Below are 144,179 nucleotides of genomic sequence, written 5' to 3' on the forward strand. Positions count from 1 at the left end.
TATCCAACATCATTTTATTTAATAATGTTATGGCTTTTCATTTCCTCATGTAGCTTTACCTCCTTGGCAATGTTAGTTGTAGCCTTGCGACTGCGGGTCTTCTAACAACCTGACCAAAATTGGTAACCTTGCTCCTGTAGTAATCCTTTTACAAGTTAACAAACAACTTTTTTAACTTGTTACACTATACTGACGAAGCCCAAATAGGCCGAAACACCGGTGTATATAGTTGCACAGAAATGTATGGAATGATGACCCTTCATCATTTTATATATTTCCAACTAAATTCGCATTCACTTTACGAGTATTAGCCAATGATTTTGCTTATTTATTTTTATATTTGTACTCGATTATCCAACATCATTTTATTTAATAATGTTATGGCTTTTCATTTCCTCAGGTAGCTTTACCTCCTTGGCAATGTTAGTTGTAGCCTTGCGACTGCGGGTCTTCTAACAACCTGACCAAAATTGGTAACCTTGCTCCTGTAGTAATCCTTTTACAAGTTAACAAACAACTTTTTTAACTTGCTACACTATACTGACGAAGCCCAAATAGGCCGAAACACCGGTGTATATAGTTGCACAGAAATGTATGGAATGATGACCCTTCATCATTTTATATATTTCCAACTAAATTCGCATTCACTTTACGAGTATTAGCCAATGATTTTGCTTATTTATTTATATATATATATATATATATATATATATATATATATATATATATATATATATATATATATATATATATATGTTATATGAGAAAATATTAACCTTGAACTAGCTTAAGTTCACCGACTTCATATTTCATCATACCATTCCCACAGAAACCGCTGAGCAAGCAGCAGATGAACTTCGTACGAACCGTTGGCCTATATTCATGGGAACAGCGATTCAGCACTTCATACCAAACCTATAAATTACCATTTGCAGATGCCGGGACCACTCTTAGCTGTTACTTCGACCAGTCCAGTTATTGTAGTCATTTTAAATTAATTTATTTTGTACTATTGTTTGAATATTTAATGTGTAACAAATAAAGTTCTTTTTTTTAAAAGTCAAATACGTGATTAGTTATCTAACATATATGTCGAAAAATCATAATTCAAAAAAAATAAAAGTCGGCGTGTCTCAATATTAATCCTGAATGTCGCTGGTTTACGAAAGAACGAATTTGTTCCAAACATTTGCACCATACTGTATCCAATATTAGTTATATTAATGATTATCCACTATTTTACTTGGAAAATAAGCCACAATTTAAGTTGGAAAAACAATTCATTTGACGTTTCGACTTCCACTTCTGAAAGTGATAGGTACCTATTAATATTTGTATTTTGATAACGATTTCCGAAGTGGAAGTCAAAACGTCAAATAAATTGAATTTTGAACTTAAAGTGTGGCTTATTTTTGAAGTAAAATAGTAAACAAAGTAAAATTTTATTAATAGAGAGTACCTATACAGTATTTCAAGGTCAGTTTTCACTTCAAATTATCATTATGATGTGTGTTTGTAATAAGTATTGAGTTTCATTTACTATCCTTGATCTTTGGGAACCGCATGAATATTATTTTGCAGATATTAAAACGTGAAAGAATAATGTCAAATGGCACCAACAAAAAGCAATGTTTGGTTTCATTTTAATGAACTAAGAACAAACTCGCTGTAATTTTTGCTCCAAAGTTTTAAAAAGATCAGAAAATATTTCCAATTTACACGCCTATTAAAAATAAAAACACGGTGGAGTTTTTTTAATCAAGTAAACGAAAGAAAAAACGAGAATACGAACAAGAGTGAAGACAATAATGAATCGAAGATTAAGATTTAATTAAAATATACATATAATACAGGGTGTAACAAAAATACAGGTCATAAATTAAATCACATATTCTGGGACCAAAAATAGTTCGAATGAACCTAACTTACCTTAGTACAAATATGCACATAAAAAAAGTTATAGCCCTTTGAAGTTACAAAATGAAAATCGATTTTTTCGAATATATCGAAAACTATTAGAGGTTTTTTATTGAAAATGGATATGTGGCATTCTTATGGCAGGAGCATCTTACAGAAAAATTATAGTGAAATTTGTGCACCCCATAAAAATTGTATGGGGGTTTTGTTCCCTTAAACCCCCCAAACTTTTGTGTACGTCTCAATTAAATTATTATTGTGGTACCATTAGTTAAATTTAATATTCTTAAAACTTTTTTGCCTCTCAGTATTTTTTCGATAAGGCAGTTTTTATCGAGTTGAGGCTTATTTTTTAATATGTTTACATAAAAATTTTATGGGGGTTTTGTTCTTTTAAACGTTTGTGTACGTTCCAATTAAAATATTGCTGAGGTACCATTAGTTAAACACAGTGTTTTTAAAACTTTTTTGCCTCTTTGTATTTTTTCGAGAAGGCACCTTTTATCGAGATATGGCTTCTTTTTTAATACGGTTCAAAATATACCTAAAAATGTAAACCATACATAAATTTTCATATTATTACCAAGTCTCCATAATCGTACTTAACCATATACAAATATGTGGTGGATTTGACAAATATTCAAAATATCTCGATAAAAACTGACTTTTAGAAAAAGTACTAACAGCCAAAAAAGTTTTAAAAATATTGTGTTTACGTAATGGTACTACAATAATAATTTCAATGGAACGTACACAAAAGTTTGGGGGGGTTTAAAGGAACTGAACCCCCATAAAATTTTTATAGGGTGACCAAATTTCACTATAATTTTTTCTTAAGATGCTACTGTCATAAGAATGCCATATATCCATTTTCAATAAAAAATCTTTATAATCCGTTCTTTAACGGTAAAATATTGCAAAACCTCTAAATTTTAAAGAACCGCTTGGATTGATATGAAATTTGGCATACACATAGCTAATAAGTCAAAGAGAAAAAGTGATATTGTGCCGATATGTGCTTTTGCCCTGGGGGTGGTTTTCACCCCCTCTTGGGGGTGAAAAAATATTCGTCCAAAGAAAGTCAGGAAATGGATAAACTGGCTAATTTTAAGTAACTTTTGTTCTATAGAGTTTTTTCACTAAGTCAATATTTTTCGAGTTATTTGGCAGTGAATATGTTCATTTTTTCAACAAAATAACCACGCTTTTAGACGGTTTTTCGAAAATAACTCAAATAGTAAGTATTTTCTCGAAAAAAGATTCTTAGCAAAAATATAGCCTGTAAAAAATTTTAAAAAATGGTGTATATATTACGTCTCTACACCTAGTAGAAGCAGAGTTATAGCTATTGAAAAATAGGTTGATATTCGTCAAATTCCAAATGAAATACTTTATCGTGATATAACCCAAAAATGAAGCACATTTTTGGGAAAACTCATTACAACTTATTTAAAGTGTTTAAAAAAAGCTTCATTTTTTTTTATAAAAAAAATTCTAGCCTCAAAATTAAACAAGTTACGCTCAAAATAAAGTTAGTCCCTTTTGGTTTTGGTAAAAAAATCGAGAAAATCACCCCCTAATTAGTATCTTAAATGAACTTAATCGTTACGACTTCACAAGTTTATTGACTCGTGTATATATTGTTTATATGTTCTGTAAGTTTCATCGGTTCAAAGTCTTTATTATTGAAAGGGCTGTAGCTAAAAGGGGTTGAACGAGTCACTGATCACGAATGTATGCAAATTTAGAAACACCAAATCTCAATCAATTTTTGTCTAACAGAAAAACAAAAAAATACGTGATATTCAGAAAAGCAAATCTGACTTTTTTTGTTTTTCGAGATTTTTGGTATCTCTAACAATTTTCAAGTTATTTTGAAAAAAAGCATATTTTTCAAAATTTAAATTTTTAAAAATTTTACTTTGAAACCAAATTTTTTCAAAATTAAGCACTTTGAATCGATGAAACTTACAGATCATATAAACACAACATAAGTAAAATAATTTGTGGAGCGGTAACGATTAATTTCATTTAAGTTGCTAATTAGGGGGTGGTCTTCCCGATTTTTTTTTGCAAAAACATAATGGACCAACTTTATTTTGAGCGTAACTTGCTTAAATTTAATGCTAGAAACTTTTTGTAAAAACAGAAATAAAGCTTTTTTTAAATACTTTAAAAAAGTTATAATGGGTTTTTCCCAAAAAGTGCTTAATTTTTTGAATATTTCACGTCGAAATATTCTATTTGAAATTTGGTGAATATGAATCTATTTTTCATTGGTTATAACTGTGGTTCTACGAGATCCAGAGACCTAACGTGTACACCATTTTTTTTTTACTTTTTTATAGGCTATATTTTTGCTAAGAACGTTTTTTCGACAAAATACTTACTTTTTGAGTTATTTGCGAAAAACCGTCTAAAAATGTGGTTTTTTTGTTGGAAAATGAACATATTCACTAGCAAATAACTCGAAAAGTGTTGACTTAGCGAAAAAGCTCTATAGAACAAAAGTTACTTAAAATTAGTCAGTTTACCCATTTCCGGACTTATTTTGGACATATATTTTTTCACCCCCAAAAGGGGATGAAAGTCACCCCCAGGGCAAAAGCACACATCGGCACAATATCACTTTTTTTCTTTGACATGTAAGCTATACGTATGCCAAATTTCATGTCAATCCAAGCGGTTCTTTAAAATTTAGAGCAAAAACCGTGAAAGAATGGACTATTAATAGTTTTCGATATATTGGAAAAAATCGATTTTCATTTTGTAACTTCAAAAGGTTGTAACTTTTTTTATATGCACATTTGTACTAAGGTAGGTTAGGTTAAATCAAACTATTTTTGGTGTCAGAATATGTGATTAAATTTATGACCTGTATTTTTGTTACACCCTGTATATTATGTCTGAGTTGTCAATATGAATGAGTGAGATAAAATTAAATTATTAGAGAAGAATTTTTTACCAAGCATCAAAAACAAAATTTGATTAAATTAGTAAAGTTTTGTATTTTGATAGTGATTTCCAGGTTGGAAATTGAAACGTCAAATAAATTTAATTTAAAACTTAAATTGTGACTTGATCCCATGTCACAAGAAAAAAAACACCCGACGTCTACCTCTATGCAGATAAGGACACCTGTTGACGAGTAAAATATTTCTTGGATTCTCACCCTTCATTGGACGTAAATATATAGACCAGCGAAGTATTGATAAGGTTACCAATGATTCACAGTGTTCAAGCAATTTGTTCATCTTAGCCGCTCGTAAATATGACCCATAGACCGGAGGTATATTGTTACCTAGGCAAATTTTATGAAATCATCTTCCTTTTTCCCTTATGCACATTGGCAAGGCATACCCAATAAAAATGCCCCCGGTATAAATTTAGTTTTAAAATTTAACATTGTTGCCGATAGTTCTCAGCTCAATTTGTAGATGAGTCGCCTTCAATTAAAAATGGTTGGAGTATAGTTTCTTTGTTATTAAAGATATCAGAAAAATTAAAAAAATAAAATATTCAAAAAATATGAGACTACAACAGAATATCGGGGTATACTCACCTTTGTGCCTTTTTCTCCCTACAAGGTGTCTCAAACTTTTGTTTCGGTTAAAACACATGTTAAATTACAAAACCGTCTATTTTTTGTTTCTAAAGATATCAGGGACATTTAAACAACAGCATGTTAGCAAAACATAAGACTACAATATTATTCTGATGTATACTCAAATTTGTACCTCGTTCTCCCTACAGGGTGTCTCAGGGTCTCGCAAACACAAGAAAAACATATTTTTTTCTTCCACCCGGTATAAGTACAAAAAATAAGTTTGAGTAAACCTTTGCACAACTGTGTAAATAACAAAGAAAAGGCTAAAATAAAAAAAAATTAACGGAATCCGTCTGTTGGCGAAAAAATTAACTATGAAAATCAGCATAATTTTCTATATCCCTAACTTTTGACGAGCAGTTTATTTGACAGCTGACGAAAATATTTTTTTGTATGTGTATTTTCTTCTAGGGCATCTTTTAGGGAGTCGGGTATGTTATACTTCCGTCGTTCACTGTTATATTTGGGACACTGTATTAAAAGATGTTTTACCGTTAGTTCACTGTTGCACACTTCACACACTGGTTTATTTTTGCGTTGTAGTAAATAGTCATGAGTAAGTCTTGTATGGCCGATACGGAGACGGGTAAGTATCACTTGTTCTCTTCTGTCTTTTATTTTTCGTTTCCAAAGATGTGGTTGTTTGTTGACTTCGTATGTCATCGAGGCCTACGCTCTCGATGTGCACCGCCCCGCCTTCTCTACTCTGACGCGAGTCAGAGGCTCCTCCCGCCGAGGCTTTGGAATTCCCAGCTACCGCATACGTCACATGCGACGGGTTCTATAAAAGCTGGTGGTTCCAAACCTCGGTATCTCAGTCGGCAGTCGTCCTCCGGCCAGCACGGGCTTGTCCCGTCAGCCTGGGGCGCTGCACTCTACCTTGCCCTGACTCTATTACGCCCTGTAAGGACTGTACTGAGTTCTGGGTTAGCAGAACTCAGTACAACTCTTCAAGTAGCAGTAGTTCCAGTATTTTTATTTTAGGTTAATGTTAATGTAAGAATCCCTGTGTATCGAGTTCTTATTAGAACTCGATACACAATGCACTGGCCTTTGTTAAGGCCCATGGTGCAAAACCCAAACCATGGCAAGTTGCCATTGCCTTAACCCAGGAGGGTTAGGGCCCAGCTGATGACCAGCGACGCCGTTCACCAGTATATGGACGAGGACCCAATAGGCCGGGAGTGAACTGAGTAGCCCCTGCACTCTACCTTGCCCTGACTCTATTACGCCCTGTAAGGACTGTACTGAGTTCTGGGTTGGCAGAACTCAGTACAACTCTTCAAGTAGCAGTAGTTCCAGTATTTTTATTTTAGGTTAATGTTAATGTAAGAATCCCTGTGTATCGAGTTCTTATTAGAACTCGATACACAATGCACTTGCCTTTGTTAAGGCCCATGGTGCAAAACCCAAACCATGGCAAGTTGCCATTGCCTTAACCCAGGAGGGTTAGGGCCCAGCTGATGACCAGCGACGCCGTTCACCAGTATATGGACGAGGACCCAATAGGCCGGGAGTGAACTGAGTAGCCCCTGCACTCTACCTTGCCCTGACTCTATTACGCCCTGTAAGGACTGTACTGAGTTCTGGGTTAGCAGAACTCAGTACAACTCTTCAAGTAGCAGTAGTTCCAGTATTTTTATTTTAGGTTAATGTTAATGTAAGAATCCCTGTGTATCGAGTTCTTATTAGAACTCGATACACAATGCACTGGCCTTTGTTAAGGCCCATGGTGCAAAACCCAAACCATGGCAAGTTGCCATTGCCTTAACCCAGGAGGGTTAGGGCCCAGCTGATGACCAGCGACGCCGTTCACCAGTATATGGACGAGGACCCAATAGGCCGGGAGTGAACTGAGTAGCCCCTTGCATGTCATAAGTTGGAGGCCCTTCTGGGGGACTTACGACTCAGACTTATTTCCCCTATTGAGGACACGTATAGCCTTAATGGGGTGTAGTTCCAAGTTTGTTGCCATTTTTGAATTATTGAGTTGAAGATGATGTATTAATAAGTATCTGTAGATGCGTCACTGTCTATGTCAGTGTGAATGTCTTGCTTTAATATTTTATTTCTTATTCTAGTGCATTTGCCTTTAATTTTTCGATCCTTCGGGTAAGGGTAGACTTACGGATTATTGAATAGTAGAAAGTTGGTTTTTTTGAGAAGGCAGTAAAATTTGTTTGGATAGAAATACGTCCTGATTGGTTGAAAATACGAAGTGGGAGATTGAAGGATTTGGATGGAGTTTTGTCAGGAGAGGAGAGGGCATTGTGAATTGAATACCGCGCGAGAACACTACATTTTCTGCGGAGACGACGTTGCTAATTAGCCAAGTTTTGAAAAAAGTATATGTTGTGAAAAGTTATATTTGTGTTTGGTGGAAAGAGTTCCAACTGTGGTAGCAGACAGAAGAAATAACTAACATGCTGTAAGTAATACACATATGTATAATTTTATACTGAACCAAGTCGATTAGTTGAGATATCCTTGTGTCTGGATAGAAGGGGTTTATTCATGTAGTTAAGATTTGGAGCAGAGGAGTTAGTAGGTGTATTTGGAGAAAATGAAAAGTGCGAGCAAAGTGGGCGAGGCACAATCAAAGGAGAGAGGTGAAGTCAACAATTTTGCGGACAAAAGGTTAGTTTCGTTTTAGTAAACAAAGACTATCACGACCACCTATTTAAATTAGAGTTATTCGTTTTGTTGGTGTTATTGAGAATTAAAATTTATCGTGAATCACTAAAATTAAGAAATCTTTGATTTGGATATAAGTTTAATAAATTTGTATTGATAATTTTGAATGTATGATTTGATGGATGTTTGAAATTTTTATTATGCTGATCATTGTATATGGTATATCAGGAGCTTGGAGGAGTAAGGGCGAACTGCAAAAACGATGTTTCGGGAAAACTGAGTTAAAGTTTACAAACATGTTAGAATAGTAAGGGCGAACAAGTGATGCTACTAGATTATGCGGTTTATCGTCGCATCTCTACTATAGCGTGCGGTCTACCGAGGGATACGGTGTATAATCTGTATTATTACAATGTCGACAAAAAATCTTCAAAGTGAATAAAACGTGTAAATCTTATGAATTATTATTTTAGTTTTACTGCTTGTTCCCAACTAAAATAGTAAATTGATGTAATAAAGTATTAACTTGTAAAATTACTATAATAATCCTTATTTATGCCTTATATTCACTTTCTAAATAGTTTTTGTCGGTGTCACGTTCGATCGGTACATCGGCTCATCACTACAATATTGCTTTGAATAGAATAATGAAAGGCGCCTTTGAAAGCGGAAAGTTTATCTCCAAGTACTAATAAAAGTTACAATATACAATAAACTTTATGCAAATTTAGTTTCTCTACTGTTATGCACATTACACCCTAATCTTTTCCTAGGGTATGGTAATCCTTCAGGTAGATCTTAAAAACTTAAGGATTTTGCAAGATTTTTATGAAATAAAAAATATGAGGTTTAATACTTTTTATTCTATAAAAGTAAACATCCCTAGTGTTTTTAATAAAATTCACAAAGAAAGCTTTAATTGAATTCAATTTGATTTTCATCGTCTACGGTTTCTTCGTTTTCATTTATACCAATTCCTCCACTTATAGCTTCTTGTAAAGTACACTTGTGTGGCATGGGTACATAATCAAGAAGATCTAGTAAGTCCTTTTTCTTTTCTTCTCTAAGCTTGAGAGCACCCTGGTATTTGAGAGGAAGTTCTATATTATCTAAATTAAAATTTGTGGTATCATAAAGTCTCTTTCGCCCCTTTTGGAGTATCACACTTGTAGAAATATCCGTGTTGTAGCGATTTGAATTTTAAAGCCCATCTTAAAATCTGTTGAAAATTCGAATATTCTGCCATCCTTGAAGTTAGCTCCCAATATTTGAGATTTAGTTGCTGCTTTTTGAAGGACGCTGAAATCCTTAAACATTTCCCTCGTCGCATTAACAACTTGGAATTTGTTCTTCTTTTTCGTGTGTTCAATGAAATGGATATAGTGTTGTTTTGAAAATACCTCACAGTCCTTGATCTTTAATTTAATTGAACCAAAATCTCGATCACAACCCATCATTGAATGCCCCGACATTAAAAAAACGTGCTTAATAAGATCAAAGCGATTTGCATGAATGTGGCGGAGGTTAGACAAAACAACGTTTCTGTTCTTATTTTGACTGGCACAGTTATCACTAAAAATTATAACTTTTCGCACTTGCTCGTTAACAAAGTTCTCCAAATAGTGACTGAGGAAACTGGCTATTTCACACGATCCGCGCTTGGCGATGGTTTCATCCCATACATACATCATGGCTGTTCCTGTTTTAATGTTGTGGATTCCTAAGTTGTAAGTCCACATTTTTCTTTTGTAATATTGCACGTTGCAGGTAAGTTTAGGCGTGGGTAATGCTTGTTGTAAATCAACACATACAACTTCAATATTTTCATCCTGGTTGTTTTCGTAGCTTTTCATCATTTGCTGAGCAGCTTTCTGCTTTGCTAAGTGAACCTTCAGGTCCGTATCCAATTTAATTATTCTGGGAGAATTCAAGTTACTAGTTTTTAACCCATCAAGTTCAATTTTAATCTTAGAGCAAGTATTACACTCATCAACAGAAGGAGGCTGAACACCTATATTGAATTCGTTTACAAAAATATTTCGATAGTAGGACTCTGTCACAGGCAGAGCTTCAGGAGATGTGTTTCTTAGCCATTCCGTGTAAGCTCCATATGCCCCAGTAATTGATGAGCCCGGTGGCATATATTTTCTAAAGGGACTTTTGGCTCTGTTGTAGTGACTGGAAACAGTAACAAGAGAATCAATGTGATCTCTGACCAACTGAGTTCTATACCCACCCATTTTATTGCCTGGACTTAACTTCCCTCTGTTATCACTCAGCACAGTTCCTGTGGTGGTCTGCTTGTTTAAAACAACGCGAACTCTTTTTTCACTTATGCCATGGATGCTGATAAAAGTATGACGACAAACACATTTTCTTTCACCATTGATTGAAACACTATATCCGATGGTCCGAAGCTTCCTACTTGCTCTGCCAGTAATTAAAGAATTTTTACAGTTACTGAAACTTAGCGCTTTTGAAAGATATTGGTTTTGACTATCGTAGTTGCCGATTTGCCAAAAATTATTGAAAATCATATTGATATTGTCCATGCCCAACATTTCAAAACACGTTTTACGACACTTACAAGGCAGTCCGATTGTGCGCGCAGATACAGGTTTCTTTGTATTTCTTGAAACGTATGCTTCACCACAGTTTCGTTTGGCTTTACATACGTTAACGACCCATTGTTCCGTGTTTTTTTGCTTCCGCCTTGTCGTATTCTCGGCGTTCATTTTGAAAATAAATCAGAAAAAACTAAGCAAGTTAAACGCTAATGCACCTTGGTTTTTCCTTAAAATACGATTAAAAACTACAAGCACACGATCGTAAAGAAAAACTCAAGAACAATGCATCTGCATACAACGCAATCTGCATACAATGCAAGACTGTATCTCACCAACTAAAGCCACTAAGCTACAGAATTACAGTTACACCGGCGCCTTATACACGATCGTACAGGAAAACTCAAGAACAATGCATCTGCATTCAACGCAATCTGCATACAATTCAATCTGCATACAACGCAATCTGCATACAATGCAATCTGCATACAACACAAGACTGTATCTCACCAATTAAAGCTACTAAGCTACAGAATTGCAGAAACACCGGCGCGTTAACAGAGGAGAAGGGCGAACGAAACGCAACGAAAGCCTGTGGATTCGCCCTTACTCTTCTAGACGATTATGCAGTTCAGCTTCTGACAGGAATGGATTGGAATATTATTTCTTACGAAATTTTAGGAGTATGAAGGGCGAAACATGCTGTTATAATATACAGACGCATTCTTTAAAAGTATGTGAAAAATATGAGACTGTTTTTGAAATGACCATTTTTCGGGTTCGCCCTTACTCCTCCAAGCTCCTGATATGTTTATTCAGTTTTTTTACTTTTGATATTTGATTGGTTTTAAAAATATAACATTTGATTTGTAAGTTCATAATTGTGTTTTAAATTTATTTTCCTATTGTCTATCCCTTTCCTTAAAGGCAACTAGCAAAAAATACTTGGGTCACTCCATTAATTCATGAAAAAAATGTCTGACAATATCAGGTATATAGGATACCAGTTTACCAATATCTTGGAGCAGTACTTTAAGTGGTACTTTACCTAATGAATAAGAAACTATTTTGGCAAATTCAATTGATTGATTGCTGGCGTGAGAAAGTTTATAGGTTTGTTACGATAACTTACCAATAAAAGACCTATAATCAATCACATCTTTAGATGTTTCTAAAGTAAAGTGCAGGAACTTATGCCAAAAGATATCTTTTCCTTAGCAGGAACATGTTTTCCTCTTGCTTTCTCAGAAATGCAGGTGTCTTTTTATAGTAGGTTGGCCACCAATGTTGAAAATCTAGTATATCTTCTGTGCTAACTTCTTCGATTGTAAATATATCTATCCTATTACTGAAAGTAATGATAATTTCGGTTTACATGTGTTTGTCTATAACACAGATGTTAATAGTGTTGCCTACAAAAACATTATAAGTCACTGACTTAAAATCTTTTAGTTTACAATGAAATATTTCACTTCTATATTTAACATCAATGGAAAGATCAGACTTAGAATGTTATTGCACCAAAATATGCAATTCGGTTCATAAAACAAATTTCCGTCAAAAATGAAAAAAATGACTTAGAACGTTTTTGTTTACATGCACCGATTCATTTTATATCAATCGGCGCATTTTAAAAGATGAGCTCGTAGTTGGGGCTTTGATGTTTTTCCGGTTAAAAAGTTGTGACTGGAAGTTTGGCAAAAATGTCTCAAAATTAGTGATATCCTATATCAATAGGTGCAAAGTTCACGAAGAGTTCTAATATCAACTTCTGGACACGTTGGATGAAATCCTAGCACTTATGAAGTACAATGGCTTGTTTAATGTTTCGTATGCATTAGAAAAACTCTGTATTTACTGTTACTGGTGAGAAATCTCAAAAACTGAAGAACTAATGTCTTGTCTAAAGAGCTAATGGGAAAAGTAATAACAGGACATTTATATTTCTATACATTAAAAAATAATAGTACATTCGAATTATAAATTATATTTTGATTTGAGGATTTGAACTTTACAATACCAATTATAATAAAAATAGTTTTTCAAAAGAAACAAGTAGCGAACTATGACTACAACATACATCACAACTTACATAAATAAAATTATGAAATTAAAAAATGTGACAAATTCGAGTATTAAAAGGTACTATTGGTTGAAGTCGGTAAAATACACCATCCTGACACTGGTTTTATAATAACTTCAGTTCTTCTTTTATTATGAAGAAAATCTAAAATAAAAATTAGGTAAGTTTAAAAAATATAATTATATATTTATGTGTACAAAATCATAATCATAAAAAGAGGTCCATCATACTGATTTTGATCTACCTTCATTATTTTTGAAAGGAAAAACCATATCACTTTATCTTTTAAGGAATCTTTAAAAAATATTTAAACATTCCCCAATTTTCATAACAACATCATTATCATAATTAGCTTGACAATCCTATGTCAACCTGGGTCTGCTACCAATAAATCGTCAATTCTTCGTTGAGAATCGTTAGTTCTTCTTATAGGTACATCATTCATATATCAGGTCAAAACAAGAATAGTTGTAAAGAATAAATAAATTATCATCAAGGAATACAGATGCTCTATATTCGTTGTTATTATCTAGAAAAAAACTGATATCTTTAGCATACTGAATTTTCAGAAATCCTGATAGTTTTATTGATATGGTTATTCCCAAATAAGTATATTAATATTTTACATGAATTTTTCAGTGTGAACTATGATAATGTTGATTTAAATTAAATCTCATAAAACAATTACAAACATAAGGTTTTTTCTACAGTGAAGTTTCGTATGTTGAATTAAAGTAGATTTTAGGCTACAGTGCCCGACAACAATACAGCCACAGCTAAAATGTACTTGCACTAACACAAATATATAATTTAAAACAAATTTAGTGATTAGAAGTCTAATGATCCAAAAATATCAGTAGGTATCAGATCTATAGTTGACATAGACAGTGGATCTTGATCTTTTTGGAAAGTGTGTAACTATCTTTTGAAATATATGAAAGTACATAGTAGGTACATACAGGGTGAGTTTTTAGTGCGGGATCGGTCGATAATTCCATTACGGTATAGAATATCGAAAAAAGTTATTTAGAAAAAATGTAGGCAATGGTATTCTCCACGCTTGGAAAATATGTCCATTTCTACAGGGTGATCATTAACAGCGTGGTATATCAAACATATAATTTTTTAAATGGGACACCCTATATATTTTTTCATATTTATATTCCCCTCATAATTCTTGTTCATATAATATAGGGTTTTGCATTACTGTACAGAGTATTTAACAAGTTATGACCATTTTTATTTCGAAATCCCTATGAGATTAACACCCTGTATATAAAGAAGTAATTCATAGACAATAATTTGTTTTATGTAGTAAGATAAGCAATATACTGTAGTTTTTAAATTAAGTCCAATTGAAATCATTGACGAATGTTTGTATACAGGGTGAACTACAAAACCAAATTACGATTTTCTCTATTTTTTTAAATGGATCACCCTATATTTTATTTTTCAAAAATATTGTATTTATTATACTCTTTCATTTTTATATAGCATTCCCTATATCTAAACTTATTACTTTCGGAGATATTTTTAGTTTTCTTCAACTTTCGGGAATACATTCAATTTTTCTAGTAGAAATAAGTTGGTATTGAATGATAATTAAACAAAATTATTTTTATTCAATAAATAACTAACACAAAATATAAACCATAGCAATATGCAATGAATGTATCAATAAATGTGATATTAAGTAATTATCATATTTTCCTAATATACAAGAATCATACAATTCCTACAAAAAAAATATAGGTATCTTGTGTATAATAAAATTACAAGATTATTTTTATTTAATAAACAACTCACAAAAAACATAAATCAAAACAATATACAACTAATTTAATAGTTTTTAGATTATTATATCAACAGCATTCTAAGCCAAGAAGTTTTTAGTAGCACATTCCTAATTGCAGATTGTGACCCGCAGTTATTAATAATATAATTTTCATATTAAATTTCATTAGTATGCATCAAGAAATCCCTACTTTGTTAACACTCAAACTAGGTGATCTATAAAAATTTAAGGTGATATTGTTACAGATTATGTGATTGGTCCACATTTTTTGACGGTTGAGGTTTTTATACGACGGTGCTCCAGTTCTTCTAAAATTGATTTTTTTCAAGTGGGGCTATATAAAAAACCTTGTATACCAGAAGCATCCAACAACGCTTGATGATATGAAAAATAGAATTAAAGAAGCTTTTAATAATATTGACTTACAAAAATGTTAGAAATGTGGCTCGGTCATTTGAATATCGGTTACAAAATTGCATAGACGTTGAAAGTGGTCATTTTCAACATTTATTTTAGACTTGTATCCTTAACATCACATTAATTGGTACATTCATTAAATTTTGTTATGGTTTATTATTTTTTTGTTAGTTATTTATTGAATGAAAATATTTGTTATATTATTACATAATACTTATTTGATATGTAAGTTATTTATATTTATAAGATTTGAATTTAGTTCCCGGCAAATGAAGAAAACTAAAAATATCTCAGAGAAACTAATAAGTTTAGGTATAGGAGATGCTATATAAAAATGATGGAGTATCATAAATACAATTAAAAAAAAAATAAAATATAGGGTGATCTATTTAAAAAAAATTGAGAAAATAGTAATTTTGTTTTGTAGTTTAAAAGTGCTCATAAAAATGAATGTTCTACTACAAAATTCTTGGCTTAGAATGCTGTTGATATACCAATCTAAAAACTGTTACATCAGTTGCATATTGTTTTGATTTATGTTTCATGTAAGTTATTTATTGGATAAAAATAATCTTGTTATATTATTATATACAAAACAAAGTTTTTTTTGTAGGAATTTTACGATTCTTGTCTATTAGGGAAATATGATAATTTCTTAATATCACATTTATTGGTATATTCACTGCATATTGCTTTGGTTTATATGTTGTGTTAGTTATTTATCTAATAAAAATAATTTTGTTTAATTATCACTCAATACTAACTTTGTTCTACTAGAAAAATTGAACGTAAATTGACCGAAATTTGAAGAAAACTAAAAATATCTCGGAAAGTAATCAGTTTAGATATAGGGAATGCTATATAAAAATGAAAGAGTATATTAAATACAATAATTTTGAAAAATAAAATATAAGGTGATCCATTTAAAAAAATAGAGAAAATCGTAATTTGGTTTTGTAGTTCACCCTGTATACAAATATTCGTCAATGATATGAATTGGACTTAATTTAAAAACTACAGTATATTGTTTATCTTATTACATAAAACAAATTATTGTCTACAAATTACTTCTTTATATACAGGGTGTTAATCGCATACTGATTTCGAAATAAAAATGGTCATAACTTGTTAAATACTCTGTATAGTAATGCAAAACCATATATTATATGAACAAGAATTATGAGGGGAATGTAAATATGAAAAAATATATAGGGTGTCCCATTTAAAAAATTATATGTTTGATATACCACGCAGTTACTGATCACCCTGTAGAAATGGACATATTTTCCAAGCGTGGAGAATATCATTGCCTACATTTTTTTTAAATAACTTTTCTCGATATTTTATACCATAATGGAGTTATCGACCGATCCCGCACTAAAAACTCACCCTGTATATTACATGTATAAACTCGATGTTAATAATGGAAACTCCAATCGAGTTCAGTATCATTAGCCTTTGCATGAGTTAATTAATGTGAAAGTTTAATTATGTTTAATTTTACTACAGATAATGAAAACTAATAAGAAAAACTTACCATTTTCGACAGGAATTAATTCACACTTCTTATCCTCATCTTATTTGATGTCTTCTGTATTTATTTGGTCCAAAGAATTTCCATCGTAGAAATAACATATTTCCATATTTTTATCAGTTTTAAAGACTTTCTTTATCTCAGTTTTTACAGAATAGGAACATAATTACATCAATACACAGGTTGTCAGTATTTTCGATTTTAATTTTACATTCTCCTTTGTAAAAATTGTATTCTTCTTTCATTTTACTGATTTAAGAAAATAATATCACATTCACAGCACATACTAATGTATTATTAATATGAAAATAAAGTAGTAAATTAACCAAAATAACACAATTCTCAAACACAACCTCAAAAAATACATGAAAATCCGATGACGATCCCGACCAATCATAGCAAACGTATCCACTGTCATCGGATGCGCACGGTGAAAAGAATTTTGGACGACTTCGCGCACATTCACCAAATTGGAACATAGAAAACAATGTATTTTTCAAGAAGGGAGCTGATTCCTCCTATACTGTGGTTATGTCATGTCACAAGGTAGCTTGCGAAATCCACGCGGCTATTATCGCTAAAATGTAATTGTTTGTAGCTGTTTTATAATTAAATAAATATTTACTTTTGTCACTCTGTGCCTTATTCGATACATAACATAATTGGCGACAAGTCACAGAAAGAATCCACGCAAAAGTCAAAAAATGTCGTTAATTTGGACCGTCGAGTAATTCGATCCTGCTAAAAGTGATAACCACATCTTATCTGGAGAGACTTGAGCAGTTGTTATTATGTAATGTAGTGGAAAAGACAAGGAAGTTCCATTATTGATTACTTTAATTGATGGAGAAGTTTACAGTGTCTTAAAAGATTTATTAGCTCCAGAACTACCAAGTTCAAAAATATTTCAATAGTTAAAAAGCGTTCTGTCTGAACATTATAGTCCAAAGCGGTTAGTTATCGCTGAAAGGTATAAATTTTAAAACACAAGTCAAGAACCTACAGAGGATATTAAAAGTTTTGTGTCAAAACTAAAAAGTGTTGCTCGATATTGTAAATTTGGTCAATTTTTGAAAGAATGTCTCAGAGACAGACTTGTCTGTGGTGTTATAACGATCGGATGGACAAGGGGTCATAAAGGCTGAACCAGAAGGATCAGGACGATATTATCCTTAGATGGAATAAGAAATGACCGAAGATGGAAATGTCCAATCGCCTACATTGACGAAACAATGGCCACGTTGCTCAGTCGGAAGAGATGTGGGCATGGTTCTTTGGGTTGGGCTTCTATTACAATGATAGATGTTAAATGAATAAATAATGGTATGCGAATAGAGCTATTGAATCGAAGATAGACAAAAGATAAATAGATAACATTAACTGATGGTTTGACTCATGGACTCTAAGAAAACATAAATACTGAATACACAAACGAAAATATTGGGCGCCATTAAATTTTAACCGTTTTAAATTTACAAAGGAACAATTAACGATACGTAACACAACAAAGAAATTAGTAACTCTGCTACGACACTTAATGCTACAAAAGAAAAATTAGCAACACTGCTACGACAAAACAACATTGTTCTTAGTCTTGAGCTGTAACTAAAATTAAATAAAATACCACATCGTACACTTTAATAAAACATTTATTAAAATACTCAATGAAATCTCAATATTCACATAATACGTATATTGTATATACAGTATAAGATCGCCAACAACAAAATTAAGAAACCAAAAAAATACCTAAACAGTTAATCTGTAAAACAAAAGTTGACGACATAATAACTATCGAATGTAATAATTTTTATCACTGTGTATAAATTGGTATATTCACCAACACCGCAAAACTAACAAAATACGAAATGTAAAATGTAAGTGAACGAATTTAACCATTATTAACTCAAAAAAATGAACTGAAGTTACTCAAAAAAATAAAAAATCGATACTCTAAATAAAATCTATAAATTTTACCGTTCACTTACAACAAAAAAAGAAAGAGCTCTTTGTTTGTATATACAGGGTGGTTCATCTTATTCGCCTCGGTCTCTGTACGGAAAACCGCTTGATATTTTAAAAAAATTTCTTCACAGAAATATACAGGGCCTTTAATACTACAACCTAAAAATAATGTGAATTATACAGGGTGTTCCAAAAAAGAGTGGTATATCAAAGTTATATTTTTTCTTATGGAATGCCCTATATCTGATGACATTATTGAATTGACCTTAAAAAATAAGCTATACTTTCATAAGGGTTCCCTATACCTATATACAGGGTGTTTTGATTTATTTCGATTTTTATAAAAATGTAAGGTTTTAGAAAAAAATAAATATCTACGAATCTAAGGAGGAGTAAGAAATTCTTTCTTGGATCTTAATAATAGACTATTTCGCATTCTTAAACAGATGCTGATTGCAACAAAATTTCGTACAGGGTGGTCAAAATATGAGATTGTTCTATTAACAAATTCAAGCTGTAATAACTTACTTATTTTAAATGGAACACCCTGTATCTTACTAGTCTATCGCGTAGAAAATTTGCTTAGCTTTCAATTTGTATTAGGGTTTCCTATACCTATCTTTTTACAGGGTGGTCAAAATATTAGATTGTTCTATTAAAAAATTCAAGCTGTAATATATTACTTAGTTTAAATGGAACACCATGTAGCTTACTAGTCTATCGAGTAGAAACTTTACTTAGCTTTCAATTCTTATTAGGGTTTCCTATACCTATCTCTCTTCATTTTTTAAATATTTAAAGATTTCCTAATTTGTAAGCTTTAAAAATTAGAATTACATAAGTACCTATGTCGTGTTTATGTACAACACATCACCAACACCGGCAATATACTTAGACAAGATACTGTCATTAATAATAAAATTTTCATTGTTATCATGTAATCACACAGAGTGTTGTATTATTTTAGTTGATTTTGGCCTACATGTGAAATTGAATAATATGTTTATTTTAAACTGCATACCCTATATTAGATGCCGTATTCTGGAAGATATTTAAATTATATTTCATTCCGTATAAGTATTTTCCATATCTTAACCCAACGGTTATTAAGTAAATTTAAGAACGCCACTTTTTGTTTGAATCTTTAAATCGCAATTACAAACAATTAAATGCAATGGCTACTTTGACGAAAACGAGCCTATTGTACAAAAATATGTAAAAATGGGTATTTACAGAATAACATGGAATTGAAGAGATTTTAAATATCTTCCATTATAAAGAATAGAATATCGAGTATGTCATTTAAAATAAGAACACTCTGTGTGATTAAATGATAAAAAAGTGAATTTTATTAATGAAACTATCTTGACTAAGATATTTAAGTATATTGCCGGTGTTGGTGATGTGTTGTAAATAACCACGACATAGGTACTTAATTCTAATTTTTTAAGCTTACAAATTAGGAAATCTTTAAATATTTAAAAAATGAAGCTAGATAGGTATAGGAAACCCTAATTAGAATTGAAAGCTAAGTAAATTTTCTACTCGATAGACTAGTAAGATACAGGGTGTTCCATTTAAAATAAGTAAGTTATTACAGCTTGAATTTGTTAATAGAACAATCTAATATTTTGACCACCCTGTAAAAAGATAGGTATAGGAAACCCTAATACAAATTGAAAGCTAAGTAAATTTTCTACGCGATAGACTAGTAAGATATAGGGTGTTCCATTTAAAATAAGTAAGTTATTACAGCTTGAATTTGTTAATAGAACAATCTCATATTTTGACCACCCTGTAAGAAATTCTGTTGCAATAAGCATCTGTTTAAGTATGCTAAATAGTCTATTATTAAGATCCAAGAAAGAATTTGTTACTGCTTCTTAGATTCGTAGATATTTATTTTTTTCTAAAACCTTACATTTTTATAAAAATCGAAATAAATCAAACACCCTGTATTTAGGTATAGGGAACCCTTATGAAAGTATAGCTTATTTTTTAAGGTAAATTCAATAATGTCATCAGATAGAGGGCATTCCATAAGAAAAAATATAACTTTGATATACCACTCTTTTTTAGAACACCCTGTATAATTCACATTATTTTTAGGTTGTAGTATTAAAGGCCCTGTATATTTCTGTGAAGAAATTTTTTTAAAATATCAAGTGGTTTTCCGTACAGAGACCGAGGCGAATAAGATGAACCACCCTGTATATATACATATCTAACAATACTCAATAACACTCTAATAATACTCAGAAAAATATCTACATAATGTAAATGTTTATAGTTTAAATGATCACCCATTTAAAAATAAAAAAATAATCTTAAACTTCATACTAAAAGTATTCAGAATGTCACTATCACAAATTGAGCAAAAACTTTACGTCATTAAACTTATTTCACGGAAGAACACAAAAAGGTCCTTGCCCTGGACATGCCAAAGGCGTCTCTACTAACTTCTTCAATAAGTAAAAGATGAGTGACTTACTTAAAACATCTGTTAGAGGGTAGGATGGCCCTTTGTAAGCCGGCAGGCTCTCAAGGTGTGGAAGATGCCCATGAAGAAATTCGACTTTAGACACAGTCGAAGGAATAACAGTAACAGTGTTGATAGAATAGTAGCTGGACAACATAATGCATAGGTGGATGGTGGAAGGTGGACCCTTTAAAAAATAGAAAAACGCAATTGTATTGGAGGCATTTATAAAAGATTGTTTTCTTTAAACTTACCGACACAAGTCGGGTCTACCAAACCTATGGCCGCTGGAAATCGGATGACTGCACTATATTAACTCAACTTACAAATGATGCAGAGTTTTAAGAATTTGTGGTTTTTATGAACGCGTCGTTTTGGGTGGAGTTGGGTTTTAACCAATCAAAATTATGGGAAACGTTGAGACATATTCAAGAACAGATTCCTGACCACTCGTAAAGGGGCTTAGCAAACCTAATACTTAAAATGAGTTATGGAATGCAAGGCCGATATCATTCACAAGAAAGCTATTAAGTCTAACATTTTGCATGAGAACGCAGCTATCGATAGCGACACATGTGTTTCTAAGAAAAACACGCAGATAGGGACTCTAGGATCTAATTAGTTAAGATAAAAGCGTGAAATGAAGGGGGACCAGGCCAAAATCTACACTGGGAAAACGTAAACGTTACAGTGTACGGTCAGTCACAATAAAACGCAAACTCTTGCCAGAAGACAATATTTCCTTTGAAAAAGCGTATGAGATAGCATTGTCAATAAAACTTACAGAAGGTCAAGTAAGAAGAACGGAACCAGAAAATGTAGCAGCAGTCGAAGAAAAGTTAGATATCATGTTCAGAAAGAAGGAAGCTACAATTAAGAAAGAAGTCATGAAGCTGGTAGAAGTTATGTCCAACATAAGTAATGCTTTAGATGTGGACGACATGATTCATCAAAATGTCCAGCCAAAGCATGGCAATGTTTCAGTTGTAAGAAAGTGGGCCATACAAGTACTGTCGTCGTTCGAAAGTTAGTTTATTAGAAGGTCCGATACAAGCTGAACTGAAGGAGGAACATTGATTATTTCTGGAATTGTTATCTTCATTGGAACCAATCACCAACCAATTTCACATTTGGTGAAAAATCCTGAAACAGGTAGATTTTTATTTTTAAATTATGACTCTGGCATATATTTTATACTAATGACCTCACCCATCTGGGCGTGATGACGTAATCGATATATTTTTTAAATGAGTGTAGGGGTTGTGTGATAGTTCATTTGGAAGGTTATTTAAGTCTCTATTCAGTAATATAAACATTAACATAATTATTTATACAGGGTGTACAAGAAATTTTTTTTATTAAATTAATTTACATAAAAAGAAGAATGTAAGCAATTTATTTAATTTAAAATACATTTTACTGCTGTCAGAAAAACAGGTAATAATGTTTATTTCACAAATAAACCTTACTTTTTGCTTAAATTTAATGTTTAAACTGCTCAAAGACAGGTGGGTGGCAGTTTTAACATTACATTTAAGCGACAATTTTTATTTGTCAAATAAACATTTCATTCGGTTTTTTGACAGCACTCTTACATATATTCATTTTGTCTCAATTAATTTAATTCAAAAAGAATTTTTTTGGACACCCTATAAACAATTACATTAACGTTTATACTACTGAATAGAGAATTAAATAGCCTTTCAAATGAGCTACCACACGACCCCTATTCTTATTAAAAAAAAATCATCTATTACGTCATCACACCTAAATGGATGACGTCACTAGTATGATATATATTCCAGAAAGTCATAATTTAAAAATAAAAATCGACCTGTCTCAGAATTTCTATCCAGGTTCGCCCCTTCTCGAGGTAATGAATTTATTCCAACTCAAACGTCCTCAGTGTATTTATTTATTTATTTATTTATTACGAGATGTCCCCATTTACAAAATCACAAAAATAATGTATCCTAACCATAAAACAATACTAAACTAAGTATTAAATAATTATTAAATATTGTTAAACAAATGATTATATTTTAAGAAAATTAAATTTCCTGAAAATATTATTAAAATGAAAATTTCTGACAATTAAAATCAAATGAAATGAAGACTCCAAGGTAAAGGTCACTCATCTTCGATTCCTAACATACTCAGTCAGGCAGTGCTTAAATCTTAATATATATATATATATATATATATATATATATATATATATATATATATATATATATATATATATATATATATATATATATATATATATATATATATAATCAAATAGATGAAATAGAGAATGTGGAAAAATCCCCTTACGATATATATTATATATATATATAATATATTATATATATATATATAATATATTATATATATATATATATAAAAATATATTATATATATATATATATATATATATATATATATATATATATATATATATATATATATATATATATATGTATCGGTTTTAGAACGTCTTTCGACGTTGTCCGATGCCTAACTTCCACGTCCTTCTATCATCCCATTGGCCATCTCTAAGATCTCTTGCACTCATTGCGTTACTCCCTCTTTCCATGTCTTTTTGGATCTTCCTCTTTTTTTGTGGTTTGGTGGTACCCACTGCATGATCTTTTTGGGCAATCTTGTGTCTTCCATTCTTTGAACATGACCATACCAAATCAACTGTTTCCTCTCAATGTCTGTTGTTAAGTAACCATCTATTCCAATTCGTCGTCTTACTTCCTCATTTCGAACTCTTTCCCTACGGGATATACCTAACGACCTTCTAAACACATCAATTTCTACAGCTTCTAATTTCTTCCTGTTGTTCTCGGTTATTCTCCAAGTTTCTGCTCCGTAAAGTAGGCTGCTTTTAATAAGTGTTTCATAGATATTGTATTTTCGCTGTATTCCTATTTCGGAGCTCCAAAGTATTCCATTTAGGCAGCCAATTGTTCTTCTAGCTTGTGTTACCTTTTTCTTTATTTCCTCATCGTCTTTTCCCGCTCTATCGAAGATTACTCCCAGGTACGTGTATTCACTACAGGATATGATTTGTTCATTATCCTCTAGTTTGATATTGGATAACTCAGCTCCTGTGGGTAGGTATCTAGTTTTTTCCACATTAATTTCCAAGCCCCATTGTTTATATTCCTCCTTTAGTTTTCTTGTCATATACTGTAGGTCGTCTTTATCATTAGCTATGATCACTTGGTCATCAGCAAATTGTAAGGTATATAAACAAACCTCTCCGAGGTCTATACCCATACCGTGGCATTTACGTTTCCACTGGTTTAGTGTTTTTGCAACATATATCTTGAACAAAGTTGGTGAAATACAGCAGCCCTGGCACTATCTTGTTAACTATGAACTTTGTAGATAGTGTGTTGCCAATTTTTACTTGTGATGTAGAATTTTCATATAGATTTTTTAAGGCGTTGACTAGAGTGTAGCTGATGTTAGTTTCTTTAATATTTAATATAATAATACTTTATTTGAAATAGGATAACCTAATATAAACATGCTAAAGTACATATAGTCAAAACAATACAAGTATTGATATGGTCCATAACATAATTTAAAAAGTAAAAAACTAAAACTAATTTAAAATGTCAATACCTAAAGCCACAAACATTTGATAATTTAAAATTTAAAAAGTAAAAAACTGAAACTAATTAAAATGTCAATATCGAAAGCCACAAACATTTGAATAAAATACCAATGCGATTAATGTAAGCACAATAAGTATACATACAAGGCAACACAAATACATTCAACACATCTTATTCTCTATAATATATTTTTTTAAACTGTACTTGAATGTATTAATGTTTCTACAAGTTCTTAAATCGAGAGGTAGTTCATTATATTCTCTAAACCCTTTGCAAATTAAAGAATTCATCATAAAGCTATTTTTAAACTCAACAATATGTAGATTATTTGTACCCCTTGTATTATAATCATGTACATCTCTCTGAAAAGAAACATATTTTTGAAGGTAAGATGGAGCCAACGAGTTCAATATTTTATACACAAAAACCATGGTTAGGTAATGCAAACGTTGACGAACTGACAACCATTCAAGTGATTTTAACATAATCAATATTGGCGTTATTCTACTAGTTCTTAATATGATGCGCATCCCTCTATTTTGAAGTTTTTGTAACTGACTAATTTTATTCTTCTTCTTCTTCTTCTTCTTGTGCCACTCCTATCGGAGATTGGAAATCATCAAGGCTACCCTGATTTTGTTTACAGCTGACCTAAAAAGTTCATTAGTGGTGCAGCCAAACCACTCTCTCAAATTCCGCATCCACGACATTCTTCTACGGCCTGGATTCCGTTTTCCTTCTATTTTTCCTTGCATTATATTTTGAAGTAATGCGTATTTATGACCTCTCATCGTTAATAAAATTTCTGGGTCTCTTCCTATCCTTCGTATTACTTCAAGATTTGTGATTCTTTCAACCCAACTTATCTTCAGCATTCAACGGTTAATTTTATACTAATTCGTACTAATTTTATTAAGACTGAATAAATATACAATCGATGCACAGTAATGAAAGTGTGGCTGTATTATTGTATTATATACAGTTACTTTAGTCTCAGTCGACAGATTTTGAGCTATTCTGGTGAAAAAGTACAATTTTTTTGAAATTTTGTTACTTATATACTCAAAATGTCCATCAAATGACAGCACGTTATTAAGCTGAAAACCTAAATATTTTGCCGTTTTTACAATTTTGATCTCTTCATTGTTAATGTATAAATTAATCAGATTTAAATTTATTAAACTATACTTATATTTAGTAGTAAAAATAACAGCTTTGGTTTTATCAATATTTAGTTTTAATTTATTCATGTTGAGGTATTTATTAACTCGATCAAGTGTTCTGTTCATCTTCTCTACAGCATTCTCTAACTTAACATCACTACTTGCTATCAAAGTATCATCAGCAAAAAGATTGATAAATTCACAATCCAAAAACAAATCTATATCATTTATATACAGTATGAAGAGGAGTGGTCCAAGGACACTACCTTGAGGTACCCCTACCAAAATGTCTTTCTCAGTCGATACTGTATTATTAAAACATACTTTTTGCCTGCGATTGCTTAGATAATCTTCAAACCAACTTAAAACCTTACCGGACACTCCATATTGTTCAATTTTAGCTAATAAAATGTTTCTATCAATGGTTTCAAAAGCTCTTTTCAGATCCAAAAAACTCCAATAGTATATTTACCAACTTTTATATCATTCTTTAGCTTGCAGATTGTTAGTTGTAATGCAGTTTCACAAGAATGGTTCTTTCTAAACCCAGATTGATTTTCTATTAAAATTGAATTCCTTTTTACATGTTCCATTAATTTCTCATAAACAACTAGCTCCAGGAGTTTCTCAATTGTCGGTAATGTATTAATAGGTCTAAATTCCTCAGCCTTATTTGTATTACTGATCTTTTGGATAGGAATAATTGTACTAGTTTTAAGCTGATTTGGCACCTTACCAGCATCCAGTGACGTATTAATTAAGTTTAGTATGATGTGACCAATTGTCTTATAAATTTCCTTTAACGTTCTACCATTTAAAATTTCATAGTTAGAATATTTATTATCCAACACATTCATAAATGAACCTAACTCTTTCAAAGTTAATTGTACAAAATTGTCAAATGGCAAATAAAGATTACAATTTACATTTATCCAATCATTAAAAAATCTGTATGACTTACAATACTAGAAATACTCTCAACAAAATATTCATTAAAACCCATAGATATGTCCGTACTGTCTCTTTTAACGGCTATTTCACCAGTGATGTTACATCGAAATTGAACACATTTAGGTGTATCTTTTGTATTTGTATTGACCAATTTTTTTAGTGTCTTCCACATTTTTTTAGGATTTGATCTATAATTATCTATTTGATTATAATAGTATGCAGATTTTTTGGACTTTAAAGTACTAACTACATAATTTCTATGTTTTTTGAAATTATTCCACATAACTTGTTTTTGTGTTTCATGACCACATGATTTGAAATTCTTATATGCATCATCACGAATTTTAATTTTTTTATAAACCTCATTATCAAACCATGGTAATTTAGGATTATGTTTACAAGTCTGAATAGGTGCATTATTATCAATTTCAATTTTACAATTTTCATGTATTTGTTGGTAGATAACATCCACATCAGTAGAATCCAAATTCCAGTTATATGAAATTAAGTTAGTTTTTATTTTCAAATAATTTTTTTCATTTAAATTTCTATATTGTTTAATAATCATATTAGATGTGGATTTCGTATTATTAAGATTTACTGATATTACTGAGTGATCACTAATTTTAGGAGAATCATGAACGTTGGATGTGATTTGATCCTCATTTGTAAGTACATAATCAACTAACGTTTTACTTGTATTTGTTATGCGTGTTGGTTTGTCTATTACCTGTCTTATACCATAGTCTGATAATAGGTTTTTAACCTTCCTAACATAAAAAGTATCAGCAAAAAAATTCAAATTAAAGTCACTGATTAATACAAAATTGTAATTCCTAGCAATAATACAATCACACATATTTTCAAAATCATCCAAGAACTTAGCATCAGAACTTGAAGACGAATGATAGAGACAACCCACCAACCAAATAGATGATAAAAAGTTAATTTTAACAACCTTGCACCAATAATTTTTGTTCAGAACAAAAGTTTTCACAACAGAATACTCATAACTACTTTGAATATATATTAAGACTCCGCCAGTATGGCGACTAGTTGAATCACATCGAATGAATTTGTATTTTTCAATGTAAATTTCCTTCTCTTCAACATCAGAAGTTGTTCTAGTTTCGCTAAGTAGCAACACTTTAGGATCATAGCAAAGTAAACTTTGACATATTTGATCATAATTACCAATTATACTTTGAGCATTTACATATATAATATCCGTATTAACAGGTATACTCTGATAAATACTATTTACATTATTACAATAAGAAAGCTGTTGGTTTACTGTATTGGAAGTTGTTAGTTTTTTGCTGCCATTATTTTGGGTACCCCCTTAATATACCTAATGGTTAAGTTAGTCTCACCATTCGCAACCCTACTAGTTAACTCAGTTCTTACTTTCAAAAGATAATCACGTTGAAGTTTAGTTAAGTCAGATTGTATCTGTAAATTACCTAACACAGTCTTATCAACTTTATTTTTATTTTTCAAAATATTAAGCACTTCTGTTTCAGAGTTTAATACTACTTTGATTAACCTAGGCTTAGCATTGACTACATTAGTTTTTTTGCCAAGACGAAAAACATGTTTTAAATTCACACTACTGCAAATGGTAGTTAGAGCAGCTACGCTACAACTCTGCTATGATCATCAGCTTCTTTCTCATGGACTGTAGGCTTGGTAGATGCATCCAAATTGTAAATAATCAGATTACTTGATTTCTTTTTTCTTTCTTCCAATTCTTCCAGAAATGCATCAACGTTACTTTCCAATGGGCAGATGGAGTTAGTAGCATCTATTTTGACATGCTTACTGTTAGAACTAATGCTCGAAGACTCATTTGCGGCAGTAGTTGAATTATTAATTGTATCCTCAATTCTTATGATACGTTGTTCAATAGAAATGAATTTTCCCTGAGTGTTGGAGTTATGATCTTGAACAGCCTCTTCTAATACATTGATACGTTTTATAAGATCTGGAATCCCAATTACATTTTCTCGACATGGCGGGCAATAAAAAGGCATAACTCTAGATACCATCACTATAACACGAATTTCAGAAGAGGAGAGGTTGGAACACTTCTTGCAATAAAGTCTTGTACATAGGTCACAAGGAAAACCAAACAATTCCGTTTTGCTTTCTTTAAACACACAATCATAATTACATTTAGCACATTTTCCTGTTGATCCCATGGTACTGGATTATTTAATAAAATTATTTAATAAAATTTATTCAAGTTCAAAATTGATACGCCACTGCCTTTTGAGTTCAGAACTCATTAACATAAACAAAACGAGTCAGAAATGACCTGGTTCACACCATAAAAATGAAATTAGTTTTTATATTGGTAAAAAGAATTACGTTAATTACCAGTTTAATGCAATGTAGACCATTAAAATAAAACTGTTTTACGAAGTTTTTCTGATCAGATGAAAGGTTATCACTTGTACTTTACTTTGATACCAAACTTAACTTTGATTATTAAGTATTTCCACACAAAAACTTGAATTTAGAGAAGCACAAAAATACACGTACTGTTTTGGTGGATCAATTTCACTGACATGAAAGGAATTTCATGTAGTGATTTCCACAATTTAGTCACAGGAACGCTGTCGTATGCTTTACGGAGGTCAACAAACATGAGATGGGTCTCTTGATTGGTTGCTGATTTTTTTTCAATTTATTGTTTTAGGCAGAAGATATTATCTGTGCAAGTCCTTCCAGCGCGGAAACCAGCTTGTTCTTCTTCTTCTTGTTCCCTATACTCCATCTCAATGAGATTTCTAAGAATGCGCCCGTACACCCGGCTTAGTGTACTAGTTACCGATATTCCTCTGTAATTTGAGCAATCCAACTTATTTCCTTTTTTATGAATGAAAGAAATATACGCTACTTTCCATAAACTGGGTGGTGTGACACCGTTTATATATTTGTTCATACACCAAGTAAGTGCTTCAAAGAGTCTATCTGTGCCACATTTTATTAATTCGGCAGGAATATTTTCTGGCTCTGGAGCTCTACCATTTTTTAGTTCATTTACAGCTTTCTTCACCATATCAACTCCCACTACTATCTCTTCGCCTTCAACGAATACTTCTGTTGGTGATTGGGTGGTATATTCGGCTCTACTTTCTGTTAGCAAACTCTCGTAGTATTCTTTCCAGTTTTCTGTTGATATTAACTGAATAGAAGTAGTATTTCTTTCTGTGTTCTTTATTTTGTTAAAAATTTCCACGTCTCTGAACACTTCCTTCCGCCTATGTAAGTGTTGATCTCTTGGCATTTCCTATCCCACATTTCTTTTTTTGCTGCTGTTACTGCTCTCCTTGTTGTTCTTCGTAGGTCCAAATATTTGTCTTTGTCTACTTGATGTTTAGTACTTAGCCACCGTGCGTACGCTTTTTCTTCATTATTAGGTTTTGTATGTCTTCGGTCCACCATAGCTTTTTACTGTGGCGTTCGGATTTGAAACCAAGCGCTTCTTTTGCGGCTGTTTGCATACTGTCTATTATATTTTTGTACATTTCTTCCACGGATACATTTTGGATTACATCTTCTAATTTTTCATTTAGTCTTCGTTGATATAGTGTTCTCGTACTTTCATGTTGTAAGCTGTCCAGGTTGTAATTTGTTGTGTTAAAAATTTCTGTGGCTTCAGGTGGTTCTTTTGTTCTCTTGGATCTAAACGGAAAAACTATTTCGGACTTTACCATAAAGTGATCCGAATCACATGATACTCCTCTATATACTTGCTTAAATCTTACAGATCTAATATCCAGCAGATCATAAGATTGACTAAAGTCATTTCCCAGTGTCTGAATCCTGTTAATTGGAGAGAATTTGCCATAGTTTGTGTGATAATGTTTTATAGAAAATACGGGCTTGTCTCTAATAATTCCAGTGCTACATCTACAGTTGATAAGACTTAATAAATCAGAACAGTCGGTGGTATGGTCAAGTGGTTTATAGAGAAAAATTAAATCACATTTAGTTCTGTAGTCTTCTAAGGAACTGATATTTAGCCTTGACCTTAATTCCACCAAAGACATGTTCTTTAAGTTTAATCTATAAGCACAAATCCGGAGAAACTTACTTTGAATTTTTTCAAGGGTGTAAATATGGTTAAAATAGTATGGTGACCATACTATAGAAGCATAAGACAGAATGCTACGGACGAAAGTAAGATATAAAATTCTATATGTGGGTACGGAAAGATCTCGAGAGTTTCTTGTGATAAAACCTAGATTACGGTATGCTTTATTTGACAAATTGTTAATGTGTGGGATAAATGACAAGGAACTGTCAAATAACACCCCGAAATCTTTTATTTCAGTCACTCTTGATAGAAGGCTTGTATTAATGTGATAGTCAAACACAACATTATTTTTAGATTTGCTAAAGGATATAACAAAACACTTATCTTTATTCAGCTGGAGACAATTGGAAAGAGGCCAATTGTATAGAGAAGTCAAGTCTTCCTGGATCCTTAGACAATCGGACAGATTTGAAACTTTGAAATATAGCTTAAGGTCATCGGCAAATAGCAAAAACTGACAAACTTTTATTACCTCAGAAATATCATTAATAAACAAGTTAGAGAGAAGAGGACCCACATGTGAGCCTTGTGGGACCCCTGAACTGACCAAGATAGGAATCGAAAGTGAGCCCTTTATAAAAACAAACTGAACTCTTTCATCAAGATAACTACTCAACCTTGAAAGAAACCACTTTGGAAAACCAATACATCTTAATTTAAAGATGAGTAAAGAATGTATCACTTGGGACCCATCTTCGAAAGCCCTGACAATGTAATCATGATATAAAACAAGATTTGTAGACGTAGATTTACCCTGCCTAAATCCATGTTGCCCATTAATCAAGACATTTCTACAGTGCCAAGTAAGATGTTTGTTTAAAATTAATTCAAAAAGTTTGGGGATGGCAGAGAACATAACAACAGGCCTACAATTTTTTATATTGTCTCTCATCGTTTTTAAATACCGGAGTTATATAACTGTCACGCCACTTACTAGGAAAGATATGTAGTCTCAAAGATAAATTAAATAATACATGTAAAGGTTTAGATAAACTGTAGACACATCTTTGTAAAAAATATGTTGGAATGTTAACAGGGCAATAACTGAATTTATCCTTGAGACCATTTATAGACTCAAAGACTTCAGAAACTGAAAATTGAATAAACGGAATGTCGACCGAATTTTTTAATTTAAAATGGTAGTTACTTAAATTAACTTTGTCTGAGCGATAGACACTAGAGAAATGACTCGCAAACAAGTTTGCTATTTCCTCACTTGATTCTGCTGACAAGTCATTAAAATGCATAACACTTGGAATTCCGTGGCTTTTATTCAATGAGTTTACATGATTCCAAAATTGTTTTGAATCTGAGTGAATAGATTCCTCAATGTTGGAGATATAATATCTATAGCATTGATTTGTTAATGTTTTGCATTGTGTTCTAAAATCTGAAAATAAGGTATAACCAGCAGCCAATTGAGTATCTTTGAATCTAGTATGAGCAGTTTTTTTGAAATAACAAGTTATTTTAATTCTGGAGAAAACCAACGAGCAAATTTGGAAGGTTTATATATGTTTCTCGGAACAATAAGTGATATTGCGTCAGGGACTACTTCATATAATTTTTTTTTTATTTTACAAAATAGTCGCATCAACCTCTGAGGTTATTAGCGACATATACAGGGTGTTAGTAAATAAGTATGAAAAACTTTAAGGGGTAATTCTACATGAAAAAATAATGACAGTTTGCTCTACAAACGTATGTCCGCAAATGCTTCGTTTCCAAGATACGGGGTGTTGAAATTTTTTTTCCAAACTCCGAATTTTTTATTGCTCTAAGACCTTTTAAGATATGAAAATTAAATTTGATGGATTTCAAGAGGTAGTTATTGCGCATTTTTTGGCAAACAAATAACAATTTTATAGTCATCATTGGCGCGCCTACAGGTAATGGTCTGAATTTTTTTAAAGAAAAAAATAGTACGCCACTGAGATATTTCAAATTAAAAATTATTTTTGTATTCCACGTTTAATTAATGATAAAGACCCTTTCTTGTCTTTTTTTCATATGGTGCACCGTTTTTATGCAAAAAATAAAACATCTTCGCGCTTATTTTTCACTTCGTAATACATTATCAAGAAGTCTCCAATATAACAATGCCAAACTAGAACAATAACAGAAAATATTTCTAAAAAGATTTTAACTATATGCACGGCTACAACAAATGTTCAAAGTTACCTCCTTTAAAGGTGACAGAGTAATTTTATATTCATCATTGGCGCGCGTACGGGCAATGGCCCGAATTTTTTATAGAAAAAAATAGTACGCCACTGAGATATGTCAAATTAATAATAAGTTTTGAATTCCTCGTTCAATTCACGACAAAAAATCGTTTCTGTCTTTTTTTCATATGAGGTGCCGTTTTTATGCAAAAAAATAAAATATCTTAACGTTTACAAAGTATCTGAAATAAGTTTCTATGCATATGGAATCTACCTCGAATAATTTGTAAGCGTTAAGATATTTTATTTTTTTGCATAAAAACGGCGCCGCATGTGAAAAAAAGACAAGAATGATTTTTTTTTCGTAAATTGAACTAGGAATTCAAAAATGATTTTTAATTTGACGTTTCTTAGTGGCGTACTATTTTTTTCTTTAAAAAATTCAGACCATTACCTGCACGGGCGCCAATGGTGAATATAAAATTATTCTGTTACCTTTAAAGGAGGTAATTTTGAACATTTGTTGTAGCTTTGCACCTAATTAAAATATTTTTAGTAATTTTTTCTGTTATTGTTCTACTTTGGTATTATTAATTAATTATAATGTATACCTCGTCCAATTTACTTACCGTTGCACGTCATCCGCGCCATAGCCTGTGACACGATACCAACACGAAATATTTAGGCGGTGGGTGTGTTCTTTTTTAGAATCAAAATGATTCTAAAGGGGAACACACCTACCGCCTAGATATTTCGTGTTGGTATCGTGTCAGAGGCTATGGCGCGGATGACGTGCAACGGTAAGTAAATTAGACGAGGTATATTAAGAAATGAAAAATACGCTCGAAGATGTTTTATTTTTTCGCATAAAAACGGTGCACCATAGGAGAAAAATACAAGAAAGGTTCTTTTTCATGAATTAAACGTGGAATACAAAAATAATTTTTAATTTGAAATGTCTCAGTGACGTACCATTTTTTTCTTTAAAAATATTCAGACCATTACCCGTAGGCTCGCCAATGATGAATATTAAATTGTTATTTGTTTTCCAAAAAATGCGCAATAACTATCTCTTGAAACTCACCAAATGTAATTTTCATATCTCAACCGGTATTAGAGCAATAAAAAAATTGGCAGTTTGAAATAAAAATTTCAACACCCTGTATCTCGGAAACAAAGCATTTGCAGACATATATTTATAGAGCAAACTGCCATTATTTTTTCATGTAAAATTATCCCTTGAAGTTTTTCATACTTATTTACTAACACCCTGTATACGTATGCATGAGATAGTTTACTTACAAATGTTAAATTTTGTTAAATATATTGATATCTTTAAGAAATTTTACCAAATGTTCAATTTTACAATTTTCTCCTAAGATTTCACTTGTTGATCCGATGATGTGGTTGGTCTTGCTCTGCAACTGGTATCTTGGACACTCTACAAGTAAATAACTAACTATTCCACTAAGTAAACACTTAGTGGAATATTGCAGTTGTCACATAAAGTGGGATTAGTATGACCAATTAAGTATATGTCCGTGGGTAAGTCGGGTATGTCCTAGACGAAGACGAGTAACAATGACTTGGTGAGTTCTGTTGGAAATTTGAGATTTCCACTGTTTTACAAATGTTTTCACTTCGCGAAGTTTTGATGTTGATCTGTCCCACTAATTTTGCCACACATTTTCGACTTTCACTTTAATAAAAAATGATTTTGAATCATTAAGAACTACATTTTTCACTACACTCCCGGTTTCACTGTTTCTTGCTTGTTGGGCTGTACAATCCGCTTCTTTATTTCTTTGAAGGCCAATGTGTGGAGCAACCCATAGAAATTGTACAGTATGGTTATTGTTTTGTGTGGTAGCTAGTTCTTTTTTAATTAGGACAGCAATTGGATGTTTTGTGTACAGTTGGTTAATGGTATTGATGGAACTTATAAGAGCATTGGATATATTGCTGGAGTTAATATGAATGAGAGCTTGATAGATGGCGTATAGCTCGCCAGTATGTATACAGCTTAAGGATGGTAGTTGATACTCAAGTGTAATATTTGGAGGAACGACAGCTGCCCCAACTCCAGTAGATGTTTTAGAAGCGTCTGTATATACATATATGATAGGATTTAGAAAATTTTGTAAGTTTGTTGATGAAAGTATGTTTCATAATGGGTATAAAACCCATTTATATTCCATTGTAATAAATTGAATGTTATAGTTGTAATTATTGAATATTCAGGTCGTGGGATAATTCAGTCGATGCATCCGTGTCAGGTTCTTCATCCTCGTAGTTGTCTTTTCTGAGCTGTCTCATAATTTTGTTGTTTAACTTGGTACATTTCAATTTTAATGAGCGCTCGGATGTATATGACTCAATTTTAAATAATAGTTGTGTAAATTCTATAATGGCTGATGTATATTTATTTATAACCCGACGACATCTTTTGTTCCATGAGTGTTATTAAAACATCAACTGTTTCCTCGAAAGTTAATAGTTGCTTTTCGGAATTGAATAATCCTTTAATTGGTTGCATTAACGTTTCTAAAGGTATTGTTGATATTTTTGTTTTTATTCTTTTTTGTTTCTGAATTGGCTTTGAAAATACATCGTAACTAGCTGATGTCTCAGTGAGGGGTGATATTGCTTCAGATACATTTCGTTTGGAGGACGATTTTGATGTATTTTCCTCGTTGGATACGCTAGATTCTTGTGGTGCTGGATTATCTTTATTTTCATTAACAGAGCAATAATTATTGTTTAGACTGTAAGATGAAGGGTGTTTAGTTATGATTATGTGAGATGGTGGGGCTGGTGAGGTGGGTAAATTTGTTTTGGATGTCATTGGTATTGTATTAACTGTAGTTGATATATCAAGCGTTGCTAAGTTGGTTGTAGATAATGTTTTTGGTAGTGACGTTAAATTATTTGAAGGTGTTGAAGGTGTAATAGCATTCGATTCTGTTGAACAGACTGTAGTAGATTCGTTTCTGTTTGAAAGTGTAGTAGTTGGTTCATAGAAATTATTTACTGAGCTATTAATATTTGCATCATCAAAAACAATATTTCAGTCAACAGAAGAAAAATAATTATTTAGACCCACAAAATTTGCATTACGATAGTCAAAATATGTAGTATTATAATCTAATTGTTTAACATTACCACTAAAACTAAGATCACAAGTAATTGCTACATGATGAAAATTATTGGGAAGCAAAGTGTCAACTGCTTCATAGACTGACAGTTTCTGATAATCTTCAATACTGTGGAAAATGAGATCCAAAAATAATCCACGTTAATTTGGTATGATATTTGATTGCCTCAGGTTTAGGTAAGAGAAGCATTCGCATATCAGCTTTGCTGGATAGTTTTGTGGGCAGTCAACGAGCAAGCCCTCTTCATTTGAGTGAGCCCAGGAAGCCAGTGGTAAATTGTAGTCGCCAAATAAATATACAGATACGTCTGGCGTATTGTTTCTAATAGTTTCAACTGCTGAGCAATGACCAAGGTAGATATCTTCTACTGAGTTCGGAGGAATGTATACTCCACCCAAGACAACTGATGTACATTCACAATCCACTTGAACAAACAGATGCTCAACATTATCAACGTCAGATTTGATTTGTTTAGCTTTAAAATGGTTTCGTAACAAAATTAAAACTCCACGCTGCTTAGTACTAGTTCTTAAGTTACGATCCAATCTGAAAACGTGGTAGCCAGAGTTTAACAATTCATTATCCGAATAATCTTGATTTAGCCAAGTTTCTACCAGAATGATGACATCGTAGTTGCATTGAGAGATGGAGGTTCGAAGTTCATCTAGTTGAGTACGTATTCCTCCAACATTCTGATAATATATAGACATAGTGTTTATTGCGTTTGGTTTTTTGAAGGTTTTTAGCAACTGTCGGAAGTCCATTTATAAATTTTATAGTCCAGTCAGATTCTCCCTTCTGTTCACTAGCACGCAACTCTGCCAAAACAGTTTTAAACTGTTCCTGTTGAAGTTTCGTTTTATCATAGCCTATTTGTATGCCTTCCTCAATGCGATTGCGCTTATTAATTGCGTTTTTAACTAAATGGCGGTTTTTTGGTTACAACTTTTATTGGCCTGTTTTTACCATCAGATGTCTGCCCCACTCTTAATATCTTCACCACATCGCTCTGAACAAGACCAATATTGTTGAAGATATGAGTAAGTGCACTGTTATAAGTATTTACTATTTCTGGGACATGAAATTACGATTGGCAGGGATAACCAGACTCATGAGCTGAAGAGAAGAATCGGTCTTGGGTGGGCAGCATTTGGAAAACTGAGAGAAACTTTTAAAAGTGAGTTACCCACATGTCTAAAGAGAAAGGTATTCGATCAGTGCGTCCTCCCAGTCTTGACGTACGGATCAGAAACACTTACCTTAACTAAAGCCTCGGCTACCAAACTAAGAGTCACGCAGAGAAGAATGGAGCGGTCAATGTTAGGAATAACTCTGCGAGACAAAATCAGAAACGAGGAAATCAGGAGAAGAACAAAGGTGACTGACGTCATCGAGAGGATAGCCAGGTTGAAGTGGAGATGGGCAGGACACGTAGCCAGAATGACAGATGGGCGATGGACGAAGAGGTTATTGGAATGGAGGCCAAGAGAAGACAAGAGAAGCGTCGGTCGACCGCCTACAAGATGGACTGACGACTTAAGAAAGGTAAATAAAAACTGGATGAGGGCGGCGCAGGATAGATGGGGTTGGAAACGAGGGGAGGAGGCCTATGTTCAGCAGTGGACTTTTGAGGCTGGATGATGAACTATTTCTTGAATATTATTACTTGCTGATTCAGGGATGCCGTACGCCATCAAATTATTAGCACGTTCAGCACGATCCTCAACCTCATGCAATAATGTTTCCACATTAGTTGTACCACCAACACACTGCTGTTGCTTAATTGCGTCTAGCTCCTCCTTTAAGGGCCTAATTTGCTCCTCTAGTTGAATGAACTTGTTAGTTAAAACAGGTATTTTTTGAAGGAAAGCACACAGTCTTCGCAGAAGAACAAAATTATCCGTTTTTGAACAACAATGGCTCTTTGCTCACTTGCACAAAGACTTGAGCATTTCTCCTCCAAGTGGAAAACCGCACGGCAGCTATCACATCTAGGAGCTTTCTCCATTTGCTCGTCATTGATTGGTTTTGAACATTTATTACATGATTTCATTTTCATAAAATAACCTCAAAAATTTTGATTAAAAAAAATGAAGTCTCAATGATAATATATGCCAAACTAACTTAACGATAATATAACGATAATATATGACAAACTATCCAAAGAACTTTATCAATCTTTACTTTTTAGTCTGAAAATAGTTATTTTTATTCACTTATTTAGCCCAGCCAAGTTAAACATGAGAAGGGGGTCGTGCTTGCAAAAGGTTAGGTCATTACGAATTTTTTATATGTTGTTTGTACCTAAGCCGACATTAAAAATCCAGATTTGCAATTTTCAAAGGGCTGTGCGAGCGGCGGTGTGCCCAAAAAAAACTTGAATTTTTTTGACTATTTTCAGATTTTGCTCAAAATCTCAGTGAAAGAGGGGTCTGACCGGTTTAGAAACGCTATACAACTTTAGATAACAGTAAATTTGCTATAATTTAAGACCAAATCCAGCTCCGTACAACCAGCAGTTCTCAAGATACGGGCCTTGAAAAAAAAGCCATTTTTCCTGAAAACTGATTTTTTTCGAAATGAACCTTCATTTTATAGAATATCTTGAAAAATACTAAGCCCACACACATGTTATGGAAAATGAAGTTGTAGAAAATGTTAGTAGCTTTCATTTGAGACCAACATTGTACATATGAGCTTAGCAGTTCACTCAAAAACGGCAGATAACCAAAAACAGTCAAAAGTGGGTTTTTAGGGGAATTACATATAAACCGTTCTCACGTCTTTTTATAGTTTAAATGGGCAAATTATATCTATATGGAATTGCAAATAAACTGTTCTTACGTGTTTGTATAGTTTTATTAATAAGAAGTTTACAAAAATTAGATTCACAAAAAAAGAAAACCAATATAATCATGTAGTTAATTGAGATTTGGTTGCCAAATTATGGCTTTCTCTTTATTTTAGAGGGCCCGGGTTTGGGATCGCATGAAGATGGTGTTTCGATGGACGCTGGCAGAGGAGCCCAGTCTGTTGTTGGATCGTCCTCGTCGTCTGAGCATCTTATCTCTACATCCGGGATGTTATTGCACGTTTGTCCTCCGCATGATTGGCACAGGACCGAGCAATGCAGACCTGCCTTCCTACACGAGCAGCCTCCAGAGCACCCTTTCTTGCAATTACAAGAAATTTTTCGAAGAAGTGCAGGTGGTGCGGGATCCATGGTAGTGGTGATGGGGATGAGTCCCTGAGAAGATAGCTTCCAGCCCCAATCAGTGGGATTTAAATTGACGCCTCTCCACTTCTGCACTTGAAGGTAGCATCTTGCTGCATGGTGGCCTGCGGCATCTTCTGTTGGTGGCAAACGGGCGAGGTTTATACTCCTTGAAGTTATGAATGACTTATATCTCAAGTAGTCCAAAGTATCTTTCGTGATGTCACCCCCATATAGAGCCACAAAACACTTGATACCGGATTCCTTGACGACTTCTGGGGTAGAGTAGGGGCGAAGGAAGACTTCCACTTGCTCAGTAAGTGACTTATTCTTGCTCAGGAGTGTGGTGATTTTGGTTTTTCCTTGACCAAACAGTGCTGAGGTGGTATCGCAACCGGTGAATGCGTGGGTGAACAGTATTGTCCCTGGTGATGTCTGGTGGTTGTAGGAGGTCGTAGAATAATGACAGAATCCAGTTTCGCCCTTCGAGCTCTTCTGAAGGTTGACGTTTTTCTTTTCAGCGCCTAAACCATTGAGAAGAACGAGAAGGTCAACATCTTCTCCGACTATGACGACTCGATCGGATACTGCTGCTTTTGAAAGCGCCGTCATGACTATCTCTCGATCCGCATCTTCTTCTGCAACGGCAACTTCTACTCCCTCCTTCTGAAAGGCGCCACAAAGAAGAGTTATCAGGCGGCGCTTGTTGTTCTCATTGCCCAATACATGTTCTTGAGCAATTTGAATCACTGTGGATTCTTCAAACGTCAATTCGTAGCTGGAATGAGTTGCGTAACGCCGGAGTCGTTCGGCTGTTTTGGTGTTTTTATTGGTAGCATCTTCGGGGTAGCCGTCGAAAACGATGGAGACGTTCTTCCCAAAGTGCCCACGGACGTAGGTGATGTAACGCACCAAAAGTGCTTTAACTGTGGTCTTCCGTTGCCACACGACCTTGTGCACGAAGTAGCCACCATCTAAAACAACGTGAGTGCTGGCATCTATCGGCTTTGGACTGGAAAGAGGAGTGAAGGCAGAGTACAGAGTGGATTTTGTGCCCTTGCGCATTCCTTGTTCATTGAAGAGAGACATGGGGTACGGGGCCAACTCGTACTTGAAGTCATCCTGTAAATCCTGTTCAGATTGCTTTGCAATACACACTCGCTGGAAGATTGTGAGCGGATCCACAGCCACTCTTCTGGTTTTGTCCGGCAATTTAACGGATGAGGTGATCGAAGCCAACGTGGTAACTTTGTTTTTTCGTTTTATTACTACCTTGTCGTACATTTGTCCCACAATTTTCATCACTCCCTCTGTTCCAACTTTCTGAGCCGTGTGGCAATTAATCTCAGGACCTGCCAGTAAACCACTACTGATAGAAAGCAAACTGTCAGTTTTTGGAAATGGAGGGTGGAGAGCAAACCAGGTTTTGAGTTTTTCCACATCATTGTTATCTCGGATGATCCTAGAAGGTCTCATGTCTACATGTTGCTCTCCAGTAGGACATGAGATGCGGCAAAAACTTTCAAGTTCTTCACATATGTTCACCATAAACACCATCCCTGTTGTCCACCTTGCCAGTACACTGTCAGAGATTCCTCTTCCTTGGGTCAAGCCACCATAGGTCTTCATGGATCGCATCAGCTTCTGTTCAATTGTTAGGTCTGACCACAACCCAGACCAAAACTTGTCAGACCGGCGAATTGTGAAGGATCCTTTTGTGAACATTTCATATTCACTTTTATCCATCCGATCTTGTAGAGCCATCATATCCTGAAGGTAGAGGTGCGCGCTCTTAGCGTACAAAAAATGTCCAGCTGCGTGGAAAAAAGGGAGAATCTTGTGTATAGTGTATAAATGAAGGTTCCAATCACCAGCACGCTCAGCCTGTATGAATAGTTTAATCAAAGTGGTCATACGAAAGTATTGGACCCACAACTCCGATGTTGGACCATTTGCTTCAATTTTCTCTAAGGCACTTTTAAATTTTCCCTTCAGCATTTGGTAGGAATCAATTTCTTCTGGTGACATAATGAGAGACCTCTCAGTGCCTCTCAGCAAATTTTCAATCTCGTCTCGCTCCACAGGAGTCATGTTAACCTCATCAAAAACAATGCTGGCCAGTGTGAGGTTTGTCAAAATGTGGGCTCGAACAGCTCGTGAATATGCGTGGCCATTCAAAATTTTGTCAACACTTCGGCCTGCGTAGATGGTGGTTAGTAGCTCTTTCAGACCACTCCCACCCATTATTGTGCCAATGCATCCCATGAAGGACAGTAAGAGGTGAAAACCACCAAGGCGTACTACTACACTGTTCAACTCTGGGTGATGTCCACTCTCTACGATATCTCTTGCTTTTATAAATAATGGCTGGTCGAAAGTGACGAACGTGATTTTTTGGCCATGAGCTGTGCTCTGGTTGCTGGCTTCCGTGAGTGACGTGAACACCGTATTGTAGTCAGTGGGAGGGGCACGAATAAATGGAAGAAAAAGGATTTTTGAGCGTGAATACTCAAGCCCATCTGTGACCTGCTCCATAAATCCATTCCACCCTGGAATCAATTGTTTGTTGAGCGACTTCCCATACAACCATATTAGGTCAGGAGCCGAGGGCAAAATTTCACCATCAATTTCAAAGGTTCCTTGCAAATCCTCTAGCATGATTGTTGCCAGTCCACTTTTTCTTTTGACAAATCATTCTTTGATTTGTACTTCACTGCTGGAGGACACATTTTGTGCAGGAACATAGTTCTGTATACGCGGGATGTTTTTGTCTGGCATTACCGCTCTCGATGGGGTCACGCACATAATGCCTCCCATCTCATGAAATGTGTTATCACCATCAAGCGTGTTGACGTTCACGTCCGCGTTGTCATAGACAAATTGGATGAATGCTCCCTTTTCAATTGGTGGTGAGGATTCATCTCGTAAGATTGCAGAAGTTTCAAGCTGCACCGCTGCTGAATAGGAACAGGAGAACCCCAGCGCAGCGCACATATTTACCAGATGTTTGGATCCATATTTACGGTAAAGGTAAGTACCAATTCCAATAAGAAGGGAGGAAACAAAAGACCGAGGTCGGACAGCAGCTATCAGAGCATGAGAAAATGACGCACACTTCTTCTTCCATGCTTCAAGGAGGCCACGCTTATTTGTGAGAACAACAGTCCCAAAAAATAGCTGGACGGACTCGGGGATGACAGAATCAACATTGTTGAAGAAATCGTCCGAGGGTGGATACTGACTGGTGTCATACACTTGTGTCCGGATATCTTCCACGATAATTTCTGCAGCCGCCTTCACAACTCTCAACCGCTCTTGATGCGCATCACCTTTTTGTTCCATGTACCAATGATCATACAAAATTCTATGGCCGGTGTTTTTGAAGCACACGACTGACCCTTTGTTAGAGCCCATTTCCACTATGACCATATCATCACCAAAACGTTTTTTGAGATGGGTTTTTGCTGTTCTGACATCAGGGATATAATCACCTTTAATTTGCTGCAGAAGGTGTGACAAAGAAAACTGGCATTCATCACTGCTTTCAAATAGGTACTCGTACACACACTCCATCGCTTGTTCAGTTTTATTGGCTGGACCATACCCTCTTTTATTCCCAGTAGGAAGTAATTTGAACAGCCTCCTATAGCATAATCTGTGGTACGTCCCGTCTGCAGCAACCAGGTCGTCAATGGTGAGGAGGCGTTCCACAATGGCCCTTCCCCAATCGTCATCTAGATGATTAGCTGCATCTAAAACAGTTTGCCTCATGCCCAACTTCTCAACTGTATGGACCATATTCCTTCTGTCCAAGGGTAGTTTGCTTTGTAGCTGGATAAATTCTTCGGTGATAGCATCACCACACAAAAAGCATATCCCTTTTAAGGTACGAGCTATTTCGGTTGATGATCTCGTGGATGAAACCTGTGGTTGGGAAGCAGAATCCCCTCCTCGACGAACTGAGGCTTCAACGTTACACACAGCTGTATATCTCTTCCTGCATGCATCATAAACTCTGACTTCCTTACAAACTTGGAGGAATTTTTTATTATCTTTGAGACCACGTTTTTCGCTCACTTCAATTAGTGTCCGAATTCCTCGTTCTTTGATGGTCACAACAGGACCTATGTCGAGAGCCTCACGACACACGAAACACATGCCCGGACGGATAGACATTTTGCAGCACACTGAGAGTTGCCCTGGAACGTCCAGGTCCGGGTTGGGAGGTCAATTTTCTTTGATGATATCTTCTCTCTATGTCACCTGTCTGTCTTTTTCATCACCCGTACAAATGGTTAGGACTGGTTCTAATTGGCGTCCTTCCTTTCAAGATTCTCAATAATATCTGTAACAAAAAGAACGTGAAATTATAAAGTAATTAGTTACACGAATTGTATAGTTTGTGGAGGTCTCAAAATAAAATTGTTCACAATACATTTTCACTTTTTGATAAATAAAACTATAAAAAGACGTGAGAACGGTTTATATGTAATTCCCCTAAAAACCCACTTTTGACTGTTTTTGGTTATCTGCCGTTTTTGAGTGAACTGCTAAGCTCATATGTACAATTTTGGTCTCAAATGAAAGCTACTAACATTTTCTACAACTTCATTTTCCATAACATGTGTGTGGGATTAGTATTTTTCAAGATATTCTATAAAATGAAGGTTCATTTCGAAAAAAATCAGTTTTCAGGAAAAATGGCTTTTTTTCAAGGCCCGTATCTTGAGAACTGCTGGTTGTACGGAGCTGGATTTGGTCTTAAATTATAGCAAATTTACTGTTCTCTAAAGTTGTATAGAGTTTCTAAACCGGTCAGACCCCTCTTTCACTGAGATATTGAGCAAAATCTGAAAATAGTCAAAAAAATTCAAGGTTTTTTGGGCACGCCGCCGCTCGCACAGCACTTTGAAAATTGCAAATCTGTATTTTTAATGTCGGCTTAGGTACGAACAACATATAAAAAATTCGTAATGACCTAACCTTTTGCAAGCACGGATGTACATCCTGACTGGACTAATTTTAGTTTAATCAGGGAAATTAATCACAAGTATAAACACATGTGATCAACTTTGAGGTTAGCCTATTACATGTATATTAAGTACTTTATTTGATTTTAATTTTACTGTTGTTGATATACTCATAACCTGATTGATCTTATGATGAATGGGATGACCTGTAAACTGAATATAATTTTTTGTTAAAATAGCTAATCCTCCATAACCATCCCCTCAGTCTCTCCCAAATATATTATAACCACTGAAATTAATATTATTGTTTCTTTTAACCCTGTTTCACTAATTATGGCTGTATCAATATTGTTATCAAAAATAAATTTCTCAAAATGACCTTTATTGTGTACAATTGACCTAGCGTTCCACTGTACAATTTTGAACTTATTCATTATCTGCGAGAATATGACTTAAATTATTTTTAAAATCGTCAAACATTTTTATATTGTCCAAAGTAATTGAGTTATTCCTTAATACAGTTTTAAAAGTGTTAATCATATCACAGAGTTTATTTTACAGTATTTTTTAATTTTTTGAACTCAAGCTAATTGTTGGTTGGGAATAGTTGGGAATATTTCTATAATTTTGATATACCGGTTGCCTACTAGTTGACGGAGATGAAACAATCTCCTTAGGCTCGTCAGAATATCCTGAACGGGGATAATTAGGGTAACTTTCTAGATTTCGTCTACGTTTAACTGGTACTGAGTAATGAGTGCTTTTATTTACATTCTTTGTCATCGTTGCGTAACTGTGATCAAATTTTTTATTAGTCTCACTATAAGATAAATTTTCTGTGGCCTTATATGTTTTGATTTGTTTCTAACGATGAAATTCTTCACATTTTTTCCTATCCGTTGCTTCATTATTTCCTTTGCATAAAATGCATGATACCAGCTGCGAATTACAAGAATTTGTTTCGTGCTCATTGCCGCATTGTCTGCATTGAATTACTCGTGGGACATATATGTCTACATCGTAAATAATTTTTATATTACTACCTGTTTAGGAATCATTTGTCCATTAAAAGTAACAATAACTGCCGTTGTAGGGTGTAACTCACCATATATCTTCCGTTTTATTATCCCTACTTCATAAATTTTAAAATTATTTCCATATTTAGGTTTAATTAGGTTTAATAAATCATCGTCTTTGATATCTTTGTCAATACTTTTTATTACACCTTTTTTGTATGTAAAGAAAGTGGGTATATAAGCGTCGTACTTTTTTTCCTCAAATACTTTATATTCGACTAATTTATTAGCACTACAATATGAATTTAATAAGGCTTTAACCTTATTTTTACCATTTACCGAAATATTTAGAATGTTATCCTTGCCGTGGAAATTTGGTGATATCTACCAATGTTCATCTCTCGACTTGCACAAACACTTAATATGGGCCTTGATCCGTTGAACTATATTTATTATTTTGTTTTATTATTTTTTCAATAACACCTGTTTAGTCGGTTTTTCTTATTATAACATCTTATTAAATTGAAATCATAATATTTGATTCAGAAATAATACCATATAAATTATGCATTGTCAAAATACAAATTCGGGACTTTCCCATTTCTCACACTTTTGACCGTAGTACGCTCGACTGCTACGTCGAAATTGTCAGCGTTGGACTGAGTGATAAATAAAAAATTGCACTGGAGCATAACAAAATAGTTATTTTCCTAACTAGTGCGGAAAGTGATACTTTCCCGCACGCGACTGCCGTTGACCCGAACGACGCGATAGCGGAGTGGGCAAGCAGTCGAGTGCGGGAAAGGCACTTTCCGCATGAGTTAGGAACAATATTTTTTCTACGGTCGTATGTTTGGAAAAAAGTCACAACAAATAGAGTTATATCAATTTTTATTTACTGGTAAATACAACAGAATATTTAGTGGAAAAACAAGACCGTCTATTTATTGCTTCGTAATATTAAAGATAAATGAGCAATTCGCAGTATTCTGCAAACGGATGCAAGCTGATCCTTGAATTGGCACTGTGTATTCTCGCTCGACTTGTGCTCGCTGTAATCACTCGACGTAGATGTAGATGGTTCTAAAGAATCGATACTTAAAATTTTGTTACACACATCTCTTTTTTGCTTTTCAGAGTCTTCTAGGTAACCTTCGGCTACAGAAGTTGTTTTCCAACCTCCTATACGTTTTATATTTGCAATCGTTTTTCCAGAAGCGGCTAGGAAGGTTGCTGATGAGCGTCTGTAGGTGTCCTGTGTAACGTTCAGGATTGGGTAGATTGCGTTAAAAAAGGCTGCAATTTCGGAGGGGAATTTTCCAAATGTATTAATTCCTACACATTGCACTGTGCATTTTCCTTTCTGGTATTTTATAAACAAACGCCGATGAGTTGTGGTCGAAGGTCGTAAACTGACGTATTCTCTGTATAGCTTCAAAAACATTCCATTGTTTATTTCTTCTGAGACAACAAATTATCTCGCAGAGTTGTTTTCCGAGTCCGTAATTTTGACGATTATTAGGTTAACTTTGTCTTCAATATCGTCGAGAGTGGTTTTCGTAAGTTTGGCTCTACGACAAGCCCCAGATAAACCAAAAATGAAAACTACTTTTATCATAAGATATATCTCGTTTGGTGCGTCTAAAATAAATTTGGCTATATCTTCTTTACTAAAAATTTTTGCTTTTTGTGCTCGAAAACCAATATTTTGTTTTTTCAAAAAGTTGTTAGTTTATAAAACTACTTATATCAATATTGTGCTTGATTTTCATTAAACTTTTAATCATGGAATAGCGTGACCAAAGTGTGTTTGATTTAAGCACTTTGCTCAAATTGCAAAGAAAATACACAAATTAATACGTTGTTTATAGTCTAAGAGCTAGTGAACCCTCCGACTAACGGTCTTCCTGTAAGGCTAGAAATTTGTATAGTGATAATTCATAGCACACCAAGGCTAAAACCATGACCTGGCAGGCATTAGCCCTGCACGTGTATCTACCAGGTGAATCTAAAAGTGGATAGTTTAGGGGGAAAATAAACTTTCTCCTGTAAAGTTTAAATTTAACTATGTGTTTGAGTAACGGCCGGTTTCCGAAAGGATGATCATCTCAAAAATTATGTAATCGATGGTTAATCGTTGATCAAATGCATTTTGAGTTTCAATAACACTAGTTAAACTGGAGTTCAATAACAGTCGATGATATGATTTAACAAACGATTAATCGTTAGTTAACAGCCGATCATAAGTGTTTTGAGTTTCCGAAAGGCTGATTAACCAATTTCGCATGTCACACGACGATCAAAAGGAACTGTCACCTAATTTGAGGTTATTGGTTGATTAGGTTAAGGGCTGTTAATTTTTATAAATAGTTGTTTTTAGTTATTAAATAGAGTTTTTAGTTATTAAATAGAGTGTTTTAGTTATTATATAGGTTAAATAGTTATTAAATAAAGGGTATTTTAGTGTTTAATTATAATTATTAGTTATTTAATTATAATTTAGATTTTTAAAATTAAATATATAGTGTAATTAAGAAATACCCAGAATAAATTGTTACAAAATAGATCTGTAAATAAGGTAAGTCACATTATTCAATAAAAATGCGACTTTTTTCTGGAAGAAATAATTATAAATATAATATCTAATAAAATATTTATTTAACTTGTAGAACATGGACATCTCTGATATTTCTGACCTTTCATTGTCGAGCGAGGAGGAAAATGTCGTCCCCAGGGTTAGTCACAGAACCAGGATGAATCCAATGACACACTACAGTGATAGTGAATTCAAACAACGATACAGATTATCCAAGGAAGTTGTGACAGAATTAGTGGGACTAATAGATGGTATCGAACCAACAACCAAACGAAACAAATCTATTAGTGCCATTGAGCAGATCTTACTGACAATCAGCTTTTATGTTACTGGAGGGTTCCAAGTGACTGTAGCTGATAATGTGAGAGTGCACAAATCAACAGCATGTCGAATCATCAAGAGAATATCTCTTGCTATAGCTAGGTTGAGGCCAGTTTTCATAAAGATGCCAGCAACAGCATAGGAGCACCTGCGTGTTAAATCTGGGTTTTATGCGTTGGCTAATTTTCCAAACGTAATAGGTGCTGTTGATTGTACCCACATCAAAATTCAGTCAGTTGGAGGCCCACGAGCAGAACTGTTCAGGAAAAGAAAAGGATACTTTTCTTTAAATACTCAAGCTATATGTGATGCACAGCTGAGGATTCAAGACATCATTTGTAGATGGCCTGGTTCTGTGCACGACACAACCATTTTCAATGATAGCCACATACGTGCCGATTTTGAGACTAATGTATATGGGAAAGATTTTCTCTTGGGAGATAGTGGATACCCTTGTAGAAGTTACCTTTCGACTCCATTTTTGCAGCCTAGAACAAATGGTGAGGAAGTCTACAATAGAGCACAAGTAGCCACAAGAAATCCCATAGAGAGGTGTTTTGGTGTATTAAAGAGGCGTTTTCCCTGCCTGTCTATGGAACTACGGGTAAAATTAGATACAGCCATGAACATTGTTATGGCCTGTGCTGTATTGCACAACATAGCTATAGATCACAATGACAACATTGATGATATGGTAGATGTTGAAGCTGGTATTCCTGAGGAGATGTATGAGATCGCTGGAAGAAATAATGAGAATACAACTGTCCGTTCATCTCTAGTAACAACGTATTTTAATAGGTTGGTACATAAACCTTGAAAACACATTTTTTTATTACTTATTTAAATAACAAAATTTTTAACATTTTAAATTTTTGTATTCTAATAATTTTATTTTTATTTCTGATTCTACATAGATGTTTCTTTATTTATTTATTTTATTTTCAACGGGCTACTGCCCAATAAGATTACAAGTTTATGTTTATAAGTCCAATATACATAATACATGTGTCAATAATAATTAAAATACAATAAAATAGAAATAATAAAACAATAAAACAATAAAATATAAATATCACAAACTTAATCACATAAATCAGATTTATTTATCACAATAATGACTATCCAACAACTACTTAAACAAACATACGTCTGAGGCCAGAGATGAATTCAGACTTCGGTGAAAAGAAATCTAAATCAGGGTGAATATTTGCCCATCTTAGTGCTCGAGATAAAAAGTTGTTATATGCATAGTTGGTTCTATGGATAGGAACATAGAATGTTTGATTTAATCGAGTTCTACGGAGAGGTACATGGAGACCGACCTGCTCAAGTAGCGTAGGACACAAATCTGTTGAATTAATTATGCCATAGAGCATCCTTGCATCCTTAAATACTCGTCGGTCACGCAATGAGAGAATACCCAATTGGGTTTCAATTTGATAATAATTTAACTGATTTAACTAAAAAGGTATACCCAGTTTATATGCTATGTACCTTAAGAACCTGTGTTGGACTGTCTCGATTTTTGTTATGTAAATATTGACGTAAATAAAGATGGAGACCAAACACAAGAACAATACTCTAGATGAGGTCTAACTAAAGAACAATATAGTAATTTAATTGCTTCAATATTCTGAAAGTCTCTAGTGCATCTTTCTATAAAACCAAGCATTTGTAAAGATTTGGAAATTTTTGACGTATAATGTGATTCAAATAAAAGTTTACAGTCTAAATTAATTCCCAAATCACGAATATTCATTATTGGAGTGCAAATTGTATAATCAATTCTGACTGCAATTGACAAAAATTTTGCGCCACGTTGGGCGCCAAAATGCAACGCCTAGCCGCTCATGCGCGGACGCTACGTTGCTACATCGGCTGTTGGATGACAACAAAGGCGTAGCCCGCTATGCTCTAGTGGAAATGGGGGGGTTCGTTGAGACTTCTCTTTTAACCTGAAATATCTATTAACTGGGCGCCAGGCAAGTTTGCCCCACGGCCCACGCCTAAAGTAGACTGCAACTCCAAACCTACCAAATTGTTGCAGTACCAATCATGTGGTGTATGGAACAAATGATATTAAGCGATACCTCACGTAAAAATTATCTATTAATAATTAAATAAATAAGTAATAAATAAATTTAGTCCGTAAACAAGCAATAATTAACAAAAAATAATAAACTGAATCGTAATAATACCATAATATTGAACAACCACAAATTGATAACCTACAAAGTAACTAGATGCGCCAAAGCAAATAGGGCTTCTAGCCCTCAAAACTAACCGAAAATTATAAGCGTCGAAAAAAAAGTATAACAAACCGAAAACACACTAGGTACTATTCACAAATAAACTAAAATTAATAAAGGCTAATGAACATAAACGCATAAAAAAAATAAATTAATCAAAATCCTTATCTTAATTCTGTAGTGAGGTATCCAAAAATGTATCCAATTTCAATGAGAAGAATAACCAGTAACATATCTACGACTTAAACAAACGATTTCAAACACAACAAATCTTAATACTGAAAGAAGAAATCGGAAGTAATTGGAAGTAAACGGAAATAAATCGGAATAAATGTAATTAAACGGAACTAAACGGAAACCCTAAAAGAGAAAAATAATATTAGAATATCTGCTTTTATTTACACTAACATGTTTTAAAAAACTAAATCTAAAATTACTAAGTTAACGTGAACTGTCAAAATGACGTCTATTACTACAACAATTAATATTAAGAAAAATAAAAACTAAAAACTGTCTGAAATGACGTCAGAGAAATAATTCTATTTTAGTAGCAATGTCAAATAAGAAAAAAAATGAAAACTGCAAATTAATGTAGATTTTTTCAAAATGACGTCAGAGCAACGATTCAAATTCTATATCAATCAATAAATAAGAAAACAATCGAAGATCTTATACTAACCTTTGGCCAGAAGGGTTTTCAATGGGGTACAGACACAAATATATACTCTTATACTTCCCACAGAGTATTTCCATCATTAAATACTAATTACCCCTATGTATTCTCTGGCTTAAGGCCTAATTACTGCAAAAGAAAATAACAACTCTCAGAGAAACTAATAAATAAAAAGCTCGGAAATCAACAATGCACTTATTGCACTTAAGAAATCGAATTAAGACATACCTATGTTCCTTTCCTTCAGAATGGCTTCAGGAATCGTTACAGCATATCTAAAATGGTGCTTTGAAAATAGATCCCGTTTCATACGGTGTGAACTTGACAACTACATAAAATGTACCTACAACACTACAACATGCCAAGTTCAATTAACATAAATTCAGGCCGATATCCCCAATGAGGGTGATCTATCCAAGATCAATTGCCTGAAAACTTATGTTCCAAGTAGCACCCCAATTTTAGAATTCGACGACTGTCAAAGTGACTTACCGTAACGTATCCATGACAACCCTTGCCAAATTCAAAGTCTGCTATCTATTCGATTATTTATTTAAGAAAATAGGAGCAATGTGGGAAACGATATGAGAAAATCTCTCTTGCACCTGTACAACTTACTTCTCGTCGTCCCCTGGGTCTGGTTTCAAGTCTCTAACGTTCCAGACACCTGAAAATTTATAATTAGCATCCCTAAGCTCATAAGTCCATGGTGAGATTCTTTTTTTAATATAGTAAGGCCCAACGAACTTCGGTGCCAACTTCTTAGAAAAATACTGGCTAGCCTCTGATACAACAAAATTACGACGCCACACTAGCTGGTTTGGCAGATACTCCACATCTTGCTTCCTAAGATTATACCTATTACAGCTCTTTCTGCCAGCTACTTCTAAGCGTTCTCTAACATCTGCGAACATCCCTTTAAAGTATTCATTGCGACTACTATCACCCAACTGTGTACCATCTTCCACACCAAGTAGTTCCTTATTGGTATAGTCTTCACCACTTAACGTCATATTACGACCAAAGTTGATAAAATATGGAGTATGCTTAGTTCCTTCGTGTTTTACCGTACGAATAGCACAACCAATCTCATTAATATGTTCATCCCATGTCCGGTGATTATCCGACACATACATGGCAGTCATGGTCTTAATAACACGGTTTTGTCGTTCGGTGGGATTCGCCCTAAGGTTGTAATTAGCAGTAAACTTAATCTTACATTTATACCTTTCAACCAATTTAGAAAACTCCTTACCGCGTCACTGTGAGCCATTATCACAAATAATCATTTTAGGGACACCAAACATAAGGAACACTTCCTGCTCTAATTTCTCGACCAATTTACTAGCTTTGGAAGACCTTAGTTTAAATAAAAGGAGATATTTTAATATTATTTTTCTCTTTTAGGGTTTCCGTTTAGTTCTATTTATTCCGATTTATTTCCGTTTACTTTCAATTACTTCCGATTTCTTCTTTCAGTATTAAGATTTGTTGTTTGAAATCGTTTGTTTACGTCGTTGATATGTTACTGGTTATTCTTCTCATTGAAATTGGATACTTCGTTGGATACCTCACTACAGAATTAAGATAAGGATTTTGATTAATTTATTTTTTTTATGCGTTTATGTTCATTAGCTTTTATTAATTTTAGTTTATTTGTGAATAGTACCTAGTGTGTTTTCGTTTTGTTATACCAACTATTTTTTTTTTGTTTTACAGCGGTTGCGCCTGAGCTCCTGCGACGCTTATAATTTTCAGATAATTTTGAGGGCTAGAAGCCGCATTTGCTTTGGCGCATCTAGTTACTTTGTAGGATATCGTTGTGGTTGTTCGATATTATGGTATTATTATGATTCAGTTTATTATTTTTTGTTAATTATTGCATGTTTACGGACTAAATTTATCTATTACTTATTTACTTATTATTAATAGATAATTTTTACGTGAGGTATCGCTTAATTTCATTTGTTCCATACACCACATGATTGGTACTGCAACAATTTGGTAGGTTTGGAGTTGCAGTCTACTTTAGGCGTGGACCGTGGGGCAAACTTGCCTGGCGCCCAGTTAATATCTATTTCAGGTTAAAAGAGAAGTCTGAACGAACCCCCATCTCCACTAGAACATAACGGGCTAAGCCTTTGTTGTCATCCGACAGCCGGTGTAGCAACGTAGCGTCCGCGCACGAGCGGCGAGGCGTTACATTTTTTTACATAATTACTATTTTTTCTAAACAAATCTAAAATTAACATTACCAGAAAACATAATATCGTCGCCGTGGTGGTCAAGGGGGCCAAGCCACAATTTTATCGAAATTGAGTTAAGTGCATAGGATGTATTTAAAACCCTCAAAAAATGCCGTGGTCAAAGGATTTGAGCAAAAAATTTCTTCTATACTATTTTAAAATTCGTCAATAGATCTAGCACACAAACTTTAAAACAGTCAACGACAATAAGCCGCTTGCATTCATTGACTTCCATAATTTATTTATCTCTATCTTAAAAGAATTCGAAGTCAACAGATCTGAGTGGCATATCTCTGTTGACCATTCAATATAATGTAACCGGCCCACGCATCGGTTAGATTTAAACGGTTTTTCACTGATATCTTACCCTTACTAAGCAAATAATTAATAACTTCTGCAAATTTAACAAGAATTTAATAGGAACATGTATTTTTTATCAGTCGTGTGCTTTAGCTATCGATGACTTGTGACTTGGTGTTTGATTTCATTTTTTCAGTTTGTAAGTGTTTCAATTTTCAATTTCTTGAAAATGTATTCGCGTGGGAAAAATATGGTTAATTTGGCTTTAAATAGTTTTGACCAAAATAAAGAAAATCAAGATAATCTCAAAGGTAAGTGAAATATTAATTTTTATTTTATATTTGTTTGTATTGATACCTAGTACCCGACTAATATTTGTGTATTTAGTAAATTTGCACCTGGGTGGTAAAAAATGATTTTAAAAAAATTAGAATTAAAATTAATTACATGCGAAATTGATCAGGCGCTAGTAGATTGTGAAAGATCGAACTTTTCATATAACACACATCAATTCCTCACGATGTTTTCCTTCATCGTCACTTAGTTATGTATAATATACATATTATGTACTTAATACGGAATTAATCATGGATAATGGTAACAAAGTTGCAGTGAAAGTCATGTAAATTAAATATACAATGATAAGGACGCTAATAACCGGCAAAATAACACAAATGGAAAACATGTTAAGTTGTGAGATAAAAAGAAACGAAACTAGAGTTGGGAAATTTAGCAATAGAAACCTATAGATTTAAATTTTACTTATTGTTTCTCACCTTCAGACGTATCGGACGAGTTTGACAACTGCCAATGTGACAGTGACAATTTTAGCTGACATAATCCTCTGACACGTCTAAAGGTGGGAAACAATAAACATAATGTAAACAACTTATTATGTTTTCGATCTTTAGCGATTTTTTGCCGGCTGTTAGCCCGCTCATCACTGTATAGTGTTTTTAGCATACCTTTCCTACACTTTTAGGACCCTAACGGACGTAAATGAAAGGATGAACTGTAGGTAATGATGCTGGTTTATTTTGCACATTTACCTGTATTTGTACACCAAGTGATTGAAATTTAATTTTTTTAATATTAAATTTTTAGTTAAAATTTAAAAATTAAAATTTTTTTTTACTTACAGATTCTGATCAACTTGGTGTACAAGCACAATCTGTCGAATCTTTTGAAATATCTGGACGAGACGAATATGTAGAGCTCCATAATCACTCACTCAGTGTACCAATTGGAGAACGCAGTCAGGATATAATACAAGCACAGTATGTGGATGTGGACGAAAGAGCTGATCAAATTGAGTATGCAGAGCTTAAAAATGTGACACTAGATAATATTGATATTATACACAATGAGGACTTAAACTTGGCACCGGAGTTTCAAGAGCTACACCAAGTAGCACCCCATCTGCCTGAAGTTCAACAGGACCATAATATCTCTGGATCATCTACATCTGTAATATCCTTTAACGACGACATTGCTCAAAATTGGAAACCTCAATACCCTCGAATCCTTATAGCAGAAACTTCCAGTTCTTCTGATAATGATGAAAATAGTGTAGTACCATGTTCCGCCACTTCTACAAACCCAACTGAAGAAGTGTTATCTCGAAAACGAAAGCGAAACCCAAACAACTGGAAGAGAAATTCACAAAAGACATTGAGAATGGCAGGCAAAGAGTATCAAAATAGAACAGGGAATAACATTCGAGCTAGGATGGTTAGAGATGTTACCTGTAAATGCCATTATAAGTGCAATACCAAAATAGAAAAAACACAGCGTGAGCAAATGTTAAGTGAATATCTAAGTCTGGAATCTGAGAGATCAAGGTGGGCTTTTATTGAAAACAGCATAAAGCGTATTCCTGTGAAAAGAAGGTACTCTGGAGACAATAACAAACGAGCCCATACCTTACAATACACGTTGATGTGCAATGAGCATCGGGTCCAAGTGTGCAAACAGTTTTTTTTGGCTACATACGACATCTCAAGCAAAAAAGTTGAAACTGCATTGAAAAAATTGACTCCTTCTGGTATTACGGAAATAGATCACCGGGGTCACAAAGAGCCGCCCAACAAAAAATCAGAGGATGTGAAAAATATAATTAGGAAACATATTCAAGAATTGCCCGTAGTTGATTCACATTACTGCCGCAGCAGCAGTAAGAGAAAATATTTGCCATCTGGATTGAGTGAAACTCGTATTTATATCGACTATTTGGAATATTGTAAAGAAGTTAATGTTGAGCCAGAAAAATTTAGTTTCTACAAATCGGTCTTCATGTCAGAGTTCAACTACGGGTTTCACACTCCCAAAAAGGATCAGTGTGACTTTTGTACACAGTACAAAAACAAGTCAGACGAGGATAAGGTAAAAGATGAAGAGGCTTATAAAGTACACTTGGCTCGTAAAGAAGAAGCTAGGGAACACAAAAAAGTTGACAAGGACCACGCCAAATGTGATACAAATTTCTCTTGCTTTACTATGGATTTAGAAAAAATATTATTGACCCCTAGTTTACAAGTAGGTCAATTATACTTTAAAAAAAAGTTGAAAACATATAACTTCACTATATATGATCTTGCTGCTGGACAAGCAACAAATTACATGTGGCATGAGGGTGATGGGAAGAAAGGTGCATCAGAGATCGCCACGTGTCTGTGGAAACTTCTGGTTTCACTAGGTACCAAAGAAGAAGTGACATTTTATTCGGACACAGCATCAGGACAAAATAGAAATACTATTGTATCTGCTATGTTCTTACGGGCCGTGGAGCAGCTACCTATACAAACAATAAACCAGAAGTTTATGGAGTCAGGACACTCAGAGATGGAGTGCGATTCTGTGCACTCCACAATAGAGTCCCGTGGAAAGCAAGTTGACGTGTACACACCAGAGGGATGGTATATGGTCGCTCGTACTGCAAAAACAAGTAAACCTTACCACAAGGTCATTGAAATGGATTATTCTGACTTTTTAGATTATAAAAAATATAGCAGCCAGATAATTACAAACAAGTCTCAAGCAGAACAGGGAAAAATGAGGTGGATAAAAGTTAAATGGATCCAGTATCGTAAAAGTTGCCCCAAAACTATTTATCTTAAATACAGATTAAATGACAACGAATTTGACTCACTGAACATTGAAAAAAGACAGCGCAGAAGAGTACCCTATTTTGAAGTATCAAGATTATATCTGTCGAAGCCTAAAATAAACAAAAATAAATTAAAAGACCTTTTAAAACTATGTGAAAATGGAAGTGTTCCGTCTACATATCACAAGTTTTATGAAAGCTTGGAACCCGAAGATGAAGATGGACAAGAAAAGCCCGATACAGAGAGTGATGAAGAAGATTAATTAGAAGTAATAGTAGTGTATCTATCAGATGAAAAATGTTACATAGGTGTTAAAAAATATTTAAAAAGCATATAAGGATCGTTTAATAAGTCCCTAGAAAATCCAAGAGTTTGTTGCATTGAGAACATGGTTAGTTTTTAGTACACTGAAAAATAAAAAAAGAAATATCGAAGATAATTGTTTTGTTATCTTTTTCTAAGAACTTATTTAACGACCCTCATATTATGTTACTAATGCTAAAATTGATTGGTGTGTAATATCCAACTAACGATAGTGATTAAAGTAGTTTTTTATGTTTTCATCTTAAATTGTTTTTTTTTTTAATTTCATTTCTGTTCTTATGATACTCATTTGGATATTTTGTAAACACTTTTCAAAGCGTCCATTTACAAAGCCCAATGAAAATAAATTATTTTGACTTTGACAATATAGCCATATTAGGCTAGTTCCTGATTTTGTAAATTGATTGTCGTTGTTCTTTTTATTATTTGAATTAATAAATTCTGAGAACCTAAATGCGACCATTGTTATAATATTACTTATTAACTTTTAATGATAACAAGATTAACTGATATTGTAGATTATAACAAAATTTAGAAGCTTTTCCACTAATGGTCAGTTTCTCACCCAATAATTCTGCGGCTTGACGCTTTTGACTGCCACACAAGGTTCTAACTATTATGTTACTGTTCAGTGGTCAAGAGGTCTAATACACATATCTTTTGAAATAACAACTTAAACATGAATTAATTTAATAAGATAAGTAGATATAATCTAAAATCAAGCATATTCAAAATTTAGTCATCAAAAAACAATAAATTTATACTTAAAATTTGCAAAAACTAAGTAATTTTGTCACGCGAAATCTTTAAGCGCCCGTTTCTCAGGATTTTACTTTTGTGGATTGAACCCATTGACCTCCACGGCGACGATATGAAAGGGAAAACATCAAAAAGTTTAGGAATTATGTTCAAAAAAACGAACGGCCCGTAACTGTCGGAATAAAGGTCTCATCAGCAGAAAAGTTGTGGGTAGCATCATCATATTTTTACCAGTCGACTGTCCCTATTAATTTCAGGGAATCTGCATCTAAATCTTTCCTAATCTCTTCCAAGATTTTCTTTACGGTCATTTGCAAATTCAAGGGGTCTGAAGAATATGTTAACGCAGATTTCCCTGTCAAGTAATACTGCTTTATTGCCTCTGAAAATGTTCTTTTTGTAGTTCCCGCAAAGGTAGGTAGAGTGGTGCAGCAAGGATCTACGTTGCCGAGACAATTTGACTGTAAGCTTTGGGCAAGTTTAGCAGCATATTTGAAGATCACCGGAGTAAATTTTACAACCTTCCCTTCTCCTCTCTTCTTGAAAAAGGGATCCATTTCTTTTCTAAGAGACCATTGACCTCTGTTCGTGATCTGCCCTAACAAACCTAGATCGTCAAGGTATGTTCCAAAGGTTGCGTGGAAAACTACTTCCACTGCGTGGTGTATGGTTCCTGACGTCTTGATTTTGTAGGTCATTCCATATTGTAGTATGGACCTATTGTACAATGTGATTGCCATCAAGCCCATAGTGTTCCAAGGCATCCTCTCTTTCACTGGTTTCCCCACATTGCAAGTTTCTCTTAGATTCCACAAAATGAAGAAGTGAAACATGGGAAGATAAATTCTTTGTGTAGTCCGTGCAGTTGTCAATATGAGTAGATCACAAATTGCTTTAAGCAACCCTGCCACAGGTCCATGTTCAGTGGCAGATGCGAAGCAATTTGCTACTTCAGATGACATTGTCACCATTTCTAGGGATCTTTTTAACCCTTCTTTAAGCTTAGACTGATACCTTTCTTCACGAGTAAGAAGTATTGCTTGTGTGGCAGGCCCTAAAGCTTTTACTATTCCCGTTCGTCGTTCCGGTGCCACTGATAAACCTTGTAAGAGGGGAATATGATTATTATTGAGCCCGAATTCCTTGATGGAAAAGACAGCAAGCTTTTTCCAGTATCCGCAGTAGGCCTTCCGGATGCACCCTGCATAGCTTTTCTCTTGGCTGCGTTTGGACCTGAATTCGTTTTTAACTGCGTTACCCCCATCCTCACCTCATCAAAAAAACATTTATGGCCAGTGAGAATATTCATTATTGGAGTGCAAATTGTATAATCAATTCTGAAACCAGCTACTGTTAAAGCGGCTTCTATTTATGTTACCACCTCTGAAATTTCAAATTCTTTCCCGTTAATTTTTGCTTTTTGGGTAAGATAAGCATTATCTGGGGTTCTTGCGTTAGGATTATTCTTTTTTCTCATAGCTGTAAAGGCAGTGAAAAGATCTCCAGCTGCTTGGTTTGATGCATCAAGTTCTATTTCTGTGACTGAACCATCAAACCTGTGTAGGGCGGCAGATTCAGTGGTTCCTTGCTCAAGAATCGTTTTGGCCATCACTTGCAATGCGTTGATTTGTTCATCCCTGGCCTCTTTTTTTCTCTCGTCAACGTCGATTTCCATCTCCTCAACCATTTTGTATATGTACTATCTGTTACTGCAATTGACAAAAATTTTGCGCCACGTTGGGCGCCAAAATGCAACGCCTCGCCGCTCGTGCGCGGACGCTACGTTGCTACACCGGCTGTCGGATGACAACAAAGGTGTAGCCCGCTATGCTCTAGTGGAGATGGGGGGCTTCGTTGAGGCTTCTCTTTTAACCTCAAATAGATATTAACTTGGCGCCAGGCAAGTTTGCCCCACGGCCCACGCCTAAAGTAGATTGCAACTCCAAACCTACCAAACTGTTGCAGTATCAATCATGTGGTGTATGGAACAAATGAAATTAAGCGATACCCCACGTAAAAATTATCGATTAATAATTAAGTAAATAAGTAATAAATAAATTTAGTCTGTAAACATGCAATAATTAACAAAAAATAATAAACTGAATCATAATACCATAATATTGAACAACCACAAATTGATAACCTACAAAGTAACTAGATGCGCCAAAGCAAATAGGGCTTCTAGCCCTCAAAATTAACCGAAAATTATAAGCGTCGCATGAGCTCAGGCGCAACCGCTGTAAAACAAAAAAAAGTATAACAAACCGAAAACACACTAGGTACTATTCACAAATAAACTAAAATTAATAAAGGCTAATAAACATAAACGCATAAAAAAATAAATTAATCAAAATCCTTATCTTAATTCTGTAGTGAGGTATCCAACGATGTATCCAATTTCAATGAGAAGAATAACCAGTAACATATCGACGACGTAAACAAACGATTTCAAACACAACAAGTCTTAATACTGAAAGAAGAAATCGGAAGTAATTGGAAGTAAACGGAAATAAATCGGAATAAATGGAACTAAACGGAACTAAACTAAACCCTAAAAGAGAAAAATAATATTAGAATATCTCCTTTTATTTACACTAACATATTTTATAAAACTAAATCTAAAATTACTAAGTTAACGTGAACTGTCAAAATGACGTCTATTACTACAACAATTAATATTAAGAAAAATAAAAACTAAAAACTGTCTGAAATGACGTCAGAGAAATAATTCTATTTTAGTAGCAATGTCAAATAAGAAAAAAAAATGAAAACTGTAAATTAATGTAGATTTCTTCAAAATGACGTCAGAGCAACGATTCAAATTCTATATCAATCAATAAATAAGAAAACAATAGAAGATCTTATACTAACCTTTAGCCAGAAGGGTTTTCAATGGGGTACAGACACAAATATATACTCTTCTACTTCCCACAGGGTATTTCCATAATTAAATACTAATTACCCCTATGTATTCTGTGGTTTAAGGCCTAATTACTGCAAAAGAAAATAACAACTCTCAGAGAAACTAATAAATAAAAAGCTCGGAAATCAACAATGCACTTATTGCAGTGCTTAAGAAATCGAATTAAGACATACCTGATGTTCTTTTCCTTCAGAATGGCTTCAGGAATCGTTACAGCATATCTAAAATGGTGCTTTGAAAATAGATCCCGTTTCATACGGTGTGAACTTGAAAACTACACAAAATGTACCTACAACACTACAATATACCAAGTTCAATTAACATATATTCAGGCCGATATCCCCAATGAGGGTGATCTATCCAAGATCAATTGCCTGAAAACTTATGTTCCAACTAGCACCCCAATTTTAGAATTCGACGACTGTCAAAGTGACTTACCGTAACGTATCCATGACAACCCTTGCCAAATTCAAAGTCTGCTATCTATTCGATTATTTATTTAAGAAAATAGGAGAAATGTGGGAAACGATATGGAAAAATGGAATAATTGATTAAAAAAAATAATATTTAGACGGTTGAATTTTTAAAACGTAACAACTCCCCCCTTTCTACAAGAGATTTTCCCATAAAATCTCTCTTGCACCTGTACAACTTACTTCTCGTCGTCCCCTGGGTCTGGTTTCAAGTCTCTAACGTGCCAGACACCTGAAAATTTATAATTAGCATCCCTAAGCTCATAAGTCCATGGTGAGATTCTTTTTTTAATATAGTAAGGCCCAACGAACTTCGGTGCCAACTTAGAAAAATACTGGCTAGCCTCTGATAAAACAAAATTACGACGCCACACTAGCTGGTTTGGCAGATACTTCACATCTCGCTTCCTAAGATTATACATATTACAGCTCTTTCTGCCAGCTACTTCTAAGCGTTCTCTAACATCTGCGAACATCCCTTTAAAGTATTCATTGCGACTACTAGCACCCAACTGTGTACCATCTTAAACACCAAGTAGTTCCTTATTTGTATAGTCTTCACCACTTAACATCATATTACGACCAAAGTTGATAAAATATGTAGTAAGCTTAGTTCCTTCATGTTTTGCCGTACGAATAGCACAACCAATCTCACTAATATGTGCATCCCATGCCCGGTGATTATCCGACACATACATGGCAATCATGGTCTTAATAACACGGTTTTGTCGTTCAGTGGGATTCGCCCTAGGGTTGTAATTAGCAGTAAACTTAATCTTACATTTATACCTTTCAACCAATTTAGAAACCTCCTTACCGCGTAACTGTGAGCCATTATCACAAATAATCATTTTAGGGACACCAAACATAAGGAACACTTCCTGCTCTAATTTCTCGACCAATTTACTAGCTTTGGAAGACCTTAAATAATAGTGTAAATAAAATTAGATATTCTAATATTATTTTTCTCTTTTAGGGTTTCCGTTTAGTTCCATTTATTCCGATTTATTTCCGTTTACTTCCAATTATTTCCGATTTCTTCTTTCAGTATTAAGATTTGTTGTGTTTGAACTCGTTTGTTTACGTCGTTGATATGTTACTGGTTATTCTTCTCATTGAAATTGGATACATCGTTGGATACCTCACTACAGAATTAAGATAAGGATTTTGATTAATTTATTTTTTTTATGCGTTTATGTTCATTAGCTTTTATTAATTTTAGTTTATTTGTGAATAGTACCTAGTGTGTTTTCGTTTTGTTATACCAACTGTTTTTTTTTGTTTTACAGCGGTTGCGCCTGAGCTCATGCGACGCTTATAATTTTCGGATAATTTTGAGGGCTAGAAGCCCCATTTGCTTTGGCGCATCTAGTTACTTTGTAGGATATCGTTGTGGTTGTTCAATATTATGGTATTACTATGATTCAGTTTATTATTATTTTTTGTTAATTATTGCATGTTTACGGACTAAATTTATTTATTACTTATTTACTTATTAATAATAGATAATTTTTACGTGAGGTATCGCTTAATTTCATTTGTTCCATACACCACATGATTGGTACTGCAACAATGTGGTAGGTTTGGAGTTGCAGTCTACTTTAGGCGTGGACCGTGGGGCAAACTTGCCTGCGCCCAGTTAATATCTATTTCTGGTTAAAAGAGAAGTCTGAACGAACCCCCCATCTCCACTACAGCATAGCGGGCTACGCCTTTGTTGTCATCCGACAGCCGGTGTAGCAACGTAGCGGACACGAGCGGCGAGGCGTTGCATTTGTTTTTTTTATTTTAACATAAATACTATTTTTTTCTAAACAAATTTAAAATTAACATTACCGGAAAACATAATATGAAAGGGAAAACATCAAAAAGTTTAGGAATTATGCTCCAAAAAACGAACGTAACTGTCGGAATAAAGGTCTCATCAGCAGAAAAGTTGTGGGTAGCATCATCATATTTTGACCAGTCGACTGTCCCTATTAATTTCAGGGAATCTGCATCTAAATCTTTCCTAATCTCTTCCAAGATTTTCTTTACGGCCATTTGCAAATTCAAGGGGTCTGAAGAATATGTTAACGCAGATTTCCCTGTCAAGTAATACTGCTTTATTGCCTCTGAAAATGTTCTTTTTGTAGTTCTCGCAAAGGTAGGGAGAGTGGTGCAGCAAGGATCTACGTTGCCGAGACAATTTGACTGTAAGCTTTGGGCAAGTTTAGCAGCATATTTGAAGATCACCGGAGTAAATTTTACAACCTTCCCTTCTCATCTCTTCTTGAAAAAGGGATTCATTTCTTTTCTAAGAGACCATTGACCTCTGTTCGTGATCTGCCCTAACAAACCTAGATCGTCAAGGTATGTTCCAAAGGTTGCGTGGAAAACTACTTCCACTGCGTGGTGTATGGTTCCTGACGTCTTGATTTTGTAGGTCATTCCATATTGTAGTATGGACCTATTGTACAATTTGATTGCCATCAAGCCCATAGTGTTCCAAGGCATCCTATCTTTCACTGGTTTCCCCACATTGTAAGTTTCTCCTAGATTCCACAAAATGAAGAAGTGAAACATTGGAAGATAAATTCTTTGTGTAGTCCGTGCAGTTGTCAATATGAGTAGATCACAAATTGCTTTAAGCAACCCTGCCACAGGTCCATGTTCGGTGGCAGATGCGAAGCAATTTGCTACTTCAGATGCCATTGTCAGCATTTCTAGGGATCTTTTTAACCCTTCTTTAAGCTTCTGATACCTTTCTTCACGAGTAAGAAGTATTGCTTGTGTGGCAGGCCCTAAAGCTTTTAATATTCCCGTTCGTCGTTCCGGTGCCACTGATAAACCTTGTAGGAGGGGAATATGATTATTATTGAGCCCGAATTCCTTGATGGAAAAGACAGCAAGCTTTTTTCCAGTATCCGCAGTAGGCCTTCCGGATGCACCCTGCATAGCTTTTCTCTTGGCTGCGTTTGGACCTGAATTCGTTTTTAACTGCGTTACCCCCATCCTCACCTCATCAAAAAAACATTTATGGCCAGTGAGAATATTTATTATTGGAGTGCAAATTGTATAATCAATTCTGAAACCAGCTACTGTTAAAGCGGCTTCTATTTATGTTACCACCTCTGAAATTTCAAATTCTTTCCCGTTAATTTTTGCTTTTTAGGTAAGATAAGCATTATCTGGGGTTCTTGCGTTAGGATTATTCTTTTTTCTCATAGCTGTAAAGGCAGTGAAAAGATCTCCAGCTGCTTCGTTTGATGCATCATGTTCTATTTCTGTGACTGAACCATCAAACCTGTGTAGGGCGGCAGATTCAGTGGTTCCTTGCTCAAGAATCGTTTTGGCCATCACTTGCAATGCGTTGATTTGTTCATCTCTGGCCTCTTTTTTCCTCTCGTCAACGTCGATTTCCATCTCCTCAACCATTTTGTATATGTACTATCTGTTACTGCAATTGACAAAAATTTTGCGCCACGTTGGGCGCCAAAATGCAACGCCTCGCCGCTCGTGCGCGGACGCTACGTTGCTACACCGGCTGTCGGATGACAACAAAGGTGTAGCCCGCTAGGCTCTAGTGGAGATGGGGGGGTTCGTTGAGGCTTCTCTTTTAACCTCAAATAGATATTAACTGGGCGCCAGGCAAGTTTGCCCCACGGCCCACGCCTAAAGTAGACTGGAACTCCAAACCTACCAAACTGTTGCAGTATCAATCATGTGGTGTATGGAACAAATGAAATTAAGCGATACCTCACGTAAAAATTATCGATTAATAATTAAGTAAATAAGTAATAAATAAATTTAGTCCGTAAACATGCAATAATTAAAAAAAAATAATAAACTGAATCATAATACCATAATATTGAACAACCACAAATTGATAACCTACAAAGTAACTAGATGCGCCAAAGCAAATAGGGCTTCTAGCCCTCAAAATTAACCGAAAATTATAAGCGTCGCATGAGCTCAGGCGCAACCGCTGTAAAACAAAAAAAAGTATAACAAACCGAAAACACACTAGGTACTATTCACAAATAAACTAAAATTAATAAAGGCTAATGAACATAAACGCATAAAAAAAATAAATTAATCAAAACCCTTATCTTAATTCTGTAGTGAGGTATCCAACGATGTATCCAATTTGAATAAGAAGAATAACCAGTAACATATCGACGACGTAAACAAACGATTTCAAACACAACAAATCTTAATACTGAAAGAAGAAATCGGAAGTAAACGGAAATAAATCGGAATAAATGGAATTAAACGGAACTAAACGGAAACCCTAAAAGAGAAAAATAATATTAGAATATCTCCTTTTATTTACACTAACATGTTTTAAAAAACTAAATCTAAAATTACTAAGTTAACGTGAACTGTCAAAATGACGTCTATTACTACAACAATTAATATTAAGAAAACTAAAAACTAAAAACAGTCTGAAATGACGTCAGAGAAATAATTCTATTTTAGTAGCAATGTCAAATAAGAAAAAAAAATGAAACCTGTAAATTAATGTAGATTTCTTCAAAATGACGTCAGAGCAACGATTCAAATTCTATATCAATCAATAAATAAGAAAACAATAGAAGATCTTATACTAACCTTTGGCCAGAAGGGTTTTCAATGGGGTACAGACACAAATATATACTCTTCTACTTCCCACAGAGTATTTCCATCATTAAATACTAATTACCCCTATATATTCTGTGGTTTAAGGCCTAATTACTGCAAAAGAAAATAACAACTCTCAGAGAAACTAATAAATAAAAAGCTCGGAAATCAACAATGCACTTATTGCAGTGCTTAAGAAATCGAATTAAGACATACCTGATGTTCTTTTCCTTCAGAATGGCTTCAGGAATCGTTACAGCATATCTAAAATGGTGCTTTGAAAATAGATCCCGTTTCATACGGTGTGAACTTGACAACTACACAAAATGTACCTACAACACTACAACATGCCAAGTTCAATTAACATAAATTCAGGCCGATATCCCCAATGAGGGTGATCTATCCAAGATCAATTGCCTGAAAACTTATGTTCCAAGTAGCACCCCAATTTTAGAATTCGACGACTGTCAAAGTGACTTACCGTAACGTATCCATGACAACCCTTGCCAAATTCAAAGTCTGCTATCTATTCGATTATTTATTTAAGAAAATAGGAGAAATGTGGGAAACGATATGGAAAAATGGAATAATTTATTAAATAAAATAATATTTAGACGGTTGAATTTTTAAAACGTAACAACTCTCCCCTTTCTACAAGAGATTTTCCCCGAAAATCTCTCTTGCACCTGTACAACTTACTTCTCTTCGTCCCCTGGGTCTGGTTTCAAGTCTCTAACGTTCCAGACAACTGAAAATTTATAATTAGCATCCCTAAGCTCATAAGTCCATGGTGAGATTCTTTTTTTTTATATAGTAAGTCCCAACGAACTTCGGTGCCAACTTCTTAGAAAAATACTGGCTAGCCTCTGATAAAACAAAATTACGACGCCACACTAGCTGGTTTGGCAGATACTCCACATCTCGCTTCCTAAGATTATACCTATTACAGCTCTTTCTGCCAGCTACTTCTAAGCGTTCTCTAACATCTGCGAACATCCCTTTAAAGTATTCATTGCGACTACTATCACCCAACTGTGTACCATCTTCCACACCAAGTAGTTCCTTATTTGTATAGTCTTCACCGCTTAACATCATATTACGACCAAAGTTGATAAAATATGGAGTAAGCTTAGTTCCTTCATGTTTTGCCGTACGAATAGCACAACCAATCTCATTAATATGTGCATCCCATGTCCGGTGATTATCCGACACATACATGGCAATCATGGTCTTAATAACACGGTTTTGTCGTTCAGTGGGATTCGCCCTAGGGTTGTAATTAGCAGTAAACTTAATCTTACATTTATACCTTTCAACCAATTTAGAAAACTCTTTACCGCGTCACTGTGAGCCATTATCACAAATAATCATTTTAGGGACACCAAACATAAGGAACACTTCCCGCTCTAATTTCTCGACCAATTTACTAGCTTTGGAAGACCTTAGTGTAAATAAAAGGAGATATTTTAATATTATTTTTCTCTTTTAGGGTTTCCGTTTAGTTCCGTTTAGTTCCATCTATTCCGATTTATTTCCGTTTACTTCCAATTACTTCCGATTTCTTCTTTCAGTATTAAGATTTGTTGTGTTTGAAATCGTTAGTTTACGTCGTTGATATGTTACTGGTTATTCTTCTCATTGAAATTGAATACATCGTTGGATACCTCACTACAGAATTAAGATAAGGATTTTGATTAATTTATTTTTTTTATGCGTTTATGTTCATTAGCTTTTATTAATTTTAGTTTATTTGTGAATAGTACCTAGTGTGTTTTCGTTGTGTTATACCAACTGGTTTTTTTTTTTGTTTTACAGCGGTTGCGCCTGAGCTCATGCGACGCTTATAATTTTCGGATAATTTTGAGGGCTAGAAGCCCCATTTGCTTTGGCGCATCTAGTTATTTTGTAGGATATCGTTGTAGTTGTTCAATATTATGGTATTATTATGATCCAGTTTATTATTATTTTTTGTTAATTATTGCATGTTTACGGACTAAATTTATTTATTACTTATTTACTTATTAATAATAGATAATTTTTACGTGAGGTATCGCTTAATTTCATTTGTTTCATACACCACATGATTGGTACTGCAACAATTTGGTAGATTTGGAGTTGCAGTCTACTGTAGGCGTGGACCGTGGGGCAAACTTGCCTGGCGCCCAGTTAATATCTATTTCAGGTTAAAAGAGAAGTCTGAACGAACCCCCCATCTCCACTAGAGCATAGCGGGCTACGCCTTTGTTGTCATCCGACAGCCGGTGTAGCAACGTAGCGTCCGCACACGAGCGGCGAGGCGTTGCATTTTTTTTTACATAATTACTATTTTTTCTAAACAAATCTAAAATTAACATTACCAGAAAACATAATATGAAAGGGAAAACATCAAAAAGTTTAGGAATTATGCTCAAAAAAAAACGAACGGCCCGTAACTGTCGGAATAAAGGTCTCATCAGCAGAAAAGTTGTGGGTAGCATCATCATATTTTGACCAGTCGACTGTCCCTATTAATTTCAGGGAATCTGCATCTAAATCTTTCCTAATCTCTTCCAAGATTTCCTTTACGGCCATTTGCAAATTCAAGGGGTCTGAAGAATATGTTAACGCAGATTTCCCTGTCAAGTAATACTGCTTTATTGCCTCTGAAAATGTTCTTTTTGTAGTTCCCGCAAAGGTAGGGCGAGTGGTGCAGCAAGGATCTACGTTGCCGAGACAATTTTACTGTAAGCTTTGGGCAAGTTTAGCAGCGTATTTGAAGATCACCGGAGTAAATTTTACAACCTTCCCCTCTCCTCTCTTCTTGAAAAAGGGATTCATCTCTTTTCTAAGAGACCATTGAGCTCTGTTAGTGATCTGCCCTAACAAACCTAGATCGTCAAGGTATGATCCAAAGGTTGCGTGGAAAACTACTTCCACTGCGTGGTGTATGGTTCCTGACGTCTTGATTTTGTAGGTCATTCCATATTGTAGTGTGGACCTATTGTACAATGTGATTGCCATCAAGCCCATAGTGTTCCAAGGCATCCTCTCTTTCACTGGTTTCCCCACATTGTAAGTTTCTCTTAGATTCCACAAAATGAAGAAGTGAAACATAGGAAGATAAATTCGTTGTGTAGTCCGTGCAGTTGTCAGTATGAGTAGATCACAAATTTCTTTAAGCAACCCTGCCACAGGTCCATGTTCGGTGGCAGATGCGAAGCAATTTGCTACTTCAGATGCCATTGGCAGCATTTCAAGGGATCTTTTTAACCATTCTTTAAGCTTAGACTGATACCTTTCTTCACGAGTAAGAAGTATTGCTTGTGTGGCAGGCCCTAAAGCTTTTACTATTCCCGTTCGTCCTTCCGGTGCTACTGATAAACCTTGTAAGAGGGGAATATGATTAACATTGAGCCCGAATTCTTTGATGGAAAAGACAGCAAGCTTTTTCCAGTATTCGCAGTAGGCCTTCCGGATGCACCCTGCATAGCTATTCTTTTGGCTGCATTTGGACCTGAATTCGTTTTTAACTGCGTTACCCCATCCTCACCTCATCAAAAAAACATTTATGGCCAGTGAGAATATTCATTATTGGAGTGCAAATTGTATAATCAATTCTGAAACCAGCTACTGTTAAAGCGGCTTCTATTTATGTTACCACCTCTGAAATTTCAAATTCTTTCCCTTTAATTTTTGCTTTTTGGGTAAGCTAAGCATTATCTGGGGTTCTTGCGTTAGGATTATTCTTCTTTCTCATAGCTGTAACAGCAGTGAAAAGAACTTCGTCTGCTTCGTTTGATACATCAAGGTCTATTTCTGTGTCTGAACCATCAAACCTGTGTAGGGCGGCATATTCAGTTTTTCCTTGCCCAAGAATCGTTTTGGCCATCACTTGCAATGCGTTGATTTGTTCATCCCTGGCCTCTTTTTTCCTCTCGTCAACGTCGATTTCCATCTCCTCAACCATTTTGTATATGTACTATCTGTTACTGCAATTGACAAAAATTTTGCGCCACGTTGGGCGGCAAAATGCAACGCCTCGCCGCTCGTGCGCGGACGCTACGTTGCTTCACCGGCTGTCGGATGACAACAAAGGTGTAGCCCGCTAGGTTCTAGTGGAGATGGGGGGGGGGGGGTTCGTTGAGGCTTCTCTTTTAACCTGAAATAGATATTAACTGGGCGCCAGGCAAGTTTGCCCCACGGTCCACGCCTAAAGTAGACTGCAACTCCAAACCTACCAAATTGTTGCAGTATCAATCATGTGGTGTATGGAACAAATGAAATTAAGCGATACCTGACGTAAAAATTATCGATTAATAATTAAGTAAATAAGTAATAAATAAATTTAGTTTGTAAACATGCAATAATTAACAAAAAATAATAAACTGAATCATAATAATACCATAATATTGAACAACCACAAATTGATAACCTACAAAGTAACTAGATGCGCCAAAGCAAATAGGGCTTCTAGCCCTCAAAATTAACCGAAAATTATAAGCGTCGCATGAGCTCAGGCGCAACCGCTGTAAAACAAAAAAAAAGTATAACAAACCGAAAACACACTAGGTACTATTCACAAATAAACTAAAATTAATAAAGGCTAATAAACATAAACGCATAAAAAAAATAAATTAATCAAAATTCTTATCTTAATTCTGTAGTGAGGTATCCAACGATGTATCCAATTTCAATGAGAAGAATAACCAGTAACATATCGACGACGTAAACAAACGATTTCAAACACAACAAGTCTTAATACTGAAAGAAGAAATCGGAAGTAATTGGAAGTAAACGGAAATAAATCGGAATAAATGGAACTAAACGGAACTAAACTAAACCCTAAAAGAGAAAAATAATATTAGAATATCTCCTTTTATTTACACTAACATATTTTATAAAACTAAATCTAAAATTACTAAGTTAACGTGAACTGTCAAAATGACGTCTATTACTACAACAATTAATATTAAGAAAAATAAAAACTAAAAACTGTCTGAAATGACGTCAGAGAAATAATTCTATTTTAGTAGCAATGTCAAATAAGAAAAAAAAAATGAAAACTGTAAATTAATGTAGATTTCTTCAAAATGACGTCAGAGCAACGATTCAAATTCTATATCAATCAATAAATAAGAAAACAATAGAAGATCTAATACTAACCTTTAACCAGAAGGGTTTTCAATGGGGTACAGACACAAATATATACTCTTCTACTTCCCACAGGGTATTTCCATAATTAAATACTAATTACCCCTATGTATTCTGTGGTTTAAGGCCTAATTACTGCAAAAGAAAATAACAACTCTCAGAGAAACTAATAAATAAAAAGCTCGGAAATCAACAATGCACTTATTGCAGTGCTTAAGAAATCGAATTAAGACATACCTGATGTTCTTTTCCTTCAGAATGGCTTCAGGAATCGTTACAGCATATCTAAAATGGTGCTTTGAAAATAGATCCCGTTTCATACGGTGTGAACTTGACCACTACACAAAATCTACCTACAACACTACAATATACCAAGTTCAATTAACATAAATTCAGGCCGATATCCCCAATGAGGGTGATCTATCCAAGATCAATTGCCTGAAAACTTATGTTCCAACTAGCACCCCAATTTTAGAATTCGACGACTGTCAAAGTGACTTACCGTAACGTATCCATGACAACCCTTGCCAAATTCAAAGTCTGCTATCTATTCGATTATTTATTTAAGAAAATAGGAGAAATGTGGGAAACGATATGGAAAAATGGAATAATTTATTAAAAAAATAATATTTAGACGGTTGAATTTTTAAAACGTAACAACTCCCCCCTTTCTACAAGAGATTTTTCCAGAAAATCCCTCTTGCACCTGTACAACTTACTTCTCGTCGTCCCCTGGGTCTGGTTTCAAGTCTCTAACGTGCCAGACACCTGAAAATTTATAATTAGCATCCCTAAGCTCATAAGTCCATGGTGAGATTCTTTTTTTAATATAGTAAGGCCCAACGAGCAACAGATAAAAAGGCATTAAAGAAAACCTTTCAAGAAATAGAAAACGAATCCAAACTAAGAGGACTGGAAATAAATGAAAATAAAACAAAATACATGAATGTAAGTAAAAAAAAGAAGACGCAACTGACAGAAATGACAATAGACGCACACAGCTTCGAAGAGGTTGAAACATTCAAATATTTGGGAGTATTAGTCAACAGAAGAAATGAAAGTGTAGATATGAAAAGAAGAATTCAAGCAGGAAACAAAGCAATCTACAGAAATAAAAAAATTTTCAAAGATAAGAAGATAAGCCGAAATACAAAAATGAAAATCTACAAAACGACCATAAGACCAATAGTGCTATATGCTTTGGAGACATTCACATTAACAGCAAGAGAAGAAGAGCAGCTGAAAGTTTTTGAGAGAAAAATTATGAGAAAAATTCTGGGACCAAAGAGGGAAAACGAAGAGGATGCAAGGCAATGGATGAACCACGAAATACAAGAATGGATGGGTCAAGAGAACATAGTAAGAGCAACAAAAGCACAGAGAATTAGATGGTATGGACACATAATGAGAAGAGAGAAGAACAATCCGTTAAGAGTTATAACCGAATGGATACCACCAGGTACAAGAACCAGAGGCAGGCCTAAACTCAGATGGAGACAACAAGTGGAAGAAGACTTAAGAAGTATGGAAATTAGAAATATAGGAAGCAAAATCAGAGAGAGAGAAGAATGGAGAAAGGTAGTGGAAACAGCGAAGTCACACCAGCAATTGTAAAACCAAAGTCAGAATGGGATGATCCCCCACAAAAAGGATCTTCAAGTGAAAACAGCTTCAGCTTCCTTGGGAGCGTACAGCTTGTATATATATATAAGGCCCAACGAACTTCGGTGCCAACTTAGAAAAATACTGGCTAGCCTCTGATAAAACAAAATTACGACGCCACACTAGCTGGTTTGGCAGATACTTCACATCTCGCTTCCTAAGATTATACATATTACAGCTCTTTCTGCCAGCTACTTCTAAGCGTTCTCTAACATCTGCGAACATCCCTTTAAAGTATTCATTACGACTACTAGCACCCAACTGTGTACCATCTTAAACACCAAGTAGTTCCTTATTTGTATAGTCTTCACCACTTAACATCATATTACGACCAAAGTTGATAAAATATGTAGTAAGCTTAGTTCCTTCATGTTTTGCCGTACGAATAGCACAACCAATCTCACTAATATGTGCATCCCATGCCCGGTGATTATCCGACACATACATGGCAATCATGGTCTTAATAACACGGTTTTGTCGTTCAGTGGGATTCGCCCTAGGGTTGTAATTAGCAGTAAACTTAATCTTACATTTATACCTTTCAACCAATTTAGAAACCTCCTTACCGCGTAACTGTGAGCCATTATCACAAATAATCATTTTAGGGACACCAAACATAAGGAACACTTCCTGCTCTAATTTCTCGACCAATTTACTAGCTTTGGAAGACCTTAAATAATAGTGTAAATAAAATTAGATATTCTAATATTATTTTTCTCTTTTAGGGTTTCCGTTTAGTTCCATTTATTCCGATTTATTTCCGTTTACTTCCAATTACTTCCGATTTCTTCTTTCAGTATTAAGATTTGTTGTGTTTGAACTCGTTTGTTTACGTCGTTGATATGTTACTGGTTATTCTTCTCATTGAAATTGGATACATCGTTGGATACCTCACTACAGAATTAAGATAAGGATTTTGATTAATTTATTTTTTTTATGCGTTTATGTTCATTAGCTTTTATTAATTTTAGTTTATTTGTGAATAGTACCTAGTGTGTTTTCGTTTTGTCATACCAACTGTTTTTTTTTTGTTTTACAGCGGTTGCGCCTGAGCTCATGCGACGCTTATAATTTTCAGATAATTTTGAGGGCTAGAAGCCCCATTTGCTTTGGCGCATCTAGTTATTTTGTAGGATATCGTTGTGGTTGTTCAATATTATGGTATTATTATGATTCAGTTTATTATTATTTTTTGTTAATTATTGCATGTTTACGGACTAAATTTATTTATTACTTATTTACTTATTAATAATAGATAATTTTTACGTGAGGTATCGCTTAATTTCATTTGTTCCATACACCACATGATTGGTACTGCAACAATTTGGTAGATTTGGAGTTGCAGTCTACTGTAGGCGTGGACCGTGGGGCAAACTTGCCTGGCGCCCAGTTAATATCTATTTCAGGTTAAAAGAGAAGTCTGAACGAACCCCCCATCTCCACTAGAGCATAGCGGGCTACGCCTTTGTTGTCATCCGACAGCCGGTATAGCAACGTAGCGTCCGCACACGAGCGGCGAGGCGTTGCATTTTTTTTACATAATTACTATTTTTTCTAAACAAATCTAAAATTAACATTACCAGAAAACATAATATGAAAGGGAAAACATCAAAAAGTTTAGGAATTATGCTCAAAACAAACGAACGGCCCGTAACTGTCGGAATAAAGGTCTCATCAGCAGAAAAGTTGTGGGTAGCATCATCATATTTTGACCAGTCGACTGTCCCTATTAATTTCAGGGAATCTGCATCTAAATCTTTCCTAATCTCTTCCAAGATTTCCTTTACGGCCATTTGCAAATTCAAGGGGTCTGAAGAATATGTTAATGCAGATTTCCCTGTCAAGTAATACTGCTTTATTGCCTCTGAAAATGTTCTTTTTGTAGTTCCCGCAAAGGTAGGGCGAGTGGTGCAGCAAGGATCTACGTTGCCGAGACAATTTTACTGTAAGCTTTGGGCAAGTTTAGCAGCGTATTTGAAGATCACCGGAGTAAATTTTACAACCTTCCCCTCTCCTCTCTTCTTGAAAAAGGGATTCATCTCTTTTCTAAGAGACCATTGAGCTCTGTTAGTTATCTGCCCTAACAAACCTAGATCGTCAAGGTATGATCCAAAGGTTGCGTGGAAAACTACTTCCATTGCGTGGTGTATGGTTCCTGACGTCTTGATTTTGTAGGTCATTCCATATTGTAGTATGGACCTATTGTACAATGTGATTGCCATCAAGCCCATAGTGTTCCAAGGCATCCTCTCTTTCACTGGTTTCCCCACATTGTAAGTTTCTCTTAGATTCCACAAAATGGAGAAGTGAAACATAGGAAGATAAATTCTTTGTGTAGTCCGTGCAGTTGTCAGTATGAGTAGATCACAAATTTCTTTAAGCAACCCTGCCACAGGTCCATGTTCGGTGGCAGATGCGAAGCAATTTGCTACTTCAGATGCCATTGGCAGCATTTCAAGGGATCTTTTTAACCCTTCTTTAAGCTTAGACTGATACCTTTCTTCACGAGTAAGAAGTATTGCTTGTGTGGCAGGCCCTAAAGCTTTTACTATTCCCGTTCGTCCTTCCGGTGCTACTGATAAACCTTGTAAGAGGGGAATATGATTAACATTGAGCCCGAATTCTTTGATGGAAAAGACAGCAAGCTTTTTCCAGTATTCGCAGTAGGCCTTCCGGATGCACCCTGCATAGCTTTTCTTTTGGCTGCGTTTGGACCTGAATTCGTTTTTAACTGCGTTACCCCATCCTCACCTCATCAAAAAAACATTTATGGCCAGTGAGAATATTCATTATTGGAGTGCAAATTGTATAATCAATTCTGAAACCAGCTACTGTTAAAGCGGCTTCTATTTATGTTACCACCTCTGAAATTTCAAATTCTTTCCCTTTAATTTTTGCTTTTTGGGTAAGCTAAGCATTATCTGGGGTTCTTGCGTTAGGATTATTCTTCTTTCTCATAGCTGTAACAGCAGTGAAAAGAACTTCGTCTGCTTCGTTTGATACATCAAGGTCTATTTCTGTGTCTGAACCATCAAACCTGTGTAGGGCGGCATATTCAGTTGTTCCTTGCCCAAGAATCGTTTTGGCCATCACTTACAATGCGTTGATTTGTTCATCCCTGGCCTCTTTTTTCCTCTCGTCAACGTCGATTTCCATCTCCTCAACCATTTTGTATATGTACTATCTGTTACTGTAATTGACAAAAATTTTGCGCCACGTTGGGCGCCAAAATGCAACGCCTCGCCGCTCGTGCGCGGACGCTACGTTGCTTCACCGGCTGTCGGATGACAACAAAGGTGTAGCCCGCTAGGCTCTAGTGGAGTTGGGGGGGGGGGGGGGGTTCGTTGAGGCTTCTCTTTTAACCTGAAATAGATATTAACTGGGCGCCAGGCAAGTTTGCCCCACGGTCCACGCCTAAAGTAGACTGCAACCCCAAACCTACCAAATTGTTGCAGTATCAATCATGTGGTGTATGGAACAAATGAAATTAAGCGATACCTGACGTAAAAATTATCGATTAATAATTAAGTAAATAAGTAATAAATAAATTTAGTTTGTAAACATGCAATAATTAACAAAAAATAATAAACTGAATCATAATAATACCATAATATTGAACAACCACAAATTGATAACCTACAAAGTAACTAGATGCGCCAAAGCAAATAGGGCTTCTAGCCCTCAAAATTAACCGAAAATTATAAGCGTCACATGAGCTCAGGCGCAACCGCTGTAAAACAAAAAAAAGTATAACAAACCGAAAACACACTAGGTACTATTCACAAATAAACTAAAATTAATAAAGGCTAATAAACATAAACACATAAAAAAAATAAATTAATCAAAATCCTTATCTTAATTCTGTAGTGAGGTATCCAACGATGTATCCAGTTTCAATGAGAAGAATAACCAGTAACATATCGACGACGTAAACAAACGATTTCAAACACAACAAGTCTTAATACTGAAAGAAGAAATCGGAAGTAATTGGAAGTAAACGGAAATAAATCGGAATAAATGGAACTAAACGGAACTAAACTAAACCCTAAAAGAGAAAAATAATATTAGAATATCTCCTTTTATTTACACTAACATATTTTATAAAACTAAATCTAAAATTACTAAGTTAACGTGAACTGTCAAAATGACGTCTATTACTACAACAATTAATATTAAGAAAAATAAAAACTAAAAACTGTCTGAAATGACGTCAGAGAAATAATTCTATTTTAGTAGCAATGTCAAATAAGAAAAAAAAAATGAAAACTGTAAATTAATGTAGATTTCTTCAAAATGACGTCAGAGCAACGATTCAAATTCTATATCAATCAATAAATAAGAATACAATAGAAGATCTAATACTAACCTTTAACCAGAAGGGTTTTCAATGGGGTACAGACACAAATATATACTCTTCTACTTCCCACAGGGTATTTCCATAATTAAATACTAATTACCCCTATGTATTCTGTGGTTTAAGGCCTAATTACTGCAAAAGAAAATAACAACTCTCAGAGAAACTAATAAATAAAAAGCTCGGAAATCAACAATGCACTTATTGCAGTGCTTAAGAAATCGAATTAAGACATACCTGATGTTCTTTTCCTTCAGAATGGCTTCAGGAATCGTTACAGCATATCTAAAATGGTGCTTTGAAAATAGATCCCGTTTCATACGGTGTGAACTTGACAACTACACAAAATGTACCTACAACACTACAATATACCAAGTTCAATTAACATAAATTCAGGCCGATATCCCCAATGAGGGTGATCTATCCAAGATCAATTGCCTGAAAACTTATGTTCCAACTAGCACCCCAATTTTAGAATTCGACGACTGTCAAAGTGACTTACCGTAACGTATCCATGACAACCCTTGCCAAATTCAAAGTCTGCTATCTATTCGATTATTTATTTAAGAAAATAGGAGAAATGTGGGAAACGATATGGAAAAATGGAGTAATTTATTAAAAAAATAATATTTAGACGGTTGAATTTTTAAAACGTAACAACTCCCCCCTTTCTACAAGAGATTTTTCCAGAAAATCCCTCTTGCACCTGTACAACTTACTTCTCGTCGTCCCCTGGGTCTGGTTTCAAGTCTCTAACGTGCCAGACACCTGAAAATTTATAATTAGCATCCCTAAGCTCATAAGTCCATGGTGAGATTCTTTTTTTAATATAGTAAGGCCCAACGAACTTCGGTGCCAACTTAGAAAAATACTGGCTAGCCTCTGATAAAACAAAATTACGACGCCACACTAGCTGGTTTGGCAGATACTTCACATCTCGCTTCCTAAGATTATACATATTACAGCTCTTTCTGCCAGCTACTTCTAAGCGTTCTCTAACATCTGCGAATATCCCTTTAAAGTATTCATTACGACTACTAGCACCCAACTGTGTACCATCTTAAACACCAAGCAGTTCCTTATTTGTATAGTCTTCACCACTTAACATCATATTACGACCAAAGTTGATAAAATATGAAGTAAGCTTAGTTCCTTCATGTTTTGCCGTACGAATAGCACAACCAATCTCACTAATATGTGCATCCCATGCCCGGTGATTATCCGACACATACATGGCAATCATGGTCTTAATAACACGGTTTTGTCGTTCAGTGGGATTCGCCCTAGGGTTGTAATTAGCAGTAAACTTAATCTTACATTTATACCTTTCAACCAATTTAGAAACCTCCTTACCGCGTAACTGTGAGCCATTATCACAAATAATCATTTTAGGGACACCAAACATAAGGAACACTTCCTGCTCTAATTTCTCGACCAATTTACTAGCTTTGGAAGACCTTAAATAATAGTGTAAATAAAATTAGATATTCTAATATTATTTTTCTCTTTTAGGGTTTCCGTTTAGTTCCATTTATTCCGATTTATTTCCGTTTACTTCCAATTACTTCCTATTTCTTCTTTCAGTATTAAGATTTGTTGTGTTTGAACTCGTTTGTTTACGTCGTTGATATGTTACTGGTTATTCTTCTCATTGAAATTGGATACATCGTTGGATACCTCACTACAGAATTAAGATAAGGATTTTGATTAATTTATTTTTTTATGCGTTTATGTTCATTAGCTTTTATTAATTTTAGTTTATTTGTGAATAGTACCTAGTGTGTTTTCGTTTTGTTATACCAACTGTTTTTTTTTTTGTTTTACAGCGGTTGCGCCTGAGCTCATGCGACGCTTATAATTTTCGGATAATTTTGAGGGCTAGAAGCCCCATTTGCTTTGGCGCATCTAGTTACTTTGTAGGATATCGTTGTGGTTGTTCAATATTATGGTATTATTATGATTCAGTTTATTATTATTTTTTGTTAATTATTGCATGTTTACGGACTAAATTTATTTATTACTTATTTACTTATTAATAATAGATAATTTTTACGTGAAGTATCGCTTAATTTCATTTGTTCCATACACCACATGATTGGTACTGCAACAATTTGGTAGGTTTGGAGTTGCAGTCTACTTTAGGCGTGGACCGTGGGGCAAACTTGCCTGCGCCCAGTTAATATCTATTTCAGGTTAAAAGAGAAGTCTGAACGAACCCCCCATCTCCACTAGAGCATAGCGGGCTACGCCTTTGTTGTCATCCGACAGCCGGTGTAGCAACGTAGCGGACACGAGCGGCGAGGCGTTGCATTTGTTTTTTTTTATTTTAACATAAATACTATTTTTTTCTAAACAAATTTAAAATTAACATTACCGGAAAACATAATATGAAAGGGAAAACATCAAAAAGTTTAGGAATTATGCTCCAAAAAACGAACGTAACTGTCGGAATAAAGGTCTCATCAGCAGAAAAGTTGTGGGTAGCATCATCATATTTTGACCAGTCGACTGTCCCTATTAATTTCAGGGAATCTGCATCTAAATCTTTCCTAATCTCTTCCAAGATTTTCTTTACGGCCATTTGCAAATTCAAGGGGTCTGAAGAATATGTTAACGCAGATTTCCCTGTCAAGTAATACTGTTTTATTGCCTCTGAAAATGTTCTTTTTGTAGTTCCCGCAAAGGTAGGGAGAGTGGTGCAGCAAGGATCTACGTTGCCGAGACAATTTGACTGTAAGCTTTGGGCAAGTTTAGCAGCATATTTGAAGATCACCGGAGTAAATTTTACAACCTTCCCTTCTCATCTCTTCTTGAAAAAGGGATTCATTTCTTTTCTAAGAGACCATTGACCTCTGTTCGTGATCTGCCCTAACAAACCTAGATCGTCAAGGTATGTTCCAAAGGTTGCGTGGAAAACTACTTCCACTGCGTGGTGTATGGTTCCTGACGTCTTGATTTTGTAGGTCATTCCATATTGTAGTATGGACCTATTGTACAATTTGATTGCCATCAAGCCCATACTGTTCCAAGGCATCCTCTCTTTCACTGGTTTCCCCACATTGTAAGTTTCTCTTAGATTCCACAAAATGAAGAAGTGAAACATTGGAAGATAAATTCTTTGTGTAGTCCGTGCAGTTGTCAATATGAGTAGATCACAAATTGCTTTAAGCAACCCTGCCACAGGTCCATGTTCGGTGGCAGATGCGAAGCAATTTGCTACTTCAGATGCCATTGTCAGCATTTCTAGGGATCTTTTTAACCCTTCTTTAAGCTTCTGATACCTTTCTTCACGAGTAAGAAGTATTGCTTGTGTGGCAGGCCCTAAAGCTTGTAATATTCCCGTTCGTCGTTCCGGTGCCACTGATAAACCTTGTAGGAGGGGAATATGATTATTATTGAGCCCGAATTCCTTGATGGAAAAGACAGCAAGCTTTTTTCCAGTATCCGCAGTAGGCCTTCCGGATGCACCCTGCATAGCTTTTCTCTTGGCTGCGTTTGGACCTGAATTCGTTTTTAACTGCGTTACCCCCATCCTCACCTCATCAAAAAAACATTTATGGCCAGTGAGAATATTTATTATTGGAGTGCAAATTGTATAATCAATTCTGAAACCAGCTACTGTTAAAGCGGCTTCTATTTATGTTACCACCTCTGAAATTTCAAATTCTTTCCCGTTAATTTTTGCTTTTTAGGTAAGATAAGCATTATCTGGGGTTCTTGCGTTAGGATTATTCTTTTTTCTCATAGCTGTAAAGGCAGTGAAAAGATCTCCAGCTGCTTCGTTTGATGCATCAAGTTCTATTTCTGTGACTGAACCATCAAACCTGTGTAGGGCGGCAGATTCAGTGGTTCCTTGCTCAAGAATCGTTTTGTCCATCACTTGCAATGCGTTGATTTGTTCATCTCTGGCCTCTTTTTTCCTCTCGTCAACGTCGATTTCCATCTCCTCAACCATTTTGTATATGTACTATCTGTTACTGCAATTGAAAAAAATTTTGCGCCACGTTGGGCTCCAAAATGCAACGCCTCGCCGCTCGTGCGCGGACGCTACGTTGCTACACCGGCTGTCGGATGACAACAAAGGTGTAGCCCGCTAGGCTCTAGTGGAGATGGGGGGGTTCGTTGAGGCTTCTCTTTTAACCTCAAATAGATATTAACTGGGCGCCAGGCAAGTTTGCCCCACGGCCCACGCCTAAAGTAGACTGGAACTCCAAACCTACCAAACTGTTGCAGTATCAATCATGTGGTGTATGGAACAAATGAAATTAAGCGATACCTCACGTAAAAATTATCGATTAATAATTAAGTAAATAAGTAATAAATAAATTTAGTCCGTAAACATGCAATAATTAAAAAAAAATAATAAACTGAATCATAATACCATAATATTAAACAACCACAAATTGATAACCTACAAAGTAACTAGATGCGCCAAAGCAAATAGGGCTTCTAGCCCTCAAAATTAACCGAAAATTATAAGCGTCGCATGAGCTCAGGCGCAACCGCTGTAAAACAAAAAAAAGTATAACAAACCGAAAACACACTAGGTACTATTCACAAATAAACTAAAATTAATAAAGGCTAATGAACATAAACGCATAAAAAAAAATAAATCAAAACCCTTATCTTAATTCTGTAGTGAGGTATCCAACGATGTATCCAATTTGAATGAGAAGAATAACCAGTAACATATCGACGACGTAAACAAACGATTTCAAACACAACAAATCTTAATACTGAAAGAAGAAATCGGAAGTAAACGGAAATAAATCGGAATAAATGGAATTAAACGGAAACCCTAAAAGAGAAAAATAATATTAGAATATCTCCTTTTATTTACACTAACATGTTTTAAAAAACTAAATCTAAAATTACTAAGTTAACGTGAACTGTCAAAATGACGTCTATTACTACAACAATTAATATTAAGAAAAATAAACACTAAAAACAGTCTGAAATGACGCCAGAGAAATAATTCTATTTTAGTAGCAATGTCAAATAAGAAAAAAAAATGAAACCTGTAAATTAATGTAGATTTTTTCAAAATGACGTCAGAGCAACGATTCAAATTCTATATCAATCAATAAATAAGAAAACAATAGAAGATCTTATACTAACCTTTGGCCAGAAGGGTTTTCAATGGGGTACAGACACAAATATATACTCTTCTACTTCCTACAGAGTATTTCCATCATTAAATACTAATTACCCCTATATATTCTGTGGTTTAAGGCCTAATTACTGCAAAAGAAAATAACAACTCTCAGAGAAACTAATAAATAAAAAGCTCGGAAATCAACAATGCACTTATTGCAGTGCTTAAGAAATCGAATTAAGACATACCTGATGTTCTTTTCCTTCAGAATGGCTTCAGGAATCGTTACAGCATATCTAAAATGGTGCTTTGAAAATAGATCCCGTTTCATACGGTGTGAACTTGACAACTACACAAAATGTACCTACAACACTACAACATGCCAAGTTCAATTAACATAAATTCAGGCCGATATCCCCAATGAGGGTGATCTATCCAAGATCAATTGCCTGAAAACTTATGTTCCAAGTAGCACCCCAATTTTAGAATTCGACGACTGTCAAAGTGACTTACCGTAACGTATCCATGACAACCCTTGCCAAATTCAAAGTCTGCTATCTATTCGATTATTTATTTAAGAAAATAGGAGAAATGTGGGAAACGATATGGAAAAATGGAATAATTTATTAAATAAAATAATATTTAGACGGTTGAATTTTTAAAACGTAACAACTCTCCCCTTTCTACAAGAGATTTTCCCCGAAAATCTCTCTTGCACCTGTACAACTTACTTCTCTTCGTCCCCTGGGTCTGGTTTCAAGTCTCTAACGTTCCAGACACCTGAAAATTTATAATTAGCATCCCTAAGCTCATAAGTCCATGGTGAGATTCTTTTTTTTTATATAGTAAGTCCCAACGAACTTCGGTGCCAACTTCTTAGAAAAATACTGGCTAGCCTCTGATAAAACAAAATTACGACGCCACACTAGCTGGTTTGGCAGATACTCCACATCTCGCTTCCTAAGATTATACCTATTACAGCTCTTTCTACCAGCTACTTCTAAGCGTTCTCTAACATCTGCGAACATCCCTTTAAAGTATTCATTGCGACTACTATCACCCAACTGTGTACCATCTTCCACACCAAGTAGTTCCTTATTTGTATAGTCTTCACCGCTTAACAACGTATTACGACCAAAGTTGATAAAATATGGAGTAAGCTTAGTTCCTTCATGTTTTGCCGTACGAATAGCACAACCAATCTCATTAATATGTGCATCCCATGTCCGGTGATTATCCGACACATACATGGCAATCATGGTCTTAATAACACGGTTTTGTCGTTCAGTGGGATTCGCCCTAGGGTTGTAATTAGCAGTAAACTTAATCTTACATTTATACCTTTCAACCAATTTAGAAAACTCTTTACCGCGTCACTGTGAGCCATTATCACAAATAATGATTTTAGGGACACCAAACATAAGGAACACTTCCCGCTCTTATTTCTCGACCAATTTACTAGCTTTGGAAGACCTTAGTGTAAATAAAAGGAGATATTTTAATATTATTTTTCTCTTTTAGGGTTTCCGTTTAGTTCCGTTTAGTTCCATCTATTCCGATTTATTTCCGTTTATTTCCAATTACTTCCGATTTCTTCTTTCAGTATTAAGATTTGTTGTGTTTGAAATCGTTAGTTTACGTCGTTGATATGTTACTGGTTATTCTTCTCATTGAAATTGGATACATCGTTGGATACGTCACTACAGAATTAAGATAAGGATTTTGATTAATTTATTTTTTTTATGCGTTTATGTTCATTAGCTTTTATTAATTTTAGTTTATTTGTGAATAATACCTAGTGTGTTTTCGTTTTGTTATACCAACTGTTTTTTTTTGTTTTACAGCGGTTGCGCTTGAGCTCATGCGACGCTTATAATTTTCGGATAATTTTGAGGGCTAGAAGCCCCATTTGCTTTGGCGCATCTAGTTATTTTGTAGGATATCGTTGTGGTTGTTCAATATTATGGTATTATTATGATTCAGTTTATTATTATTTTTTGTTAATTATTGCATGTTTACGGACTAAATTTATTTATTACTTATTTACTTATTAATAATAGATAATTTTTACGTGAGGTATCGCTTAATTTCATTTGTTCCATACACCACATGATTGGTACTGCAACAATTTGGTAGATTTGGAGTTGCAGTCTACTGTAGGCGTGGACCGTGGGGCAAACTTGCCTGGCGCCCAGTTAATATCTATTTCAGGTTAAAAGAGAAGTCTGAACGAACCCCCCATCTCCACTAGAGCATAGCGGGCTACGCCTTTGTTGTCATCCGACAGCCGGTGTAGCAACGTAGCGTCCGCACACGAGCGGCGAGGCGTTGCATTTTTTTTACATAATTACTATTTTTTCTAAACAAATCTAAAATTAACATTACCAGAAAACATAATATGAAAGGGAAAACATCAAAAAGTTTAGGAATTATGCTCCAAAAAACGAACGTAACTGTCGGAATAAAGGTCTCATCAGCAGAAAAGTTGTGGGTAGCATCATCATATCTTGACCAGTCGACTGTCCCTATTAATTTCAGGGAATCTGCATCTAAATCTTTCCTAATCTCTTCCAAGATTTTCTTTACGGCCATTTGCAAATTCAAGGGGTCTGAAGAATATGTTAACGCAGATTTCCCTGTCAAGTAATACTGCTTTATTGCCTCTGAAAATGTTCTTTTTGTAGTTCCCGCAAAGGTAGGGAGAGTGGTGCAGCAAGGATCTACGTTGCCGAGACAATTTGACTGTAAGCTTTGGGCAAGTTTAGCAGCATATTTGAAGATCACCGGAGTAAATTTTACAACCTTCCCTTCTCATCTCTTCTTGAAAAAGGGATTCATTTCTTTTCTAAGAGACCATTGACCTCTGTTCGTGATCTGCCCTAACAAACCTAGATCGTCAAGGTATGTTCCAAAGGTTGCGTGGAAAACTACTTCCACTGCGTGGTGTATGGTTCCTGACGTCTTGATTTTGTAGGTCATTCCATATTGTAGTATGGACCTATTGTACAATGTGATTGCCATCAAGCCCATAGTGTTCCAAGGCATCCTCTCTTTCACTGGTTTCCCCACATTGTAAGTTTCTCTTAGATTCCACAAAATGAAGAAGTGAAACATTGGAAGATAAATTCTTTGTGTAGTCCGTGCAGTTGTCAATATGAGTAGATCACAAATTGCTTTAAGCAACCCTGCCACAGGTCCATGTTCGGTGGCAGATGCGAAGCAATTTGCTACTTCAGATGCCATTGTCAGCATTTCTAGGGATCTTTTTAACCCTTCTTTAAGCTTCTGATACCTTTCTTCACGAGTAAGAAGTATTGCTTGTGTGGCAGGCCCTAAAGCTTTTAATATTCCCGTTCGTCGTTCCGGTGCCACTGATAAACCTTGTAGGAGGGGAATATGATTATTATTGAGCCCGAATTCCTTGATGGAAAAGACAGCAAGCTTTTTTCCAGTATCCGCAGTAGGCCTTCCGGATGCACCCTGCATAGCTTTTCTCTTGGCTGCGTTTGGACCTGAATTCGTTTTTAACTGCGTTACCCCCATCCTCACCTCATCAAAAAAACATTTATGGCCAGTGAGAATATTTATTATTGGAGTGCAAATTGTATAATCAATTCTGAAACCAGCTACTGTTAACGCGGCTTCTATTTATGTTACCACCTCTGAAATTTCAAATTCTTTCCCGTTAATTTTTGCTTTTTAGGTAAGATAAGCATTATCTGGGGTTCTTGCGTTAGGATTATTCTTTTTTCTCATAGCTGTAAAGGCAGTGAAAAGATCTCCAGCTGCTTCGTTTGATGCATCAAGTTCTATTTCTGTGACTGAACCATCAAACCTGTGTAGGGCGGCAGATTCAGTGGTTCCTTGCTCAAGAATCGTTTTGGCCATCACTTGCAATGCGTTGATTTGTTCATCTCTGGCCTCTTTTTTCCTCTCGTCAACGTCGATTTCCATCTCCTCAACCATTTTGTATATGTACTATCTGTTACTGCAATTGACAAAAATTTTGCGCCACGTTGGGCGCCAAAATGCAACGCCTCGCCGCTCGTGCGCGGACGCTACGTTGCTACACCGGCTGTCGGATGACAACAAAGGTGTAGCCCGCTAGGCTCTAGTCGAGATGGGGGGGTTCGTTGAGGCTTCTCTTTTAACCTCAAATAGATATTAACTGGGCGCCAGGCAAGTTTGCCCCACGGCCCACGCCTAAAGTAGACTGGAACTCCAAACCTACCAAACTGTTGCAGTATCAATCATGTGGTGTATGGAACAAATGAAATTAAGCGATACCTCACGTAAAAATTATCGATTAATAATTAAGTAAATAAGTAATAAATAAATTTAGTCCGTAAACATGCAATAATTAAAAAATAATAATAAACTGAATCATAATACCATAATATTGAACAACCACAAATTGATAACCTACAAAGTAACTAGATGCGCCAAAGCAAATAGGGCTTCTAGCCCTCAAAATTAACCGAAAATTATAAGCGTCGCATGAGCTCAGGCGCAACCGCTGTAAAACAAAAAAAAGTATAACAAACCGAAAACACACTAGGTACTATTCACAAATAAATTAATCAAAACCCTTATCTTAATTCTGTAGTGAGGTATCCAACGATGTATCCAATTTGAATGAGAAGAATAACCAGTAACATATCGACGACGTAAACAAACGATTTCAAACACAACAAATCTTAATACTGAAAGAAGAAATCGGAAGTAAACGGAAATAAATCGGAATAAATGGAATTAAACGGAACTAAACGGAAACCCTAAAAGAGAAAAATAATATTAGAATATCTCCTTTTATTTACACTAACATGTTTTAAAAAACTAAATCTAAAATTACTAAGTTAACGTGAACTGTCAAAATGACGTCTATTACTACAACAATTAATATTAAGAAAAATAAAAACTAAAAACAGTCTGAAATGACGTCAGAGAAATAATTCTATTTTAGTAGCAATGTCAAATAAGAAAAAAAAAATGAAACCTGTAAATTAATGTAGATTTCTTCAAAATGACGTCAGAGCAACGATTCAAATTCTATATCAATCAATAAATAAGAAAACAATAGAAGATCTTATACTAACCTTTGGCCAGAAGGGTTTTCAATGGGGTACAGACACAAATATATACTCTTCTACTTCCGACAGAGTATTTCCATCATTAAATACTAATTACCCCTATATATTCTGTGGTTTAAGGCCTAATTACTGCAAAAGAAAATAACAACTCTCAGAGAAACTAATAAATAAAAAGCTCGGAAATCAACAATGCACTTATTGCAGTGCTTAAGAAATCGAATTAAGACATACCTGATGTTCTTTTCCTTCAGAATGGCTTCAGGAATCGTTACAGCATATCTAAAATGGTGCTTTGAAAATAGATCCCGTTTCATACGGTGTGAACTTGACAACTACACAAAATGTACCTACAACACTACAACATGCCAAGTTCAATTAACATAAATTCAGGCCGATATCCCCAATGAGGGTGATCTATCCAAGATCAATTGCCTGAAAACTTATGTTCCAAGTAGCACCCCAATTTTAGAATTCGACGACTGTCAAAGTGACTTACCGTAACGTATCCATGACAACCCTTGCCAAATTCAAAGTCTGCTATCTATTCGATTATTTATTTAAGAAAATAGCAGAAATGTGGGAAACGATATGGAAAAATGGAATAATTTATTAAATAAAATAATATTTAGACGGTTGAATTTTTAAAACGTAACAACTCCCCCCTTTCTACAAGAGATTTTCCCCGAAAATCTCTCTTGCACCTGTACAACTTACTTCTCTTCGTCCCCTGGGTCTGGTTTCAAGTCTCTAACGTTCCAGACACCTGAAAATTTATAATTAGCATCCCTAAGCTCATAAGTCCATGGTGAGATTCTTTTTTTTTATATAGTAAGTCCCAACGAACTTCGGTGCCAACTTCTTAGAAAAATACTGGCTAGCCTCTGATAAAACAAAATTACGACGCCACACTAGCTGGTTTGGCAGATACTCCACATCTCGCTTCCTAAGAATATACCTATTACAGCTCTTTCTGCCAGCTACTTCTAAGCGTTCTCTAACATCTGCGAACATCCCTTTAAAGTATTCATTGCGACTACTATCACCCAACTGTGTACCATCTTCCACACCAAGTAGTTCCTTATTTGTATAGTCTTCACCGCTTAACATCATATTACGACCAAAGTTGATAAAATATGGAGTAAGCTTAGTTCCTTCATGTTTTGCCGTACGAATAGCACAACCAATCTCATTAATATGTGCATCCCATGTCCGGTGATTATCCGACACATACATGGCAATCATGGTCTTAATAACACGGTTTTGTCGTTCAGTGGGATTCGCCCTAGGGTTGTAATTAGCAGTAAACTTAATCTTACATTTATACCTTTCAACCAATTTAGAAAACTCTTTACCGCGTCACTGTGAGCCATTATCACAAATAATCATTTTAGGGACACCAAACATAAGGAACACTTCCCGCTCTAATTTCTCGACCAATTTACTAGCTTTGGAAGACCTTAGTGTAAATAAAAGGAGATATTTTAATATTATTTTTCTCTTTTAGGGTTTCCGTTTAGTTCCGTTTAGTTCCATCTATTCCGATTTATTTCCGTTTACTTCCAATTACTTCCGATTTCTTCTTTCAGTATATACAAAGACCTATATTAACATACACGGCGGAGACAAGGCCTGACACATCTAAAACGAGACGACTACTAGAAACAACAGAGATGAAAATACTCCGACGAATATCAGGGAAAAGTCTGTTGGATAGGGAGAGGAGCGAAAACATAAGAAGATCATGCAATATAGAAGACATAAATGGATGGGTGACAAAACGGAAACAGGAGTGGAACGAACACATTAGTAGAATGGCAGAGGATAGGATAGTACGAATAGCACGAGATAAGTCACCAAATGGACGAAGAAGTATTGGCAGACCAAGAAAAACGTGGTGCGATAACCTAAACAATTTAGGAGGATAATATTGAAGAAGAAACAGGCTTTAAAGCCTACATACAAGAAGGAAGAAGAAGAAGAAGTATTAAGATTTGTTGTGTTTGAAATCGTTAGTTTACGTCGTTGATATGTTACTGGTTATTCTTCTCATTGAAATTGGACACATCGTTGGATACCTCACTACAGAATTAAGATAAGGATTTTGATTAATTTATTTTTTTTATGCGTTTATGTTCATTAGCTTTTATTAATTTTAGTTTATTTGTGAATAGTACCTAGTGTGTTTTCGTTTTGTTATACCAACTGTTTTTTTTTTTGTTTTACAGCGGTTGCGCCTGAGCTCATGCGACGCTTATAATTTTCGGATAATTTTGAGGGCTAGAAGCCCCATTTGCTTTGGCGCATCTAGTTATTTTGTAGGATATCGTTGTGGTTGTTCAATATTATGGTATTATTATGATTCAGTTTATTATTATTTTTTGTTAATTATTGCGTGTTTACGGGCTAAATTTATTTATTACTTATTTACTTATTAATAATAGATAATTTTTACGTGAGGTATCGCTTAATTTCATTTGTTCCATACACCACATGATTGGTACTGCAACAATTTGGTAGATTTGGAGTTGCAGTCTACTGTAGGCGTGGACCGTGGGGCAAACTTGCCTGGCGCCCAGTTAATATCTATTTCAGGTTAAAAGAGAAGTCTGAACGAACCCCCCATCTCCACTAGAGCATAGCGGGCTACGCCTTTGTTGTCATCCGACAGCCGGTGTAGCAACGTAGCGTCCGCACACGAGCGGCGAGGCGTTGCATTTTTTTTACATTATTACTATTTTTTCTAAACAAATCTAAAATTAACATTACCAGAAAACATAATATGAAAGGGAAAACATCAAAAAGTTTAGGAATTATGCTCAAAAAAACGAACGGCCCGTAACTGTCGGAATAAAGGTCTCATCAGCAGAAAAGTTGTGGGTAGCATCATCATATTTTGACCAGTCGACTGTCCCTATTAATTTCAGGGAATCTGCATCTAAATCTTTCCTAATCTCTTCCAAGATTTCCTTTACGGCCATTTGCAAATTCAGGGGGTCTGAAGAATATGTTAACGCAGATTTCCCCGTCAAGTAATACTGCTTTATTGCCTCTGAAAATGTTCTTTTTGTAGTTCCCGCAAAGGTAGGGCGAGTGGTGCAGCAAGGATCTACGTTGCCGAGACAATTTTACTGTAAGCTTTGGGCAAGTTTAGCAGCGTATTTGAAGATCACCGGAGTAAATTTTACAACCTTCCCCTCTCCTCTCTTCTTGAAAAAGGGATTCATCTCTTTTCTAAGAGACCATTGAGCTCTGTTAGTGATCTGCCCTAACAAACCTAGATCGTCAAGGTATGATCCAAAGGTTGCGTGGAAAACTACTTCCATTGCGTGGTGTATGGTTCCTGACGTCTTGATTTTGTAGGTCATTCCATATTGTAGTATGGACCTATTGTACAATGTGATTGCCATCAAGCCCATAGTGTTCCAAGGCATCCTCTCTTTCACTGGTTTCCCCACATTGTAAGTTTCTCTTAGATTCCACAAAATGAAGAAGTGAAACATTGGAAGATAAATTCTTTGTGTAGTCCGTGCAGTTGTCAATATGAGTAGATCACAAATTGCTTTAAGCAACCCTGCCACAGGTCCATGTTCGGTGGCAGATGCGAAGCAATTTGCTACTTCAGATGCCATTGTCAGCATTTCTAGGGATCTTTTTAACCCTTCTTTAAGCTTCTGATACCTTTCTTCACGAGTAAGAAGTATTGCTTGTGTGGCAGGCCCTAAAGCTTTTAATATTCCCGTTCGTCGTTCCGGTGCCACTGATAAACCTTGTAGGAGGGGAATATGATTATTATTGAGCCCGAATTCCTTGATGGAAAAGACAGCAAGCTTTTTTCCAGTATCCGCAGTAGGCCTTCCGGATGCACCCTGCATAGCTTTTCTCTTGGCTGCGTTTGGACCTGAATTCGTTTTTAACTGCGTTACCCCCATCCTCACCTCATCAAAAAAACATTTATGGCCAGTGAGAATATTTATTATTGGAGTGCAAATTGTATAATCAATTCTGAAACCAGCTACTGTTAACGCGGCTTCTATTTATGTTACCACCTCTGAAATTTCAAATTCTTTCCCGTTAATTTTTGCTTTTTAGGTAAGATAAGCATTATCTGGGGTTCTTGCGTTAGGATTATTCTTTTTTCTCATAGCTGTAAAGGCAGTGAAAAGATCTCCAGCTGCTTCGTTTGATGCATCAAGTTCTATTTCTGTGACTGAACCATCAAACCTGTGTAGGGCGGCAGATTCAGTGGTTCCTTGCTCAAGAATCGTTTTGGCCATCACTTGCAATGCGTTGATTTGTTCATCTCTGGCCTCTTTTTTCCTCTCGTCAACGTCGATTTCCATCTCCTCAACCATTTTGTATATGTACTATCTGTTACTGCAATTGACAAAAATTTTGCGCCACGTTGGGCGCCAAAATGCAACGCCTCGCCGCTCGTGCGCGGACGCTACGTTGCTACACCGGCTGTCGGATGACAACAAAGGTGTAGCCCGCTAGGCTCTAGTCGAGATGGGGGGGTTCGTTGAGGCTTCTCTTTTAACCTCAAATAGATATTAACTGGGCGCCAGGCAAGTTTGCCCCACGGCCCACGCCTAAAGTAGACTGGAACTCCAAACCTACCAAACTGTTGCAGTATCAATCATGTGGTGTATGGAACAAATGAAATTAAGCGATACCTCACGTAAAAATTATCGATTAATAATTAAGTAAATAAGTAATAAATAAATTTAGTCCGTAAACATGCAATAATTAAAAAATAATAATAAACTGAATCATAATACCATAATATTGAACAACCACAAATTGATAACCTACAAAGTAACTAGATGCGCCAAAGCAAATAGGGCTTCTAGCCCTCAAAATTAACCGAAAATTATAAGCGTCGCATGAGCTCAGGCGCAACCGCTGTAAAACAAAAAAAAGTATAACAAACCGAAAACACACTAGGTACTATTCACAAATAAATTAATCAAAACCCTTATCTTAATTCTGTAGTGAGGTATCCAACGATGTATCCAATTTGAATGAGAAGAATAACCAGTAACATATCGACGACGTAAACAAACGATTTCAAACACAACAAATCTTAATACTGAAAGAAGAAATCGGAAGTAAACGGAAATAAATCGGAATAAATGGAATTAAACGGAACTAAACGGAAACCCTAAAAGAGAAAAATAATATTAGAATATCTCCTTTTATTTACACTAACATGTTTTAAAAAACTAAATCTAAAATTACTAAGTTAACGTGAACTGTCAAAATGACGTCTATTACTACAACAATTAATATTAAGAAAAATAAAAACTAAAAACAGTCTGAAATGACGTCAGAGAAATAATTCTATTTTAGTAGCAATGTCAAATAAGAAAAAAAAAATGAAACCTGTAAATTAATGTAGATTTCTTCAAAATGACGTCAGAGCAACGATTCAAATTCTATATCAATCAATAAATAAGAAAACAATAGAAGATCTTATACTAACCTTTGGCCAGAAGGGTTTTCAATGGGGTACAGACACAAATATATACTCTTCTACTTCCGACAGAGTATTTCCATCATTAAATACTAATTACCCCTATATATTCTGTGGTTTAAGGCCTAATTACTGCAAAAAAAAATAACAACTCTCAGAGAAACTAATAAATAAAAAGCTCGGAAATCAACAATGCACTTATTGCAGTGCTTAAGAAATCGAATTAAGACATACCTGATGTTCTTTTCCTTCAGAATGGCTTCAGGAATCGTTACAGCATATCTAAAATGGTGCTTTGAAAATAGATCCCGTTTCATACGGTGTGAACTTGACAACTACACAAAATGTACCTACAACACTACAACATGCCAAGTTCAATTAACATAAATTCAGGCCGATATCCCCAATGAGGGTGATCTATCCAAGATCAATTGCCTGAAAACTTATGTTCCAAGTAGCACCCCAATTTTAGAATTCGACGACTGTCAAAGTGACTTACCGTAACGTATCCATGACAACCCTTGCCAAATTCAAAGTCTGCTATCTATTCGATTATTTATTTAAGAAAATAGCAGAAATGTGGGAAACGATATGGAAAAATGGAATAATTTATTAAATAAAATAATATTTAGACGGTTGAATTTTTAAAACGTAACAACTCCCCCCTTTCTACAAGAGATTTTCCCCGAAAATCTCTCTTGCACCTGTACAACTTACTTCTCTTCGTCCCCTGGGTCTGGTTTCAAGTCTCTAACGTTCCAGACACCTGAAAATTTATAATTAGCATCCCTAAGCTCATAAGTCCATGGTGAGATTCTTTTTTTTTATATAGTAAGTCCCAACGAACTTCGGTGCCAACTTCTTAGAAAAATACTGGCTAGCCTCTGATAAAACAAAATTACGACGCCACACTAGCTGGTTTGGCAGATACTCCACATCTCGCTTCCTAAGAATATACCTATTACAGCTCTTTCTGCCAGCTACTTCTAAGCGTTCTCTAACATCTGCGAACATCCCTTTAAAGTATTCATTGCGACTACTATCACCCAACTGTGTACCATCTTCCACACCAAGTAGTTCCTTATTTGTATAGTCTTCACCGCTTAACATCATATTACGACCAAAGTTGATAAAATATGGAGTAAGCTTAGTTCCTTCATGTTTTGCCGTACGAATAGCACAACCAATCTCATTAATATGTGCATCCCATGTCCGGTGATTATCCGACACATACATGGCAATCATGGTCTTAATAACACGGTTTTGTCGTTCAGTGGGATTCGCCCTAGGGTTGTAATTAGCAGTAAACTTAATCTTACATTTATACCTTTCAACCAATTTAGAAAACTCTTTACCGCGTCACTGTGAGCCATTATCACAAATAATCATTTTAGGGACACCAAACATAAGGAACACTTCCCGCTCTAATTTCTCGACCAATTTACTAGCTTTGGAAGACCTTAGTGTAAATAAAAGGAGATATTTTAATATTATTTTTCTCTTTTAGGGTTTCCGTTTAGTTCCGTTTAGTTCCATCTATTCCGATTTATTTCCGTTTACTTCCAATTACTTCCGATTTCTTCTTTCAGTATATACAAAGACCTATATTAACATACACGGCGGAGACAAGGCCTGACACATCTAAAACGAGACGACTACTAGAAACAACAGAGATGAAAATACTCCGACGAATATCAGGGAAAAGTCTGTTGGATAGGGAGAGGAGCGAAAACATAAGAAGATCATGCAATATAGAAGACATAAATGGATGGGTGACAAAACGGAAACAGGAGTGGAACGAACACATTAGTAGAATGGCAGAGGATAGGATAGTACGAATAGCACGAGATAAGTCACCAAATGGACGAAGAAGTATTGGCAGACCAAGAAAAACGTGGTGCGATAACCTAAACAATTTAGGAGGATAATATTGAAGAAGAAACAGGCTTTAAAGCCTACATACAAGAAGGAAGAAGAAGAAGAAGTATTAAGATTTGTTGTGTTTGAAATCGTTAGTTTACGTCGTTGATATGTTACTGGTTATTCTTCTCATTGAAATTGGACACATCGTTGGATACCTCACTACAGAATTAAGATAAGGATTTTGATTAATTTATTTTTTTTATGCGTTTATGTTCATTAGCTTTTATTAATTTTAGTTTATTTGTGAATAGTACCTAGTGTGTTTTCGTTTTGTTATACCAACTGTTTTTTTTTTTGTTTTACAGCGGTTGCGCCTGAGCTCATGCGACGCTTATAATTTTCGGATAATTTTGAGGGCTAGAAGCCCCATTTGCTTTGGCGCATCTAGTTATTTTGTAGGATATCGTTGTGGTTGTTCAATATTATGGTATTATTATGATTCAGTTTATTATTATTTTTTGTTAATTATTGCGTGTTTACGGGCTAAATTTATTTATTACTTATTTACTTATTAATAATAGATAATTTTTACGTGAGGTATCGCTTAATTTCATTTGTTCCATACACCACATGATTGGTACTGCAACAATTTGGTAGATTTGGAGTTGCAGTCTACTGTAGGCGTGGACCGTGGGGCAAACTTGCCTGGCGCCCAGTTAATATCTATTTCAGGTTAAAAGAGAAGTCTGAACGAACCCCCCATCTCCACTAGAGCATAGCGGGCTACGCCTTTGTTGTCATCCGACAGCCGGTGTAGCAACGTAGCGTCCGCACACGAGCGGCGAGGCGTTGCATTTTTTTTACATTATTACTATTTTTTCTAAACAAATCTAAAATTAACATTACCAGAAAACATAATATGAAAGGGAAAACATCAAAAAGTTTAGGAATTATGCTCAAAAAAACGAACGGCCCGTAACTGTCGGAATAAAGGTCTCATCAGCAGAAAAGTTGTGGGTAGCATCATCATATTTTGACCAGTCGACTGTCCCTATTAATTTCAGGGAATCTGCATCTAAATCTTTCCTAATCTCTTCCAAGATTTCCTTTACGGCCATTTGCAAATTCAGGGGGTCTGAAGAATATGTTAACGCAGATTTCCCCGTCAAGTAATACTGCTTTATTGCCTCTGAAAATGTTCTTTTTGTAGTTCCCGCAAAGGTAGGGCGAGTGGTGCAGCAAGGATCTACGTTGCCGAGACAATTTTACTGTAAGCTTTGGGCAAGTTTAGCAGCGTATTTGAAGATCACCGGAGTAAATTTTACAACCTTCCCCTCTCCTCTCTTCTTGAAAAAGGGATTCATCTCTTTTCTAAGAGACCATTGAGCTCTGTTAGTGATCTGCCCTAACAAACCTAGATCGTCAAGGTATGATCCAAAGGTTGCGTGGAAAACTACTTCCATTGCGTGGTGTATGGTTCCTGACGTCTTGATTTTGTAGGTCATTCCATATTGTAGTATGGACCTATTGTACAATGTGATTGCCATCAAGCCCATAGTGTTCCAAGGCATCCTCTCTTTCACTGGTTTCCCCACATTGTAAGTTTCTCTTAGATTCCACAAAATGAAGAAGTGAAACATAGGAAGATAAATTCTTTGTGTAGTCCGTGCAGTTGTCAGTATGAGTAGATCACAAATTTCTTAAGGCAACCCTGCCACAGGTCCATGTTCGGTGGCAGATGCGAAGCAATTTGCTACTTCAGATGCCATTGGCAGCATTTCAAGGGATCTTTTTAACCCTTCTTTAAGCTTAGACTGATACCTTTCTTCACGAGTAAGAAGTATTGCTTGTGTGGCAGGCCCTAAAGCTTTTACTATTCCCGTTCGTCCTTCCGGTGCTACTGATAAACCTTGTAAGAGGGGAATATGATTAACATTGAGCCCGAATTCTTTGATGGAAAAGACAGCAAGCTTTTTCCAGTATTCGCAGTAGGCCTTCCGGATGCACCCTGCATAGCTTTTCTTTTGGCTGCGTTTGGACCTGAATTCGTTTTTAACTGCGTTACCCCATCCTCACCTCATCAAAAAAACATTTATGGCCAGTGAGAATATTCATTATTGGAGTGCAAATTGTATAATCAATTCTGAAACCAGCTACTGTTAAAGCGGCTTCTATTTATGTTACCACCTCTGAAATTTCAAATTCTTTCCCTTTAATTTTTGCTTTTTGGGTAAGCTAAGCATTATCTGGGGTTCTTGCGTTAGGATTATTCTTCTTTCTCATAGCTGTAACAGCAGTGAAAAGAACTTCGTCTGCTTCGTTTGATACATCAAGGTCTATTTCTGTGTCTGAACCATCAAACCTGTGTAGGGCGGCATATTCAGTTGTTCCTTGCCCAAGAATCGTTTTGGCCATCACTTGCAATGCGTTGATTTGTTCATCCCTGGCCTCTTTTTTCCTCTCGTCAACGTCGATTTCCATCTCCTCAACCATTTTGTATATGTACTATCTGTTACTGCAATTGACAAAAATTTTGCGCCACGTTGGGCGCCAAAATGCAACGCCTCGCCGCTCGTGCGCGGACGCTACGTTGCTTCACCGGCTGTCGGATGACAACAAAGGTGTAGCCCGCTAGGCTCTAGTGGAGATGGGGGGGGGGGGTTCGTTGAGGCTTCTCTTTTAACCTGAAATAGATATTAACTGGGCGCCAGGCAAGTTTGCCCCACGGTCCACGCCTAAAGTAGACTGCAACTCCAAACCTACCAAATTGTTGCAGTATCAATCATGTGGTGTATGGAACAAATGAAATTAAGCGATACCTGACGTAAAAATTATCGATTAATAATTAAGTAAATAAGTAATAAATAAATTTAGTTTGTAAACATGCAATAATTAACAAAAAATAATAAACTGAATCATAATAATACCATAATATTGAACAACCACAAATTGATAACCTACAAAGTAACTAGATGCGCCAAAGCAAATAGGGCTTCTAGCCCTCAAAATTAACCGAAAATTATAAGCGTCGCATGAGCTCAGGCGCAACCGCTGTAAAACAAAAAAAAAGTATAACAAACCGAAAACACACTAGGTACTATTCACAAATAAACTAAAATTAATAAAGGCTAATAAACATAAACGCATAAAAAAAATAAATTAATCAAAATCCTTATCTTAATTCTGTAGTGAGGTATCCAACGATGTATCCAATTTCAATGAGAAGAATAACCAGTAACATATCGACGACGTAAACAAACGATTTCAAACACAACAAGTCTTAATACTGAAAGAAATCGGAAGTAATTGGAAGTAAACGGAAATAAATCGGAATAAATGGAACTAAACGGAACTAAACTAAACCCTAAAAGAGAAAAATAATATTAGAATATCTCCTTTTATTTACACGAACATATTTTATAAAACTAAATCTAAAATTACTAAGTTAACGTGAACTGTCAAAATGACGTCTATTACTACAACAATTAATATTAAGAAAAATAAAAACTAAAAACTGTCTGAAATGACGTCAGAGAAATAATTCTATTTTAGTAGCAATGTCAAATAAGAAAAAAAAAATGAAAACTGTAAATTAATGTAGATTTCTTCAAAATGACGTCAGAGAAATAATTCTATTTTAGTAGCAATGTCAAATAAGAAAAAAAAATGAAAACTGTAAATTAATGTAGATTTCTTCAAAATGACGTCAGAGCAACGATTCAAATTCTATATCAATCAATAAATAAGAAAACAATAGAAGATCTTATACTAACCTTTAGCCAGAAGGGTTTTCAATGGGGTACAGACACAAATATATACTCTTCTACTTCCCACAGGGTATTTCCATAATTAAATACTAATTACCCCTATGTATTCTGTGGTTTAAGGCCTAATTACTGCAAAAGAAAATAACAACTCTCAGAGAAACTAATAAATAAAAAGCTCGGAAATCAACAATGCACTTATTGCAGTGCTTAAGAAATCGAATTAAGACATACCTGATGTTCTTTTCCATCAGAATGGCTTCAGGAATCGTTACAGCATATCTAAAATGGTGCTTTGAAAATAGATCCCGTTTCATACGGTGTGAACTTGACAACTACACAAAATGTACCTACAACACTACAATATACCAAGTTCAATTAACATAAATTCAGGCCGATATCCCCAATGAGGGTGATCTATCCAAGATCAATTGCCTGAAAACTTATGTTCCAACTAGCACCCCAATTTTAGAATTCGACGACTGTCAAAGTGACTTACCGTAACGTATCCATGACAACCCTTGCCAAATTCAAAGTCTGCTATCTATTCGATTATTTATTTAAGAAAATAGGAGAAATGTGGGAAACGATATGGAAAAATGGAGTAATTTATTAAAAAAATAATATTTAGACGGTTGAATTTTTAAAACGTAACAACTCCCCCCTTTCTACAAGAGATTTTTCCAGAAAATCCCTCTTGCACCTGTACAACTTACTTCTCGTCGTCCCCTGGGTCTGGTTTCAAGTCTCTAACGTGCCAGACACCTGAAAATTTATAATTAGCATCCCTAAGCTCATAAGTCCATGGTGAGATTCTTTTTTTAATATAGTAAGGCCCAACGAACTTCGGTGCCAACTTAGAAAAATACTGGCTAGCCTCTGATAAAACAAAATTACGACGCCACACTAGCTGGTTTGGCAAATACTTCACATCTCGCTTCCTAAGATTATACATATTACAGCTCTTTCTGCCAGCTACTTCTAAGCGTTCTCTAACATCTGCGAACATCCCTTTAAAGTATTCATTGCGACTACTAGCACCCAACTGTGTACCATCTTAAACACCAAGTAGTTCCTTATTTGTATAGTCTTCACCACTTAACATCATATTACGACCAAAGTTGATAAAATATGTAGTAAGCTTAGTTCCTTCATGTTTTGCCGTACGAATAGCACAACCAATCTCACTAATATGTGCATCCCATGCCCGGTGATTATCCGACACATACATGGCAATCATGGTCTTAATAACACGGTTTTGTCGTTCAGTGGGATTCGCCCTAGGGTTGTAATTAGCAGTAAACTTAATCTTACATTTATACCTTTCAACCAATTTAGAAACCTCCTTACCGCGTAACTGTGAGCCATTATCACAAATAATCATTTTAGGGACACCAAACATAAGGAACACTTCCTGCTCTAATTTCTCGACCAATTTACTAGCTTTGGAAGACCTTAAATAATAGTGTAAATAAAATTAGATATTCTAATATTATTTTTCTCTTTTAGGGTTTCCGTTTAGTTCCATTTATTCCGATTTGTTTCCGTTTACTTCCAATTACTTCCGATTTCTTCTTTCAGTATTAAGATTTGTTGTGTTTGAACTCGTTTGTTTACGTCGTTGATATGTTACTGGTTATTCTTCTCATTGAAATTGGATACATCGTTGGATACCTCACTACAGAATTAAGATAAGGATTTTGATTAATTTATTTTTTTTATGCGTTTATGTTCATTAGCTTTTATTAATTTTAGTTTATTTGTGAATAGTACCTAGTGTGTTCTCGTTTTGTTATACCAACTGTTTTTTTTTGTTTTACAGCGGTTGCGCCTGAGCTCATGCGACGCTTATAATTTTCGGATAATTTTGAGGGCTAGAAGCCCCATTTGCTTTGGCGCATCTAGTTACTTTGTAGGATATCGTTGTGGTTGTTCAATATTATGGTATTATTATGATTCAGTTTATTATTATTTTTTGTTAATTATTGCATGTTTACGGACTAAATTTATTTATTACTTATTTACTTATTAATAATAGATAATTTTTACGTGAGGTATCGCTTAATTTCATTTGTTCCATACACCACATGATTGTTACTGCAACAATTTGGTAGGTTTGGAGTTGCAGTCTACTTTAGGCGTGGACCGTGGGGCAAACTTGCCTGCGCCCAGTTAATATCTATTTCAGGTTAAAAGAGAAGTCCGAACGAACCCCCCATCTCCACTAGAGCATAGCGGGCTACGCCTTTGTTGTCATCCGACAGCCGGTGTAGCAACGTAGCGGACACGAGCGGCGAGGCGTTGCATTTGTTTTTTTTTTTATTTTAACATAAATACTATTTTTTTCTAAACAAATTTAAAATTAACATTACCGGAAAACATAATATGAAAGGGAAAACATCAAAAAGTTTAGGAATTATGCTCCAAAAAACGACCATAACTGTCGGAATAAAGGTCTCATCAGCAGAAAAGTTGTGGGTAGCATCATCATATTTTGACCAGTCGACTGTCCCTATTAATATCAGGGAATCTGCATCTAAATCTTTCCTAATCTCTTCCAAGATTTTCTTTACGGCCATTTGCAAATTCAAGGGGTCTGAAGAATATGTTAACGCAGATTTCCCTGTCAAGTAATACTGCTTTATTGCCTCTGAAAATGTTCTTTTTGTAGTTCCCGCAAAGGTAGGGAGAGTGGTGCAGCAAGGATCTACGTTGCCGAGACAATTTGACTGTAAGCTTTGGGCAAGTTTAGCAGCATATTTGAAGATCACCGGAGTAAATTTTACAACCTTCCCTTCTCATCTCTTCTTGAAAAAGGGATTCATTTCTTTTCTAAGAGACCATTGACCTCTGTTCGTGATCTGCCCTAACAAACCTAGATCGTCAAGGTATGTTCCAAAGGTTGCGTGGAAAACTACTTCCACTGCGTGGTGTATGGTTCCTGACGTTTTGATTTTGTAGGTCATTCCATATTGTAGTATGGACCTATTGTACAATGTGATTGCCATCAAGCCCATAGTGTTCCAAGGCATCCTCTCTTTCACTGGTTTCCCCACATTGTAAGTTTCTCTTAGATTCCACAAAATGAAGAAGTGAAACATTGGAAGATAAATTCTTTGTGTAGTCCGTGCAGTTGTCAATATGAGTAGATCACAAATTGCTTTAAGCAACCCTGCCACAGGTCCATGTTCGGTGGCAGATGCGAAGCAATTTGCTACTTCAGATGCCATTGTCAGCATTTCTAGGGATCTTTTTAACCCTTCTTTAAGCTTCTGATACCTTTCTTCACGAGTAAGAAGTATTGCTTGTGTGGCAGGCCCTAAAGCTTTTAATATTCCCGTTCGTCGTTCCGGTGCCACTGATAAACCTTGTAGGAGGGGAATATGATTATTATTGAGCCCGAATTCCTTGATGGAAAAGACAGCAAGCTTTTTTCCAGTATCCGCAGTAGGCCTTCCGGATGCACCCTGCATAGCTTTTCTCTTGGCTGCGTTTGGACCTGAATTCGTTTTTAACTGCGTTACCCCCATCCTCACCTCATCAAAAAAACATTTATGGCCAGTGAGAATATTTATTATTGGAGTGCAAATTGTATAATCAATTCTGAAACCAGCTACTGTTAAAGCGGCTTCTATTTATGTTACCACCTCTGAAATTTCAAATTCTTTCCCGTTAATTTTTGCTTTTTAGGTAAGATAAGCATTATCTGGGGTTCTTGCGTTAGGATTATTCTTTTTTCTCATAGCTGTAAAGGCAGTGAAAAGATCTCCAGCTGCTTCGTTTGATGCATCAAGTTCTATTTCTGTGACTGAACCATCAAACCTGTGTAGGGCGGCAGATTCAGTGGTTCCTTGCTCAAGAATCGTTTTGGCCATCACTTGCAATGCGTTGATTTGTTCATCTCTGGCCTCTTTTTTCCTCTCGTCAACGTCGATTTCCATCTCCTCAACCATTTTGTATATGTACTATCTGTTACTACAATTGACAAAAATTTTGCGCCACGTTGGGCGTCAAAATGCAACGCCTCGCCGCTCGTGCGCGGACGTTACGTTGCTACACCGGCTGTCGGATGACAACAAAGGTGTAGCCCGCTAGGCTCTAGTGGAGATGGGGGGGTTCGTTGAGGCTTCTCTTTTAACCTCAAATAGATATTAACTGGGCGCCAGGCAAGTTTGCCCCACGGCCCACGCCTAAAGTAGACTGGAACTCCAAACCTACCAAACTGTTGCAGTATCAATCATGTGGTGTATGGAACAAATGAAATTAAGCGATACCTCACGTAAAAATTATCGATTAATAATTAAGTAAATAAGTAATAAATAAATTTAGTCCGTAAACATGCAATAATTAAAAAATAATAATAAACTGAATCATATTACCATAATATTGAACAACCACAAATTGATAACCTACAAAGTAACTAGATGCGCCAAAGCAAATAGGGCTTCTAGCCCTCAAAATTAACCGAAAATTATAAGCGTCGCATGAGCTCAGGCGCAACCGCTGTAAAACAAAAAAAAGTATAACAAACCGAAAACACACTAGGTACTATTCACAAATAGACTAAAATTAATAAAGGCTAATGAACATAAACGCATAAAAAAAATAAATTAATCAAAACCCTTATCTTAATTCTGTAGTGAGGTATCCAACGATGTATCCAATTTGAATGAGAAGAATAACCAGTAACATATCGACGACGTAAACAAACGATTTCAAACACAACAAATCTTAATACTGAAAGAAGAAATCGGAAGTAAACGGAAATAAATCGGAATAAATGGAATTAAACGGAACTAAACGGAAACCCTAAAAGAGAAAAATAATATTAGAATATCTCCTTTTATTTACACTAACATGTTTTAAAAAACTAAATCTAAAATTACGAAGTAAACGTGAACTGTCAAAATGATGTCTATTACTACAACAATTAATATTAAGAAAAATAAAAACTAAAAACAGTCTGAAATGACGTCAGAGAAATAATTCTATTTTAGTAGCAATGTCAAATAAGAAAAAAAAATGAAACCTGTAAATTAATGTAGATTTCTTCAAAATGACGTCAGAGCAACGATTCAAATTCTATATCAATCAATAAATAAGAAAACAATAGAAGATCTTATACTAACCTTTGGCCAGAAGGGTTTTCAATGGGGTACAGACACAAATATATACTCTTCTACTTCCCACAGAGTATTTCCATCATTAAATACTAATTACCCCTATATATTCTGTGGTTTAAGGCCTAATTACTGCAAAAGAAAATAACAACTCTCAGAGAAACTAATAAATAAAAAGCTCGGAAATCAACAATGCACTTATTGCAGTGCTTAAGAAATCGAATTAAGACATACCTGATGTTCTTTTCCTTCAGAATGGCTTCAGGAATCGTTACAGCATATCTAAAATGGTGCTTTGAAAATAGATCCCGTTTCATACGGTGTGAACTTGACAATTACACAAAATGTACCTACAACACTACAACATGCCAAGTTCAATTAACATAAATTCAGGCCGATATCCCCAATGAGGGTGATCTATCCAAGATCAATTACCTGAAAACTTATGTTCCAAGTAGCACCCCAATTTTAGAATTCGACGACTGTCAAAGTGACTTACCGTAACGTATCCATGACAACCCTTGCCAAATTCAAAGTCTGCTATCTATTCGATTATTTATTTAAGAAAATAGGAGAAATGTGGGAAACGATATGGAAAAATGGAATAATTTATTAAATAAAATAATATTTAGACGGTTGAATTTTTAAAACGTAACAACTCCCCCCTTTCTACAAGAGATTTTCCCCGAAAATCTCTCTTGCACCTGTACAACTTATTTCTCTTCGTCCTCTGGGTCTGGTTTCAAGTCTCTAACGTTCCAGACACCTGAAAATTTATAATTAGCATCCCTAAGCTCATAAGGCCATGGTGAGATTTTTTTTTTATATAGTAAGTCCCAACGAACTTCGGTGCCAACTTCTTAGAAAAATACTGGCTAGCCTCTGATAAAACAAAATTACGACGCCACACTAGCTGGTTTGGCAGATACTCCACATCTCGCTTCCTAAGATTATACCTATTACAGCTCTTTCTGCCAGCTACTTCTAAGCGTTCTCTAACATCTGCGAACATCCCTTTAAAGTATTCATTGCGACTACTATCACCCAACTGTGTACCATCTTCCACACCAAGTAGTTCCTTATTTGTATAGTCTTCACCGCTTAACATCATATTACGACCAAAGTTGATAAAATATGGAGTAAGCTTAGTTCCTTCATGTTTTGCCGTACGAATAGCACAACCAATCTCATTAATATGTGCATCCCATGTCCGGTGATTATCCGACACATACATGGCAATCATGGTCTTAATTACACGGTTTTGTCGTTCAGTGGGATTCGCCCTAGGGTTGTAATTAGCAGTAAACTTAATCTTACATTTATACCTTTCAACCAATTTAGAAAACTCTTTACCGCGTCACTGTGAGCCATTATCACAAATAATCATTTTAGGGACACCAAACATAAGGAACACTTCCCGCTCTAATTTCTCGACCAATTTACTAGCTTTGGAAGACCTTAGTGTAAATAAAAGGAGATATTTTAATATTATTTTTCTCTTTTAGGGTTTCCGTTTAGTTCCGTTTAGTTCCATCTATTCCGATTTATTTCCGTTTACTTCCAATTACTTCCGATTTCTTCTTTCAGTATTAAGATTTGTTGTGTTTGAAATCGTTAGTTTACGTCGTTGATATGTTACTGGTTATTCTTCTCATTGAAATTGGATACATCGTTGGATACCTCACTACAGAATTAAGATAAGGATTTTGATTAATTTATTTTTTTTATGCGTTTATGTTCATTAGCTTTTATTAATTTTAGTTTATTTGTGAATAGTACCTAGTGTGTTTTCGTTTTGTTATACCAACTGTTTTTTTTTTGTTTTACAGCGGTTGCGCCTGAGCTCATGCGACGCTTATAATTTTCGGATAATTTTGAGGGCTAGAAGCCCCATTTGCTTTGGCGCATCTAGTTATTTTGTAGGATATCGTTGTGGTTGTTCAATATTATGGTATTATTATGATTCAGTTTATTATTATTTTTTGTTAATTATTGCATGTTTACGGACTAAATTTATTTATTACTTATTTACTTATTAATAATAGATAATTTTTACGTGAGGTATCGCTTAATTTCATTTGTTCCATACACCACATGATTGGTACTGCAACAATTTGGTAGATTTGGAGTTGCAGTCTACTGTAGGCGTGGACCGTGGGGCAAACTTGCCTGGCGCCCAGTTAATATCTATTTCAGGTTAAAAGAGAAGTCTGAACGAACCCCCCATCTCCACTAGAGCATAGCGGGCTACGCCTTTGTTGTCATCCGACAGCCGGTGTAGCAATGTAGCGTCCGCACACGAGCGGCGAGGCGTTGCATTTTTTTTACATAATTACTATTTTTTCTAAACACATCTAAAATTAACATTACCAGAAAACATAATATGAAAGGGAAAACATCAAAAAGTTTAGGAATTATGCTCAAAAAAACGAACGGCCCGTAACTGTCGGAATAAAGGTCTCATCAGCAGAAAAGTTGTGGGTAGCATCATCATATTTTGACCAGTCGACTGTCCCTATTAATTTCAGGGAATCTGCATCTAAATCTTTCCTAATCTCTTCCAAGATTTCCTTTACGGCCATTTGCAAATTCAAGGGGTCTGAAGAATATGTTAACGCAGATTTCCCTGTCAAGTAATACTGCTTAATTGCCTCTGAAAATGTTCTTTTTGTAGTTCCCGCAAAGGTAGGGCGAGTGGTGCAGCAAGGATCTACGTTGCCGAGACAATTTTACTGTAAGCTTTGGGCAAGTTTAGCAGCGTATTTGAAGATCACCGGAGTAAATTTTACAACCTTCCCCTCTCCTCTCTTCTTGAAAAAGGGATTCATCTCTTTTCTAAGAGACCATTGAGCTCTGTTAGTGATCTGCCCTAACAAACCTAGATCGTCAAGGTATGATCCAAAGGTTGCGTGGAAAACTACTTCCATTGCGTGGTGTATGGTTCCTGACGTCTTTATTTTGTAGGTCATTCCATATTGTAGTATGGACCTATTGTACAATGTGATTGCCATCAAGCCCATAGTGTTCCAAGGCATCCTCTCTTTCACTGGTTTCCCCACATTGTAAGTTTCTCTTAGATTCCACAAAATGAAGAAGTGAAACATAGGAAGATAAATTCTTTGTGTAGTCCGTGCAGTTGTCAGTATGAGTAGATCACAAATTTCTTTAAGCAACCCTGCCACAGGTCCATGTTCGGTGGCAGATGCGAAGCAATTTGCTACTTCAGATGCCATTGGCAGCATTTCAAGGGATCTTTTTAACCCTTCTTTAAGCTTAGACTGATACCTTTCTTCACGAGTAAGAAGTATTGCTTGTGTGGCAGGCCCTAAAGCTTTTACTATTCCCGTTCGTCCTTCCGGTGCTACTGATAAACCTTGTAAGAGGGGAATATGATTAACATTGAGCCCGAATTCTTTGATGGAAAAGACAGCAAGCTTTTTCCAGTATTCGCAGTAGGCCTTCCGGATGCACCCTGCATAGCTTTTCTTTTGGCTGCGTTTGGACCTGAATTCGTTTTTAACTGCGTTACCCCATCCTCACCTCATCAAAAAAACATTTATGGCCAGTGAGAATATTCATTATTGGAGTGCAAATTGTATAATCAATTCTGAAACCAGCTACTGTTAAAGCGGCTTCTATTTATGTTACCACCTCTGAAATTTCAAATTCTTTCCCTTTAATTTTTGCTTTTTGGGTAAGCTAAGCATTATCTGGGGTTCTTGCGTTAGGATTATTCTTCTTTCTCATAGCTGTAACAGAAGTGAAAAGAACTTCGTCTGCTTCGTTTGATACATCAAGGTCTATTTCTGTGTCTGAACCATCAAACCTGTGTAGGGCGGCATATTCAGTTGTTCCTTGCCCAAGAATCGTTTTGGCCATCACTTGCAATGCGTTGATTTGTTCATCCCTGGCCTCTTTTTTCCTCTCGTCAACGTCGATTTCCATCTCCTCAACCATTTTGTATATGTACTATCTGTTACTGCAATTGACAAAAATTTTGCGCCACGTTGGGCGCCAAAATGCAACGCCTCGCCGCTCGTGCGCGGACGCTACGTTGCTTCATCGGCTGTCGGATGACAACAAAGGTGTAGCCCGCTAGGCTCTAGTCGAGATGGGGGGGGGGGGGGTTCGTTGAGGCTTCTCTTTTAACCTGAAATAGATATTAACTGGGCGCCAGGCAAGTTTGCCCCACGGTCCACGCCTAAAGTAGACTGCAACTCCAAACCTACCAAATTGTTGCAGTATCAATCATGTGGTGTATGGAACAAATGAAATTAAGCGATACCTGACGTAAAAATTATCGATTAATAATTAAGTAAACAAGTAATAAATAAATTTAGTTTGTAAACATGCAATAATTAACAAAAAATAATAAACTGAATCATAATAATACCATAATATTGAACAACCACAAATTGATAACCTACAAAGTAACTAGATGCGCCAAAGCAAATAGGGCTTCTAGCCCTCAAAATTAACCGAAAATTATAAGCGTCGCATGAGCTCAGGCGCAACCGCTGTAAAACAAAAAAAAGTATAACAAACCGAAAACACACTAGGTACTATTCACAAATAAACTAAAATTAATAAAGGCTAATAAACATAAACGCATAAAAAAAATAAATTAATCAAAATCCTTATCTTAATTCTGTAGTGAGGTATCCAACGATGTATCCAATTTCAATGAGAAGAATAACCAGTAACATATCGACGACGTAAACAAACGATTTCAAACACAACAAGTCTTAATACTGAAAGAAGAAATCGGAAGTAATTGGAAGTAAACGGAAATAAATCGGAATAAATGGAACTAAACGGAACTAAACTAAACCCTAAAAGAGAAAAATAATATTAGAATATCTCCTTTTTTTTACGCTAACATATTTTATAAAACTAAATCTAAAATTACTAAGTTAACGTGAACTGTCAAAATGACGTCTATTACTACAACAATTAATATTAAGAAAAATAAAAACTAAAAACTGTCTGAAATGACGTCAGAGAAATAATTCTATTTTAGTAGCAATGTCAAATAAGAAAAAAAAATGAAAACTGTAAATTAATGTAGATTTCTTCAAAATGACGTCAGAGCAACGATTCAAATTCTATATCAATCAATAAATAAGAATACAATAGAAGATCTAATACTAACCTTTAACCAGAAGGGTTTTCAATGGGGTACAGACACAAATATATACTCTTCTACTTCCCACAGGGTATTTCCATAATTAAATACTAATTACCCCTATGTATTCTGTGGTTTAAGGCCTAATTACTGCAAAAGAAAATAACAACTCTCAGAGAAACTAATAAATAAAAAGCTCGGAAATCAACAATGCACTTATTGCAGTGCTTAAGAAATCGAATTAAGACATACCTGATGTTCTTTTCCTTCAGAATGGCTTCAGGAACCGTTACAGCATATCTAAAATGGTGCTTTGAAAATAGATCCCGTTTCATACGGTGTGAACTTGACAACTACACAAAATGTACCTACAACACTACAATATACCAAGTTCAATTAACATAAATTCAGGCCGATATCCCCAATGAGGGTGATCTATCCAAGATCAATTGCCTGAAAACTTATGTTCCAACTAGCACCCCAATTTTAGAATTCGACGACTGTCAAAGTGACTTACCGTAACGTATCCATGACAACCCTTGCCAAATTCAAAGTCTGCTATCTATTCGATTATTTATTTAAGAAAATAGGAGAAATGTGGGAAACGATATGGAAAAATGGAATAATTTATTAAAAAAAATAATATTTAGACGGTTGAATTTTTAAAACGTAACAACTCCCCCCTTTCTACAAGAGATTTTCCCAGAAAATCTCTCTTGCACCTGTACAACTTACTTCTCGTCGTCCCCTGGGTCTGGTTTCAAGTCTCTAACGTGCCAGACACCTGAAAATTTATAATTAGCATCCCTAAGCTCATAAGTCCATGGTGAGATTCTTTTTTAATATAGTAGGGCCCAACGAACTTCGGTGCCAACTTAGAAAAATACTGGCTAGCCTCTGATAAAACAAAATTACGACGCCACACTAGCTGGTTTGGCAAATACTTCACATCTCGCTTCCTAAGATTATACATATTACAGCTCTTTCTGCCAGCTACTTCTAAGCGTTCTCTAACATCTGCGAACATCCCTTTAAAGTATTCATTGCGACTACTAGCACCCAACTGTGTACCATCTTAAACACCAAGTAGTTCCTTATTTGTATAGTCTTCACCACTTAACATCATATTACGACCAAAGTTGATAAAATATGTAGTAAGCTTAGTTCCTTCATGTTTTGCCGTACGAATAGCACAACCAATCTCACTAATATGTGCATCCCATGCCCGGTGATTATCCGACACATACATGGCAATCATGGTCTTAATAACACGGTTTTGTCGTTCAGTGGGATTCGCCCTAGGGTTGTAATTAGCAGTAAACTTAATCTTACATTTATACCTTTCAACCAATTTAGAAACCTCCTTACCGCGTAACTGTGAGCCATTATCACAAATAATCATTTTAGGGACACCAAACATAAGGAACACTTCCTGCTCTAATTTCTCGACCAATTTACTAGCTTTGGAAGACCTTAAATAATAGTGTAAATAAAATTAGATATTCTAATATTATTTTTCTCTTTTAGGGTTTCCGTTTAGTTCCATTTATTCCGATTTATTTCGGTTTACTTCCAATTATTTCCGATTTCTTCTTTCAGTATTAAGATTTGTTGTGTTTGAACTCGTTTGTTTACGTCGTTGATATGTTACTGGTTATTCTTCTCATTGAAATTGGATACATCGTTGGATACCTCACTACAGAATTAAGATAAGGATTTTGATTAATTTATTTTTTTATGCGTTTATGTTCATTAGCTTTTATTAATTTTAGTTTATTTGTGAATAGTACCTAGTGTGTTTTCGTTTTGTTATACCAACTGTTTTTTTTTTGTTTTACAGCGGTTGCGCCTGAGCTCATGCGACGCTTATAATTTTCGGATAATTTTGAGGGCTAGAAGCCCCATTTGCTTTGGCGCATCTAGTTACTTTGTAGGATATCGTTGTGGTTGTTCAATATTATGGTATTACTATGATTCAGTTTATTATTATTTTTTGTTAATTATTGCATGTTTACGGACTAAATTTATTTATTACTTATTTACTTATTAATAATAGATAATTTTTACGTGAGGTATCGCTTAATTTCATTTGTTCCATACACCACATGATTGGCACTGCAACAATTTGGTAGGTTTGGAGTTGCAGTCTACTTTAGGCGTGGACCGTGGGGCAAACTTGCCTGCGCCCAGTTAATATCTATTTCAGGTTAAAAGAGAAGTCTGAACGAACCCCCCATCTCCACTAGAGCATAGCGGGCTACGCCTTTGTTGTCATCCGACAGCCGGTGTAGCAACGTAGCGTCCGCGCACGAGCGGCGAGGAGTTACATTTTTTTTACATAATTACTATTTTTTTCTAAACAAATCTAAAATTACCATTACCAGAAAACATAATATGAAAGGGAAAACATCAAAAAGTTTAGGAATTATGTTCAAAAAAACGAACGGCCCGTAACTGTCGGAATAAAGGTCTCATCAGCAGAAAAGTTGTGTGTAGCATCATCATATTTTTACCAGTCGACTGTCCCTATTAATTTCAGGGAGTCTGCATCTAAATCTTTCCTAATCTCTTCCAAGATTTTCTTTACGGCCATTTGCAAATTCAAGGGGTCTGAAGAATATGTTAACGCAGATTTCCCTGTCAAGTAATACTGCTTTATTGCCTCTGAAAATGTTCTTTTTGTAGTTCCCGCAAAGGTAGGGAGAGTGGTGCAGCAAGGATCTACGTTGCCGAGACAATTTGACTGTAAGCTTTGGGCAAGTTTAGCAGCATATTTGAAGATCACCGGAGTAAATTTTACAACCTTCCCTTCTCATATCTTCTTGAAAAAGGGATTCATTTCTTTTCTAAGAGACCATTGACCTCGGTTCGTGATCTGCCCTAACAAACCTAGATCGTCAAGGTATGTTCCAAAGGTTGCGTGGAAAACTACTTCCACTGCGTGGTGTATGGTTCCTGACGTCTTGATTTTGTAGGTCATTCCATATTGTAGTATGGACCTATTGTACAATGTGATTGCCATCAAGCCCATAGTGTTCCAAGACATCCTCTCTTTCACTGGTTTCCCCACATTGTAAGTTTCTCTTAGATTCCACAAAATGAAGAAGTGAAACATTGGAAGATAAATTCTTTGTGTAGTCCGTGCAGTTGTCAATATGAGTAGATCACAAATTGCTTTAAGCAACCCTGCCACAGGTCCATGTTCGGTGGCAGATGCGAAGCAATTTGCTACTTCAGATGCCATTGTCAGCATTTCTAGGGATCTTTTTAACCCTTCTTTAAGCTTCTGATACCTTTCTTCACGAGTAAGAAGTATTGCTTGTGTGGCAGGCCCTAAAGCTTTTAATATTCCCGTTCGTCGTTCCGGTGCCACTGATAAACCTTGTAGGAGGGGAATATGATTATTATTGAGCCCGAATTCCTTGATGGAAAAGACAGCAAGCTTTTTTCCAGTATCCGCAGTAGGCCTTCCGGATGCACCCTGCATAGCTTTTCTCTTGGCTGCGTTTGGACCTGAATTCGTTTTTAACTGCGTTACCCCCATCCTCACCTCATCAAAAAAACATTTATGGCCAGTGAGAATATTCATTATTGGAGTGCAAATTGTATAATCAATTCTGAAACCAGCTACTGTTAAAGCGGCTTCTATTTATGTTACCACCTCTGAAATTTCAAATTCTTTCCCGTTAATTTTTGCTTTTTAGGTAAGATAAGCATTATCTGGGGTTCTTGCGTTAGGTTTATTCTTTTTTCTCATAGCTGTAAAGGCAGTGAAACGATCTCCAGCTGCTTCGTTTGATGCATCAAGTTCTATTTCTGTGACTGAATAATCAAACCTGTGTAGGGCGACAGATTCAGTGGTTCCTTGCTCAAGAATCGTTTTGGCCATCACTTGCAATGCGTTGATTTGTTCATCTCTGGACTCTTTTTTCCTCTCGTCAACGTCGATTTCCATCTCCTCAACCATTTTGTATATGTACTATCTGTTACTGCAATTGACAAAAATTTTGCGCCACGTTGGGCGCCAAAATGCAACGCCTCGCCGCTCGTGCGCGGACGCTACGTTGCTACACCGGCTGTCGGATGACAACAAAGGTGTAGCCCGCTATGCTCTAGTGGAGATGGGGGGGTTCGTTGAGGCTTCTCTTTTAACCTCAAATAGATATTAACTGGGCGCCAGGCAAGTTTGCCCCTCGGCCCACGCCTAAAGTAGACTGGAACTCCAAACCTACCAAACTGTTGCAGTATCAATCATGTGGTGTATGGAACAAATGAAATTAAGCGATACCTCACGTAAAAATTATCGATTAATAATTAAGTAAATAAGTAATAAATAAATTTAGTCCGTAAACATGCAATAATTAAAAAATAATAATAAACTGAATCATAATACCATAATATTGAACAACCACAAATTGATAACCTACAAAGTAACTAGATGCGCCAAAGCAAATAGGGCTTCTAGCCCTCAAAATTAACCGAAAATTATAAGCGTCGCATGAGCTCAGGCGCAACCGCTGTAAAACAAAAAAAAGTATAACAAACCGAAAACACACTAGGTACTATTCACAAATAAACTAAAATTAATAAAGGCTAATGAACATAAACGCATAAAAAAAATAAATTAATCAAAACCCTTATCTTAATTCTGTAGTGAGGTATCCAACGATGTATCCAATTTGAATGAGAAGAATAACCAGTAACATATCGACGACGTAAACAAACGATTTCAAACACAACAAATCTTAATACTGAAAGAAGAAATCGGAAGTAAACGGAAATAAATCGGAATAAATGGAATTAAACGGAACTAAACGGAAACCCTAAAAGAGAAAAATAATATTAGAATATCTCCTTTTATTTACACTAACATGTTTTAAAAAACTAAATCTAAAATTACTAAGTTAACGTGAACTGTCAAAATGACGTCTATTACTACAACAATTAATATTAAGAAAAATAAAAACTAAAAACAGTCTGAAATGACGTCAGAGAAATAATTCTATTTTAGTAGCAATGTCAAATAAGAAAAAAAAATGAAACCTCTAAATTAATGTAGATTTCTTCAAAATGACGTCAGAGCAACGATTCAAATTCTATATCAATCAATAAATAAGAAAACAATAGAAGATCTTACACTAACCTTTGGCCAGAAGGGTTTTCAATGGGGTACAGACACAAATATATACTCTTCTACTTCCCACAGAGTATTTCCATCATTAAATACTAATTACCCCTATATATTCTGTGGTTTAAGGCCTAATTACTGCAAAAGAAAATAACAACTCTCAGAGAAACTAATAAATAAAAAGCTCGGAAATCAACAATGCACTTATTGCAGTGCTTAAGAAATCGAATTAAGACATACCTGATGTTCTTTTCCTTCAGAATGGCTTCAGGAATCGTTACAGCATATCTAAAATGGTGCTTTGAAAGTAGATCCCGTTTCATACGGTGTGAATTTGACAACTACACAAAATGTACCTACAACACTACAACATGCCAAGTTCAATTAACATAAATTCAGGCCGATATCCCCAATGAGGGTGATCTATCCAAGATCAATTGCCTGAAAACTTATGTTCCAAGTAGCACCCCAATTTTAGAATTCGACGACTGTCAAAGTGACTTACCGTAACGTATCCATGACAACCCTTGCCAAATTCAAAGTCTGCTATCTATTCGATTATTTATTTAAGAAAATAGGAGAAATGTGGGAAACGATATGGAAAAATGGAATAATTTATTCTTCTTCTTCTTCTTCTTCTTCTTCATGTGCCGTGCTCGATTATCGAACGTTGGCTATCAAATTGGCTATAGTAATTTTGTTAACGGCAGCTCGGAAAAGGGATGCAGAGGATCTGTTATACCATTCTCTCAGGTTTTTAAGCCATGACGTTCTTCTTCGACCTGGCCCTCTTCTTCCGTCTACCTTGCCTTGTATTATTAAATGGAGTATATTATATCTCTCTGGGTGTCGCATAACATGGCCAAAATATTCAAGTTTTCGATTTTTAACTGTTCTGACGACTTCTGTGACTTTTCCCATCCGGTGCAAAACAACTTCGTTACGAACTCTTTATTAAATAAAATAATATTTAGACGGTTGAATTTTTAAAACGTAACAACTCCCCCCTTTCCACAAGAGATTTTCCCCGAAAATCTCTCTTGCACCTGTACAACTTACTTCTCTTCGTCCCCTGGGTCTGGTTTCAAGTCTCTAACGTTCCAGACACCTGAAAATTTATAATTAGCATCCCTAAGCTCATAAGTCCATGGTGAGATTCTTTTTTTTTATATAGTAAGTCCCAACGAACTTCGGTGCCAACTTCTTAGAAAAATACTGGCTAGCCTCTGATAAAACAAAATTACGACGCCACACTAGCTGGTTTGGCAGATACTCCACATCTAAAATAGAATTATTTCTCTGACGTCATTTCAGAGAGTTTTTAGTTTTTATTTTTCTTAATATTAATTGTTGTAGTAATAGACGTCATTTTAACAGTTCACGTTAACTTAGTAATTTTAGATTTAGTTTTTTAAAACATGTTAGTGTAAATAAAAGCAGATATTCTAATATTATTTTTCTCTTTTAGGGTTTCCGTTTAGTTCCGTTTAGTTCCATCTATTCCGATTTATTTCCGTTTACTTCCAATTACTTCCGATTTCTTCTTTCAGTATTAAGATTTGTTGTGTTTGAAATCGTTAGTTACGTCGTTGATATGTTACTGGTTATTCTTCTCATTGAAATTGGATACATCGTTGGATACCTCACTACAGAATTAAGATAAGGATTTTGATTAATTTATTTTTTTTATGCGTTTATGTTCATTAGCTTTTATTAATTTTAGTTTATTTGTGAATAGTACCTAGTGTGTTTTCGTTTTGTTATACCAACTGTTTTTTTTTGTTTTACAGCGGTTGCGCCTGAGCTCATGCGACGCTTATAATTTTCGGATAATTTTGAGGGCTAGAAGCCCCATTTGCTTTGGCGCATCTAGTTATTTTGTAGGATATCGTTGTGGTTGTTCAATATTATGGTATTATTATGATTCAGTTTATTATTATTTTTTGTTAATTATTGCATGTTTACGGACTAAATTTATTTATTACTTATTTACTTATTAATAATAGATAATTTTTACGTGAGGTATCGCTTAATTTCATTTGTTCCATACGCCACATGATTGGTACTGCAACAATTTGGTAGATTTGGAGTTGCAGTCTACTGTAGGCGTGGACCGTGGGGCAAACTTGCCTGGCGCCCAGTTAATATCTATTTCAGGTTAAAAGAGAAGTCTGAACGAACCCCCCATCTCCACTAGAGCATAGCGGGCTACGCCTTTGTTGTCATCCGACAGCCGGTGTAGCAACGTAGCGTCCGCACACGAGCGGCGAGGCGTTGCATTTTTTTTACATAATTACCATTTTTTCTAAACAAATCTAAAATTAACATTACCAGAAAACATAATATGAAAGGGAAAACATCAAAAAGTTTAGGAATTATGCTCAAAAAAACGAACGGCCCGTAACTGTTGGAATAAAGGTCTCATCAGCAGAAAAGTTGTGGGTAGCATCATCATATTTTGACCAGTCGACTGTCCCTATTAATTTCAGGGAATCTGCATCTAAATCTTTCCTAATCTCTTCCAAGATTTCCTTTACGGCCATTTGCAAATTCAAGGGGTCTGAAGAATATGTTAACGCAGATTTCCCTGTCAAGTAATACTGCTTTATTGCCTCTGAAAATGTTCTTTTTGTAGTTCCCGCAAAGGTAGGGCGAGTGGTGCAGCAAGGATCTACGTTGCCGAGACAATTTTACTGTAAGCTTTGGGCAAGTTTAGCAGCGTATTTGAAGATCACCGGAGTAAATTTTACAACCTTCCCCTCTCCTCTCTTCTTGAAAAAGGGATTCATCTCTTTTCTAAGAGACCATTGAGCTCTGTTAGTGATCTGCCCTAACAAACCTAGATCGTCAAGGTATGATCCAAAGGTTGCGTGGAAAACTACTTCCATTGCGTGGTGTATGGTTCATGACGTCTTTATTTTGTAGGTCATTCCATATTGTAGTATGGACCTATTGTACAATGTGATTGCCATCAAGCCCATAGTGTTCCAAGGCATCCTCTCTTTCACTGGTTTCCCCACATTGTAAGTTTCTCTTAGATTCCACAAAATGAAGAAGTGAAACATAGGAAGATAAATTCTTTGTGTAGTCCGTGCAGTTGTCAGTATGAGTAGATCACAAATTTCTTTAAGCAACCCTGCCACAGGTCCATGTTCGGTGGCAGATGCGAAGCAATTTGCTACTTCAGATGCCATTGGCAGCATTTCAAGGGATCTTTTTAACCCTTCTTTAAGCTTAGACTGATACCTTTCTTCACGAGTAAGAAGTATTGCTTGTGTGGCAGGCCCTAAAGCTTTTACTATTCCCGTTCGTCCTTCCGGTGCTACTGATAAACCTTGTAAGAGGGGAATATGATTAACATTGAGCCCGAATTCTTTGATGGAAAAGACAGCAAGCTTTTTCCAGTATTCGCAGTAGGCCTTCCGGATGCACCCTGCATAGCTTTTCTTTTGGCTGCGTTTGGACCTGAATTCGTTTTTAACTGCGTTACCCCATCCTCACCTCATCAAAAAAACATTTATGGCCAGTGAGAATATTCATTATTGGAGTGCAAATTGTATAATCAATTCTGAAACCAGCTACTGTTAAAGCGGCTTCTATTTATGTTACCACCTCTGAAATTTCAAATTCTTTCCCTTTAATTTTTGCTTTTTGGGTAAGCTAAGCATTATCTGGGGTTCTTGCGTTAGGATTATTCTTTTTTCTCATAGCTGTAACAGCAGTGAAAAGAACTTCGTCTGCTTCGTTTGATATATCAAGGTCTATTTCTGTGTCTGAACCATCAAACCTGTGTAGGGCGGCATATTCAGTTGTTCCTTGCCCAAGAATCGTTTTGGCCATCACTTGCAATGCGTTGATTTGTTCATCCCTGGCCTCTTTTTTCCTCTCGTCAACGTCGATTTCCATCTCCTCAACCATTTTGTATATGTACTATCTGTTACTGCAATTGACAAAAATTTTGCGCCACGTTGGGCGCCAATATGCAACGCCTCGCCGCTCGTGCGCGGATGCTACGTTGCTTCACCGGCTGTCGGATGACAACAAAGGTGTAGCCCGCTAGGCTCTAGTGGAGATGGGGGGGGGGGGGTTCGTTGAGGCTTCTCTTTTAACCTGAAATAGATATTAACTGGGCGCCAGGCAAGTTTGCCCCACGGTCCACGCCTAAAGTAGACTGCAACTCCAAACCTACCAAATTGTTGCAGTATCAATCATGTGGTGTATGGAACAAATGAAATTAAGCGATACCTGACGTAAAAATTATCGATTAATAATTAAGTAATTAAGTAATAAATAAATTTAGTTTGTAAACATGCAATAATTAACAAAAAATAATAAACTGAATCATAATAATACCATAATATTGAACAACCACAAATTGATAACCTACAAAGTAACTAGATGCGCCAAAGCAAATAGGGCTTCTAGCCCTCAAAATTAACCGAAAATTATAAGCGTCGCATGAGCTCAGGCGCAACCGCTGTAAAACAAAAAAAAGTATAACAAACCGAAAACACACTAGGTACTATTCACAAATAAACTAAAATTAATAAAGGCTAATAAACATAAACGCATAAAAAAAATAAATTAATCAAAATCCTTATCTTAATTCTGTAGTGAGGTATCCAACGATGTATCCAATTTCAATGAGAAGAATAACCAGTAACATATCGACGACGTAAACAAACGATTTCAAACACAACAAGTCTTAATACTGAAAGAAGAAATCGGAAGTAATTGGAAGTAAACGGAAATAAATCGGAATAAATGGAACTAAACGGAACTAAACTAAACCCTAAAAGAGAAAAATAATATTAGAATATCTCCTTTTATTTACACTAACATATTTTATAAAACTAAATCTAAAATTACTAAGTTAACGTGAACTGTCAAAATGACGTCTATTACTACAACAATTAATATTAAGAAAAATAAAAACTAAAAACTGTCTGAAATGACGTCAGAGAAATAATTATATTTTAGTAGCAATGTCAAATAAGAAAAAAAAATGAAAACTGTAAATTAATGTAGATTTCTTCAAAATGACGGCAGAGCAACGATTCAAATTCTATATCAATCAATAAATAAGAAAACAATAGAAGATCTAATACTAACCTTTAGCCACAAGGGTTTTCAATGGGGTACAGACACAAATATATACTCTTCTACTTCCCACGGGGTATTTCCATAATTAAATACTAATTACCCCTATGTATTCTGTGGTTTAAGGCCTAATTACTGCAAAAGAAAATAACAACTCTCAGAGAAACTAATAAATAAAAAGCTCGGAAATCAACAATGCACTTATTGCAGTGCTTAAGAAATCGAATTAAGACATACCTGATGTTCTTTTCCTTCAGAATGGCTTCAGGAATCGTTACAGCATATCTAAAATGGTGCTTTGAAAATAGATCCCGTTTCATACGGTGTGAACTTGACAACTACACAAAATGTACCTACAACACTACAATATACCAAGTTCAATTAACATAAATTCAGGCCGATATCCCCAATGAGGGTGATCTATCCAAGATCAATTGCCTGAAAACTTATGTTCCAACTAGCACCCCAATTTTAGAATTCGACGACTGTCAAAGTGACTTACCGTAACGTATCCATAACAACCCTTGCCAAATTCAAAGTCTGCTATCTATTCGATTATTTATTTAAGAAAATAGGAGAAATGTGGGAAACGATATGGAAAAATGGAATAATTTATTAACAAAAATAATATTTAGACGGTTGAATTTTTAAAACGTAACAACTCCCCCCTTTCTACAAGAGATTTTCCCAGAAAATCTCTCTTGCACCTGTACAACTTACTTCTCGTCGTCCCCTGGGTCTGGTTTCAAGTCTCTAACGTGCCAGACACCTGAAAATTTATAATTGGCATCCCTAAGCTCATAAGTCCATGGTGAGATTCTTTTTTTAATATAGTAAGGCCCAACGAACTTCGGTGCCAACTTAGAAAAATACTGGCTAGCCTCTGATAAAACAAAATTACGACGCCACACTAGCTGGTTTGGCAGATACTTCACATCTCGCTTCCTAAGATTATACATATTACAGCTCTTTCTGCCAGCTACTTCTAAGCGTTCTCTAACATCTGCGAACATCCCTTTAAAGTATTCATTACGACTACTAGCACCCAACTGTGTACCATCTTAAACACCAAGTAGTTCCTTATTTGTATAGTCTTCACCACTTAACATCATATTACGACCAAAGTTGATAAAATATGTAGTAAGCTTAGTTCCTTCATGTTTTGCCGTACGAATAGCACAACCAATCTCACTAATATGTGCATCCCATGCCCGGTGATTATCCGACACATACATGGCAATCATGGTCTTAATAACACGGTTTTGTCGTTCAGTGGGATTCGCCCTAGGGTTGTAATTAGCAGTAAACTTAATCTTACATTTATACCTTTCAACCAATTTAGAAACCTCCTTACCGCGTAACTGTGAGCCATTATCACAAATAATCATTTTAGGGACACCAAACATAAGGAACACTTCCTGCTCTAATTTCTCGACCAATTTACTAGCTTTGGAAGACCTTAAATAATAGTGTAAATAAAATTAGATATTCTAATATTATTTTTCTCTTTTAGGGTTTCCGTTTAGTTCCATTTATTCCGATTTATTTCCGTTTACTTCCAATTACTTCCGATTTCTTCTTTCAGTATTAAGATTTGTTGTGTTTGAACTCGTTTGTTTACGTCGTTGATATGTTACTGGTTATTCTTCTCATTGAAATTGGATACATCGTTGGATACCTCACTACAGAATTAAGATAAGGATTTTGATTAATTTATTTTTTTTATGCGTTTATGTTCATTAGCTTTTATTAATTTTAGTTTATTTGTGAATAGTACCTAGTGTGTTTTCGTTTTGTTATACCAACTGTTTTTTTTTGTTTTACAGCGGTTGCGCCTGAGCTCATGCGACGCTTATAATTTTCGGATAATTTTGAGGGCTAGAAGCCCCATTTGCTTTGGCGCATCTAGTTACTTTGTAGGATATCGTTGTGGTTGTTCAATATTATGGTATTATTATGATTCAGTTTATTATTATTTTTTGTTAATTATTGCATGTTTACGGACTAAATTTATTTATTACTTATTTACTTATTAATAATAGATAATTTTTACGTGAGTTATCGCTTAATTTCATTTGTTCCATACACCACATGATTGGTACTGCAACAATTTGGTAGGTTTGGAGTTGCAGTCTACTTTAGGCGTGGACCGTGGGGCAAACTTGCCTGCGCCCAGTTAGTATATATTTCAGGTTAAAAGAGAAGTCTGAACGAACCCCCCATCTCCACTAGAGCATAGCGGGCTACGCCTTTGTTGTCATCCGACAGCCGGTGTAGCAACGTAGCGGACACGAGCGGCGAGGCGTTGCATTTGTTTTTTTTTTAACATAAATACTATTTTTTTCTAAACAAATTTAAAATTAACATTACCGGAAAACACAATATGAAAGGGAAAACATCAAAAAGTTTAGGAATTATGCTCCAAAAAACGAACGTAACTGTCGGTATAAAGGTCTCATCAGCAGAAAAGTTGTGGGTAGCATCATCATATTTTGACCAGTCGACTGTCCCTATTAATTTCAGGGAATCTGCATCTAAATCTTTCCTAATCTCTTCCAAGATTTTCTTTACGGCCATTTGCAAATTCAAGGGGTCTGAAGAATATGTTAACGCAGATTTCCCTGTCAAGTAATACTGCTTTATTGCCTCTGAAAATGTTCTTTTTGTAGTTCCCGCAAAGGTAGGGAGAGTGGTGCAGCAAGGATCTACGTTGCCGAGACAATTTGACTGTAAGCTTTGGGCAAGTTTAGCAGCATATTTGAAGATCACCGGAGTAAATTTTACAACCTTCCCTTCTCATCTCTTCTTGAAAAAGGGATTCATTTCTTTTCTAAGAGACCATTGACCTCTGTTCGTGATCTGCCCTAACAAACCTAGATCGTCAAGGTATGTTCCAAAGGTTGCGTGGAAAACTACTTCCACTGCGTGGTGTATGGTTCCTGACGTCTTGATTTTGTAGGTCATTCCATATTGTAGTATGGACCTATTGTACAATTTGATTGCCATCAAGCCCATAGTGTTCCAAGGCATCCTCTCTTTCACTGGTTTCCCCACATTGTAAGTTTCTCTTAGATTCCACAAAATGAAGAAGTGAAACATTGGAAGATAAATTCTTTGTGTAGTCCGTGCAGTTGTCAATATGAGTAGATCACAAATTGCTTTAAGCAACCCTGCCACAGGTCCATGTTCGGTGGCAGATGCGAAGCAATTTGCTACTTCAGATGCCATTGTCAGCATTTCTAGGGATCTTTTTAACCCTTCTTTAAGCTTCTGATACCTTTCTTCACGAGTAAGAAGTATTGCTTGTGTGGCAGGCCCTAAAGCTTTTAATATTCCCGTTCGTCGTTCCGGTGCCACTGATAAACCTTGTAGGAGGGGAATATGATTATTATTGAGCCCGAAATTCCTTGATGGAAAAGACAGCAAGCTTTTTTCCAGTATCCGCAGTAGGCCTTCCGGATGCACCCTGCATAGCTTTTCTCTTGGCTGCGTTTGGACCTGAATTCGTTTTTAACTGCGTTACCCCCATCCTCACCTCATCAAAAAAACATTTATGGCCAGTGAGAATATTTATTATTGGAGTGCAAATTGTATAATCAATTCTGAAACCAGCTACTGTTAAAGCGGCTTCTATTTATGTTACCACCTCTGAAATTTCAAATTTTTCCCGTTAATTTTTGCTTTTTAGGTAAGATAAGCATTATCTGGGGTTCTTGCGTTAGGATTATTCTTTTTTCTCATAGCTGTAAAGGCAGTGAAAAGATCTCCAGCTGCTTCGTTTGATGCATCAAGTTCTATTTCTGTGACTGAACCATCAAACCTGTGTAGGGCGGCAGATTCAGTGGTTCCTTGCTCAAGAATCGTTTTGGCCATCACTTGCAATGCGTTGATTTGTTCATCTCTGGCCTCTTTTTTCCTCTCGTCAACGTCGATTTCCATCTCCTCAACCATTTTGTATATGTACTATCTGTTACTGCAATTGACAAAAATTTTGCGCCACGTTGGGCGCCAAAATGCAACGCCTCGCCGCTCGTGCGCGGACGCTACGTTGCTACACCGGCTGTCGGATGACAACAAAGGTGTAGCCCGCTAGGCTCTAGTGGAGATGGGGGGGTTCGTTGAGGCTTCTCTTTTAACCTCAAATAGATATTAACTGGGCGCCAGGCAAGTTTGCCCCACGGCCCACGCCTAAAGTAGACTGGAACTCCAAACCTACCAAACTGTTGCAGTATCAATCATGTGGTGTATGGAACAAATGAAATTAAGCGATACCTCACGTAAAAATTATCGATTAATAATTAAGTAAATAAGTAATAAATAAATTTAGTCCGTAAACATGCAATAATTAAAAAATAATAATAAACTGAATCATAATACCATAATATTGAACAACCACAAATTGATAACCTACAAAGTAACTAGATGCGCCAAAGCAAATAGGGCTTCTAGCCCTCAAAATTAACCGAAAATTATAAGCGTCGCATGAGCTCAGGCGCAACCGCTGTAAAACAAAAAAAAGTATAACAAACCGAAAACAAACTAGGTACTATTCACAAATAAACTAAAATTAATAAAGGCTAATGAACATAAACGCATAAAAAAAATAAATTAATCAAAACCCTTATCTCAATTCTGTAGTGAGGTATCCAACGATGTATCCAATTTGAATGAGAAGAATAACCAGTAACATATCGACGACGTAAACAAACGATTTCAAACACAACAAATCTTAATACTGAAAGAAGAAATCGGAAGTAAACGGAAATAAATCGGAATAAATGGAATTAAACGGAACTAAACGGAAACCCTAAAAGAGAAAAGTAATATTAGAATATCTCCTTTTATTTACACTAACATGTTTTAAAAAACTAAATCTAAAATTACTAAGTAAACGTGAACTGTCAAAATGATGTCTATTACTACAACAATTAATATTAAGAAAAATAAAAACTAAAAACAGTCTGAAATGACGTCAGAGAAATAATTCTATTTTAGTAGCAATGTCAAATAAGAAAAAAAAATGAAACCTGTAAATTAATGTAGATTTCTTCAAAATGACGTCAGAGCAACGATTCAAATTCTATATCAATCAATAAATAAGAAAACAATAGAAGATCTTATACTAACCTTTGGCCAGAAGGGTTTTCAATGGGGTACAGACACAAATATATACTCTTCTACTTCCCACAGAGTATTTCCATCATTAAATACTAATTACCCCTATATATTCTGTGGTTTAAGGCCTAATTACTGCAAAAGAAAATAACAACTCTCAGAGAAACTAATAAATAAAAAGCTCGGAAATCAACAATGCACTTATTGCAGTGCTTAAGAACTCGAATTAAGACATACCTGATGTTCTTTTCCTTCAGAATGGCTTCAGGAATCGTTACAGCATATCTAAAATGGTGCTTTGAAAATAGATCCCGTTTCATACGGTGTGAACTTGACAATTACACAAAATGTACCTACAACACTACAACATGCCAAGTTCAATTAACATAAATTCAGGCCGATATCCCCAATGAGGGTGATCTATCCAAGATCAATTGCCTGAAAACTTATGTTCCAAGTAGCACCCCAATTTTAGAATTCGACGACTGTCAAAGTGACTTACCGTAACGTATCCATGACAACCCTTGACAAATTCAAAGTCTGCTATCTATTCGATTATTTATTTAAGAAAATAGGAGAAATGTGGGAAACGATATGGAAAAATGGAATAATTTATTAAATAAAATAATATTTAGACGGTTGAATTTTTAAAACGTAACAACTCCCCCCTTTCTACAAAAGATTTTCCCCGAAAATCTCTCTTGCACCTGTACAACTTATTTCTCTTCGTCCCCTGGGTCTGGTTTCAAGTCTCTAACGTTCCAGACACCTGAAAATTTATAATTAGCGTCCCTAAGCTCATACGGCCATGGTGAGATTCTTTTTTTTATATAGTAAGTCCCAACGAACTTCGGTGCCAACTTCTTAGAAAAATACTGGCTAGCCTCTGATAAAACAAAATTACGACGCCACACTAGCTGGTTTGGCAGATACTCCACATCTCGCTTCCTAAGATTATACCTATTACAGCTCTTTCTGCCAGCTACTTCTAAGCGTTCTCTAACATCTGCGAACATCCCTTTAAAGTATTCATTGCGACTACTATCACCGAACTGTGTACCATCTTCCACACCAAGTAGTTCCTTATTTGTATAGTCTTCACCGCTTAACATCATATTACGACCAAAGTTGATAAAATATGGAGTAAGCTTAGTTCCTTCATGTTTTGCCGTACGAATAGCACAACCAATCTCATTAATATGTGCATCCCATGTCCGGTGATTATCCGACACATACATGGCAATCATGGTCTTAATAACACGGTTTTGTCGTTCAGTGGGATTCGCCCTAGGGTTGTAATTAGCAGTAAACTTAATCTTACATTTATACCTTTCAACCAATTTAGAAAACTCTTTACCGCGTCACTGTGAGCCATTATCACAAATAATCATTTTAGGGACACCAAACATAAGGAACACTTCCCGCTCTAATTTCTCGACCAATTTACTAGCTTTGGAAGACCTTAGTGTAAATAAAAGGAGATATTTTAATATTATTTTTCTCTTTTAGGGTTTCCGTTTAGTTCCGTTTAGTTCCATCTATTCCGATTTATTTCCGTTTACTTCCAATTACTTCCGATTTCTTCTTTCAGTATTAAGATTTGTTGTGTTTGAAATCGTTAGTTTACGTCGTTGATATGTTACTGGTTATTCTTCTCATTGAAATTGGATACATCGTTGGATACCTCACTACAGAATTAAGATAAGGATTTTGATTAATTTATTTTTTTTATGCGTTTATGTTCATTAGCTTTTATTAATTTTAGTTTATTTGTGAATAGTACCTAGCGTGTTTTCGTTTTGTTATACCAACTGTTTTTTTTTGTTTTACAGCGGTTGCGCCTGAGCTCATGCGACGCTTATAATTTTCGGATAATTTTGAGGGCTAGAAGCTCCATTTGCTTTGGCGCATCTAGTTATTTTGTAGGATATCGTTGTGGTTGTTCAATATTATGGTATTATTATGATTCAGTTTATTATTATTTTTTGTTAATTATTGCATGTTTACGGACTAAATTTATTTATTACTTATTTACTTATTAATAATAGATAATTTTTACGTGAGGTATCGCTTAATTTCATTTGTTCCATACACCACATGATTGGTACTGCAACAATTTGGTAGATTTGGAGTTGCAGTCTACTGTAGGCGTGGACCGTGGTGCAAACTTGCCTGGCGCCCAGTTAATATCTATTTCAGGTTAAAAGAGAAGTCTGAACGAACCCCCCATCTCCACTAGAGCATAGCGGGCTACGCGTTTGTTGTCATCCGACAGCCGGTGTAGCAATGTAGCGTCCGCACACGAGCGGCGAGGCGTTGCATTTTTTTTACATAATTACTATTTTTTCTAAACAAATCTAAAATTAACATTACCAGAAAACATAATATGAAAGGGAAAACATCAAAAAGTTTAGGAATTATGCTCAAAAAAACGAACGGCCCGTAACTGTCGGAATAAAGGTCTCATCAGCAGAAAAGTTGTGGGTAGCATCATCATATTTTGACCAGTCGACTGTCCCTATTAATTTCAGGGAATCTGCATCTAAATCTTTCCTAATCTCTTCCAAGATTTCCTTTACGGCCATTTGCAAATTCAAGGGGTCTGAAGAATATGTTAACGCAGATTTCCCTGTCAAGTAATACTGCTTAATTGCCTCTGAAAATGTTCTTTTTGTAGTTCCCGCAAAGGTAGGGCGAGTGGTGCAGCAAGGATCTACGTTGCCGAGACAATTTTACTGTAAGCTTTGGGCAAGTTTAGCAGCGCATTTGAAGATCACCGGAGTAAATTTTACAACCTTCCCCTCTCCTCTCTTCTTGAAAAAGGGATTCATCTCTTTTCTAAGAGACCATTGAGCTCTGTTAGTGATCTGCCCTAACAAACCTAGATCGTCAAGGTATGATCCAAAGGTTGCGTGGAAAACTACTTCCATTGCGTGGTGTATGGTTCCTGACGTCTTTATTTTGTAGGTCATTCCATATTGTAGTATGGACCTATTGTACAATGTGATTGCCATCAAGCCCATAGTGTTCCAAGGCATCCTCTCTTTCACTGGTTTCCCCACATTGTAAGTTTCTCTTAGATTCCACAAAATGAAGAAGTGAAACATAGGAAGATAAATTCTTTGTGTAGTCCGTGCAGTTGTCAGTATGAGTAGATCACAAATTTCTTTAAGCAACCCTGCCACAGGTCCATGTTCGGTGGCAGATGCGAAGCAATTTGCTACTTCAGATGCCATTGGCAGCATTTCAAGGGATTTTTTGAACCCTTCTTTAAGCTTAGACTGATACCTTTCTTCACGAGTAAGAAGTATTGCTTGTGTGGCAGGCCCTAAAGCTTTTACTATTCCCGTTCGTCCTTCCGGTGCTACTGATAAACCTTGTAAGAGGGGAATATGATTAACATTGAGCCCGAATTCTTTGATGGAAAAGACAGCAAGCTTTTTCCAGTATTCGCAGTAGGCCTTCCGGATGCACCCTGCATAGCTTTTCTTTTGGCTGCGTTTGGACCTGAATTCGTTTTTAACTGCGTTACCCCATCCTCACCTCATCAAAAAAACATTTATGGCCAGTGAGAATATTCATTATTGGAGTGCAAATTGTATAATCAATTCTGAAACCAGCTACTGTTAAAGCGGCTTCTATTTATGTTACCACCTCTGAAATTTCAAATTCTTTCCCTTTAATTTTTGCTTTTTGGGTAAGCTAAGCATTATCTGGGGTTCTTGCGTTAGGATTATTCTTCTTTCTCATAGCTGTAACAGCAGTGAAAAGAACTTCGTCTGCTTCGTTTGATACATCAAGGTCTATTTCTGTGTCTGAACCATCAAACCTGTGTAGGGCGGCATATTCAGTTGTTCCTTGCCCAAGAATCGTTTTGGCCATCACTTGCAATGCGTTGATTTGTTCATCCCTGGCCTCTTTTTTCCTCTCGTCAACGTCGATTTCCATCTCCTCAACCATTTTGTATATGTACTATCTGTTACTGCAATTGACAAAAATTTTGCGCCACGTTGGGCGCCAAAATGCAACGCCTCGCCGCTCGTGCGCGGACGCTACGTTGCTTCACCGGTGTAACCCGCTAGGCTCTAGTGGAGATGGGGGGGGGGGGGGGTTCGTTGAGGCTTCTCTTTTAACCTGAAATAGATATTAACTGGGCGCCAGGCAAGTTTGCCCCACGGTCCACGCCTAAAGTAGACTGCAACTCCAAACCTACCAAATTGTTGCAGTATCAATCATGTGGTGTATGGAACAAATGAAATTAAGCGATACCTGACGTAAAAATTATCGATTAATAATTAAGTAAATAAGTAATAAATAAATTTAGTTTGTAAACATGCAATAATTAACAAAAAATAATAAACTGAATCATAATAATACCATAATATTGAACAACCACAAATTGATAACCTACAAAGTAACTAGATGCGCCAAAGCAAATAGGGCTTCTAGCCCTCAAAATTAACCGAAAATTATAAGCGTCGCATGAGCTCAGGCGCAACCGCTGTAAAACAAAAAAAAGTATAACAAACCGAAAACACACTATGAATGTATGGCTATATTTCTTGTGCATTTGCCAGACCCACCTTGAATCCATAGAGTCTGTAACAACATTTTAGTAGATGTACTCAACTTTAAATTGATATTAAATTAATATTTACCTTTAAACCTAGATTTTTGAATGACTCAAAAAAGAATAAAGCTAATACCATAACATCTGTATCTGACGAAATTAAATATATGTTTTCAAATCCATTTAAAACGGCATGATTTATATGAATTATGATTTTCACGTCAGCTTCTTCGACGTCGCTGCGTTGTAACTGAGAATCAATTAAATTAATGATATTGGAAGTACTTGGGTCTTCATTAATGGTACTAAATACAATGTCATAGTTATTTAATACTGTCTGTTTTTCAATATGCCTTTTCAAAAATTGTTGCAATAAAATTTTATTTCTAGATGAACCCCAAAATTTGTTCTCTTGTTTAGGTAATTTCGTATGATCATCAATAGAGTGAAGAATAATACATTCTGTTTTAGATCTTCTTAAGTGCTCTGTTGATTTCACTGACTGCTCGAAATAAGAGTCAAAAATGAAGTCGATTCTTTGCGTTTTTTGTGCAGAAGCCTTTTGTATTACATAAAAACAAAATTTGTTAGCTAAATCGGTAAAAGTTTCACAAGATTTCCAAGTAACTTTTCTGATAGAAAGCATTACATCAAAAACTAAGCAAGTAGCTATATCAGTATTAAAAGTTTCATTTCTATCGTAATTTTCAATTTTCTCCAATTCGAGTACTAACTTACTTTTAGCAGTTTCTTTTTTAAATAAATCGTCTTCATCAAATAATTTATTTTGAGAAGTAAGTTCATATGACAGGAGTTCTTCCAAAGGAAAATTACGTTCTTGAGCTAAAGCTAAAACACGTTGAGTGTCAGATGCAGTCATCTTTTTTACTTTTGATTTAACTTTTTCTGAATTTGGAATGGATTTAAAGTCAGGTAAATTATTTTTTTGACTGTTTCAGTAAGTGGCTTAATCTTAGTTACAAATCGTTCTTCAAAAAATTACTGTAAAGATTGATACCTTTTTCAAATATATTTAAAATTTCTGGACGAATTGATTCATGTACAAGTTCTTCAGTAATTAAATTTCTTAAAGGTTGATCGCCTTCATGAAATGGGTTGACGTTTTTACAGTGTAAATAATCTAATATTTTCTGCACAGCTAGTTCTGAATTAATGGATATAGTTTCGGATGATTCGTGATGGGAAAATATCTCTTGGTTATTTTTTAAATTAGTAATCTCTTTAAAAAGATTGTTTGTAGCAATAAATTCGTGATAAGTTAAATTCCACAAAGCAACAGATTCCTTTTTACGCGTAGTACCAATAACACCACCAGGTGCTTTGGCAGTACGATTAATTGACTGCTCCAAAGCTTGATCCGTGGCAACAGATATATAAGGAACATCTGATTTTTTAACGGTAAATCTACCACTTAAGAATTCCTCGTATACTTCTTTAGCTATGGTTGGCAAAGAAAGCATTTCTTCGAGATAAACTGCACACCATTTTAAATAGTTGGTTCTATCCATTACATGAAATACAGGTTGAAGCTTTTCAACACAAGTCAAATGCAATAGCCAGTTTCCTGTCCGGTCTGCTCTAATTAAATCGAACATTATATTTATTAAAATTAGTACATTATTCCAATATTTGAACATTTCCGATTTTTCACATCTTTCAATTACAAAATCATTAAAATCTTTCAATAAATCTATACTTTTAGGCTGTAACCCATTAAAAATGTGTAGACATTCATTGCTGTCCTTACTTTGAAAGCTTTCTTGAAGTGTTATCAAATAATTTATAGTATTATTGTATTTCAAATATCTGTCTTCGGTGAAAAATTCTTTTAGCTGCAATCTTCTTAGAGCCTCAGCTAAATACGTGAATGCTTTAACAGACCTGGCATAGTTACTTCCCTCAAGCAATTTTTCAGTTACATAAGCTCCAAACAAATTAGTCTCAATAAAAACATTTTCAACACCGCTATTTTTCAAATATTTGCCAATGCATGCCAATACACCTTTGATCAAATGAAAACCACCAAGGCATATCACTAAATTTTCGAATTCTTTTTCATTTTCAAATTTAATTTGTCTAGTTATTTTATAAACACCTTCGTCACAAAATATCGGTAAATATTTTTGTTTCAATTGAAGGGATATGTTTACAAAAGTTTTCATGCACGTATATATTGTGCTAGGATCTGTTGCAGGAGATGGAATGACCGGAAAGTAGCCAATTTTTTGATTGCAACGATTATCTTCTGTAACGACTGAATTAAAAGCACTCCATGAAGGTATACATTGGCACGTTTGCTTGTCAGATGTACCATTACGATTTTTTGAAAAATCCATTCGCAACAAATACCATATTAGATCAGTAGCATTTAAAGTGTAAAGGAAATCATTAATCGATAATGCCTTTTTGTCTGCATGAAGAGAAAAATCATTGGGTATTGTAATTTTTTCATTCCTCTTGATGTAATTAATAATTTCTTGACATTTAAGTGTCGAATTTAAAGCTCTTAGGCGTTTTTCCACTGCTACTTCTGAGACCCTTGGTTTTCTATCTTGAAAATTAGAATTTTCATTTTGAAAAAGAACGATAACGGTATCGTGAGAGCTGTCTAACCCTGAAATTGTCGATTCATTATGATCGAAATTGTCGAAAGCAATAGTAGTATATGTATTTCGATCAAAATGATTTGGTATTGGCGTATCATCTATACAATTCAGCATTGTTAATGATGCTAGTCGCACTCTTATTCTTTGAATTTCATCGTAAGAAATAGAAAGACCGAGACGGTTCAAAATAGTTAAAGCATTTTTACTTTTAGTCGTACTATATACATATAAACCTAAAAGAACGTTCTGAGTAGTTTTTCTATTACCATGTATCATAGTAACCATAATCTGATATAAACTTTTAATCTTCAACAATTTTAACCAATTCTTGTTGTATGAATCATCTCTATCTAAATAGTCAATAAATAAATCTGCATATGGATTGTATTTTTCTTCTGCTGAGAGATTTTCTATATTTGTATCAAACAATATGGAATAAAATTTCTTAAAACATACCGGTATACTTAATTTATTCCAAGAAAATCTCAAATCTGTCTCGTCGCAGAAAGAATCTTCTAGCTCAAAATTAACCTATTTTAAATTTTTTCGAAAATCTGTTGCACATTCAGTTACACAGTCGTGATAATAAGCTGCTTCAATCACTTTATTAATATTGTCACAATGAAATAATGTGCCTTTTTTATGTGTGGGTACAACAAATTTTATTCTTTCCCCAAAGTAATCTATTAAACAAGATTTAATTTTTGATGATTTTATTGGGTCACTCTGTTTTTGCTTTAACAGTTTTGCAACATCCTCTAAGGAAAAAATTTTTCCTAATAAAAACTGAGGTTCGATCGACTTAATAACTTCAATTATGAGAAAGCGGGAATCATTCGATGTATTTAAATCAGAACAATGATAATTTGATGGTTTCTCTTCATAAGAAAAATTGTCTTCATTTTCGCAATTTGAAATTTGTAATTCGTAATTTATAATTTTTTGTTTGAAAGTCTTATACTTATATTGATATGTTAATATGCAATTTTTGTGGTAGAATAAGTTACTTTCAAAAAATGACTTAGCAGAAAGTAAATCAGCAGTGTTAACGAAAGCTTCATCTAGAAGATGACGAGTTGCTTCAAACATGAAGTTTGATAAATCACGATCAGTGATAGAGAACAGTGTAGAGACAAATAATATGTTTATTTCGTTTTTAATAGGAGCAGTTTTTATTAAAACACAAAGTTATACAAGAAATGCAATTTTTAAGCTGTCAGAAGATTATCATGTTAGTTTTTATCATTTTTTGTTTTTTTTTTGTTAAAATTTGAGTTACACCATTTTGACACATTTTTAAATGAAGATACATGGATTTGCACGCAAGAGTAATTTTAATAAAATAAATTCTAATACATTGAAATAAAATGTCACATTTTTTATTTTAGCTTAGTGCACAAAAACAAAATAAAGTAATACATGAAAAATAAAAAAAAATCAAATATGAAGTGTCAAATTGAAAAAGGCATTCAATTATGAGGCAGATTATCATAAAACGACCAATTAACTTTGTCAATGACTTTTTTTAAATATTGTAAATGATTAAATTTTTCTAATTTGATTTTTAATGGTCGGCTATATAATGGTCGAAGTTGAGTGTTGTCATGATGTGCCATAGTTGTTGGAAGTTTCTTCCAAGTTGAAATGTATTCCGTCTTATAGAAGATTTCTTTTTCGTATTTAATGCATTTCAAATCGTTAATACGCGGATCTCCCCGTCTGGTCCCAGGTCGAATTGAAGAATAGTATAAAATATTACCAAAGTTTGTAAAAAAATTATAATCAACATATTTTACTGCGTAGGGACGGATTTTACAAGCTTCTAAACAAACGTTTATGTAATCCGTTGGTAAAAATATGCGACGACCAACAAGCTTTCTTTCTATTGCTGAATGGCAGCTATCAACTTCCATCTGCGTATGTCCTTTAGTCAAAAATTTTTGGCAGATTGTTACGCTGCTTTTTCTGACAAAATAAAGCAAAGCGTTAGACAACGTATTGTTTTTATTCTGATAACCGCAGTTGTCAGAATAGATAATAAATTCTTTAATTTGAGAATTGCCATCAAGGCGAAATTTTAAATAGTCTAATAAAATTGAGGCAAAAACACTGGATTCTAACCCACCGTTCCCTTCGTGCCACAAATAGCACCATACAGTCTTGGAAGCCAAATCAAAAATTGTGTAGTTATGAACTGCCAGTTTTGTTTTATAATAAAACTCTGTGGCTTCAACGCATGGTGCTAACTTAACGGCTTGCATGTCAACTGTTATACAAACTATATTTTTATTTTTCATGCATTCATCTTTATCTTTTCTTTTTTCATTTCTAGACGCTTCTTTCTCTTGTTGATGTTTATTGTACTCTTCTTCACTTATATTTCCAATTTCGTGGCCCATACATGTGTCGCAAAGATCCTTTTTAGGGCGATGGATGGATATTTTTTGATTTTCCATTTCCGACTGAAACATAGTGCGGCTCAAACTTTTTACTGAAAGTCGTTGACATTCTACCTTGTATGCTGAATATACATCATTTTTTTTTCTTAAAAATAGTCTCTAAATATAATCGTGAAGATGAAGCACGGCGGTAATGCGATTCGAGCTTTGGTAAAGTTGTTAAAAAGTCTGATAGAAACCGTTTTGAATGCTTTAAATTTGCCGTTCTTGATTTGGTACGTGTTTTCTTATTTTCAGGTGCAACATGAATACCATTTTCTGATTCTTGACGCCAACGGACTGACGGACTGCGACTGATTGAGTTATTCCAAGGGTGTTGAGAAACATTTTTTTGCAAACTTGAACTCTTTGCTCATTGTTCATTAAGTAGTACTCATAAGAATTAGATCGACTAGCTTCTACAGTAACTTGGTGTGGTTGCTTGACTTCTATTAAAGATGCTACGTAAACTTTTTTCATATCCCATGTCATCTTTTGCCAAAAACTATTAAACAGATTCATGCGAATATTTTCAGAAAAATTAGAGAAACCTCGCTTTTTTGATTTTATACAATATTGAGATTCACGTTTTAACCGAAGGTTTCGTGCCGGCCGATTTTCAGTTAACCTATATTTACCATCATCTCGATCTTTCTTCAAACCTTTGTACTTTTTACCGTACATTCGATTAAATTTTTCTTGTTTTCTACAATTTTTTCTTTTGTTATCATTTTCTTTATTATCTTTTTCTTCATCATTGGTAGAATTCTCAATATCATTAGGTGCTTGGTTGTTCGTTTCACTTTCATGGGGTTCGTCATTGTCATTTAGCTCTTCAGTGTTATTTGAAAGTATCTCAATAATAATTTTTTCCGTACTCGTAGGTATTTCCAATTCAGAAACATTATTCGTTGGGGTTTCGTTTTCAGATAATAATGTATTATTGTCATCATTGTGATCATTGGAAACATTCAATAACAAGTTATTATCAGAAACAGTTTCTAATATGTCACGATCCATTATTTCTCCTACACTAGGACGTTCTTCTATGTTACACTTATTAAGCTCCTCGCCGTGACTCTCATCGGAAAACCAGATTTCAGCACTGTTCAAAATATCTTCTAGTTCTCTTTCGGTTAGCACTTTATTAGGTCTTTCATTGGCCATTGTGCCTGAAACAAAAATTTAAAATTTAATTATTTCAATTTATATAATGATTTAATACGTTTTAACCCATTTTTGGCTTGGATTCATATTTTTTAACAGGTAAAAATAATTGTTATAATTATTATTAGCTATTGCAAAAACGTGTATCTAAGGCAAATAAATATGTTCAAAAACGTGTATCTCAATGCTGAAGTTGTTAACAAATTCTGAGCATTCAATCTATCAAAAATTACTTTGAAATGAATTCTATATTAAAGACCAATTTTTTTAAAATAGATTAACACTTACCCAACTAATTTCTAAGCTGTATTTACACAGTAAAAACCCGGACGAACAATCTGGTGCAACTAAACATAACCACACAATGCCGATTCTGGCGCTTTAAACTTAGTTACACCTTTTTGCTTGCTGTGGAGAGATACACCGATTTGATTTTCGGAAATAACTTAAACACGAAATTTTCTACAGTTAAATGGTTTTGCACTAATAGAACTAATGCTATTTTTTACGAGATGGCGTTAAAATGTCAATTTTGTCATTTTTTGAGATACACCATTTTGCTCTTTTGCCGACGATATGTAGTTTTATGTATAATATTTTCACCCATTTCACCAAATTTTCTCACCCAGAGGTCGGACTATAAACCCATTCAATTTTTTCTTTCTGTCTTTTAGGAAAACAAGTTGTTTTTAATACTTTTCTTGTAACGAGTAGACAAATTATTAATAACTTACCATTTTGTATGTCAATATGTTGAGAATTTTCCGGAGATTTACAGTCATTGGAAGAAGTAGAAAAACTTAAATTTTTTGTAGGTATGTCAATAAATTCTTCTAAACATTCTTCAGTACGTTGCTGATTTAAGTATAGAATATTTGGAAAAGTTTCTATCGCTGTAAGATTGTTATTTTGTATGCCAATATGTTGAGAATTTTCTGCGGGTTTAAGGTCATTAGAAGAAGTAGGCAAACTTAAAATGTTTGTAGGTATGTCCACAAATACTTCTAAATATTGTTCCGAAGGTTGTTCATCTAATAGGAGAGTGCAATTAGAACGAAAACATGCGTTATTTCGTAATAATTCAAACAAGCCTATATTTTTCTAAAATGTTGTTTGTTAGTTTATATACATGTTAAAGTAAAAAGTTCTACTCGCAGATTTGGCCGCTAATTGTTTATTAATTGTTTAAACAATAACAATTGTTTTGTATAAATAATTTTAAAAATCTCGTTGAATTCATCATTTTACTTTAATCAAATATGTTTCTATTTTGTTTTTGGTTATACTGAATACGAATATGGCGTTACAATTTGAAAATTCTTATAAGTACATAAGCTCTTCATCAAGATTCACGGTTATATGTTGATGGTCATATAATTCAAAGAGTACCCAGTTTTAAATATCTTGGTTGCCATATTACTGAACAACTAGATCCAGATAAAGAGATAAAATGTAGAATCGAGATAGCCCGCACGACATTTTTAAAAATGAGGTCATTCTTCTGTAATGATACCTTGCAACTTCAACTTCGAAAGCGCATGATTAAATGCTACATTTGCTCAGTCCTCTTGTATGGTGTCGAAGCATGGACATTAAAAATATCCACCATTAACCGTTTGGAGGCCTTTGAAATATGGCTTCACAGACGTATTCTGAAAATACCATGGACGGCTATGCTGACAAATGTGGCAGTCCTTAAGAGAGCAAATGCTACCCGCGAGCTGCTTGATAACATCAAATATAGAAAGATGGCCTATTTTGGACACGTAGTAAGGGGAGACCGGTATAATATTCTTCAACTTATTATGATGGGTAAAATCGAACGACGCAGAGGAATTGGTAGAAAGCAGGCCTCTTGGTTGAAGAATATCCGGGAGTGGACAGGAATAAAGAAAGCAGAACACCTATTTAAAATAGCTCGAGACAGAGACAGTTTCGCCATGTTAATCGCCAACGTCAAGGGGACTTGATAGGGCACGTTAAGAAGAAGACAAGCTCTTATACAGTATGTTTGCGTAGCTAGGAACCACATGGAAAACTTTTTTATTACCAAAATACTCTGGATAGTCAAAAATCTAAAACTCAACCATGAGATATTAAATTTTATCAATTTTATACGAGTTATGTCAAAAATATGAATTTCGTTAAAGAGTAAATTACCTTTATATTCCAGAATATAAAAAAATGCTAATATGAAAAGTTGTTTGAAATTACAACTACATAATATATACAATTACATCATTCTAATCGAAAAAAAAATTAAACTTTTTCTCAAATTACGAATACCTACCCATCATCATTTTATTTCAATTATTGTAACTATTTTATTATCAATTTTACGAAAAAAAAAATTCTTCATAAAATGTTCTACCTGGTCTAAAATCTAAGATACAACCATCAGATATCAAACTTTTTCAGTTTTATACGAGGTATGTAAAAAATATGAATTTTTCTTAAGAGTTAAGTGCCTTTATTATTCACAATATATTTTAATTAGAAGGATGTAATTGAACACTGAAACGTATTTTTAATTCCAAACAACTTTTCGATATTGTGAATTATATAGAGGTACTTTACTTTTGAGTGAAATTCATATTTTCTGACATATCACGTATAAAATCAATAAAATTTTATATTTGATGGCCACATATGATGCAGAGTATTTTATAAAGAATATCTTTTTTCGTAAGACTGATAATAAAAAAGTGATCAATGGGTTCCAAGTTACTCAGAGATACTGTATAAGAGCTAAAAAAATTTTTGTTGAACATTTATTATTGCTGAAGCTTATTATTAAATGTATTTTAGGTAAGTTTTACAAAAAAAGTTTTGATCACTTTGTATAAACATTTTTTTAGCTGGTAATTTTCTGTTTTTGTATTATATTTTTGTTATCTTTCTTAATTTTCCCAAAAAGAAATAGTGTATTTCATTTCTAAAGTAAAATAATTTAGTGCATTTTAAAGACTACATCCTAACTTTTAAAAAACACCTATAAAACTGGAATAGACCTGTTCAAACTTGAGTAATACCGTCTTAAAGTGGTGTTAATTCTGTAAAACTATGAAATTTTCAAAAATTACATTTCTTGAGACGTCGTATCATTTGAATTAAATTTTTGGGATTTTTTTTTAATGAAACATCGTTTAGTAAGATGTTTGAAAGGTAAGTTGTGCAAAATTGAGAGTTTTATAAGAAAAATTGTATTAGTTACACATTTTTAAATCATTTTTAAACAAAATTTATGCAAGTCTCAGTTTCAGGCCACACTGTACTTATGCCCATACATTTTATTTCTTTTTATTATAACCGTAAGATAGCTTAATTATTCTTCTTTCATGTCCAATTTCTAAAATTTCATTTGATCAATCAGTTAAAGAATTACATTAAAATAACTCAACCGTGCACTTCGCCGTACGCTAGTTTACAGTGCGCCAATGTTTGTGAGAAGGGTGACTTTAGCGTTATAAATAAAAAATTATAGAAGCTACAGATTTTATTTTAGAAAAATCTATATATAAGGTTTTTTTGTAAAATTTTCTGAATTTTTCAATGGTTAAGTCAATTTTTTCTAAAATTTATATTTTCGGAGTTATTAAAAAAACATCTAATTTCGCAGTTCATTTGGTTAATAAAAAATGAAGCACCCACTTCTCGAGTAGAACTTTTTGATATGTTGTTTAGTAAATATTTCTTAATGAAATTACAAAAAGTTCTATCTTGTTTGATTTTTCCGAAGTGAAAATCTATATGGACTCCCCTAAATAATTTTATTATAGGATATTCCGAAAAGTATATATCGGTGTAAGATTATTATTTGAAGAGACAGCCTGTAGACAAAGCAATAAAGCACTAAAATCGGCCTTACCTCCGAAAAAAAAAGGACAAGACGGATCTTAATAATTCTTTTTTGCATTCGATTCGTGAATGCGTCAGGAAACTTTTTGAACCGGAGCCATGATATAATATTGAAAAACTGCATACAAAAAATGCATTCCTAAAGTGCATCTCAAACAGACAATAAAAAAAATTCAGGACTCGTCAATTATCGGCGGAAATGAGTTCAATTTTGTTACTCGGGTGTTGTTGGGGTAGCTGAAAACGAATATGACGTTGGGAGTGATCTCGGAGTGCCTGGTGCCCAGGGTACCTACTGTTTACCTCGTCTTGTGAAGTTTTTGGCAAATTCATTAAAAATTAGTCAAAAATCATTACTCGGGGGGTTTTTGTGGCCGCTAACGACAAATATGACATCGGAAGTGATTTTTGGGAGTACCTGGTGCCCAGGGTACCTACTGTTTACCTCTCTTGTGGAGTTTTCGGCAAAAAATGTATTAAAAAATTAGTCAAAAATAATTACTTGGGGGTTTTTGGGGTCGCTAACGACGAATATGACATCAAAAGCGATCTCCGGAATGCCTGGTTCCCGGGGTACCTACTTCTTATGGAGTTTTCGGCAAATTCATTTAAAAATTAGCCAAAATTTCATTACTCTGGGGGTTTTTGGGTCGCTGGCGACGAATATGACATCGGAAGTGATCTGCAGAGTACCTGGTACCCAGGGTACCTACGGTTTACCTCGTTTTCTGGAGTTTTCGGCAAATTCATTAAAAAATTAGTCAAAAATCATTAGCCACGAGATAAACAGTAGGTACCCTGGGTACCAGTTACACCGGAGATCACTTTCGATGTCATATTCATCGTCAAAGACCCCAAAAACTCCTGAGTAATGAATTTTGACTAATTTTTTAATGAATTTGCCAAAAACTCTAGAAAACGAGGTAAACAGTAGGTACCCTGGGTACCAAGTATTCCGTAGAGCACTTTCGATGTCATATTCGTCGTCAGCGACCCAAAAACCCTCGAGTAATTATATTTGGCTATTATTTAATGAATTTGCCGAAAACTCCATAATAAGTAGGTACCCTGGGCACCAGGTATTCCGGAGATCGCTTCCGATGTCATATTCCTCGTTAGCGACCCCAAAAACCCCGAGTAGTTATTTTTGATTAATTTTTTAATATATTTTTTCCGAAAACTCCACAAGACGAGGTAAACAGTAGGTACCCTGGGCAACAGGTACTCCGGAAATTACTCCCGATGTCATATTCGTCGTTAGCGGCCCCAAAAACCCCCCGAGTAATGATTTTTGACTAATTTTTAATGAATTTGCCGAAAACTCCACAAGACGAGGTACACAGTAGGTACCCTGGGCATCAGGTAATCCGGAGATCACTTTTGACGATATACTCGTCTTCAGCGATCCCAAAATCCTCCCGAGTAACAAAATTGAACTCATTTCCGCCTATACACAGGCGTACAGTGTTTTTGGTGCCGAAGTGTTTAGAGCTGATTTTGGGTAAATTTGGGGTGCTGATTCCGAACATGGCCTTAGTTTTGCTCTATCAGCTCTAGTTTTCAAGATAACGTAGTTCATGCCCTTTTATGCATTAAAATACGAATATGCTGATATGGATATACTAAATTAAAATAAAAACCAAACAATTAAAAAATACGTATATTTTAAGCCATTTCATTATCATTCAGCCCTTTGTGTCCACTGCTGGACATAGGCCTCCCTCATTTTTGTCCATTGTGCTCCATTTTGAGCACTTTGCATCCAATTTCTTGACATTTTCTTGAGATCGTCAGTCCAACGAGTAGGGGGTCTTCCTCTACTTCTTTTGTCTAATCTCGGCTTCCACTCAAGTAATCTCTTCGTCTACCTCCAATCACTGATTCGGGCGACGTGCCCGGCCCAGTTCCATTTCAGGGTGGCAATTCGGGAAATACATCGGTAACTCATGTTCTTAGTCTAAGTCTTAATTTTCAACTCGGTCACGAAGCGATATACTCAGCATTGACCTTTCCATTTTCCTCTGAGCTATTTGCAGCATTTTAGAAGTTGTAGCTATCAATGTCAAAGTTTCGGCACCATAAGTCACCACAGGCAACACACATTGGTCACATGTTTTACGTTTTAAACAAATTGGTATATCGCTTTTAAAGATGTTTTTGAGTTTTCCATAGGCTGCCCATGCCCCATCTTCCTTGGTAGCGGTCCTCAATGGTTTTTATCTCTTAGTGAAGTCTCTCACCTTGCTCATTACTTGTGTCATCTAAGTTTTCAGCGAAATGGTAAGGTGGCTGTGAAGATAGTTGACTTTGATGCTCATATTCCATCCAAGTGATTGAAAGTTATTCAGCAAACGGTTTACCAGCTCAGCATAGTTTTCACTTTTGTGATTTCCCAGAATATTTTTCATAACATCCACAAATGAAAGCCGAGCTTTTTTCTCTACCTCATTCATTGACCCCACAAAAGCCGGATCCTCTGTAAGAAGTCTGATCTGTGGCCCATCAAAGATTCCAGCTTTAAGTTTTTCCATACTTATCTGGGGAAGCTTCCTTCCTATGTAGGTGAAGCATGGTCCATGGGCTATGAGCCATTATTAGGTGGAGGCTGAATGGGTTTGCAAGTGGTAAATGTATCATTTTAAAAAGTTTAAAAATACTCTCTAAGCTGTTTTATTTCCTTATAAAATAGTAATGTAACGATATTAAAGTATTATTTCTTGCATAAATAAGGCATAATACAGTGGGGACAACAAATATATACTGAGGAATAAGTTTAATTAACAATGTACATTCTTTGAATAGCACATTCTTCATTATCTTAAATATTAAAGCTCTAATTTCGGATTTTGTCATATCCATAAAACTAGAGCTGATACAAAAAAACGAAATCCATATTTCGATTTATCGCCCCTAATATAGTAAAAATCAGCTTAAGGATTCACGGCACCAAAACAATTTTTTATTTCTGTAGGCCTGTGATAATTGACGAGTTCTGAATATTTTTTATTGTCTGTTTGAGATGCACTTTAAGAATGCATTTTTTGTATGCAGTTTTTTAATCTTATATCATGGCTCCGGTTCACAAAGTTTCCTGGCGCATTCACGAATCGAATGCAAAAAGAATTATTAAGATCCGTCTTTTCCTTTTTTTTCGGAGGTTCGGTGCTTTATTGCTTCGACTACTGAATGGAAGAAAACAATTCCATTTCCATTAAATCAGAATTCGTAAGTTCTTGATCTGAAATATAATAAAACGCAATCTGTAGAATCCAATCAACCCACAAAGTCAATGAATAAAAGCGAATAATTTCAGTCAAGTCGGTAAAACCACATAGTATAATATCTACTATTACACACAATAACAATACAAATAAAAATATATGTGATTATTTCATTCATAGGAGATTCTGACTAATAGAAAGCTACAGAAATTTCAGTATAAATTTAAGTGATAAGTTCCAGTATACATTTAAGTGATAATTTTTGATAATTGCCCGTCGTCAAGTATATTACGTCAGATGCCCTTCGTTGCTACGAAAAAATACATTCAGTGACATTAATGACAATTAATGTTTTGAAAATTATAAGTGATGGCTTTCAACCGTTAAATATTTATAACAACTTGGTGTTTAATTGTACTAATTTGTACTTACATAAATAAATTACAATAAAATTTCGGTTTTGAACAGTTTTATTCATGAAATAATCGCAACAAATTGCACTCGATCTCTAAAATTAATATAGAATTTTAGAGCCTTTGTGCAATTATTACTGATGATTAGTTCAAACAATAAACGTTAATATTTTAAAAGTAAGATAAACATAACCGTAATCTTAAAACTTACCATTTTCTGCAATTATTTCGCGAGCCGCTTTAATTATTTTGTCAGTTCTTGATTTAAACATATTTCTCACTCTAATATTCACAGATTTCTTCATATAATAGATACAACACAACAAATATTTTAATATTTAATCACGAACTAATATTGGTCAGTACCCACACGTCAGTGGCTAGCTGAAGATTGGGGGGGCCCCGCGACAATTTTTGTGGGGCCCTGTATTATAAACATAACGACAACTAATAACAGTATAACTACTCAACTATGTGTAAATGACAATGTTTGGCCTTTCTTTAATAAGTCTTCATCAGTTAGTGGTAATAGATTTTTGGGAATAGACATATGAAAACCTATTATATACATGTCTCTTATACGACAAACATATTAGTAAGTTGTTGCAAACTAAATTTACATTGAAAACATGAACTTCAAAACTTTTTTGCTACAAGCTATTTTTTCGTCGCAGCTGAGCCCATTGTAAAATTTTTATACGTTTTATTAGTTTATTTTTAAATTCCGGTATAATACCCCACTTCTTCTGCTATTCCTGCTGCTTCTGCTAAAGTTTCGGAAAACGAATTTCTCATTTCTGAAAGATTATAATGCGTTTTTTCAAAAAGTTGAAGGGCTGCCGTTAACTCTACCGTTTCAGATTGCAAAAGTTTTAATGTTAGATTAATAAAGTTAAGTATTTTAGATCGAATAGTAATGTTAACGGCAAATTCAAAATTATTTATATGCTCTAGTAATGCATAAGCTTCGAATTTTCCATCGTTTTTAGATAGCAATGAAATTTTCGTTAAATATTTCGTTACTTGTCGGAAAGCTCGAAACAAAGCTGGATGACAACCGAGTTTCACATAATCTTTTAAGTGTTGCCGATGAATCCAAAGTAATAATAGTACATAGTACATCCCATCTTTTAATACTTGCAGGAAAAAAACATATATTCTCTTAATTATATCGTAAAAAACAACTCCTGTACACCAGCAACGGCATCACTCAACACTAGGTTCAGATTATTCAGATTATGGGATGCACAATGAACATAGGAAGCTGTTTTTTCAATGTCAGTTATGCGCCTTTGTACGCCTGTATATAAACCATTCATAACGCTTGTTCCATCATACCCCTTTCCTCTGAAGTTGTGTACCGAAAGGTGCTTTGACTATATAAATTTTAAAATTTTATTTACAAGACCTTTGCACTTTGGTCTAACATGCGAGTAAATTCCAAAAAACTTTTAACAACTTCTGCTTTGGAAGGTAAATTATTTTCATCGCAAGTTATTTTTACGTACCGGAAAATAAAACTAAAAGTAGGGGAGGAAAGTATGCTAAATTTGCAGTTACTCGAGCGTTATGGTGACTTATTGGGTTGTGAAGATTAGGTCATATAACCAAAAAAAGTTAAGTGGGGACTTTCCATTTTTTCCTTTAATTTTCCATTTCCAACAATCGTTTTTTCCGATTAAATGTCTCGAATAAGAGTTACTTATTTTTACGTAAGGAATCCAAAATCTGCAATAAAAATGGGGGCTCCTATTTAATATTTTAAAGTAACCCCCATCCCACCTCCGTGGGGGGTTGTATTTGGCGTTATTCGATAGATTTTTCAAAAATATTGAGTACGTATATTTTGCAGTTTTTCGATGTGATGTTTATGTCACGAAATATCGCGTGGTTCCTATTTAAAATTTTAATTTTTCTTTTTGAAACAAATCTTTTCCCAATT

Source organism: Diabrotica virgifera, chromosome 9, assembly GCF_917563875.1.
Source record: "Diabrotica virgifera virgifera chromosome 9, PGI_DIABVI_V3a".
In the NCBI taxonomy this organism is placed as follows: Eukaryota; Metazoa; Arthropoda; class Insecta; order Coleoptera; family Chrysomelidae; genus Diabrotica; species Diabrotica virgifera.